Source organism: Cibotium barometz, chromosome 19 (genome assembly GCF_041138505.1).
Source record: "Cibotium barometz isolate CiBa-2024 chromosome 19, ASM4113850v1, whole genome shotgun sequence".
In the NCBI taxonomy this organism is placed as follows: domain Eukaryota; kingdom Viridiplantae; phylum Streptophyta; class Polypodiopsida; order Cyatheales; family Cibotiaceae; genus Cibotium; species Cibotium barometz.
In genome coordinates, this window is record NC_141064.1 from 44,675,902 (window position 1) to 44,820,080 (window position 144,179).

Consider the following 144,179-nt stretch of genomic DNA (forward strand, 5'->3'; position numbering starts at 1 on the left):
TGTTAACCCATTTCTAGGGTTAACAAGAGCTACCGCAATTATCTTACATCAAGGAGTCAAGGTAGATACACCAAAGGATCATACATTCAAGATATGAAGCAATGGTGTCCAAATCTGCAGCTTGGACGGGCACTCGTAATGGTGTGATGGAATACTTAAGGCGATTCCTGCTTCAAGAGCATGTGGTAGCAAGTTAGGATGAAGTACCAAGTGATGTACTATGAGAGTAGTCATTATAATAGCATTAGGCCTCTTATGAGCCTAAAGTGCCTGGTCGGCCACAGTTTAAGTGAGTGTGAACACTTATGGCCATGTATATAAATGAATTTCTCTCATAATACAATATACTCTCCCATTGTACAATTGAGTCTTGCTCTTGCTAATCTCTCTCTCTAATGCATGCTAGTGAGTGTGTGTGAGTGATGTGAGGTGAGAGGAGGGATGAGTACTTATAGTGCAAAGGGACAGTGTGACAACGCTCGCGGCGGGAGGTGCGGTGGAATTGCTTCTCAAGAAGTTGTAGAGCTTGGAGACCTTAAGAGTTATGAGATAGACCATTGGAAATATCCTCACAAGAGTTGCAGTTCCCCAGGTAATCTCTTGTATGTGTTTCAAGGGAGATTAGGGTAAGCCATAACATTTTTGGCACCGCTGCCAGGGAGCCATCCCTTGGCTTTTTCCATCATTTTTCCTCTAATCTACGCATTACCCATTTCCCATTCTCTTGATTAATGGTTTCCCATAAACTAGTTGTGGATTATTTGATGGAGATTTGTGTGTGATTTTGTGAGAAATAGCTCTCTTTTTTGTTTTTTGCTTAATTTTTAGCTAAATTTGTTTGTTTTTGTTGTTGTTGTTAATGTGGTTTTTAATGTTCTTAGGGCTTGCACATAGTTTGTATTAGGCTTAGTTTGCATCCAATGCATCAAACAATGCAATAGAATGCACTTTTTAGTGTGAATGTTAGCTCTCTTTAGTGTTAAACATAGAACTAAAATCATTAATTTTAGCTTAAATTGTGAGTTTTTTGTTGAAATTGTTTACATTAGAGAGTTAGTAAGCATTAGGAGTAGCTTAATCCTTCAAAAAAATTCTCAAAACCATTAAAAAACCCTTGAATTTGACTAATTTATCTTAATGTACTGGTTTTTGTCATAGGGTGATTAATCTTATTCAAGAGGCAAAAAATTTAGAAAATGTGTTAATTGGGGTCCAAATTGATCATATAAGTAGTTGAAATTAGTGTTTTTGAGTGTTTTGTGTGAGCATCTACATTCTTTAAAACACTTTATTACATCAATTTTTTCATCAATTGGAAGAATTTGACTCTCTTTTACCTTAAAATAAGAGACAAAAATTAAGAGTAGATTGATGTTAAATATATATTAATCAAGTTTTGTTTGATCAAGGACTAACAAACTTGCAATGTTAAGGTATATGAATGATTTAGATATAGGAAAATGAATTATGCTTCTAAATCAACCAAGATTTAGGAAAACTATATAATGAAGTTGGTCTTTGACTTGTCTAGATGATTCTTAGATTGGTTAGACTAGCCTACTCTACTAAAAGAATGGTGGATCTCATTTTTACGTTTTAAAAGTGTGCAATGGGCCAATTTCTATATTAAGTTTCTTAAACACAAACCTATTATTTACTCACATTAGGTCTTGCTTATAACTCTAGGATAATCACTAGGTTTATAAGGTTTTGTTTTCTCTTTTGGTTTTTGCTTTAAGGCATGTTCTTCTACCCATTTCGAAGTGTTATCTTTTTTTACTATTTCTCATGCCTAAGCTTGTAAGCGTGTAAGTACATTCAAGGGTATCATGGACAATGTCCCGTTTTGTGCATTAAGGATGGTTGGTTTTAAAGGAGCTCATCCTCTCTTATTAGAGATGTCGATTGAAATAAGCAATACTGCATAGAATTTGGGGAATGAAAATTCCGAGATCAATCTTTCTTTTGTCATTGCTTCATTTGGTTTATATGAGGAACATCTCGTAGCATGATCATCTTCCAGCATATTGTCATCTAAACGTACTGCTTCTTTACAACATTAATCGAATGTTTTCGAGTTGGATACAATGATCAAATTGTGTAAGCTATTTTTCTTTAAGCCCATCATGAAACATCTCTTCAATTGAGAATTGTTTAATTTTTTCCATGACTCACATCGTGATTCCAAGAGTTTTATCCAAGGATAAAGTCTCTAATGGTTTTGTTTGGTTGACGCTCAATTGAATAGAGTTCTTTTGCTACACTCCACCGATCACCTTGTCTTGAAAAGCCATGGATAAAAGCTGACTTCAAGGTTCTGAAGTTTGTCTTGATCGTCGGCATCAATGTGATGAACGATCGACTAGCGTTTTCCTCTAAACATAGGTTCAACGCATGTACCTTGGTGAGGTAGTTTGGATTTCCAAAGGCTTCACATCTCTATTTAAACATTTGAATGAATTTAACAGGATCAGTTGTTCCATCGTATTTGCCCATAATTCAGGAAATCTGTATGGTTGTATTTTTGTATGAGTCACTGAGGCCATATGTAAGTGCTCTTGTGGGTGCGAACTCCACGTAGTCCTTGGGCAACCCCCCTTCTTGGACTTGTCAATATGTCCAAGGTGTGGGCCTCCAGGGGGTTGGAAAAGGGTTGGTACTTATAGGATTTGTGGAAATGTTAGGTAAAGGACCAAAGCCCGGTGGGATTGAAACCCGATGACACGCTTGTTGTAGGCATGGCAAATGGTATTAGGAGGTGCATCTGGGGCATAGATCTCAATGGCTTGAAGATGTCAGCTAGTGGATTTAGTAAGGGTGTCTGCCCACGTAGTCCCTCTATCGTTGCCATGTCTGATTGCCTAGGTTGATGTCTTTAGCTTTGCCATCTATGTTACAAAATCCTTGCAAATGAAGCACTGCAAAATTTTACAGCAGAGTTATCGTCATCCAGTGTTTCCTTTGTCATCCTGCAGAATTTTACAGCAAAGTCACAAGGAATGTGAGGCCAGTCGCCGCCAGAGTTATCATCATCCAGCCCTCCTCTTTTTGTAGACTGCAAAAAAAAGATGTTGGGATACCAAACCATCCCTTCACCTATCTTTTCAAAATTATCGAATATCACGTGCATCCCACACTTGGATGCCATGTGGACATATCTGAACAAGAAGGTGCAGGACCTGGAGTGGAAAACTGGTCCCATGTGAGCCCATTCTGGGACGAGTCAGCCAGGGTTCTACTCCATTCATTCGTGGTCAGGTGTACATTGTCTTGCACATGAAGTAGTGCCAGTTCGCACTGTGAGTCTTCCTTTGGAATGATGTCAGTTGCTCTGTGTGTTTGGTTTACGATCAGATGTCAGACGATTGTGTAGATGTAGGTTTGCGTTAAGTATGGGCATGGGGAAGGCTATGAGCCACCCCAAGGGGGCCAAGAAAAGCACACGTGTTTTTTTTAATCTTATTATATTTTCTCACAACCCGTTACAGCCTCAAGAGGCCTGGTGTACTCTTCGTTGGGTCAAACAAGTGTCCGTTTGCCCTAATTAGCTTAGACGCTACACGCACGTGAACCAAGGGATATTTGTTCTAAAAAAGTGCATGCTAGTAGCTTCCTAGATGGAAGAGGAGGTCCTAAAACCTATTTTCCATCATTGTCTCAAGATAAAAATGTTTTTTGGGAATTTTTTTCTTGTTTCGCAGCACATTTTTTAGGATGTTCCAAAAGGAATTTGAAAAAACTATGTATGAGAGAGTTGTAGTATTTTTGGAGTACTACAACATTGTCTCTCTGATTCGTTCATGATTTTATCGTTTAGACTCTCAAAAAGTAGCCCAAATATGATTCGAAGTTATTTTCGTGCTATTTTTAACGATTTTTAGTGCTGTTCGAGCTGTTTTTTGCCTCGATTTTTGGGTCGAGTTTTGAGGCTGCTAGTCGGAGGCCAAAATGATCAATTTTGACTTCGGACAGCCAAGACCAAATTTGAAGAGCTCAATGTCGGCTTTTCGTTCATCGGATTCATAGTTTAGGAGATAGGAGCCTCCAAATAGGGGTGTTTTTTTTTTGGCCGACGAAGCCCCTTTCACATTGTGAACTAGCAGGGTGCAGTTCACAGCGTGAAGCAAACTTCATGGATTTTTATCAAATCTAATTTTTTTTTCGGGTGAGGTCTTAAGGCGTGAGACGCTTAGGTCGTGAGACGCTTAGGCCGTGAGACCCTTAGGCTGTGATACGCTTAGGCCGTGAACCGTGAGACACGTGTCTCACGCGAGTTTTTTTTTTGGGCGTGGACTCCTAGGACGTGACCCCTCAAGGTCGTGAGAGTGCATAAATGGTTCACGACGTGAGCCACGTGGCTCATGCGATTTATTTATTTATTTATTAGAGTCTAGTGGAAAATTCAAATTTCCTTGTTTGGGAGGGATATTTTTTGAATTTTAAATTAAGGAGATATGGGTATTTTTCCAAAAAGGTAAGTGGGAATAAAAAAAGTCCATTTTTTTATGACACCCCTTACACCCTTCATAAATGACCCCCAAAATGTATAATTTGATAACTCATGGGCATCTACTCATTGAATGCTCATTAGCCTTAATGAGTTATGTAAAAAAAGTGATTAATAATTAATCAAAGATTAATCTTTCCTTATTTTACATTAATCAAGGACTCTAATTAACCACTAATCCCTAATTTAATTCACACAATTGAGCACATCATTGGATAGAGCAAGGGAATGCTAAGCTATGTGCATCAACAAATGTGTAAATTAATTTAAAATAAAAGATTAATTAGTACTTTCATGATTATGTCCAAATATCTTCACTTAGGAACTCAACTAAAACAAATCTTAGTCACTTATGTGGATCTAGTCTTATTGGTAAGAACTAGGTTGAAGTAAACATTGCAAGTATGTTAGTCCTTGATCAAACAAAACTTGATTAATATATAGTTAACATCAATCTACTTTCATGATTATGTCCAAATATCTTCACTTAAGAACTCAACTAAAACAAATCTTAGTCACTTATGTGGATCTAGTCTTATTGGTAAGAACTAGGTTTAAGTAAACATAAATCTATTTATGCAACATTTGAATCAAAAGAAAATATACTCAAGGAAGAGCGGTATTGACAATGAAATTCCTTGATCTTGTTTTAATTGAGGGTTAATCCTTCCTAACATTTTGAGCTTGTCTAACATTGCCCATGCTTATGTATAAGGTATTGGATCTTGCATAGAAGGTTACCAATATTATTAATGATGGATTTAGTTTATAGTGTTAACACTGATGCATGATCAGTGTTAACACTATAAACTAAATCCATCATTAATAATATTGGTAACCTTCTATGCAAGATCCAATACCTTATACATAAGCATGGGCAATGTTAGACAAGCTCAAAATGTTTTAACAGAAGGTTGAATGTAACTAACCTTCTACATAACCCGGTTAGTAAATTAAGCCATTGTTGATCAAGGAAAAGAATATGAAAGAAAACCAATACTTGTGAAGATTAGCATTACTATATTAAACATATCCACAAGACTTATCCTCATGTGCATAAACATGAGCATTAGTGTCATTACTGTCATTTGCTTAATCTATTATTGCTTATTAACAAAATTACTTGATTAAGGGTGAAGAACATGGTTAGCTTAATACCAAAAAAGAAAATAACCTTTATCTACTTCTATTTAATGCACAATGGGCATAGCTTTAACCCAACAAGCTTACTTCAAGCTAATCTTATTTAACAAAGTGATTAGGACAAAATATGAAAGTTTAGAATTTTGCCTCTTTTTGGAAGCTTCAATCTACTCCTTAGGGACTCCATTTCTCTCATATATTAAGCATAAACATTAGTGTAGGAGGGTATGTACTCACCCTCCATGTATGTAAACATAAAAAACCAAATACTCAAGCTTGTCAACAAATCTCCACAAGGAGAATAGTTTTCAGTGCAATTTTCAGCATTGGGGGGTAATTGTTTTTAAAAATTTTCATTTTATGAGTGGCCATTGCTATTTTTACTAGTCTATTGGATGCACTCTAAACACAAGAAACCCTCTATTAATCAAGAGTATGAAGGATTAGTGATTTTCACCTCTCTTGGATAGTTTTTGGAGAAATTTTGATCTAAAAACATGGGTCTTAATCCCCATTTTACTTGGGTTTAGTAATGATGAAAAGAAGAGGTTGAAGCAATCAAACCACATTACAAGAAAGGGATAATCAAAAATAGTTTTTTCAAGCCTCTTAATGAGATTATGGAAGAAATGATTAAGCTTGTTAATCACTATATTAAGCCATGCTTAAGACTTAGCAAGCTTAGCAATGTACAGAGAGAGGGAGAGGGTCGTGTGCATGTGCATGTGTGTGTGTGTGAGAGAGAGTGAGAGAGTTGGTTGTAGAGAAGGAATAGTTCTTTTGTGGAACCTTGGTCGGCCGCGGCAATAAGCGGGTGCAATACTAGTACATACAAATGCCGTGATACAGTTGAATCCCCGTGAGGCATGCTTGACTCTAAAGGATCTTATATATATATATGGGCACGATACGAGGCCAAGATGATCTTCGAGTCATCGATGGTTCAACACAAGCATGCGGTTTCATGATGACAAACGACATGCATGAAGACGTGGTGCTAAATGTCCAGAGTCTTGCAAGGGGCTCTGCAGGCTCTGTGCGAGAAAGGGCAGCTGGACAGAGCGCTAAATGTGCTGTATTGCTTGGATACAGCCCCCTCTGTCAACATCTACGTTTCCCTCCTCAAGGCTTGCATTAAAATCAAGGCCCTCACTCACGCCAAACAGGTCCATGCCCATCTTGCCCAACATCACGTCCAGTTGACTGGCTTGCTGGGCGATTACTTGATCGTAGCGCTCGCAAAGTGCGGCGCTATTGAAGATGCCCTCTATGTATCCCATACATTGCCATGCCGTACTGTCTTCTCATGGACTGCCATCATTTCTGCTTACACCGACTACGGCTATGGGCAGGAAGCACTCAGAATGCATCAAAGTATGCTAGAGGACGGTGTGGAGCCAAGCACTTACACCTTTGTTAGCCTCTTCAAAGCTTGTGGCAGCATACCAGACCTTGAACAGGGCAAGAAACTGCATGCCGATGCTCGCAGCAAAGGCTTTACATCTGACGTCTTTGTTGGTAGTACTCTTGTGAGTATGTACGGCAAGTGTGGAGCCATTGGGGAAGCAGAGATTGTCTTCAGTGAACTGGCCCCGCGTAGTGTTGTGTCATGGAATGCAATGCTCACAGCCTATGTTGAGCAGGGCCAAGGATGGAAGGCTTTAGAGTTGTACACACAGATGCAAAAGGATGGCACTAGTCCAGACCAACTGACATCTGTGTTGCTGCTGCAGGCATGTGCCGCCCTTGCTGAGAAAGACAAAGCTCTTTTCGTGGAGGGGCTATCAACCAAGGTGACACCTTTGGAATTCGGACTGGCATTACATGCCGATGCCGAGGCAAAAGGCTTCACATCTGATGTTGTTGTTGGCAACACCATTGTTAGTATGTATGGTAAGTGCGGGGCCATGGTGGAAGCAGAACACGTGTTTGGTGCTTTGTCCCAGCATACAGTGGTGTCCTGGAGAGCGATGCTCTCAGCATATGTTGAACAGGGCCAAGGACAGAAAGCCTTGCAACTGTACTCACAGATGAGAGAGGAAGGTGCAGGTGAAAGTCAGCTGACATTTGTGATTGCTCTTCAGGCATGTGCCCTCCTTGCTGAGAAGGAAATTGGGCAGGCATTACATGCTGATGCCCGCAAAAAAGGCTTCGAATCTGATGTCTTTGTTGGCAGCACCCTTGTGACTATGTATGGTAAGTGTGGGGCCATTGTGGAATCAGAACGTGTGTTCAGTGCACTGTCCCATCGCAATGTCGTGTCTTGGAATGCAATCCTGTCAGCATACATTGAACAGGGCCAAGGATGGAAGGCTTTACAGTTGTACATACGGATGCAAGAGGAAGGTGTGAGTCCAGACCGGCGTACATTTGTGTTGGCGTTACAGGCATGTGCCACCCTTGCTGAGAAGGAAGAAACTTTTCTTACAGAAGGACAGTCAACCAAGGTGACATCTCTTGAAATTGGACAGGCCTTACATGCCGATGTGCGCAGGAATGGATTCACGTCTGATGTCTTTGTTGGTAGCACCCTTGTGAGCATGTATGGCAAATGTGGGGCCATTGTGGAAGCAGAGCATGTGTTTGGTGCACTGTCCCAGTGCACAGTTGTGTCATGGACTGCAATGCTCTCAGCATATGTTGAAGAGGGCCAAGGATATAAAGTCTTGCTGTTGTATGAACAGATGCAAAAGCAGAGTGCGACTCTAAATGATGTTACACTCATTTGCATTTTGCAAGCCTGCAGTGCAACTGGAAGCTTGGAGTTATGCAAACAGTTACACTTTGGCATTGTGTCTGCTGGGTACGATCAGATTCCCTCTGTGGCAGCCACACTGATTCATGCATATGGGAGTTGTGCAAGCATGGTAGATGGGCAGGCATCCTTTGATAAGTTTTTGGAGCATGATATAGTCTTGTGGAATGCATGCATTGCTGGTCATGCAGAGGAAGGAAATTTCTCAGCAAGCCTCCACATGTTTGAGAAATTGAAGCTAGCAGGGGTCAAACCTGATGAAAAAACATTCATTTCAGTTCTCTCAGCTTGTAGTCATACTGGGCTTGTTGTCAAAGGCCTTCAATACTTTGAATCCATGAGCAGAGATTATGGCTTAACTCCAGACTTGAAGCATTATGGCAGTATGCTGGACCTCCTTGGCCGCACAGGGGAGTTTAAGAGGGTACAGAACATGCTGTGGAGCATGCCCATGCAGGCGAATTTAACTATTTGGTTGTGCTTTCTGGATGCGTGTCGGACACATGGCAATCTAGAGCTAGCAAAACAGGCATTTGACTATGCAATGAATCTGCAACCCAAGCAGGCTGTTGCATCGCCCTTATCCTGATATTGTCCTGCAGGAGTGCACAGCGGTGAGTAGAAGGCCAGTATCCGCTTCAGTGTTTTTCCTTATCTTAGCTAGTTAGCGAGCCAAAGTAATTATTCTAGGACCATAACGGTGAGCTTTTCTTTTCAAAGGATGTAAGCATGCTGTTGAGGATTCTATGTGCTGGGTTAGAAGCTTTACTAGGTACCCATAAGACGTTTTAACTACTGCATGAGCCACCTTCTGTTGGAGACATGCGTACATCACATGTATGCACATGCAATACTGCAAATGTACATGCACCTAACTGCATGACACTGGACACTTGTCCGTTATGCAACTAATCCTGTAACTACCTGTCCGTTATGCAACTAATCCTGTAACTATCACCCTCAGCCTTCTATATTAAGGGTCACTCTTGTAATCAACATAGGATGTACGTAATACAATCTTGGTACCTTCAACCACTCATGTGTGACGTCTGTCATCTTTTTCATCTCCCTCCTTAGCCATCCACTAGCTATGGAGTCTTTGAGATCCAACCCTAATCCTTAACATGGTATCCTTGCCAAACCTGGGTTATGGTTAGGTGCCTGCCTGCATCTGCTGCCCCCCCTCGCCGGCACCCTCACCCTGCAGACAAATCTGGTCTCCATGCCCTGCTCAGTTCCTATGCCCCTTAATCAGCTCCTTGGCTGGTGCTCGCCTGCTCGTGGAAAGGTGCTGCAGTGCCTCAGACACCTTCTACTGGTGACCTCGCCTTGCCCTCTGCTGATGATTGCTCACAGCACCTGCAGGCCTCTCAGCATCAACAGCCACCCAATGGCCCACCATTATGCAGCAGCCACGCAGTGGCCTGCTCTACCTCAACCGCCCGCGTGAGGCCTCTCAATGTCCCAGCCATGCCCTCTTGCGAGAGGCGGCTCCTAGTGGGCTCCTGTGCATCGATGCCCCTGCAGCCTCTTCTACATACGCCGTATCCTGGCACCCTGCAGACACCATCCCAGGGTCTGCTTGGTCTCCCCCCGCCCCACAGAGGGCCCCTCAACATTAATGGTGTCCTTGTGGTCCTCTCTGCAAGATCCACCGTGTGGCCCCCTAGTGGGCCCTCAGCTGACTTCGCTTCGCTCTTGTCTGCTGGTTCACTCAGCGGTGTTTCTGCTGAACGCCCTGCACACTGTTTCGGTGCATTGTCTGTCCAACTGGGCTCTCTACATCATGCCCCCAGAGGTGGACTTGACGGCCATTCATTAATGGCCGTAATGGCCGTCAAGTCCACCTCAGCCAACTTCGCTTCGCTCTCGTCTGCTGGCTCAGCTCAGCGGCGTTTCTGCTGAACGCCCTGTACACTGTTTTGGTGCATCGTCTGTCCAACCGGGCTCTCTACATCATGCCCCCAGAGGTGGACTTGATGGCCATTCATTAATGGCCGGCTTGTGTGCTTCCAATGCCCACTTGGCCCTTCTACATCACCCCTGGGATGGGTGGTACGGTTTTGCATACATGGCGGGCTCCTGTACCTGCCAGGCACACCCCCTCTGCCTGCATCCAAACCCCGACCCTCCTTGGCAGATCTGCTTGCCTCACCCCTGGTAGTCTTCTGGGCATACACTACCCCTCATGCCATACTCTCTCCGGATATCGGAGAACCCTCCTTATCTGCAGGGCGATGCTATACCCCTTTCAGAGGATCCCCTCTCTTTTGCAGCAGTTATGTGAGCTCTCATCCATGCTGGTTCCACAGAAACCCACTGCCTTGCTGTTTCTGCATCAAACATGCAGCAGGTCCTCGGAGTACCTGCAGCTTCTTATGCTGCCTCAGCGTCTCCTCGTAAATGGGATCATGCCCACAGCAGCCTCTTGTCCACCTTGCAGATGTCAGAATGCACACCAGAAATGAAAGACAACTGCTGTAGAGAGCAAAACGCAGAGAAGAGAGAGAGAAAGAAAGAAAGATTTTATTAACGTCTTCCAAAAGACCGAACTCAGCCTATGAGACAAATTAGTGTACCTGTGTGGGGTATCCTATGTCATCCCAACAAAATGAAAAAGTACTGAACTAAAAAGCTGAATCTGGGTGTGCAATAAGTACAATGAGTGGGGGAGGGGATGGAGCTCTACTACTAGGAGAATGCAAAGCTATATGCATGGAGTATACAATCATGATATGCAACCTAGCTAGCTCCATCCTGTACCATACTGGGGGTATAAAATGGTATACATCAATGAAGGGGGTGTCCACAGCTCCCTGAAGAACATGCCTGGGTCTGCTCTGAAGCGAGCCAGTCGCTCCGCACCCTCACTGTGAAACTGAGCTCTGATCTCTGTCATCTCTCTCTGGTACAGGTGTGGTGTCCGAAAGCCAGGTGTCCTCTGTCTCCTGCGGGCTCTGAGTGTCTCTGTTCTCTGGAGAGTAATTCCCTGCTGTGTAGGGGTTGGGAGTGGGGTGGATCTCTGAAAAAATGTAGTAATCTGTGTCTGTCGTCCCCCCTCTGGAGCTGTTTGAGCCTGTAATGATGTCTCTCTGTGACGTTGTTGTTAGAAGTCATCTCCTGTCTATATTTATACACTAGGGCCTCTGTTGTGGGTGTGCCCGCCCTGTATAAGGTGTTTTATCATTTTTCCTCACTCCTCGTATTTTTCCCTATTTTTTCCTATTTTTTTCCATTTTTTCTATGGTGTGGATGGATGCCAGATAGTTGGCAGGAGCACCTAGTGGCTGGCCGACTGCATATTCAGCAGTCGCGGAGGTGCTGGTGGCTGGCCGACTTGCTCCTACTGACGTGGAGGCCTTTTATTGCTGGCCGACTGCTGTATGCAGTCGTGGAGAGCTTTTACAGCTGGCCGACTGCTCACATGGGGCATATAAATAGGCCCCATGCCCCCCACCATTGTATCATTCAGTTTTCTGCGGGACCTTGTGTATAGAGGAGAGTTTACACACCTATCTCTCTGTGTTTCTTGTGCTGTCTATTTTCTGCATTCTACTTGCTCTTGTCTACCTAAGTTTGGTTATCATTTCCGCTGCATATTCTGACATGGTATCAGAGCCCTAGGCTCGTGATAGATCTTGGGAGTTTTTCTGAGCAAGAGGGGGATCGTTAGGTTGCTGATTGGTGGACTGTTTTGGACTGTTTGGGAAGAGAAGGTGCAAGAGGAAGGCGGGCTAAGGTGCTGGACAGCCACTTGCAGGTTTTACAGATTTTTTTTTTCCCACCCACCCACCCTTTCAGTTTACTCCCCGCGATGGCAGATTTACTAGAGATGGCTGAGAAGCACGTGAAGATTCTGACTCTCCCCACGTTCCTAGTGGATCGTCAGTTGGACGGGTCCAATTACGGTATCTGGAAGGTCATGATGGAGTATGTGTTGGAGTCATATGACCTTGCTGATTTCATCATCATCGGGGTTCCATGGCCGGAAGCAGAGGAAGGGGAGTTACTGTCGACGAGGAAGGACCGAGAGGCACAGGCACACATGTGGGATCGTGTCAACGCCAGGGTCCGGTCATTTATTTTCCTCAACTGCACACAAGTGATCAATCATGTAAAGCACATGACGCTGGCGAGAGGCATATGGGAGCACTTGGCTTCTTTGTATAACAGGGTATCACCCATGAAACGGATCTCCTTGGAAGTGCAGATGTGGGTTATGAACCCTGCAAAGTCCTCGACGATGCGGGAACACATTAACAAGCTGCAGGCCCTTCAGCAGGAAGTCCTACAAGCTGGGAAAGAGATATCATCTGAAGACATGGCCATCACTTTGCTGTCCCACTTGCCTGCTCAGTATTCTGCTTTCTATTCCTCGTTGATTATTACGAGTGGCAGACTCAGCACCATTACCTGGGAGGAGCTTGTGCCAATGGTCTTGGACCAGGAGGAACGTTTCACGAACCCTCCTCACAGCGGAGGTTCGGAGGCCTTAACTGGCCAACGGTCGAAAGGCCGGAATAACAACAAGGGCAAAGGGAAGGCTTCACCGGAGAAGTCTTGTGAGAAGAAGCCTGATTCAGAACGAGAGAAGCTGAAGGCCGAAAGATCTTGTAATGATTGTGGCGAGAAAGGCCACTATTGGAGGAAGTGTCCTAAGCGGACATGGAAGAGTGCTGATTCCTCAGCCTCAGCTGCAAAGACTCCGGTATTTGTGCACTTAGAGATGGTGGACTCCGACGCTTCATCATCTTCGAGCGAGGACCCGGGAATGGATTCTTGACAGTGGTGCTTCCAGGCACATGACTCCATCCCGTGACTTCTTTCTGGATCTGAAACGGCAGTCAGGTCGCATCTTTATTGGCGACAACTCCACTATTCCGATACATAGTGAGGGCCGGATGGAGATTATTCCCGACGGTAAGGGGGGCAAGCATGCTTCCCGTGTTCTTTATGTCCCTGCTCTGGGTTTTCATCTTCTGTCAGTGCATGAAGTATGCAAGACTGGCTTTCGGGTGGAATTTGAGGAGCATTCAGTTGCTCTACGAGACCGAGAGACTGGCCAAGTTGTTTGGGAAGGTGGTGTGGAGAATGGTATCTACAAGCTCTCTGCACTCTCCTCGTTGAGAGGTTCTCAGGTCGGAGATTTGTGGCACTTTCGTTTTGGCCACTTAAATGTGGATGCATTGAGGCGAGCTTTCCGAGACCAGATGGTGGTTGGCTTGCCAGATGTTGGTAGTAGGCAAGGGCGTTGCAGTTCTTGCATACGTGGTAAGCTGTCATGGCCCTGTGAAAATGAAACAGCACAAGTGTGGGCATGGTGATTGCTGAGTCAGAATATTGAATGATTCACATGGGGGGTGCCCGGACAGAGTTAATGATGGTGGACATCCCTAGGTGTGAAGGGGGGAACTAGAACATTAAACTTTTAATGATTTATTAAAGTTGCCCCTAGGCCTTAGTGGCCCCTAGGGACTTTAATAATTTTTAAAGTGGGGGACCCTAGGATTATTATGGAGAGGGGGCCACTCCACTTTTGGAGTGTGTGCTTCTCTCTCCTCCCTCTCTCTCTTCTTTTTGGGAAAAAGAGAAACGTGGAGCAAAAGAGTGTTGGGAAGCGTGGAAAAGAAAGCAAGAAGGAGACGACTGCTGATTAGGGTTGCTGTTGCTGATTTCTGTGTGCTGGAGCAGGCCGTACAGCAGCCGTACAGGTCTGTACGACAGCAAGTACTGCTGTGGACAGAGGCGGCGCTGAGTTGTGGAACAGAGACTGGCTGCAACAGGCGGCTGCAGCTGCTGAACTCAGGCAGTACAGGCTGTACGACTGCAAGTACAGTTCTGTACTTCTGCAGGTACACTGTACGGCCAGATCAGGTGCAAGTACAGGTGCTGGGCATCACTGTTGCAGGCGGCGCAGGCGACCAGCATCAAAACAGCAGGCGGCTACTACTGGCTGCGCAGGTACAGGTGTGTACAAGTGCTGGCTGCAGGCAAGGACAGTTTCTGGCACGTATCCCGAGGTGGTACAGACTGGTACAGTGCTGTTTTTCAGGACTGTACAGACAGGTACAGCACTGAGGTGGACACAAGGAGGAGGGTACAGACAAGTACATGCACACATGTGAAGCAGGGTTGTGGAAACAAGTCCCTGCAAGTACAGATTGGTACCGTTGCTTCCTCCAGTGCAAATACACGGGCTGATTTTGGTAAGCTCCGCATCTGTTCAACTATCTCTCTTTCTACTGCTTTATGTCTGTTGCAGATTTGAGCTATCTGGCCCCTTGTGAGAGGAGGGGTATGGCAGATTGACAAGGGTTGAGACAGAGGTTGAACAGTACATGTATGTATGAGCTGAGATGTTGAATCATGTGCTTGAGTTATGCCAGATGTATGCTCATGGCTGCCCTGCTTAGTGGTCTTGGCTGATCAGAGGGAGGCACAATGTGTTATTTTGAGACACAGATCTGTGTGCATGGATCCTCTGTGCTAAGAGGGATTGTGGGCCGTCAGATTGGACATACAGGTGTAATCTCTTGGCTGATTTTTGGTTGTACTCAGCCTTTCATACTTTTGGAAATTGAATAAAGAAATACCGCAAGGGGCGCCAAGCTTTGGGGCCAACAGGTGTCGCTTTGTTTTCAGATTTGGGCACTCTAGCCCCAATCTTTTCTGTTTTCATATCTAGACTACAAGTGGACGGGTGACTGCTAGTCTACCACACTCTAGTTTCTATCAGAGGCCGGTTTCAAGGTTCCGTCCCCGGGACCAATCATCAACTTTCTGAAGGGGGTGAGCTCGTGGTTGCCTCGAAGAAAGCCATCGCTGAAAAATTCAGCAACCATGTCTGATACAGAGGATGAGTACTTCTATCATGAAGAAGAAGAGCAAGAGACTTCTCGTGAGAAAGATGTATCTGAGGATATTTTTGCAGGAGAACAGGCTGCAGATGTTGAGCCTTATGAGGATGTAACACAGCCAGAGGATGTGCTTGGTAAAGAGGATGATGATGCTCGGTTCAAAGATCGTTTGGCTGGTGTTATGGATGTATTTATGCAGCTCACACAGAGTGAGAGATTTGCTGAATTTATGAGATCCCGCACAGAGCCCGAGAAAAAGAAGAAGAAGGTTCGTTCTAAGAATCTTCCTCAGGGTCATAGTGGTGCCATCCCACAGGAACCATCTTTTGGCCAGTTTCCGAACATGCAGCATGCTTATGGTGCAAACTCTCAGAGTTCCTTCTATGGACAGCCACCTATTCCTCAGCAGAATATGCATCCAGGTTATTTTGGTGGTGGCTCGGTGTTCCAATCTATGACTGGGGGTTACCCTCAGGGAGGCATGGGTATGCACAGGCCTTTTGGAGCTAATTTTCAGCCTAGTATGCAGGGGAATATGTATGGTGGTATGCAGTCCGGTATGCAAGGAAATATGTTTGGAGGCATGCAACCTGGGATGCAAGGCAATATGTTTGGTGGTATGCAGCCAGGTATGCATAATGGAATGTTTGGAAACATGGCTGGAATGTATGGTATGCCTGGTGTGGGAATGGGAAATGTTGACCCAATGATGGGCATGAATGTTGGGGGCAGCAATCTTGCGAAACCACTTCCATATGATAATCTAACGCCTATGGGAAAGGCGAAGGATTACAAGGAAGGGGGAGCTGCAGTGAAGTTTGATACATTCAGTGGGGCCAAAGATAAACTTAAAGCACTTACGTTTTTACAGCAGTTTGATGCTGCTTTTTCTGGTGGGAATTACACAAAGTCCTCTAAGGTGAGGAAAGCTGCCACTTTTCTCAAGGGCAATGCTTTGCAGTGGTGGTCTACTCTTCTTTTGCAGGGCATAGCACCCACCACTTGGGTACAATTCAAACAGGTTTTCTCTTCCGTATGGCTCACATCTACATTTGAGGTGGATGTTATGACCGCATGGCACAAATTGGATGCTTCAAAGTGTGAGAATTTGGAGGATTATAACAAGAAGTTTTGGGAAGCTTTACTCCCAGTGACTTCTTATCGTGCGGTGCCATTATCTGAGCAGGTAGAGAAGTATTGTTGTGGGCTGCCCAAAGAAGTGCGAGATTATTGTATCAAGACAAGAGTAACGAACATGTCACAGATGATTGAAAATGCTATGACAGCTAATGCGTTACTCACTGGAGGTTCATCTGGGTTTAAAGGCAGTAAGAACTTGAGCAAGAAAGCTGAAAAATCTGGACATGCTTCTCGTGATGCTAAAGGGTCTTCAGAGACGAAGTATAAGAAGTTGCCAATGCCCAAGAGGACTTCTGAGGAAAGACAGGCTTTGAGAGATGCTCGTAAATGTTTTTACTGTACTGAAGAGGGACATATGTCATTCAATTGTCCCAAGAGAAAGTCCCAAAAGGACTCTGACAATAAAGGAGAGCCCAAGTCAAAGAAACCAAAACCTTTTGCAGGGTTAGTTCCTGATCTTGTGGGGGAACAGCCAGGTGGTGAAGCAACAGAGTTGTGCAGAGCATGGGCCAAGGTGAGAGATCAGAATGCTTTGATCTTCTTTGACACAGGTGCTAGAGCCAACTTCATTTCACCTGATTTGACTGGCCGATTGGGAATTCGCGCAGAGGAGATGGGGCCGTTACATGAGGCTAATATGGCTTGTCCAGGGTATGCAGAACCCGTTACTCCTATTATTGGAAAGCTTCAGCTTCATTTGCAGGGTTATGTGGACAGCGAAGAGTTCTTCATCATGCCTTTGGATGGCTGTGATGTTTTGTTGGGGATGCCATGGTGCCACAGGGTACATGCGGTGGTGGATACTTACAATAGGAAAATCACTCTGACTCATAGAGGGAAAGAACATGTATTGGATGTAAAACTCAAAGGGGAATCTGTTCCTATTGTATCCGCTTCGGCGATTTCATCAGTAATGAAAAAGCATCTTTCCGCGTACTTGATTTATGTAAAGGATGCACAGGATGATGAGTCTAAGTCTAATTTGTCTATGTTAGATAAGGACAGGACTGATTTCTTATGTGGGTTTCAAGACTGTTTTTCCGAGTCATTGCCAGGAGAACTTCCTCCTGAGAGGCCAGAAGATCATGCCATTGATCTGATTCCTGGTAGTACTCCACCGAATAGACCGCCGTGCCGTGTTAGTGCAACCCAACAGGAAGAGATTATGAGTCAGGTGCAGGAGCTTTTGAATAAAGGGTTGATACAGCCTAGCTCATCACCCTTTTGCTCACCTGTGCTCTTAGTGCAGAAAAAGGATGGTTCTTGGCGCATGTGTATTGATTACAGGGTGCTGAACAAGAATACCATCAAGAATCGATTCTCCATACCGAGGATCGATGACATTTTGGACCGCTTACAGGACTCCACAGTTTTTAGTCGTATTGAAGCTCCAGACTGCCTCCCGAGCCTCTCTCACCCTGTCATCTGCTGGCTCAGCAGAGAGCAGATCCCTGTAAAAATCTGTGGCGATCGCCCGAACCCTGGGGGGATCCACCACCACCTGGCCATCAGCCTGCCGAAGACGCTTGAGATCCTCTCGTCTGAAGCGATGCCCTGTCGCCTCAAAGAAGTCTCGAGTCACTCTGTCTCCAGCCTGTGTCCAAAAAGAAGCCCGAGCATGGGATCGTAACTCCACCCTCCTCTCCTCGATGGATCTGATCTCTGTGCGAGCTGACTCCATCTGCTCTGAAATCCAAGGGCTCGTAGGCTCCCTCTCCTGAAGTCTCTGAAGGGAAGCTAGACTCCTCCGCAGGCTCCTCTCCTGCTCTCTGAAAGCCTCCAGACGGTCCAGGGCAGCCTGTCTGAGCATCCTACTGATCTCTTGCAAACCCCTGTCAAGATCGCTGGCTGCTGATCCTCTCCTGAACTGAAGCTCCTGCCAGACCTGCTCAACTCTGGTCGCAATCTCGGGCTCCTCTATGAGACAATCTGGAATCCGGACGCTGTGGCCTCGCTCTCCTCTCGTAGGGTCATCGATCTGGAGAAGCACTGGAAAGTGGTCTGAAAACGAGGAGCCTGCAAGTATACCCACAGTGCCACCTCTATCGCAAGCCCACTCATCAATGTAAAACCTGTCAATGCGGGAAAGGTTAACTCCTGTGGCCCGTCTATCCGAGCACGAGAAAGATAAACTCCCCTGCAACCTGCCAAACTCCGAGAGAGTCCACGGATCTTGGCCTCTCACCTGCAGCACTAGTTCCTCCCAGGCAGCGAGCTCCGGCCCATGAATGGTCTCCTGGCTGCCCCCCATCCTGTCCTCTGCATCCTCCAGCATGTTGCAATCCCCCCCTAGGCACCAATGGTCTGCCATGGGGAGGGACTGCCTAATGGTGCTCCAGAACTCAGCTCTCCCGGTCGCCCCATTAGGGGCGTAGAAGTTGAGGAAGCCAATGCGGTCTTCCCCAACCCGAAGGATGATCCACTGCGCTCGACCCTGGACCAGAGTGCTAGAATCCACAACCTCGGATAGAAGCTGCTCGCTGACTGAGATGCATACTCCACCTTGGTTCCCCTGGGAGCCATATGCCGGTGACCAAAAAGTGTGACTCCTGCCTGGCAAGATCTTCCCGCAGGTGCGGGTACGCCCGGCAGAAAGGTGGTGCTCCTGGATGAAAAGGATATCTATGGGTCCTCCAACGAGAGCCCTCTGGATCTCCTGGCGAAGTCTGCCCTGACCAATGTAGCAGCGAGGTCCACCAAGACCCTGGATGTTCCATGAGAGGATCCTCATGGATGAGCTATGGCAAGTGAAGCAGCCGCCACTGGCTCACCCCTCTCAGCCGGCCCGGATGAGCTGCCCTCCACTCTGTGAGTCTTGGGCGCCGGCTTGGAGGGAGAATAGTCACTGTCTGTCCGGGTGCGGAGTCTCTCCAAAAAGAGGGTGACCTGTCTCTGTGTCCAGCCCCACTCCGCCTTCGCCCTGTCTAGGGCATAGGCGTGAGACCAATCCTCTGCATATGTGTATCTAAAGGTAGGCTGCACCCTCGGGGCGGCGTGGAGGAGAATCAGTAGCACCGCCTCAACTGAGGTGTGGACCGGATCCGCCCGCCAATCTCCTATACCAAACAAGCTCATGCGGGCTGAGTGTAATCGGGTCTGCAATAGGTCCGTGAGCCCCAGGTCACTGAAGTGGTGAGAAAACTCCAGTATCTGATCACGCAAAACTTCCTCTACAGAGTTGCAATCCCATGCTGTGTCTGGGGCAACACTGAGAGGAAAGGAGAAGGCCACCATGCTGCTCACCACTGAAGGAGAACGAGAGGGATGGCACACCACGCAAACTCGCAAGGGCGCGACCAGTGTCTCAAACGGGCCAGCATCCAGCTGGAGACACCTGAAAAAACCATAATCCACTGGGAGCCCCATCACTCGCGGGGGCCCCCCAGGGGAGGATGGAGAGAACTCTGTGGCGGGCGAAGCTATGATCGCCATCTCCACCGGCCCGGAGTGGCGGTGGAACAGCCGCTGAACTGAACTCTGGCCTACCCAGCTGCGCTGCCCCGGGGCACTTCCTCGGGGCAAATGCCCTGGTGAGGACGGTCTCTCAGTGGCTTTCTTCCAGAGGCACTGGGGTCTCTTGCATAGGGGTTTCAGATTGGCATTCCAGGAGATCATGGAGTCGGGAGACATGCCGGACAGCATGGCAGAGGGGTTGATTCACTTGATCCCCAAAGAGGGAGGAGACAGACTGGAGATTAGACAGTGGAGACCGATCACCTTGCTAGGCACGGCCTACAAGGTCCTAGCTAAGGCGATCAGCAGGCGGCTTCAGCCTCACCTTCCGGACATCATCCACTCCACGCAGACAGGCTTCATCCAGGATAGGAGCATCCTGGATAACATCTTCTCTTTCTGGGAGGCTACGGCTTTGGCTAGATTTCGGCAGGAGGATCTGGCAGTGCTCCTTCTCGACTTCGAGAAGGCATATGATCGGGTGGACTGGGCCTTCTTGGAAGGCACTATGGAGAGGATGGGCTTCCCCCCTCAGTGGATCCGTGGGGTCTCTGCACTCTACACATCGGCCCATAGCCAGGTGCTGATACAGGGCGTGCGCGGAGAGAGGTTCCAGCTCTCGTGCTCGGTGCGGCAGGGGTGTCCCTTGGCGCCCTTTCTTTTTCTTTTTGTGGCGGAGGCCATGAGCACTTTCTTGACGGCACAGGATACAGGTTTGCGGGGCCTCCAGCTCCCCATCCGCACCTCGGAGGAGCTCCTAGACTCGGAGTTTGCGGATGACACTGCTGTCTATCTTCAGGGAGGGGAGGAGAACCTCCGCCGCTTCGCCTCAGCCATGGACAGGTTTTGCAGAGCTTCGGGCGCTTTGATCAACTGGCACAAGTCGTGTGGGTTGTGGGTCAGTTCTGTGCCCCCCCCCCGACTTGGAGGCTAGTTGATGGGTTTCAGTGGCTGCCCCCCGGCACTACAGTGCGCTATTTGGGATGCTATGTGGGCATTGACATATCTCCGGAGCAGCAGATAGCCCCCCTTCTTCTGAGCATTCGGAAGAAGCTTCTGTATTGGAGTACCGCTCGTTTATCTCTGGCTGGCCGAGTGGTTGTGGCCAACCAGGTTCTGCTTGCTACCATGTGGTACATCACTTCTTGCTGGGCCTTCTCGCGGGCGTGTATTGGCCTGGTGCAGAGGCTCATCAGGAACTTTCTTTGGTCCGGTGGCGACGGGCGGCCCGCCAGGGCCAAGGTGGCATGGGCTGTGATCACCCAGCCGAGGGAGAGAGGCGGCCTGGGCATAGTTGATCCTATTTGTCAGAGCCGAGCTTTGCTTGGCAAGTTGGTGGTTCGTGGCCTCCTACCAGGCGCTGAGCCATTCTTGTTTCCAGGATTCTCAGCCGCACTCCTTCTCTTAGCGGCCCCTGGACCCCCAGCATAAGGTGGATCTTTACAGAGCAGCGATCCAGAGGAGTGGGCCTTGGCTTCGAGGAGCGTTTTGCAGCTAGCCTTCTGAGGGCCTGGGAGCATCTGAGGCCGTCACTCTTCCAGACTCCCCCGGGCACCGATGAGGAGCGCTTGAGGCAGCCATTGATCTGGAACCCCTTGATCCGACTTCCCAGTGGTCATATGGTTGGATCGTGATCTCACGTGTCGTGGGGCCCGTTGAGCTCCGGCCCAGCCCAGTCCCTAGACGACTGGATATATTTTCAGCAGCTGCCTCTAGAGGCTCAGGAGAGGAGACTCAGCGGGATGAGGGGCAGAGAGTTGATGAGGCAGGACATTGAGGCGGCCATCCCCCGGGAGTGGCGGACTCCAGTACAGGACCCTCCACCTCCACAGTGGATGGGCGTCTTTACTCGACATGAGATCCTTCTAGCGGTCTGCGGCTCAGCAGAGAGAGTCGCCCCCCTCACCTTCGAGGTGGGAGAGGGAGGCCAGCTTCAGAGGACCCGACTAGATTTGGATGAGTTCTAGGGTTGTATCTTTCAGAGGGTGCGGGTGGTCGGCTTTCATCAGAGACAGTGGCATGTAGACCCCTCATCGGCCTCGATAGGGGAGGACTATTCTTGGAGATTATGGGCTTGGGACAGCAGGCCTCTTATTCGCCTTCAGTGGGATCCAGGCGAGTGGCTTTGGCGAGATCCCTACTCGGCCCCTACCAGCCCAGGCACCCCCTTTTTTCAGTACACAGCGAGGCTGGGGCGGCGGATCCAGAGGCACAGGACAGCGGGCACCCCGGCGGCGGCCGAGCATTGGCGGCGACAGGGGCTCTCCCATGCCTTCCTTAGGGACTTCTGGCAGCGCCTTTGGGCCAGCTTCCGACCCCGGAAGGTGACGCTTTTTCTCTGGCTTACAGCGCATAGAGGACTGGCTGTGGGGGCTTGGCTAGCTTTTGGCAGACACCCAGCGTCCTGCCCTCGGTGCGGCCATGCACAGGAGTCGCAGCGGCACTGCTTATGGGATTGCCCACAGGCACAGCAGGTCTGGCAGCGCGCTCTCAGGATGGTTTTTGCAGGCTTGCCAGGTGAGATGATGGCGACGTGGGGTGCGGTGGCTTGGGCCACGGACAGCGGCCCGGCCCTTGGATACGAGGACGTCCCTGGCAGTGTGACCATCCAGGTCTCTGACAGGGCGATGGCGATGGTTCCGACGCCAGACTTCTCTTCGGCAGTCTCCCAGGAGGGGGACGGGCACAGATGGGAGATGATCAGCAGCATGACGGCTTGGCACATATGGAGAGCCCGATGCAGGGAGGCCATAGACCGCCAGGCGACTCCACCGGCGGAGGTCATACAGGCCCTCTGGGTGGACATCATTCACACCTTGAGAGGACATTGGGGGAAACTTCAGGGCGACTCGGATCGCATGAGAGGTCGCCGCAAGGCGTTCCTCCGCATTTGGCAACCAGGCCCTTTCCTCATTGCGAGGGGCAAGGATGTCACTTGGCACTACAGGCCTCCAGTTTGGCTCTCCTCACCTCCCGCATGTATTACTAGGTAGCCCCCCCCAGAGAGCGGCCAGCCACGGGGGTGGAGCTCCGGTGTTCACTGTGTTTATTATCCCTCCTTGTGAGGTGAGCTTTGTAGCCTTATGGCGTTTTCTCATTAACTAATAGAAGGATCGTTTTTACAAAAAAAAAAGAAAAAAGAAAAAAAAAAGCCATGCAGGTGGAACTTGATGCCATCGAGAAGAACAACACTTGGGAGTTGGTACCGAGGCCGTCGAAGCGGTCAGTCATTGGTGTCAAATGGGTCTTTAAGACCAAATATGCGTCTGATGGGTCGGTGGACAAACACAAAGCCATACTTGTGGCTAAAGGGTATGCTCAGCGGCTAGGCATCGACTACGAGGATACCTTTGCACCGACAGCATGGATGTCCACGATTCGGACCGTTCTTGCCCTTGCTTCTTCTCAGAGGTGGCCCGTGTATCAAATGGATGTAAAATCTGCGTTCCTTAATGGTGACCTATAGGAGGAGGTGTATGTTGAGCAGCCTCCAGGCTTTATTGTTCCAAGATCTGAAGGGATGGTTTAGAGGTTACGTAAGGCCTTGTCTGGTCTTAAGCAGGCTCCCAGGGCTTGGAATCAGAAGATTGATTCCTTCTTTATTCGGACTGGATTTCAGAGATCGGTTGCAGATCCGAACCTATATCTCTTTCGGGAACGCGGCATGGTCACGCTTATCATCCTTTATGTGGATGATCTCATTCTCACTGGCGGTCATATGGAGCACATTAGAGTGACGAAGGCTGCCTTGTCAAAGGAGTTTGAGATGACCGACTTAGGCTTACTCCACTTCTTTTTGGGATTGGAGATCTGGCAGACCTAGAGGGGGTTTTTCGTCTCTCAGCAGCGGTATGTTCATGAGTTGCTTGAGGCCTTTGGGATGGAGAACTGCAAGCCTATTACTTCGCCGATGGACCCGAACACAAAGTTAACCGTTACTGATCCTTGTGAGCCAGTTGATGCCTCGCAGTACCGGAAGTTGGTTGGTTCATTGATCTGGTTGCTGTCACCAATTGGCCGACCATTTGGTCCATTCCTACTTTTTGCGTCTCGTTCACTTGAGGCCAGGCCGGTGTCTCATGTGAAGAGGCCAGTATTTTGCTGACATGGACGGGAGCCAGACTGGTGCCACCCGTGTGTTAGCAGGATGGTGTCATATGGACGGGAGCCAGATCAGTGCCACCCGTGTATGACCTGGACTGTGTTCGATCCATGGGACTGTCACGCCATGGAAGGGCCAGTATTCGTGCCGTGTTTTACCTATGGGACTGTCACACCTAGGGAAACTCGTGCCTGGAACTGCGTCTTACCTATGGGACTGTCACTCCATAGGAAGACCAGGATTTTTTTATGTAATAAATGTCGTGCCAGTTTTGTGCCGACAAATATTTTGTACATGTTCCATGAACGGGAGATATGTCCATGTTACTTTTGCACATGCACACATATTCTGCATGCTTGAAACTGTTTTCGCATGACATGTATTCGTGTGTTTGCCTGCTTGACGTGTTACTTACTGAGCGGGGACGCCTGCCAGTGAGTCGTGAAGTGTGCCCTGTATTCTGACAAGTTTCAGTGCATGTGAACAGGTGGTAAGTATATCGCACATGTTTGTGTTAAATGTTTTAAATACTAACCCTTTGATTTATAAGGTTAGGGGTCCACACTTATTTAAAAGTGGGCACCCCCTTTGGGCACCCACTTTGGGGCCAAGGTGGGGAGCCTCACTTTTAAGTGAGTGTGGGGGTGGGTGTCACCAACCCCCACTAATTCCCCACATGCAAGCTAAGGTTATCTTCACTTTGAATTTATTAAAAAGAACCTCTCCTTCAAGCGTAGAAATCCATCGTTGGCTTTTGGGCGTTGATTTTCACCAACCGGCGACTCTCCCATCTTGGCTGGCGACTGAATTTTACTGCAGACGGCTGCCATCTTCCCCCTGTGCGCTGGTGTTTACCCTCCATAGGCTGGCTGCGCCTCTTTCTCTACAGGCGGCCAGCATAGACTGCAGGAGGCTGCGCCTCCATCTCTACAGGCAGTTGATATTACTACAGGCGGCTGACTTCTATCTTCTCCATTGGCTGCTGCAAACCTCCCTCTACAGGCGGCTGATTTTGATGCTGGCTGCGCCTGACTCTCTACAGCCGGCTGCCACCACCTGAAGGACCTGCCTCTGTACTCCAACAAGCCTGCGCTGCCCTCTACTGTGCGCTGGAGTACCCTCTGCTGTGGCTGGTTGTACTACTCTACAGGAGGCTGGTTGATGCAAACCACCTGTACCCTCTGCTGTTGCTGGTTGCGCCTATCTTCTACAGGTGGCTAAGTGTACTTGCAGGCGGCTGGCTGCAACCCTCTCCTACAGGCGCTTACACCATCTCTTCCTTGAAGCCTGGTGACTGTATTGCTCTATCTACAGCAAACTTGAAGGCCATGCTCCAGTTACTCAGGTTATACTTCTTCTCCATTGGCGGCTATAAGAAGTCTTCCTATCTCTTGGTTGGTTTCAAAGTCTACACAAACACCACAAGTTGTGGTCTTCTATCAACCATCTACAAGTAAGTGGTTTTTCAGATTTGAGTAAAGTTTTATATGTTTAAAATCTGATAAAAGATTCGCCCCGCTCGGCCAACACCCGTTCGGTGCCGGGTTGTCCAAGCTTTATTGGCGAACCTCGGTCCAGAGGTGCTGAGATCGGGAGAGCCAGGCGTTAGTACGAGAGCGCCTGTCTGTGCGTGGTCTCGGAACACCAGTGTGGCGCTCTCCGCGGAGTCCAGTGAAAGCACAGGACCGTAGCGATTGGACCACACTAGTGGTCAATCTGCTCCGAGTTTTTCTACATCGAAATTCGAGTTATTTGTTTAATACTGTTTTCATATGTACATGGACATCATCTGGTTCTCAGAACCCATGGAGCATTGTATTCTTTAAATACTCCCAATAAATATATCATATATTGAGGGGGGGGTCGGCCCGTTCCGGCCCCAGTGCTGGTGTCCATCTTTCCATTTCTGTTCATTTAATTTTCAAGTTGTTTTAAGTTGTCCATATCTTATTTGTGGTTTTAAAGTTGTGCTATTAAACGTGTAGGTGTCCAATAGAGTCTTTCCCACTTGACGGGATCGGTTTCATTGGTATCAGAGCACGGTTGTTTCCCTCTTCCTAGTGGGGAAACGAACCTGTGTATTGGACATCCCGCTTTTAGCAAACTTTGAACACAATGGACAGCCAAGGCAACCCTTTGGAAGTACCAAATTCGAGGGGTCTCTCTAGTGCTTCTCGTGGGTCTGATGCCCTGCGAGGTAGACACAAGCCTCTTGAAAGGGTTCTGGATAGTGAATCCAAAGGTCAACTGTCTCCAGGAAAGACAGTTATGCTTGAACAAGACCCTGATGCTATGAGGGCTGAAATGGAACATATGAGAAAACTTTTGCAGGCTCAAGAGCAAGAATTGAAGTTTTTGCATGAAGATCCTCATCTGCAAAGTGCTATTGAAGCCAGGAAGGCAGATGCTATGGTTGATGTAACCTTTGAATCAATGGCTCGTGAAGTGGGCAAGAAACCAAGGGAGTTGGCACTTGCCTATCTCCTTCGCAAAGGTGATATCAAAGAGGGGGATGACGGAGAGCTAAAATTCAGAAATCCACCTCGTTTAAAGCATGGAGATCCTGCATCCCAGAGGCTGAAATCTTTTATGCAAAAGGAAGAGGTGACTGTCACCTCTCGTCATGCATCCTCTCCCCAAGGCACTAAGCCTGACAGACATATGTATGCCAGTGCTCATGGAGGGCACGAAAGTCACATGCATGCAAGATATGTATCTCATGGTGACAGGTCTGCTTCCAGAAAAATTTTGCCTTCTGAGTTGTCTCATGGAGAGACCATGCCATATGCAGGTAAGTCACATGCATCTGAGCTTCGAGTTCGTGGAGCACATGCCACCGTGCCCCATGAAGCTTCTATGACGGCCCATGGAGCCCATGCAGACAGGGCTACCCCGTTGGATAAGGGGAAAAGAAAAAGAGAGGACCATGAGCCTCATGCCAGGAAGCTCAAGGAGTTCAAAGCAGGTGATAAATCTGTCAAATTTGATGTCTTTCATGGTGAACATGATGCTTCTAAGGTGCTAGCGTTTGTGGCACAGTTCGACATTGCTTTTAGCGATGAAGACTTTACAGAAAAGTCGAAGGTGCGCCATGCTAGTATGTTTCTGAAAGGCACTGCTGCCCATTGGTGGATCACCGAAAAGATCACCAAGGATCCCATCTCTACTTGGAAGGAATTCAAAGACAGATTTTATGCTCAGTTCCTGCCACCCAATGCAGAGCAAACTCTCACTCAAAAGTGGGACAGGCTGGAACAAAAAGATAATGAGAGTGTGCAACAGTATGTGAACAAATTTTGGAAAGTGTTGCTGGAAGTGACTCCCTTCATGCTAATCTCAGAGGAGGAAAGAAAGAGGAAGTTTCGTTCTGGATTGCAACCTGCTTATAGATCGGGTATTGAATTGCACCCAAAACATACGTTGCAACAACTCACAGCTTCTGCCCTTGCTACAGAGCAATTGGTGCTCAAGATCAAGCAAGATCAAGGAGGTTCCAAGGCGAAGGACAAGGCTGCCCCAAATCAGCAAAAGGGTGGACAGCCACCTAAAAAGAACTTCCGGGAGCCTTACAAGGGTGGTAAAGCTGAAAATAAAGAACAGGGCCCAAGAAAGAACAAATTTGGCTTAACCCCGGAGCAAAGAGAGCAATATGCTAAGGATGGAAAATGCTTTTCTTGTGGTAGCAAAGACCACATGTTCCGGCAATGCCCAGATCGCAAACCAAAGCACGAGGACAAGCATACCAAAGCAAATGTTCATGCAGTTCCTGATGTGCAAGGTAATACAGGTCATGATGCTAAGGAGAGAATGGTTTGCAAGGCATGGGGGCAAGTTAAGGATCAGCCCGCACTTTTCATGTTTGATGACTGTGCAACTGACAATTTCATCTCTATGCAAATGGCAGCTGCATTGGGTATTGAGGTTGAAAACATGGGACCTCAGATTGAAGCCGAAGCTGCATTCATTGGTAAAGAGGTGCAGGTTACCCCTTTGATTGGGAAGTTGCGTATTCATATACAGGGCTACCTTGACAATGAGCATTTCTTAGTTGCTCCTTTGAATGGATGTGATGTATTGTTGGGCAAGCCGTGGCATCATAGGCTTGAGCCCCGCAAAGACTACAAGTCCAATATGATTTCTTTTATGCATAAAGGCCGCATGCACTTTATTGATGCTGGCAAAGAAGGGGATTCTATCCCAGTTGTATCACACATCCAAATTAATAAAGCAATGAAAAAGAGTCTTTCAGCGTACTTGATTTTTGTGCGTGATAGTCTTGTGCCAAATCATCAAAGTGTGGATGCTATGTCTAATGATAGGCTGAATTTTCTTAATGCATTCAAAGACTGTTTTGCTGACTCATTGCCAGGTGAACTACCTCCCCAAAGGCCCGAAGATCATTGTATAGATCTTGTGCCAGGTAGTTCTCCACCTAACAAACCCGCATACCGAGTGAGTGCTGCACAACAAGAAGAAATTATGAAGCAGGTTAACGAGCTTTTAGAGAAAGGTTTGGTTCAGCCCAGTTCCTCACCTTACTGCTCTCCTGTGCTTCTTGTTCAAAAGAAGGACGGATCATTCCGTATGTGTGTAGACTATAGAGCTTTGAACAAGCTTACCATCAAGAACAGATTTCCTATTCCACGTATTGATGATATCTTGGATAAGCTTGATGGCTCAGCTTGCTTTAGCAGACTTGATTTGAAGAGTGGTTATCACCAGATTCGTGTGGTGCCACAAGATGTCCATAAGACTGCATTCAGGACAGCCTTCGGATTATATGAATTCTTGGTAATGCCTTTTGGTCTCACCAATGCTCCTGCTACTTTTAATCGTATGATGGATAGGATATTCCGATCCCATCGTAAGTTTACAGGAGTCTTCTTTGATGATATCTTGGTTTTCTCCAAGAATGAGCAGGAACACAGAACTCATTTGGTCACAGTGTTCGAAGAGTTGCGGAAGCATAAACTTTTCGTCAATGCCAAGAAAAGTGAGTTTTTCCTTTCAGAGATTCATTATCTAGGACATATTGTATCCAAGGATGGAGTTACAATGGATCCTGCAAAGATAGAGACTATTCGGAATTGGCCCGAACTGCAAAACGTACATCAAGTACGAAGTTTTCTGGGATTATGTTCGTACTACAGGCGTTTCATAAGGCATTTTGCTATGATTGCCACTCCTCTACATGATCTCACGAAGAAGAAAACTGTTTTCAAATGGACTTCAAAGGAACAGGATGCTTTCTTGCAGCTCAAGCATGCGATCATATGTGGTCCAGTATTGATTGTTCCTGACTTGCACAAGTCATTCGTGGTTGAATGTGATGCTTGTGGTGATTGCATTGGAGCTGTCCTAAATCAAGAAGGGCATGCAGTTGCATACGAGAGCCGTCGTTTGCATGGTGCTGAGCTTCATATGGATATCTATGAGAAAGAGCTCTTGGCTGTAATTCACGCCTTAAAGATTTGGAAACACTACCTTCTTGGGGCTGAATTTGTGGTCAAGACAGATCATCAAAGCTTGAGATATTTTCTATCTCAAACCAAGCTTTCAGAAAAGCAAATGAGAATGGCAAATTTTCTTTCCATGTTTCATTTTCAGATTGTGCATACTCCAGGAAAGAAAAATGTCGTGGCCGATGCACTATCTAGGAGGCCTTATATTGCTGCAGTCTCAGTGGCCTCTCATGGAGATCTATCTGCTATGAGAGATTTGTATCATTTGGATGCTGATTTTTGCCATATATGGACTGATTTGATGGCTGGTCATTCACATACCTCTTATGTTATCAATGAGGGTTATCTCATGAAGGATAATTGCCTATGTGTGGTGAAGGATTTCCGTCCAAAGGTTATGGACGAATGTCATGCTCCACCTTATGCTGGTCATAGAGGTATTATGCCTACTACTCGCATGATTCAGAGATATTTCTTTTGGCCAAGCATGCGTAAACACATTGAGGCTTATGTGCGTGCATGTATTACTTGCCAAAAGGTGAAATTTGACAGGCAAAAGCCTCCAGGTTTGCTTCAGCCATTGCCTATTCCCTCGCAACCTTGGGAAAGTATCACGATGGATTTTATTATGGATTTGCCTAGATCCCAGCATGGGAATGATGCTATTTGGACTATTGTGGACAGGTTTAGCAAGCAAGCTCACTTCTTGCCTGTCAAGAAAACCATCAAAGCTGATCATATGGTAAAGCTTTTTCTTGCTAACATTTTCAAGCATCATGGTATGCCTAAATCCATTGTTGGGGATAGAGATCCCAGGACTACAAGCCTATTTTGCAGGGCTTTGTTTGATAATATGGGTACTAAGCTTGAGTTTTCATCAGCTTATCATCCCCAAACGGATGGCCAAAGTGAAGCTGCGAATTCAGCTGTGTTGGATTTATTGAAGTGTTATGTGGCAGATCAAAAGAGTGCATGGGAGAAGTATCTTCCACTTGTTGAGTTTGCCTACAACAATACAATCCATGCTTCTACAGGAAAGGCTCCGTTTGAGATTATTTATGGCAGGGTGGTCTTGCCACCCATCCTTCGTACCAAGGATGAGATTTTTGCAGCTGATGAATATGTTCGTGACTTAGATGTTGCCTTTGGTCAGGTCCGGACAGCCATTGCAAGATCTCAGGATAAGCATAAAAAGGCTGCTGACAAGCATAGAAGGGACATGGAAGTCAAAGAAGGTGATTGGGTATTGCTGAAATTTGAGAAGGCTAGGCTTCGGAAGAGGCCAGGACGAGAAGGATCATATCCTAAGCTTTCTCCTCGCTATTATGGACCCTTCAAGGTGATTCACAAAATCAATGAAGTGTCCTACAGGCTTGCTTTACCTAGTCATTGGAAGATTCACAATGCTTTTCATGTGAGTCTATTTCGGAAATATGTGGGGCCAGATCCTGATGAGCCTGTCACAGAAGATCCGCCAGAAATTGAAGAGCTCGAGGAGATCCTCCAGCCAGAACAGATTGTTTTTCACAAGGAGAGAAAGCTACCTGCAGGAAAGCTTTCCAGGAGATACCTTGTGAAATTTAAGAATTATTTGCCTATTGATGCCAAATGGGTAAATCAAGATTATTTTGCAGATTACCCGCAGTTGCTGCAGGCATATCTTGAGGCTTTTAAGTTGAGGTCAACTCTTTAGAAGCCCAGGGGGATGTCACCAATTGGCCGACCATTTGGTCCATTCCTACTTTTTGCGTCTCGTTCACTTGAGGCCAGGCCGGTGTCTCATGTGAAGAGGCCAGTATTTTGCTGACATGGACGGGAGCCAGACTGGTGCCACCCGTGTGTTAGCAGGATGGTGTCATATGGACGGGAGCCAGATCAGTGCCACCCGTGTATGACCTGGACTGTGTTCGATCCATGGGACTGTCACGCCATGGAAGGGCCAGTATTCGTGCCGTGTTTTACCTATGGGACTGTCACACCTAGGGAAACTCGTGCCTGGAACTGCGTCTTACCTATGGGACTGTCACTCCATAGGAAGACCAGGATTTTTTATGTAATAAATGTCGTGCCAGTTTTGTGCCGACAAATATTTTGTACATGTTCCATGAACGGGAGATATGTCCATGTTACTTTTGCACATGCACACATATTCTGCATGCTTGAAACTGTTTTCGCATGACATGTATTCGTGTGTTTGCCTGCTTGACGTGTTACTTACTGAGCGGGGACGCCTGCCAGTGAGTCGTGAAGTGTGCCCTGTATTCTGACAAGTTTCAGTGCATGTGAACAGGTGGTAAGTATATCGCACATGTTTGTGTTAAATGTTTTAAATACTAACCCTTTGATTTATAAGGTTAGGGGTCCACACTTATTTAAAAGTGGGCACCCCCTTTGGGCACCCACTTTGGGGCCAAGGTGGGGAGCCTCACTTTTAAGTGAGTGTGGGGGTGGGTGTCACCAACCCCCACTAATTCCCCACATGCAAGCTAAGGTTATCTTCACTTTGAATTTATTAAAAAGAACCTCTCCTTCAAGCGTAGAAATCCATCGTTGGCTTTTGGGCGTTGATTTTCACCAACCGGCGACTCTCCCATCTTGGCTGGCGACTGAATTTTACTGCAGACGGCTGCCATCTTCCCCCTGTGCGCTGGTGTTTACCCTCCATAGGCTGGCTGCGCCTCTTTCTCTACAGGCGGCCAGCATAGACTGCAGGAGGCTGCGCCTCCATCTCTACAGGCAGTTGATATTACTACAGGCGGCTGACTTCTATCTTCTCCATTGGCTGCTGCAAACCTCCCTCTACAGGCGGCTGATTTTGATGCTGGCTGCGCCTGACTCTCTACAGCCGGCTGCCACCACCTGAAGGACCTGCCTCTGTACTCCAACAAGCCTGCGCTGCCCTCTACTGTGCGCTGGAGTACCCTCTGCTGTGGCTGGTTGTACTACTCTACAGGCGGCTGGTTGATGCAAACCACCTGTACCCTCTGCTGTTGCTGGTTGCGCCTATCTTCTACAGGTGGCTAAGTGTACTTGCAGGCGGCTGGCTGCAACCCTCTCCTACAGGCGCTTACACCATCTCTTCCTTGAAGCCTGGTGACTGTATTGCTCTATCTACAGCAAACTTGAAGGCCATGCTCCAGTTACTCAGGTTATACTTCTTCTCCATTGGCGGCTATAAGAAGTCTTCCTATCTCTTGGTTGGTTTCAAAGTCTACACAAACACCACAAGTTGTGGTCTTCTATCAACCATCTACAAGTAAGTGGTTTTTCAGATTTGAGTAAAGTTTTATATGTTTAAAATCTGATAAAAGATTCGCCCCGCTCGGCCAACACCCGTTCGGTGCCGGGTTGTCCAAGCTTTATTGGCGAACCTCGGTCCAGAGGTGCTGAGATCGGGAGAGCCAGGTGTTAGTACGAGAGCGCCTGTCTGTGCGTGGTCTCGGAACACCAGTGTGGCGCTCTCCGCGGAGTCCAGTGAAAGCACAGGACCGTAGCGATTGGACCACACTAGTGGTCAATCTGCTCCGAGTTTTTCTACATCGAAATTCGAGTTATTTGTTTAATACTGTTTTCATATGTACATGGACATCATCTGGTTCTCAGAACCCATGGAGCATTGTATTCTTTAAATACTCCCAATAAATATATCATATATTGAGGGGGGGGTCGGCCCGTTCCGGCCCCAGTGCTGGTGTCCATCTTTCCATTTCTGTTCATTTAATTTTCAAGTTGTTTTAAGTTGTCCATATCTTATTTGTGGTTTTAAAGTTGTGCTATTAAACGTGTAGGTGTCCAATAGAGTCTTTCCCACTTGACGGGATCGGTTTCAGTTGCTGAACACCAGATTGGACTTAAGCTTCTCGGTGGGGCTGTTGAGCTCTTTTATGCAGACGCCATTGAAGACTCATTGGGACGCAAGATTGCGGATCTTGCGGTATCTGCAGAGTACGAAGGATCTGGGACTCTTTTACACAGGAGGGAATGGAGTCAGGCTCCAAGGTTGGAGTGACTCAGCTTCAGGATACAGTTTCACCCTCGGCTCAGGAGCAGTTTCTTGGAGTAGCAAGAGGCAGCCAACTATTGCCCTTTCTTCGACAGAGGCAGAGTACCGGGCTGCTTGTGCTGTTGCTTGTGAGGTTGTATGGTTGCGGAGGCTGCTAGGCGAGATTGGGTTTCCACAGAAGGAGCCCACAGTCATCCAGTGCGATAACCAGAGTTGTATAGCTATTGCTCGGAACCCGGTCTTCCATACCCGGACCAAGCATATAGAGATACAGTATCACTTTGTACGTGAGAAGATCTTGGCTGGTGACATCTTGCTACTTTATTGTTCGACGGAGGACAATGCGGCGGACCTTTTCACGAAGTCTCTACCTCAGGCTACGCTCAGGCGGCACTCCAGCTCCCTTGGGTTGGTTTCACAGCCAGGAGCTGAGAGGGGGTGTTAGAAGTCATCTCCTGTCTATATTTATACACCAGGGCCTCTGTTGTGGGTGTGCCCGCCCTGTATAAGGTGTTTTATCATTTTTCCTCACTCCCCGTATTTTTCCCTATTTTTTCCATTTTTTCCATGGTGTGGATGGATGCCAGATAGTTGGCAGGAGCACCTAGTGGCTGGCCGACTGTCCATGTGGCTGGCCGACTGCATATTCAGCAGTCGTGGAGGTGCTGGTGGCTGGCCGACTTGCTCCTACTGTCGTGGAGGCCTTTTACTGCTGGTCGACTGCTGTATGCAGTCGTGGAGAGCTTTTACAGCTGGCCGACTGCTCACATGGGGCATATAAATAGGCCCCATGCCCCCCACCATTGTATCATTCAGTTTTCTGCGGGATCTTGTGTATAGAGAAGCGTTTACACACTTATCTCTCTGTGTTTCTTGTGCTGTCTATTTTCTGCATTCTACTTGCTCTCGTCTGCCCAAGTTTGGTTATCATTTCCGCTGCATATTCTGACAGTTGTATGTCTAGAATGAATCTCCCCAGTATGTGCTGGTCTGCTGCCTCAAAGAGTTGGCGTAGGGAATGTGGCTCTCTGAATAAAATGGGATATCTCTCTCTGATGGCTGCATATGCTCTGCATCTACATACATAATGCTCCTCACTCTCCACCTCCTCTCTGCACAATCTGCATACCCTCTCCTCTCGGGGGATCCGTGCTGCTCTGCGAGTCTCGATCTCCAATCGATGTGATGAAACTCTAAGCTGACCAATAGCTACTTGGGAGCCGTGTGGTAAAAAGCCCTCCATGTATCTAGGCCTCTCTATAAATCCATCATCAGTGATACTCATGAAGTGATCTCTGTAGTACAGCATCTTCGGTGGAAGAGGCTGTGTAGGCGATATCCATGTTTCTCGTGTATAGAGCTGCCATAGGTCCTGTCTCAATACTCTGTTCCTCTCACTATGAGAGAGACGGATATGTGGTGCATCCCTGTCATACTTGAATGGTGGTAGATGATCCATGTCTAGGCTTGTGCATACCATGATCCTCTGTCTCCTGCCTCAGCCAGCTGTCTAGATGCCTCAAAAGCTCTGTATGACAATCTGTCCTGTGAAATCTCTCTGAATCTGTCTAGCAGGCATATAGTCTGGAATATGGCCTCTACTTGTCACGTGCATCCCGCACTTGGATGCCACGTACACATTTCTGTACAGAAAGTGCAGGACTTGGGATGGTGAACTGGTCCCATGTGAGCTCAGTCCGGGACGAGTCAGCCAGGGATCCATCTCAGATGTCCGAGGTCAGGTGTGCATTGTCCTGCACAGGAGTCTAAGGTCAGGTGTGCACTGTCCTGCACATGAAACAGTGCCAGTCCGCGCTCTGAGTCTCCCTCTAGAATGATGTCAGTGATTCTGTGTATCTGGTATGGTACCGGATGCTAGATCACTGAGTAGTTAGTGTTTAGGACAAGGGGCCAGCCCATAGGGCTACCCCGGATCTTAGTGTGGGCATGGGAATGGTGTGGAACCACCCCCATGAGGGCCAGGAAGGCCCAGGCTAAACCCACCAGCCATGGAGGGGCTGTAGGACAGCCCTAGGGTGCAAGAATAAGGCAGATTCCAGGAGTTTACAGCCTTTACATGGCTGTAGGGCAGGTATGGGGCAGCCCATACAGGCTGCCCAGCCCTTGGAATGTGGGCAAAGGCTGTGCCCAACACGCTGGAAGCAGGCGCATCACCTCCCAGCCAGTTAGGAATAAAACGCAGCATTTTATAGATTTAATTCAGCATTTATTGCTGTATTTTCAGCAGTCGTGGGACATTTAAGGCTGGCCGCCTGGATTTATACTGGCCGACTGCTCATGTTGAGAAGTATAAATAGCCTAGCCCACAATCCCATTCAATCATCTCATTATTCACCAAGAGCTCAAGCAAATCAAGGGGTAGACAAGCCAAGGGAGTTCCTAAGCAAAGGGGTGAAGTACTGCAGGTCAAGGGCAGGGAATTCCCGGCCAAGAAAGGTCCAAGATTGCTTTATTTTCTTTCAGATTCACATCATTCTAATAAAGCAAATACACCAGCCGTGGTGGGGGCCCTATAGAGGGTAATTGGGACCCAATACCGTGTCCTCTCTATCTCTCTCTCTCTCATTGGTGGACACAGATAGACCACATGCCCTCATGATGGCACGCATGATACGCAGCAAACCGTCAGTACCTCATGACATTATCCGAGCAGAGTTTGCTGCGCCTCCTATGATGGTAGAGGCCATATTTCAGACTATATGCCTACTAGACAGATTCAGAGAGATGCCACAGGACATATTGTCATACAGACTCCAGAGCTTTTGAGGCATCTAGACAGCTGGCTGAGGCAGGAGACAGAGGATCATGGTATGCACAGGTCACACATTGGTTCTCACAGCATGGCCTAGACATGGATCATCTACCACCATTCAAGTATGACAGGGATGCACCACATATCCGTCTCTCTCATAGTGAGAGGAACAGAGTATTGAGACAGGACCTATGGCAGCTCTATACACGAGAGACATGGATATCGCCTACACAGTCCCTTCCACCGAAGATGCTATACTACAGAGATCACTTCATGAGTATCACTGATGATGGATTTATAGAGAGGCCTAGATACATGGAGGGCTTTTTACCACACGGCTCCCGAGTGGCTATTGGTCAGCTTAGAGTTTCATCACACCGATTGGAGATTGAGACTGGCAGAGCAGCACGGATCCCCCGAGAGGAGAGGGTATGCAGATTGTGCAGAGAGGAGGTGGAGAGTGAGGAGCATTATGTATGTTGATGCAGAGCATATACAGCCATCAGAGAGAGATATCCCATTTTATTCAGAGAGCCACATTCCCTATGCCAGATCTTTGAGGCAGCAGACCAGCGCATACTGGGGAGATTCATTCTAGACATACATCGCCACAGAGAGACATCATTACAGGCTCAGACAGCTCCAGAGGGGGGACGACAGACACAGATTACTACATTTTTTCAGAGATCCATCCCACTCCGAGCCCCTACACGGCAGGGAATTACTCTCCAGAGAGCAGAGACACTCAGAGCCCGCAGGAGACAGAGGACACCTGGCTTTCGGACACCACGCCTATACCAGAGAGAGATGACAGAGATCAGAGCTTAGTTTCACAGAGAGGGTGCGGAGCGACTGGCTCGCTTCAGAGCACACCCAGGCATGTTCTTCAGGGAGCTATGGACACCCCCTTCATTGATGTATACCATTTTATACCCCCAGTATGGTACAGGATGGAGCTAGCTAGGTTGCATATCATGATTGTATACTCCATGCATATAGCTTTGCATTCTCCTAGTAGTAGAGCTCCATCCCCTCCCCCACTCATTGTACTTATTGCACACCCAGATTCAGCTTTTTAGTTCAATACTTTTTCATTTTGTTGGGATGACAGAGGATACCCCATACAGGTACACCGATTTGTCTCATAGGCCGAGTTCGGTCTTTTGGAAGACGTTAATAAAATCTTTCTTTCTTTCTTTCTTTCTTTCTATTTTTTGCACATCTCCCTTCAGTTTGTGCGTTAATATCCGTCGCGAAAAGAGTGCTGAATTCTAAGTATTGAAGTTACCGATTCTTCTCTGACGCTTCCGTATGTTACAGTGGTATTTGAGCCTACTTCAAGTACAAGGATTCAGCAAAGGAACTAGAATTTTTTTTCTCGCTTATGTGGTTGGTTTTTAGACGCTGGTGGACTACCCCTTTCAGAGTAACTCCTGTCCCTGGAAGGACGGTTGGTTTTTAGCCTCTGGAAGCCTCCGGACGTCTCCCACACAGATAGTGGATGGTCAGATTGCGTTTCGGAAAGGAAGTGCATTTTCTTGCTATGGCGAGCTTCGACGACGAGAGAGACCAAGAACCATGGGACTAGAGTGCACCAGGCATTCCAGCTAGGGCACTAGGCTTGAGTGTCACAGACATGTTCCAACAGATGATGCGAGCAATCTCGCAGAACAGATAGCCAAGTTGGATGAGCAGAAGGCGCAGATCTTGGCTCTGGAAGAGCGTACCCGCTCTCCAACGTCGTGTTTTCCATCTCCTCCTCCCTCTCCTTCTGTATCCCAGATTCCAGATCCTCGTCACAGGGACTCTCTAGCAGGGTCACAGCCGTAGCCAAGCTCTTTGCTTGAGTTGCAGATTCGTGCATTGGAGATTCGACAACGAGAAGACGAAGCCATGCGACGCATGGAACACGAGCGTTACCTCAAAGCATTGGACGCCAGATTGACACCGGCGGTGCCCTCGAATCATTTTCCCAAGAAAATGAACTTCAGTAAGTATAATGGTAAACTCGATCCCACAACTCTTTATTCATGGTTACATCAATTTGAAGCTTACTTTGCCGCAGTTAGAAAAACAGATACTGACAGAGTGATCTTAGCCTTTTGGTACTTGGAAGGTGAGGCCATTCCTTGGTGGACTCAGTGGGCTCATGCCCACACCAGAGCAGGTATGGCAGCTTATGTGTGGGACGAGTTTGTCCGCGACCTTAAGCAGCGGTTTCTACCGCCCCACTACCTTGAGCGACTCGAAGACGAGTTCAGGGGAGCGCGTCAGAACGTGCAACGAGTCCTTCAGTTTGCCAATAGAATTTCGACTTTATGTTTGCAATTAGGCTTATCTGATACAGACAAGAAAGGGTAGTTTTTGTATGGCCTGGACACGCAAATCCAATGGGAGGTGCGTATGTTTAGGCCAGCCACCTTTGAAGACGCACTCTCGCTTGCGCAGAGTGAAGAAATGAAACACAATGGTGGCAAGCCCAAGACTTCCCAGCCGGCTTCTCCGAGGGCTACCGCCTCGGGCGGCAAAGGCCAGAACCAGACGGGGTCTTCCCCAGGACAGAGCCCGGGAGCCTCTGGCTCCAAGAACTCGAACAATGCGTCTAAGCTAACTCCTGACTAGAAAGCGGAGGCGGCAAGACAGGTGGCAAGTTGAGTGCTGAGGAGCTTTCTCAGTACAACAAGGAGGGTAGATATTTCTTTTGTCATACAAAAGGACATACTTCTCGGGATTGTCCGAAGAAGCCTCCAAAGCCTGCTGCCGCCGCCTCCACAGCTTCCGTGGTGAGCTCTGCTCCCACACAGACCCCAGCGGCTACCCCTAGTTCTTCAAACCCCGGTGCTTCAGTTGGAGCAATTATTAGCCAGGAGCTCGAAGATAAGCAGAAGGGCGCCCATGACCACGAGTATGAGCCCAACGAATCGCTCAAGTCCTTTGGCTTCATTGGTGGCCAGGGAGTTGTCGTCTTGTTTGACAACGGCAGCACGGAGGATGTGGTCACGGAACGGGTCGCTAGGCGTGCCCGTTTCGAGTTGACTTCGGTGGACAAACAGGTTGAGGGTTTTAGCACAGGCATGACAACGAGCGTCAAGTATGAAGCTCTAGGTGCTAAGTGATTCAGGGCATAGAATTTGTGCGACTTTATGGTTGCCCCTCTTGTACGAGCAGACATAATTTTGGGTATTCAGTGGTTTCATAAGTTTCTTCCTGATGTCAAGTGGGACAAGCACACGTTCCAAATCAATCGGAATGTGTCAAACGCCCCGGTGACCATTAAGTGTGAGCCAGGAATTCCGAACTTTCCGCTCATAAGCCACTTGCAGGCTAAGCGAGCAGTCCGGAAAGGCGCACAGTGTGCGATGATTTACATCCAGACAGCCCAGACGGTGGCCAGTGCTTCCGAGAAGTACTGGGTTCTCCACGAAAAGTTCCAGAAGATTTTTCTTCGTGACAGCCTCCCTTCCCAGCTCCCCCCGTCCAGACCGGAGGACCACAAGATTGACCTTCCCCAGGCTCGGAACCCCCGAGCAAGTTTCCGTATCGCCTTTCCAAGGCAATGGAATCGGAGTTGGACCGCCAACTCCAAGAATTGTTGCAATCTGGCTTCATCCGCCCCAGCGTGTCGCCATTTGCAGCACCGATCTTATTTGTCAAGAAGGAAGATGGGTCTTCCCGTTTGTGTGTCGATTATCGTGCACTCAACAAGCTAGCTATCAAGAGCAGATTCCCGATGCCTCGAATTGACTATATTCTCGAGAGGCTGAATGGAGCAAAGGTGTTCTCGAAACTTGATTTAAAGAGTGGGTACCACCAGGTGCGGATTGTGGAGGGGGACATCCCCGAGACAGCCTTCCGTACGGAACGGGCCCACTATGAATTTGTGGTCATGCCATTTGGCTTGATGAACGCCCCAGCTACATTTAACTGCATGATGATGCGTGCTTTCCGGGATTTGATTGGAAAGTGTGTGTTCATATTTCTGGACGACATACTTATATTTTCAGCTACGGTTGAGCAGCATGACGTTGATGTGGAGAAAGTCCTTATGTTGCTGGAAAGCAACGAGCTCTACGTCAATGAAAAGAAGTTGGAATTTTATCTGTTCCAGGTGCATTACTTGGGATATATAATTAGTGTTGAAGGCATTCGACTTGATCCGGCTAAAGTGGCTGAGATTGTCAACTGGGAAGTACCTCAGACAGCCTATGACATTAGATCTTTTGTGGGTATATGCTAGGCATACTCCACTCGTATCGACAAGTTTTTTGACCTCTCGACAGATCTCACCGATCTGCTAAAGGGAGTGAAGACAAGAAGGCAAAAGATTCGAATGACTCCACGAGCGTTGGAGGCATTTCAGAACCTCAAGGTGGCTTTGTCAGAAGCGCCTTGTTTAGCACTTGCCTCGTGGGACGAACCATTTCAAGTGATCACCGATGCGAGTAACATCGCAATTGGAGGTGTATTGGAACAGAATGGTCATCCAGTAGCTTACATGTCTCATAAGTTACTGCCCGCCGAGAAGAACTACTCAGTCTATGATCGTGAACTCCTAGCAGTTATACAGGCCTGGAAACATTGGAAACATTTTCTGTAAGGTTCGCAGTGACCATCAGGCATTACGCTAGATTTAGACAATGCCAAGTGCACAGTGGAGTGATCGACAGCACCGCTGGAGTCAGATATTCCAGCAATTCGGTGGTATGATTGAGTACCTTCCAAGAAAGGCCAATCCAGTGGCCGACGCTTTGAGCAGGAAGGGACAAGTGTCTATGATTCAGACCACTAGGCTTGACCTTGTTGGTACAGGACTAGAGGACATGAAGCACACGTACGTGGATTTTGAGGAATTCTGTACTCAATGGGAACATGCATTGGATGCCACAGGACCATGCCACTTTCTGATACGTGACGGTTGGCTTTTCTACAAAGGCCGACTATGTGTCATGAAGTCGTTCAGGACAGCTCTTCTCCATGATGCCCATGACGCCATTACAGCTGGTCATAGGGGCATGAATTCGACTCTGGAGAAATTGGAACGACAATACTATTGGCCAAAGATGAGGAGTGATGTGTTTACATATGTACAACGTTGTGACATTTGTCAAAAGGTGAAAGCTCCTCGTGGAAAGAAGATAGGGTTTGTACAGCCCTTGCCAATTCCTGAGGGTCCTTTCCAAGACATTTCCATGGATCTTGTCACGAATCTGCCTCCCAATCCGAGTAAGCGTAATACGCAGTGCTTAACTATTGTTGATAGATTTAGCAAATTTGTTATGCTTATTTCTTGCAGGGCCAATGTGACTGCCGAGGATGTTGCCCAGTTGTTTATTCGGCATTGGTACCTGATTGGCAGGATTCCTAGGACCATAGTGTCAGACCAAGATGCATAGACGGATGGCCAGACAGAGATATACAACCAGTTGGCCTTTGATGTGCTGAAGTGTTATGTCTACGATCAGCAAGGTAAGTGGGAATCGTATTTGCCTTTAGTTCAAGCTGTTTTGAATGATTCTTTTTCTTCAGCTATTGGCAGTTGTTGACCAGGACTTCGTCTTCAGTACCGGAGGCGAACAGAGTGACGGAGTCTTACCAGGAGATTTTAGAGTCAGTAAAGGACAGATTGGCTAAAGTGCAAGAGGACTACACTCGACAGGCCAATAAAGACCAAAGGGATATGAAGTTTTCGGAGGGGGATTGGGTTTATCTTCGGATTATGAAGCAAAGATTGAAGCAGGTGGGCAAGCGATGCCCAAAGTTGTCTTTCAGGAGCTTCGGACCTTTTCCCATCAGGAAAAAGATTAATGAGGTGTCTATGGAGTTAAAGCTACCTCCGAGTTGGACTATGCACGATGTATTTCATGTCAGTTGGTTAAAGCCATATGCAGGTCCAACCCCTTAAGAGGTCAAAGCCATATGCACGATGTATTTCATGTCAGTTGGTTAAAGCCATATGCAGGTTCAACCCCTTCAGAGGTCAAAGACGAAGCGGAACCAGACATTGTTGATGAAGCAGAAGTTATGGTTCCAGAACAGATCCTTCTGCACCGTTTCAAGCATGGCTCAGGCCGAAGACTACGACAGTTCCTCACAAAGTTTCAGGACCGAGGAACCCATGAAGCGGTATGGCTCGACAAAGAGTTTTTCGAAGACTATCCGGCGTTATTGACGGATTATTTAGAGGCTATGCAGCTTCCGTGAAGTTAAGCAGAAGGGGATGTCATGTGCATCCCGCACTTGGATGCCACGTACACATTTCTGTACAGAAAGTGCAGGACTTGGGATGGTGAACTGGTCCCATGTGAGCTCAGTCCGGGACGAGTCAGCCAGGGATCCATCTCAGATGTCCGAGGTCAGGTGTGCATTGTCCTGCACAGGAGTCTAAGGTCAGGTGTGCACTGTCCTGCACATGAAACAGTGCCAGTCCGCGCTCTGAGTCTCCCTCTAGAATGATGTCAGTGATTCTGTGTATCTGGTATGGTACCGGATGCCAGATCACTGAGTAGTTAGTGTTTAGGACAAGGGGCCAGCCCATAGGGCTACCCCGGATCTTAGTGTGGGCATGGGAATGGTGTGGAACCACCCCCATGAGGGCCAGGAAGGCCCAGGCTAAACCCACCAGCCATGGAGGGGCTGTAGGACAGCCCTAGGGTGCAAGAATAAGGCAGATTCCAGGAGTTTACAGCCTTTACATGGCTGTAGGGCAGGTATGGGGCAGCCCATACAGGCTGCCCAGCCCTTGGAATGTGGGCAAAGGCTGTGCCCAGCACGCTGGAAGCAGGCGCATCACCTCCCAGCCAGTTAGGAATAAAACGCAGCATTTTATAGATTTAATTCAGCATTTATTGCTGTATTTTCAGCAGTCGTGGGACATTTAAGGCTGGCCGCCTGGATTTATACTGGCCGACTGCTCATGTTGAGAAGTATAAATAGCCTAGCCCACAATCCCATTCAATCATCTCATTATTCACCAAGAGCTCAAGCAAATCAAGGGCTAGACAAGCCAAGGGAGTTGCTAAGCAAAGGGGTGACGTACTGCATGTCAAGGGCAGGGAATTCCCAGCCAAGAAAGGTCCAAGATTGTTGTATTTTCTTTCAGATTCACATCATTCTAATAAAGCAAATACACCATCCGTGGTGGGGGCCCTACAGAGGGTAATTGGGACCCAATACTGTGTCCTCTCCATCTCTCTCTCTCTCTATCTATTTTCTGCACATCTCCTTTCAGTTTGTGCGTTAATATCCGTCGCGAAAAGAGTGCTGAATTCTGAGTATTGAAGTTACCGATTCTTCTCCGAAGCTTCCGCATGTTACACTACTATCATAGGAGGCGCAGCAAACTCTGCTCGGATAATGTCATGAGGTACTGACGGTTTGCTGCGTATCATGCGTGCCATCATGAGGGCCTGTGGTCTCTCTATCTGTAACCACCAATGGGTAGCAAGGCTTGGCGCCCATACCGTTGCTCCATACATCAGTGTCGGTGTGACTAATGTGTCAAATAGCCACCCCTTCGTCCGGGGCTCTTGAAAATGCGCCTGGTGGCACTGTCTCTCTAGCATAGCCAATGCTGCATATCCCCGTGTCAATCTAGCTCTGGTTGCTGAACCCATGGTGAAGCGCGTGGCTGCTGCAGAGAAGGTAACCCCTAGGTACACGTATGATGTCACCACCTCCACCTGGCGTCCTGCGAGAGTGAATGTCAGCTGACTTGTTGCGTGACGAGTGGTGATCAATGCAAGGACGCAACACAAAGATGCAAGCAGGAAAACAAGTGACATTCTTATTTAGGGCTCTTGTAAAGAGTTCCAAGTTGTAGATGAGTGTGGGAGTGGGCTTAAAAATAATCCCACATGGGAAGTTTTGGGAGTTTTAGGAGTTTTAGTATAAAAAGTGGCTCATTTGAGAGCTTAGGCACACTTTGGGCTAAGTTCATGCAAGAGCTCCTTTGAGAGAGCTACTCTCCCTCTTCTCCATAGAGGTGAAGACTCTTCTCTCACCCCATCTACATCTTTGTATGAGATAAATCTCTTCATTGAATCAATAGCAATGTCATGAGTCTTTCTCATCCTCTTCTCTAATCATTTTACTCTTATGCATGCTTTTAGTATTTCGTTTTTGTGTATGTGGGCTGATTTGAAGCTTTCATGGAAGCTTGATGCTCGAGTGTGTGCATGCTTGTAGGAAGACAGGAGTGGAGTGAGGTCTTTCTCTTTGCTTGTGTGCATAGTGATTGTGTTCCTCTTGCTTGTATTTGTGAATGAATGGGTGTGTAGGAATGAGGGCAAGTTGAGCTTATGTGTGCTTAGTCTAGTGTCGTGTGATGGTAGCCATAAGCATTCTCTCCATTTGTGGATAAGCTTTTGTGCACTGGTACGGGTTGAATCCCTAGCTCCGAAAGGGATGCAAATCCCATTGGATTGAGCTACACGTGGATCATGCTACTCTTGCTACAGGTGAGAGAGTTTTCCGTCTCTCCATTGGCGCCGCTGCCGGGGAGAAGACTCAAAACCGGTTGAGAAGCTTGCATTACTACCACTATTTCTTTTTGTTTTTAGGTTTAGGGTTAGCATGAGTGTGGAATCTCGGAGCTAGTGATTAGAAGAGAAAAAAATAGATTAGGACTTACTTGTGCGGTTGAGATCTACTCCCGCTAATGTTTTCTCATTCATGTATATGCTTTCCATGGTTGTTTTCATCGTTGTGTTCATGTTTTGTTCATAGAATAGAAACGAAATTTGCATAATACATTAAGCTCAATGCATTATGTGTGAGCTTATGTATTATGCATTAAACTTGTGCTTAATGTATTAATGCGTTATGGCTTAAGCTTAATGCATTATGCAATAATGCAATAGATTAATGCTTAATGCATTATTGCATAAGCTTTATCCTTATTACATTATGCATTCATGCTTTCAGTTTATGCACATTACGTATTATGCATCAATGCATTAAGTGTATGCTTAAGGCAATATTAGCAGGCTCCAGCTGTGAAGGACAAGGCGGCGGCTGGCTGTAGCAGAAGAAGAAGGCGGCGGCTGACTGTAAGCGAGGTGAGGAGGCGAAGAGAGAGTGAGGAGGTGGCCGTCTCTGCCTCACCAGTAGAAGAAGGCGGCGAAGGCATCCACATCCACAGCATCCGCAGCAGATAAGGTGGTAGCGAAAAAGAAGGCGCACCGGCAGAAAGATAAGGTTAGTATTTTTTTATTTTTATTTTTTAGTTTTTTGTTAATTTTCATGTTTTTTGTATTTTTTTAAAAAATTAATAAAAATAAAAAGAAAAAAATAATAAAACAATAAAAAATAAATAAAAAAATAAAAAAAAAGAAAAGAAAAGAAAGAAAGAAAGAAAGAAAGAAAGAAAAAAAAAAAAATTCTGTAATTTTAGGAGTCCACATTTTTTTTAAGGAATCCACATTTTTTGCATATTCTGTAATTTTTTATTTTTTTAAATTTCTGTAATTTTTTACATAATTAGTGTAACTTGCATTTTTTTAAATTTTTGTAATTTTGTGCATAATTAGTATTTTTGTGTAATTAATAAAAAATAAAAAAATACAAAAAATAAAAAAATAATAAAAAAATAGGATAGGTATTTACACACATATTCATGTTAGTTGCATTTAGTGGTTAGGTAGGGTTTACAAATATATATATATATATACATAAATATATATATATATATATTTAAAAAAGAAAAAAGAAAAAAAGAAAAAAAAATCTTAAAATTTGACCTTATGCACTTGCGGTCGGGACGTCATATAGACACTGCCATAGGGCCTAGGGCACCTTCTAGAGTACCTACGCATGAAAGTGAGACCCAATCGGTAGGAAATTTGGCAGATATTGCTGAAACCTTTTCCGAATCCCAATCTGATACCCTCTCCGGAACAACTAGCTCATTGTCCATGGACAATCTAGGGCCGTCAAGTAGTCATCCCTTAGCCCCAAATAGGACACCCACAAGATCTTTTAATCCATTTGAAGCCGACACCATGGAGTTACCACTCAATGTGAGACTTCAATATGTCTACACGAATGCTCAAGGAGCTGAGATCTTTAGGGATCCACAACAACGGTATCTTGTTAAGATCGTAGACTTTTTCTCAGAGCTTGATAGAGCAGCTCTAGTCAATGACCAGGGTAACATGTACATGGGTGGAGATGGTGTTCGCTACGAAGTCACCTATCATCTAGAGAATGTAGACAAATTAGGGGAGCTCTCTAAAAGCGTGTTCTTAGACTTATCAAAGCTTTCTAGAGCAAGGGAGTCTAGTGATGATTGGCTCATTGAGCCGGACATGCTTGGACCATCCAATGCCCAGTCCTCAAAGCCATCCATAGATGATTTACTTCTTGTAGATCTAAATTTGGAAAGGGATAGGAAAGGCAAGAGCAAAATGGAACAGGGGGCTGAGAACCAATGGGAGTTTGTACGACAAATTCCAGTGACAAAGGTCTTACAGGATGACCCACTTCAAGAGGTCTATAAGGACTCTTTAGAAGGACATTATGCCACAACTAGATTGCCAGAGCTAGATCTTCCTCTAGCACTTGTGGTGGTAGTCGAGAAGCTTGCAGAATACAAGAACCGAATCGTTGATAAATGGGCCAATGAATAACGAACCTTAGATTGGAAGGAGATTCGGGAGCTCACGTGGAAAGAACTACCATTATTCATGGAAGTGTTCTCAACAAATACAGCTAAACCAGGAGAGACAGCCTTTCTTGGAGAAACTGCTGCTCCTCCCCTACGAGAGTTCATTAGAGAGGGACCCTCAACATCAAAGTGGACCACTGCAAGTAGCCCAACTCTAGCACCAAGATATTATCCTACACCAAAAGTGCGACCACAGATCACACCACCACAACGTTTCTCTCACTATGACAATCGGAGGGTAGGGGAGCCAACTCGGCCTCCCATAAATGCACCTCCTGAAATGCGGGTAACAAGATCTTTGGAGGGGGTTGGTGAGGCAGGTAATAGGGGACCCACACCAATTTGGGATGCATGTGGACCATCTTACCAAAGAGAGGAACAATTCCCACTGAGAGTGAGAGGCCGTAGGCCCTATGATGAGTATTCAAGACAAGTAAGGCCATCAACTCTTCAGAAATTGGTAAAGAAGTACGAAGGGTCGGGAGATCCATATGACCATGTAGCAGCATTTAGACAAGCAATTTGAGCTGAGCAAGTGACTGACAAGCATACGCAAATTGAAGGATTTGGGCTCACTCTTGAGGGAAAGGCCCTTGCTTGGTTTCAGGCACTAGAGGCTTCAGACAAATCTTCTTTACGAGTTCTGAAAGAGAGATTCATTGCTGCTTTTTCCTTGATGGAGATTCAACATGACACGGTAGCAAACATCTACTCTTTCAAGCAAGGCGAGACTGAGAGTGTTAGGGACTGTGTAAATAGGATGAAGCAGTACATGAATCGTTGCCCAGAAGATGAGAAGCCCACCCAGAGTCGATTAATTTCTCTCTTCTTAAAAGGACTCAAAAATTCAACACTGCATACACATCTCTATGCAAAGAAGCATACAAATTTCAATGAATGTTGCCATGATGCTATGGATTTCATACATAACTTTAAATTCCAAGATGGTTCTGGCCCTGAGGTGAAACCTAGAGATCAGTGGAGTGATGACCAAAGTTCAGGGTCTAGTGCGCTAGTAAATCCAGACCAGATAGCTAACCTAGTACTAAGAAGATTGGGACAAACCTATCGCCCACCCATGCAGCCACAACAACAGCAGCAGCGAATGAGGAGTGTACTACCTACAGGTCCTCATCTTTGTGGAGCATGTGGCGGTAACCATAAAACCGAAGAATGTAATACCTTTTCTCCTCTAGTCACAAACCAACCCACAAAGAAGTGGTGCCAGGCCTGTGCTTGGAACTTTACCCACACCACACAGGAATGTACTCGCATTGCAAGAATGAGACAGGAGCGTGAGCAGCAAAGGGGTGGAGTGACTCCACAAATGCATCAACAGTATACTAATTTTGAACGTAAGCCACCGATGGCACAAGAGCAAGCACGACCTGTTCTTGGAGCTCAACCTCCTGCTCCTGGTACTGCTCCTGTGAGGGTTGTTGACTACGACAATTCAAATATGTGTAGAGACTTGGTAAACCCAGGCTATGTGGAGGAGGAATATGCATCATATTCATCAAAGGAAAATCTCTTTGAAAGTCCCGCATATCCAAGCCAAGCACTGGAGGCTCAACCAGGGGAACAAAATTCTTTGATGTTGCTAGGCGGCTACCAACCTAGGACTCCAGGCCCCTCAGGTCAATGGCAGCAAAGGAAAGTAGAAGCCAAACTAATGGGCCCCTGTTATGAGTGCGGAGAACCCCATTGGGCTCGTGATTGTCCACATCGCTCAAGGCAAGCAGCTCGATCCAATACAACAGTACCACAGTTTCCACCAATTGAAAGATATTGTCTAGGGTGTTGTATAGAACACTTCCCAAAGGATTGTTTGCTGAAACCACATGAGGAAGGCACCTCTCAACCAAAGGTCTCACTCAACTTGGTAGGGGCAGTTCCATCGCCACCTTCATCAGAGAATGAGGATGTCGTGCCACTTAGAGTCATGACTAGATCACAGACACGAAATGCCGAAATGCAAACTGATGAGACACCTCGAACTAGGGATGCAAAGGCAAATCTAGTGGACAAGACCCTACATTCCAATAGAAAAAGGACCACTAGGAGGAAAAAGAACCGCAACAAGCAAACTAAGAGTGCATCCACTAGTTCTCAAGAAGTCTCTAAACAAAACATGAGGGATCAAGCTTTTACATCCCAAGAAGTGCATGAGGAGCATCAACCTCAACCTGGGCCTAGTGCTAAACAAGATGAGGCTAGTACAACCGAGGATAGTTCTGGGGGTTCTGTTTTTGTGGATAAGGTGAACGAGACTCTAGATGCAATCATTGATGCTCATAGAAGTCGCATTGCAGCTTTATCTGAGCTACCCAAGAAGCTTCAAGAATACCCAAACCCTCGTGAGGAGAAGATCAATCTAGCTATACATCAGCAACTCATTAGGGAAGCTCAATCAATACTTGAGGGACCACCTCCACCTATCCCTCGGGGCCCAACCTCTCTTAAGCCAACATTAGAAACCATACCAGAAGTGTCATCAAGTTGGGAAATGAAAAGTGAGCTCATCTCACAATCTCATAGCGAGAAGTCTGCACCAATTGCCACTCCATTGAAAGAAGGTATTCTGCCACTACCTAGCCTTGCCTTCCCATGCAATGATGAAGTTATTGATGCTAACGAGGACATGGCAAATGAGATGTGGGCAGCAGTTCATGAGAAAGTTAATGAGAATATGTCCTCTATTATTTCACCTCCATTCTCTGAGGTGGATTTTACCAGGAGCACAAAAAACAACTTTAGACGCCCAAGGATCCAGGAGGAAGTTCAAACAATTGTTTCTCCTAGAAGTAAGCATACAATGAAAACCTTACCATTATATTTGGGAGAATATGAGAACTGTTCTCAAACCTTGAGGATACCCTCTATGCATAGAAGGTTGACAAAGGAGATGGATATGGGTATCGTGTAAGCTATTTTGTCAGCACCAGTGGCTTGTACCTTACCTTTGCTTGATTTGATAAAGCTTCGTCCAGAGTTGTGGAATGATATTGCCACATGTTTGTCAGAGCAGGTATTGCTACAAAAGGGGATACAATTATTTGTACCTCCGATATGATTCTGTCATCACAAGGGTCAACCTAAAGAATCACTCATATCGTGATGTAACAAGGTCTCCAATAGATGAGTTTGATTCTGCTTCATCTGAGGGCTCAAGAGTTACATTGTCAGATGGGCGAGAAGATCTGTGGATGTGTGGAGCCTTATGTAGGGATTTCAACACTGAGAGACTTAAGGGTAATCGAAGTGTATCAGATGAGGCATACATTCCACAAGCCTTCCCTGAGCACTTAATTGATCCACTAGAATGGAGTCATGTCCTTGCAACATTATCGACATGTGCTTTACCTAAGCCAATTCAATTTTGTGACTCAGATGGATATGACATTATTCCTATACGAATGGTACAACCACGTGATCTTCTAGATGTTTTGTACTATGGCGATGCATCCACAACAGCAGTGCATGTAGAGAAAGTCTCAGTGGAGGATTTAACACTCGAATCTGCTAATGATGCTGATAAGGAAGAGACTAGAAGGTGAGTAAATGCCTAACTTCATTAATGGAAGTCGTCTCAAGAAATACAATGAACCATTAACTGAAGCCATGCTTCGACAAATGCATGCTGCACACACACGGAAAGAAGCACATGACCTACTTAAACGTCAGGCTCAAGAAGAGGCTAAAGCTAGAGTTGCAAAAGCCAAGGAGCGTCGCAAGGCTTCTATGTTGGCCTTACAGTTGGCTACTGATGAACAATATGTCGATCCTCTCAATATTCAAGTGTGTCTTCATCTTCATGAGACTACCTACTTTGTCTCTGCCTTAATTGACTCTGGTGCAGATTATAATGTTCTCTCGTTTGACACATGGATAGCCTTGGGAGAGCCAACACTTCTGCACATTCCTATTGACTTACGAAGCTTCTCAGGTGAAGATAACCCTATAGAGGGAAAATGTGTCATTATGATGTCCATTCATGATCACCAGATGTCAGTTCCCTTTTATGTGGCAAGTAAGTCCAAGGCAGTGGTAGAGACTGTTCTCGGTCGATCATGGTTAAGTGCTACCAATTGTTCTTTAGATTGGAAGAATAGACAATATAAATTGCAAATTGACTCTGATTGCATCTTGGGATCTGCTGCTCCACGAGTTTTATCATGTCAAAAGGGTGGTAGTTCTACCTTACACAACCCACTTTCAAAATCTGCTCTTGAAGCTCCAACACAAATGATGTGGATAATCGATGAGTCCTCAAGTGAGGGCCATGGCTGGCATGTTCTAACTACTCTAGTCACTACTCAAAGAAGGCCAAGCAAGAAGGAATTATCAATTTGGCTACCCAAAGATGCGTACACACTTGTACCATCTAGCCTAGTTGCTAAGCCTCCTAAAAAGCACATTTTTTCAAAACTAAACCTCAGATTGTTACTCGTTGGGTCCCAAAGCATGTTCTTAAAGCACAAGGCTATTATGAGGGTGCAACAGTACTTTGGCTTCCCAAATGCCATGGTTTGCTAGGGGTAAAAGAGTGTATCAATAAGATTCCAAAAGCCACCCTTGGTTTTCCATATCAGTGGGTGCAAAGGAAATCAACACAACCTCTTCAAGATAGGATAGGTGGTTGTGATAGCACCTACAAATCTCCTTGTGTTGACCTTCCCAAAACATGTATTGAATCACCAGTTGTCCCAATTTCTCCTTGTTACACAATTCCACCATCAACTTGTGTACCTAAGACAAATCCAACTTTACATGAGTCTCCTTTGAGCATAGATTCTAGCACTTCAATTTCTAAATCCTCTTATCTTGCTCAAATTCCTCGACAATTGCTAACCTTCCCACCTCTTAAGAAGGACATACCCAAAACCAAAGGTAAGGCATTAACACTACAATTGAAGCTCTTTGGTAGATCAGTGTTTGAATAGTCTCACATTTACTAATGTGGTTCCTTATGCCTTTAGAGGATTGTGTTCGTTTTGAGATGATCTTATCTACAATGTTTTTGATTGGGATTGTAATGATGGATATGAGTGTATAAAGTTTGAAGTTTCTAAATTTCATTGTTCTACGACCAGATACCTCCTGATGGATACTTGGCGAGATACATGTCTACCATGCATTGACCCTGATAGTACTCAACCTGAACATCGCGGGGGTTATAGTGCTTCTCCTTTTCAAACTCATTCTAGGTACTTTTATGCTCCCTTAGGTGAAAATTGCTGTGGGCATCACTTTGTCACTTTATTCTATCAACAGCATCACCCATTTCCACATTGTCAAGAGTGTGCACGACTCGTATTAGGAGAAGCTTCACACATTTGTTGGCTATGCCGCTCTTACTTTCGACGATATGGCACGGGCTTAATGAAACAAATTGTGGGAATTACACCCCAACGCCATAACCTTCTTGATGTGAGAGTACCAGAGAGAGGACCAAATCAACGTAGATTACCTGAGGAGGTTCAAGCACAACAATGGAGGGATACATGCATAAATGACTTGCAACCACCTATCTTGCAAGCCCTCCTTCCCCAAGCCTCAACATGTCAATTTTGGATCACTATGAGTACCTATATTGAGCAGTTCCAAAATCGAAATTGTCTGCTTAACCTTCCCATAGAACCAATGCCATATTTTAGCGAGGAAGCACTCCTTCCTCTGCCACCTTTTCCAGAGGCCAGTTTTTGTACAGGGTTGTCATTGCATCCTGAAGTGATTGATATCATCTTTCCAGCAGAAGTGGACACGGATCCACCACCAGTACAAGGGTAAGCTTATTAACTCCACAATAAGATCAACAAGCCAGGGCACTTTTCTCCCACTGGGTTTTTCCTCTCGGCTGTATTCGGTGATTGGTACCAATAACAAATTTTATTCTTTTCTTTTCTTTTCTTGTTTGTTAATAAACATTTTGCAGAGATCTCAGCTAAACAAGAGCATACAAACACGCCCCAATAGTCCACCTACCGTGCACATAAATTAGGAAGGGGGGAGACATGCAATGCCTACAAAGAGCAAAGAGAAGCAATCTGCAGAACATCAGCAATGCATCAATGCAAACGCACAACATCAACGAGCACTACAACAGGTGTATTCAAATCATAATCTTTTGTTCTTTATGTGCTTTTAACTTTTGGATATATTGTTTGCATGTTCACACACAGTTGGCTGGTTTAAGTTTTAAATTAGTTGTTAAAATGTGGTGAGTGATTTCTAGATTCTTAGAGGACTTAGTAGAAGGTATTTCTATTTGAAGACGGTGTAGGATATATACCAACGGAGTATGCCGAGTTCTTATGCTCTCGAAGTATATTAGTTATCCCTAGTGGTAGCTACCTCTTAGGTATGGGCTAGGTGCTAGGATTAATAAAAAATTTACGAAAATCATGCCCTAAAAAATATATACAAGTGAATCGAGACATGACGTGTCTACAGCCATGTGGAATGCTTGGTAGGACCTGGGGTTGTCTTAGCACCTTGGGGCCGATGCCTTGGTTTCCATGGGGTGAACACTGACGTCTAAAAGATTAAGAAAAAACCTTCAAGGACTCTATCGCCTTGATAGATGCTGGTAGGACTCTGGGGTACATTATGGGCCCTCGAGACCGATGCCCTCATCTTCATGGGATACTCCTTATGTCAAAAAGAAAGAAAAGGGTCTGTCGCCCTTGAGATACTTAGCGGTCTTTAGATTCTCTTGGCGGAGGTCTCTTGGCCATTGCTTGGGTCTCATTGGGATGGAACCTTCCTCTTTATTCATCTTTAACACAAAAAAAAAAAAAAAAAAAAAAGGATCCAATCACCATTGCTCATATCTAGGAGTCGGGTTGCCACGTAGGAATAACTTAAACACTTGTAGGACATTGAGACTGCGGTCATAACCTGCGGTGTACAAGCACACTTGCCTTTGCATAGCACTATCTACCACCTAGTCTCACTTTGCCTAGTCTTTACTCACCTCTTTTAGCACTCTTTAAAACTCTAATCAGCCTTTCACTTGTATGCTCACGTGTGAGATTGTCATTGCTGGTTTTTTTTTCAATAAAAGGCTTTACTTGTATCCATTGTCTTGTCCAGCTTTTGCTTCTACCGCACTCGAGGACGTGCGCAAAATAGGAAGGGGAGAGTGTTGCGTGACGAGTGGTGATCAATGCAAGGATGCAACACAAAGATGCAAGCAGGAAAACAAGTGACATTCTTATTTAGGGCTCTTGTAAAGAGTTCCAAGTTGTAGATGAGTGTGGGAGTGGGCTTAAGAATAATCCCACATGGGAAGTTTTGGGAGTTTTAGGAGTTTTAGTATAAAAAGTGGCTCATTTGAGAGCTTAGGCACACTTTGGGCTAAGTTCATGCAAGAGCTCCTTTGAGAGAGCTACTCTCCCTCTTCTCCATAGAGGTGAAGACTCTTCTCTCACCCCATCTACATCTTTGTATGAGATAAATCTCTTCATTGAATCAATAGCAATGTCATGAGTCTTTCTCATCCTCTTCTCTAATCATTTTACTCTTATGCATGCTTTTAGTATTTCGTTTTTGTGTATGTGGGTTGATTTGAAGCTTTCATGGAAGCTTGATGCTTGAGTGTGTGCATGCTTGTAGGAAGATAGGAGTGGAGTGAGATCTTTCTCTTTGCTTGTGTGCATAGTGATTGTGTTCCTCTTGCTTGTATTTGTGAATGAATGGGTGTGTAGGAATGAGGGCAAGTTGAGCTTGTGTGTGTGCTTAGTCTAGTGTCGTGTGATGGTAGCCATAAGCATTCTCTCCATTTGTGGATAAGCTTTTGTGCACCGGTACGGGTTGAATCCCTAGCTCCGAAAGGGATGCAAATTCCATTGGATTGAGCTACACGTGGATCATGCTACTCTTGCATGTCTCCTTCCTTCCTAATTTGTGTGCACGGTAGGTGGACTATTGGGGCGTGTTTGTATGCTCTTGTTTAGCTGAGATCTCTGGAAAATGTTTATTAACAAACAAGAAAAGAAAAGAAAAGAATAAAATTTGTTATTGGTGCCAATCACCGAATACAGCTGAGGGAAAAAACCCAGTGGGAGAAAAGTGCCCTGGCTTGTTGATCTTATTGTGGAGTTGATAAGCTTACCCTTGTACTGGTGGTGGATCCGTGTCTACTTTTGCTGGAAAGATGATATCAATCACTTCAGGATGCAATGACAACCCTGTACAAAAACCGGCCTCTGGAGAAGGTGGTAGAGGAAGGAGTGCTTCCTCGCTAAAATATGGCATTGGTTCTATGGGAAGGTTAAGCAGACAATTTCGATTTTGGAACTGCTCAATATAGGTACTCATAGTGATCCAAAATTGACATGTTGAGGCTTGGGGAAGGAGGGCTTGCAAGATAGGTGGTTGCAAGTCATTTATGCATGTATCCCTCCATTGTTGTGCTTGAACCTCCTCAGGTAATCTACGTTGATTTGGTCCTCTCTCTGGTACTCTCACATCAAGAAGGTTATGGCGTTGGGGTGTAATTCCCACGATTTGTTTCATTAAGCCCGTGCTATATCGTCGAAAGTAAGAGCGGCATAGCCAACAAATGTGTGAAGCTTCTCCTAATACGAGTCGTACACACTCTTGACAATGTGGAAATGGGTGATGCTGTTGATAGAATAAAGTGACAAAGTGATGCCCACAGCAATTTTCACCTAAGGGAGCATAAAAGTACCTAGAATGAGTTTGAAAAGGAGGAGCACTATAACACCCGCGATGTTCAGGTTGAGTACTATCAGGGTCAATGCATGGTAGACATGTATCTCGCCAAGTATCCATCAGGAGGTATCTGGTCGTAGAACAATGAAATTTAGAAACTTCAAACTTTATACACTCATATCCATCATTACAATCCCAATCAAAAACATTGTAGATAAGATCATCTCAAAACGAACACAATCCTCTAAAGGCATAAGGAACCACATTAGTAAATGTGAGACTATTCAAACACTGATCTACCAAAGAGCTTCAATTGTAGTGTTAATGCCTTACCTTTGGTTTTTTGAGCAAGATAAGAGGATTTAGGCATTGAAGTGCTAGAATCTATGCTCAAAGGAGACTCATGTAAAGTTGGATTTGTCTTAGGTACACAAGTTGATGGTGGAATTGTGTAACAAGGAGAAATTGGGACAACTGGTGATTCAATACATGTTTTGGGAAGGTCAACACAAGGAGATTTGTAGGTGCTATCACAACCACCTATCCTATCTTGAAGAGGTTGTGTTGATTTCCTTTGCACCCACTGATATGGAAAACCAAGGGTGGCTTTTGGAATCTTATTGATACACTCTTTTACCCCTAGCAAACCATGGCATTTGGGAAGCCAAAGTGCTGTTGCACCCTCATAATAGCCTTGTGCTTTAAGAACATGCTTTGGGACCCAACGAGTAACAATCTGAGGTTTAGTTTTGGAAAAGATATGCTTTTTAGGAGGCTTAGCAACTAGGCTAGATGGTACAAGTGTGTACGCATCTTTGGGTAGCTAAATTGATAATTCCTGCTTGCTTGGCCTTCTTTGAGCAGTGACTAGAGTAGTTGGAACATGCCAGCCATAGCCCTCACTTGAGGACTCATCGATTATCCACATCATTTGTGTTGGAGCTTCAAGAGCAGATTTTGAAAGTGGGTTGTGTAAGGTAGAACTACCACCCTTTTGACATGATAAAACTCGTGGAGCAGCAGATCCCAAGATGCAATCAGAGTCAATTTGCAATTTATATTGTCTATTCTTCCAATCTAAAGAACAATTGGTAGCACTTACCCATGATCGACCGAGAACAGCCTCTACCACTGCCTTGGACTTACTTGCCACATAAAAGGGAACTGACATCTGGTGATCCTGAATGGACATCATAATGACACATTTTCCCTCTATAGGGTTATCTTCACCTGAGAAGCTTTGTAAGTCAATAGGAATGTGGACAAGTGTTGGTTGTCCCAAGGCTATCCATGTGTCAAACGAGAGAATATTATAATCTGCACCAGAGTCAATTAAGGCAGAGACAAAGTAGGTAGTCTCATGAAGATGAAGACACACTTGAATATTGAAAGGATCGACATATTGTTCATCAGTAGCCAACTGTAAGGCCAACATAGAAGCCTTGCGACGCTCCTTGGCTTTTGCAACTCTAGCTTTAGCCTCTTCTTGAGCCTGACGTTTAAGTAGGTCATGTGCTTCTTTCCGTGTGTATGCAGCATGCATTTGTTGAAGCATGGCTTCAGTTAATGGTTCATTGTATTTCTTGAGACGACTTCCATTAATGAAGTTAGGCATTTGCTCACCTTCTAGTGTCTCTTCCTTATCAGCATCATTAGCAGATTCGAGTGTTAAATCCTCCACTGAGACTTTCTCTACATGCAGTGCTGTTGTGGATGCATCGCCATAGTACAAAACATCTAGAAGGTCACGTGGTTGTACCATTCGTATAGGAATAATGTCATATCCATCTGAGTCACAAAATTGAATTGGCTTAGGTAAAGCACATGTCGATAATGTTGCAAGGACATGACTCCATTCTAGTGGATCAATTAAGTGCTCAGGGAAGGGTTGTGGAATGTATGCCTCATCTGATACACTTCGATTACCCTTAAGTCTCTCAGTGTTGAAATCCCTACATGAGGCTCCACACATCCACAGATCTTCTCGCCCATCTGACAATGTAACTCTTGAGCCCTCAGATGAAGCAGAATCAAACTCATCTATTGGAGACCTTGTTACATCACGATATGAGTGATTCTTTAGGTTGACCCTTGTGATGACAGAATCATGTCGGAGGTACAAATAATTGTATCCCCAATCTTGAATCATTTGAAATTGTCGCATGAATGGTCTACCCAATATCACTTCATAGTTTGGATGTTTTCCAAAATCCACTGCTGCAAAGGTGTGCTCATATTCAATCCCACATGTGGTGACCAATATGTTCTCAAGCAGCCCAAGGGGATGTTCTAAGCTTCCATCTGCTAGCTGCAAGCGCATCCTGGTACTCCTAATAGCTGGTTTGCCCCACTTTTCCCAAATGGACCTTGTCACAATGCCCACTCGTGCACCACTATCAAGTATTGCAGTTGAAGCTACTTTTCGCACTTCTAATGGGAGGGTAGCATTTCCCTGATCGTCCTCACAAAATTTTCCTACTTTGTTGATAGGAACTGGCATAACATGCTTTGTCTCAGGGTGTATAGTACAATGATGGTGACCCTTTTGTAGCAATACCTGCTCTGACAAACATGTGGCAATATCATTCCACAACTCTGGACGAAGCTTTATCAAATCAAGCAAAGGTAAGGTACAAGCTACTGGTGCTGACAAAATAGCTTACACGATACCCATATCCATCTCCTTTGTCAACCTTCTATGCATAGAGGGTATCCTCAAGGTTTGAGAACAGTTCTCATATTCTCCCAAATATGATGGTAAGGTTTTCATTGTATGCTTACTTCTAGGAGAAACAATTGTTTGAACTTCCTCCTGGATGCTTGGGCGTCTAAAGTTGTTTTCTGTGCTCCTGGTAAAATCCACCTCAGAGAATGGAGGTGAAATAATAGAGGACATATTCTCATTAACTTTCTCATGAACTGCTGCCCACATCTCATTTGCCATGTCCTCGTTAGCATCAATAACTTCATCATTGCATGGGAAGGCAAGGCTAGGTGGTGGCAGAATACCTTCTTTCAATGGGGTGGCAATTGGTGCAGACTTCTCGCTATGAGATTGTGAGATGAGCTCACTTTTCATTTCCCAACTTGATGACACTTCTGGTATGGTTTCTAATGTTGGCTTAAGAGAGGTTGGGCCCCGAGGGATAGGTGGAGGTGGTCCCTCAAGTATTGATTGAGCTTCCCTAATGAGTTGCTGATGTACAGCTAGATTGATCTTCTCCTCACGAGGGTTTGGGTATTCTTGAAGCTTCTTGGGTAGCTCAGATAAAGCTGCAATGCGACTTCTATGAGCATCAATGATTGCATCTAGAGTCTCGTTCACCTTATCCACAAAAACAGAACCCCCAGAACTATCCTCGGTTGTACTAGCCTCATCTTGTTTAGCACTAGGCCCAGGTTGAGGTTGATGCTCGTCATGCACTTCTTGGGATGTAAAAGCTTGATCCCTCATGTTTTGTTTAGAGACTTCTTGAGAACTAGTGGATGCACTCTTAGTTTGCTTATTGCGGTTCTTTTTCCTCCTTGTGGTCCTTTTTCTATTGGAATGTAGGGTCTTGTCCACTAGATTTGCCTTTGCATCCCTAGTTCGAGGTGTCTCATCAGTTTGCATTTCGGCATTTCGTGTCTGTGATCTAGTCATGACTCTAAGTGGCACGACATCCTCATTCTCTGATGAAGGTGGCGATGGAACTGCCCCTACCAAGTTGAGTGAGACCTTTGGTTGAGAGGTGCCTTCCTCATGTGGTTTCAGCAAACAATCCTTTGGGAAGTGTTCTGCACAACACCCTAGACAATATCTTTCAATTGGTGGAAACTGTGGTACTGTTGTATTGGATCGAGCTGCTTGCCTTGAGCGATGTGGACAATCACGAGCCCAATGGGGTTCTCCGCACTCATAACAGGGGCCCATTAGTTTGGCTTCTACTTTCCTTTGCTGCCATTGACCTGAGGGGCCTGGAGTCCTAGGTTGGTAGCCGCCTAGCAACATCAAAGAATTTTGTTCCCCTGGTTGAGCCTCCAGTGCTTGGCTTGGATATGCGGGACTTTCAAAGAGATTTTCCTTTGATGAATATGATGCATATTCCTCCTCCACATAGCCTGGGTTTACCAAGTCTCTACACATATTTGAATTGTCGTAGTCAACAACCCTCACAGGAGCAGTCCCAGGAGCAGGAGGTTGAGCTCCAAGAACAGGTCGTGCTTGCTCTTGTGCCATCGGTGGCTTACGTTCAAAATTAGTATACTGTTGATGCATTTGTGGAGTCACTCCACCCCTTTGCTGCTCACGCTCCTGTCTCATTCTTGCAATGCGAGTACATTCCTGTGTGGTGTGGGTAAAGTTCCAAGCACAGGCCTGGCACCACTTCTTTGTGGGTTGGTTTGTGACTAGAGGAGAAAAGGTATTACATTCTTCGGTTTTATGGTTACCGCCACATGCTCCACAAAGATGAGGACCTGTAGGTAGTACACTCCTCATTCGTTGCTGCTGTTGTTGTGGCTGCATGGGTGGGCGATAGGTTTGTCCCAATCTCCTTAGTACTAGGTTAGCTATCTGGTCTGGATTTACTAGCGTACTAGACCCTGAACTTTGGTCATCACCCCACTGATCTCTAGGTTTCACCTCAGGGCCAGAACCATCTTGGAATTTGAAGTTGTGTGTGAAATCCATAGCATCATGGCAACATTCATTGAAATTTGTATGCTTCTTTGCATAGAGATGTGTATGCAGTGTTGAATTTTTGAGTCCTTTTAAGAAGAGAGAAATTAATCGACTCTGGGTGGGCTTCTCATCTTCTGGGCAACGATTAATGTACTGCTTCATCCTATTTACACAGTCCCTAACACTCTCAGTCTCGCCTTGCTTGAAAGAGTAGATGTTTGCTACCGTGTCATGTTGAATCTCCATCAAGGAAAAAGCAGCAATGAATCTCTCTTCCAGAACTCGTAAAGAAGATTTGTCTGAAGCCTCTAGTGCCTGAAACCAAGCAAGGGCCTTTCCCTCAAGAGTGAGCCAAAATCCTTCAATTTGCGTATGCTTGTCAGTCACTTGCTCAGCTCAAATTGCTTGTCTAAATGCTGCTACATGGTCATATGGATCTCCCGACCCTTCGTACTTCTTTACCAGTTTCTGAAGAGTTGATGGCCTTACTTGTCTTGAATACTCATCATAGGACCTACGGCCTCTCACTCTCAGTGGGAATTGTTCCTCTCTTTGGTAAGATGGTCCACATGCATCCCAAATTGGTGTGGGTCCCCTATTACCTGCCTCACCAACCCCCTCCAAAGATCTTGTTACCCGCATTTCAGGAGGTGCATTTATGGGAGGCCGAGTTGGCTCCCCTACCCTCTGATTGTCATAGTGAGAGAAACGTTGTGGTGGTGTGATCTGTGGTCGCACTTTTGGTGTAGGATAATATCTTGGTGCTAGAGTTGGGCTACTTGCAGTGGTCCACTTTGATGTTGAGGGTCCCTCTCTAATGAACTCTCGTAGGGGAGGAGCAGCAGTTTCTCCAAGAAAGGCTGTCTCTCCTGGTTTAGCTGTATTTGTTGAGAACACTTCCATGGATAATGGTTGTCCTTTCCACGTGAGCTCCCGAATCTCCTTCCAATCTAAGGTTCGGTATTCATTGGCCCATTTATCAACGATTCGGTTCTTGTATTCTGCAAGCTTCTCGACTACCACCACAAGTGCTAGAGGAAGATCTAGCTCTGGCAATCTAGTTGTGGCATAATATCCTTCTAAAGAGTCCTTATAGACCTCTTGAAGTGGGTCATCCTGTAAGACCTTTGTCACTGGAATTTGTCGTACAAACTCCCATTGGTTCTCAGCCCCCTGATCCATTTTGCTCTTGCCTTTCCTATCCCTTTCCAAATTTAGATCTACAAGAAGTAAATCATCTATGGATGGCTTTGAGGACTGGGCATTGGATGGTCCAAGCATGTCCGGCTCAATGAGCCAATCATCACTAGACTCCCTTGCTCTGGAAAGCTTTGATAAGTCTAAGAACTCGCTTCTAGAGAGCTCCCCTAATTTGTTTACATTCTCTGGATGATAGGTGACTTCGTAGCGAACACCATCTCCACCCACGTACATGTTACCCTGGTCATTGACTAGAGGTGCTCTATCAAGCTCTGAGAAAAAGTCTGCGATCTTAACAAGATACCGTTGTTGTGGATCCCTAAAGATCTCAGCTTCTTGAGCGTTCGTGTAGACATATTGAAGTCTCACATTGAGTGGTAACCCCATGGTGTCGGCTTCAAATGGATTAAAAGATCTTGTGGGTGTCCTATTTGGGGCTAAGGGATGACTATTTGACAGCCCTAGATTGTCAATGGACAATGAGCTAGTTGTTCTGGAAAGGGTATCAGATTAGGATTCGAAAAAGGTTTCAGCAATATCTGCCAAATTTCCTACCGATTGGGTCCCACTTTCCTGCGTAGGTACTCTAGAAGGTGCCCTAGGCCCTATGGCAGTGTCTATATGACGTCCCGACCGCAAGTGCATAAGGTCAAATTTTAAGGTTTTTTTTTTCTTTAAAAAAAAAAAAAAAAAAAAACTCCTGCCCTGTCTCGATGTATGAAAGACCATAACCTTGGTTTTCCCAAGGTTCACAGTAAGACCACTCTACGTGCAGAAATCATCGAGTGCATGTAGATGTTGCTATAGACCTCTTGGAGACTCAGACACTAATACAATATCATCAACATAAAGCATAATATGTACTGAGGTACCTGCTAGATCAACTCCATCTCTGCCTCCCCGTGTAATGAAGTTAGCCACCTCATCAATGTATAACCCAAATAGCGTGGGGAAAAGTGGGCATCCTTGCTTCACACCAATGGTGCTAGCAATAGTCTCGGACATACCTCCTGGGCATCTGACTCGCCCAAAAACTTGCTCATATAATGCATAGATGCCCCATGTTATATCTGTTGGTATGCCAAGAGACTGCAGGCGCTGAAAGAGCCTCTCTCGTGGTACTGTGTCAAATGCCTTGCGGAAATCCACAAAGCAGCAATAGAGCTTTCTCTTCCTCACTCTGGCCTGATCAATCATACATCTCAAAGTGAATACATGGTCAGTGGTAGAGAAAGCTCTCCTGAAGCCTGCCTGCCCTGATGAGCGTAAACCTGCTCGCTCAGCATATAAGCTAAGCTCTTGCTCCAACACTGCACCATAGAGTTTGGCCAACACGTGGCCAACCATAACCGTCCTGTAGTTGCTCGGATCGAGCATATAACCTATTTTGTGGATCGGCACAATGGTGTGCATCGTCCACTCCGCAGGCAAACCCTCTGCTAGTGCCCTGTTAAACAGGTGTGCAAGAAAAGGAGCCAAAAAATCTACTGCATATATGAGATGCTCACTCTGTAGGCCCATATGGTCGGCGGCCCGTCCATGCTGTAGGCGGCGGATAGCTTCCTTTACCATCGAGTGGGTAAAGAAGCTAGCTATGGTAGGTCGAGGCTCCTGTGCTGAGGTATAGGTGGCTGCTGTGGGGCGTGGTATAGGCCCTCTCCATATGTGTGCCATGTCTGTGGGTCTCTTCCTCATGAAGATGGTGCGTGCCTCCACATCCCGAAACTGTATGATGAGAGCTCTCTTCTTTGTCATGTCTTTCCCGGCCCTCCAAGCTTTGAGGAAGGGGGGGGGGGGGTCCCCTCATGTGAGTATCCAAGTCGTGTGCATAGTGTCCGCCCATCCCCCTCGGGGGTAGAGTCGGCTACCTCGGGAATCCCCGTGACTGTCACATTGAGCCTACGAGCATGTCGCATCCGCTCCTCCTCAATGGTGGTGTTGATGATTTGGAGCCCTTCTTTTTGGGCATCCTCTTTCACTTCCTTTTTGATGTTCCTCTTCACCACTTCTACTCAACCCTCCCTTGTTGCCCCCATCTTACCTTCTAGGCTCTTGGTGATTGCCTTGGTGAGTTCCTCTTTGATGGCCTCTTTGTCAACTTCCACAATCTCCCCCTCCTCCCGTGGTGGTCGGTCCCGTAGAGAGATCACCTCCGCTTTGAGGATGTCGATTTCCTCCTTCATAGTGTCATGTTCCTTCTTCCATCCCTCTTTCTCCTCTTTCCATGCTTCTTTCTCCTTCTTCTCTCCTTCCTTCTCTTTCTCCCTCTCCTTCTCCCAAGTCTCCTTCTCCCTTTTCCAAGCTTCCTTCTCTTTTTGTAAAGCTTCAATCTCCTTCTCGACTTTGGAAAGTCGGTTGATGATGTTGATGGCGGAGTCTGCCGTCTTCTTGTTTTCTCTGATGGAGATGTTCAGCTTATCCTCCATTTTGACTATCTCCTCTTTGCTTGCACCCTTGGCCATGTCGATGTACCTCGGAGAGATAGAACCCTAACACTTATGCTGCTGCCTTGGAGGCGTGAGCAAGGGTGGGTGAGGAAAGGGTAGCGAACATAACCTGGATTGGGCTGGGGCTTCACATGGCGGCAGCAGCAGCACAGGTTGCGACCAAAACGAAGTGACGGGGAGGGGATGCGTAGGTGACGGGGAGAGAAAGCGCAGGCGACGGGGAGAGAAAGAGAGAGAGGCGACGGGGAGAGAGATGCGAAGGCGACGGGGGGGGGAGAGAGAGAGAGAGAGAGAGAGAGAGAGAGAGAGAGAGAGGTGGGAGGGGATGTGCAGGTGGGAGAGAGAGACTCTTATGCGTGGTTGGCAGTCTAAACTCCCTTACCAAGGTAAGGTTTTCATTTGGAGGATGTTGGTAGGAGGGTTACCTACACGAGATCAACTCAGCCGTCGTAAAATTACATTGGCCTCTTGCTTCTTCTGCACGACATGCATTGAAACAGTTATGCATCTGTTCATGAGTTGTCCAGTGGCCCGTCAGATTTGGTCTTTTGTCTCTCGCGTTTGGGAGGCAGTAGAGAGGTCTATTGTTTCGGCTCATCAGTGGATATTTGGGATTCGTCCTCAAGTCATTACTTCGGACAGTCACCTTGTGATATTCCATTTCCTTAGATGGACAGGACTTTGGCATATTTGGACTACACGGAATGGGTTCATCTTTGATTCCTTGTCTGGAATACATGGGCACATTCTACGTATCCGCGGTTTGCTGCTTTGGCAGTTTTCTTCTCTTCTCTCAGCTCAGCATGGATGTAGATGTTATTTCGTTATGGTCTATGGCAGCTCGGCTGACTCATCTTTGATGCTTTTATCTGGGATGCTTATTTGGCTAGGAGGCTTTCTTATTAGTGTACAAGTTTGCATGGTCATGATCCTTTAGAGGATCTTTTGTGGGTTTTTTTTTTTTTTTGGGCCATAGGTTCTGTGTGAGCCATGTGGCTGATGTACTTTTTTACATATAATATAAAACACCATTTCACGAAAAAAAAAAAAGAGAGAGAGGGAGAGAGAGGGCAGGGGGGCTGGCGGGAGGGAGGGCTGGCGCAGAGGGGGGGGGGTTGGCGAGGGGGGCGAGGGGCTGACGGGAGCTGGCGCAGAGGGGGCTGGCGCAGAGGGGGCTGGCGCAGAGGGGGCTGGCGCAGAGGGGGTTGCTGGCGAGAGAGAGAGAGAGAGAGAAATGAAATGATATATTAACGTCTTCAGAAGGCCAAAATAACCTATGAGACCAAAAAGGTTACAACAATTGGTGGATCTCTCTCTCTCTCTAGGCCAAAATGACCTAGAGAGAGAGAGAGAGAGAGAGAGAGAGAGAGAGAGAGAGAGAAGCTGTAGAAACTCTGCTCCATACACAAGATCCGATAGACAATGTACAAGAAGTGTGGGGGGGCAGGGCCATATATATATGGCCCTGGAGTGTTGGCCCGATACCAGCCCTGAATGCTCACGACCAGGAAAAAAAGGCAGTCGGCCAGGAAAATCACAGTCGGCCAGCACTGACAAAGGTTGGGTAGCAACACGTCCAATCGGCCAGGTCTGAAATCAGCCAGCCGGCACACTACAGCCCCACGCCCACTGAAAACAGAGGAAAATACTAGAAAAATGGAGAACTACCTACACGGATGGGCACACCCACAACAAAGGCCCTAGTGTGTAATGTATAGACAGGAGATGACTGCTAACACCCCCTCTCAGCTCCTGGATGTGGAACCAACCCTAGAGGGCTGGAGTGCTATCGGAGCAAAGCCTGAGGTAAAGACTTCGTGAAGAGGTCCGCCGCATTGTCCTCCGTCGAACAATAAACAAGCAAGATGTCACTAGCCAAAATCTTTTCACGAACAAAGTGATATTGTATCTCTATGTGCTTGGTCCGGGCATGGAAGACCGGGTTCCGAGCAATAGCGATACAGCTGTGGTTATTGCACTGGATAACCGTGGGCTGCTTCTGTGGAAACCCAATCTCGCCAAGCAACCTCTGCAGCCACACAACCTCACAAGCAGCACCACAAGCAGCCCGGTACTCTGCCTCTGTAGACGACAAGGCAATAGTTGGCTGTCTCTTGCTGCTCCATGAAATAGCTCCTGAGTTGAGGGTAAAACCATAGCCTGATGTAGATCTCCTCGTGTCTAGATCTCCTCCCCAATCTGAGTCACTCTAGCCTTGGAGTCGTACTTCATCCGTCGTTCCCCCTCTAGTGTCGTAGAAGAGTCCAAGATCCTTCGTACCTTGCAAATACGACAAGATCCACAATCCTGCGTCCCAATGAGTCTTCAAAGGCATCTGCATGAATGAGTTCAACAGCCCCAGAGGAAAGCTCAAGTCCAATCTGGTGTTCAGCAACCAAATCTATGAACCAACAGGCTTCCAATATAGAGAGGCATCAACCTGCTCACAAGGATCATTCACTGCAAGCTTTGTGTTCGGGTCCATCGGTGAAGTAATAGGCTTGCAGTTCTCCATCCCAAAGGCCTCAAGCAACTCATGAACATACCGCTGCTGAGAGACAAAGAACCCCTTCTGGGTCTGCCAAATCTCCAATCCCAAGAAGAAGTGGGGTAAGCCTAAGTCAGTCATCTCAAAGTCCTTTGACAAGGCAGCCTTCGTCACTGCTATGTGCTCCACATGACCGCTAGTGAGAATGAGATCATCCACATAAAGGATAATCAATGTGACCAAACCGCGTTCCCGAAAGAGATACAAGTTAGGATCTGCAACTGATCTTTGAAATCCAGTCCGTAGAAAGAAGGAATCAATCTTCTGATTCCAAGCCCTGGGAGCTTACTTAAGATCATACAAGGCCTCTCGCAACCTGTAAACCATCCCCTTTGATCTTGGAACCTCAAAGCCTGGATACTGCTCAACATACACCTCCTCCTGCATGTCACCATTGAGGAACGCGGATTTTCCATCCATCTGATATACGGGCCACTGCTAAGAAGAGACAAGGGCAAGAATGGTCCGAATCGTGGTCATCCTCGCTGTTGGTGCAAAGGTATCCTCATACTCGATGCCAGGCCATTGAGCATAACCCTTAGCCACAAGTTTGGCTTTGTGCTTGTCTACTGACCCATCAGACGTATACTTGGTCTTAAAGACCCACTTGACACCAATGACTGACCGTTTTGACGGCCTTGGAACCAACTCCCAAGTTTTATTCTTCTCTATGGCATCCAGTTCCACTTGCATGGCTTTCCTCCAAGTATCTTGAGAAAGAGCTTCCTTCACGGAAGTGGGCTCTTTGTCCCGCATGATACGAGACATCAAAGCATAGTTTACTTGTAAGAGCTCCGCTCAATGGCTTTTGTCACGAACTTTGTGCGATCTTGGAGGTCCGTCCTCTGTGGTCCACTCGGAGGGAAGCTCTGTAACGCCGGACTCCCGAAGGGTGTCTAACAACCACCTTGGTACTCGAACAGAACGCGGAGCTTCCTGTTGCTGCTGGGGCTTATCTCCAGCCTCGGGCTCAACCTCTACAATTGACTGAGGCTGTATAGATTGGGAATCATCCTCAGACTCATTTGGTTCTCCAAGAAGTGGCGGCTCATCCACAGTGGAAGCTGGAACATGCTCATCAAAGACATCTCTGCTGACAACCACCTCGTTCCGCTCTGGGTCATACAACCTGTATCCTTTGGAAAGAGAGTTATATCCCACAAATACAAGCTGGGACTTCGAGTCAAGCTTCCCCCTCTGTTTCTTTGGAATGTGAACATAGGCATCACTCCCAAACACACGGAAATGGGAGACATCTGGTTTCGTGCCAAAATAAGCCTCAAATGGAGTCATCTTTGATACTGAAGTCATTAGAGATCAGTTGAGGATATGGATAGCCGTAGCCACAACCTCCCTCTAAAGTGGATGAGGAAGATCACGATGCTCCAACATCGTCCTCGCCATCTCCACCACAGTCCGGTTCTTTCGCTCAACACTCCTGTCAAATCCCCACCGGATCTCCTCGTGATCGTTCTTGGTACGAGACTCGAATCCTGCAAACAAACGAATAAACAACAAGGGGGTGCAGGCCTGACTCACCTCCCAACCATGATAGCCGTGGGCAAGCCCACAGTCTTGGCTGTCCCCACCGAGCCACGAGCTGAGCTAACTAGGTTGACGTACCGACCAATCTCCTCCTCGTGACATCCCATACCGCCACGAAGCTACCCTCGCGGGCCTCGAGATTGCTGTCGGCCTCGGCTGCGTAAAGCAGGTTCACGTCTGCACTAGATCCAGGCCTCAAGACCATAGAGCTCTCACAAACTCGCGAGACTCTCTATATCTCAATAACTAACCTTGGCCACCCTGTTATAGGCTCTTGGCCGGTCATCGGGTGTCCACACTTGGGCGCCCGCCCGTCCACACTTGGGTGCCCGCCCATTAGTTTATCCCTAACTCAGCTCGTCAATCAGCCGGCCTAGCTCCAAGCTTCTCCAAACCTCGAAGCTAGTCTTGCGTGCGTGTAGCACACGGTAGATACACACTGTGCACATGACAACTTCATTCTCTGAAGGCAAACCTGTATTGGCCAGCTCACGCTTGATGCCATGTTTCGCACAAAACTGCACAAACGCATTAGACGAGAACTCTCCTCCTTTGTGAGCCCGAAGAGTCTTTATCTGCAATCCAGACTCTTTCTCCACCATAACATGTCACTCCTTGAACCGAGCAAAGGCTTGGTCCTTCTGGGAAAGGAAATAAACCCATGTGAATCTGCTACAATCATCAACAAGCAACTTAATGTACGAAGAACCTCCTAAGGATGGGGTCTGCATAGGTCCACACAAGTCAGTGTGTACTAACTCTTAAAGGTTTCGAAGCCCGCCTAGAAGCTTGCTTCGGAAAAGATTCCCTGTGTTGCTTACCACGAATGCAAGAACTACAACGTCCCTACCTGCTGCCAACATCTGGCAAGCCATCCACCAACTGGTCCCGGAAAAAAAAGCGTATGGATGCTAGATATTCCTTATTTTACGATATATATATATATATAGTAAAAAACGTGAGCGTACTTAAAGTACTTATCTTGATGCGTACTTTACGTACTCGTACCGTACACGTCCCATACCGCACCGTACCTAAAGTACTCAAACCACTATGCCACAAGTCATAGATCTGAGTGTCTGTCAGAGAAGAGAGGGCTGAGAGTTTGTAGATACCGTTCTCCACTCCGCCTTCCCATTAAACCTAGCCTGCTTCTCTGTCCCATAGAGCAACAGAATGCTCCTCAAACTTGAAACTCCACGACGCGGAAGCCAGTCTTGCAAACCTCATGCACTGAAATAGATGGAAACCAAGTGCGGGGACGTAAAGAATACGAGAGGAATGCTTCCCTCGTTTGCCATTGAGAATGATCTCCATCGTGCCCTCACTGTGAATCGATATAGTGGAATTGTTGCCAATGAAAATGCGACTTGGCTGTCGTTTAAGATCCTGTAAAAACTCTCGAGAAGGAGTCATGTGCTTGGAAGCACCACTATCGAGAATCCACTCCCGAGTATCCCTAGCGGTGAAACCAACTGCCTTCTCGCTCGAAGAAGATGAAATATTTGAGTCCAAAATCTCCAAGTGCACAAAGGCTAGAGTCTTTGTAGCTGAAGCTGAAGAATCAACACTCTTCATGATACTCCGCTTAGGACATTCTCGCCAATAGTGGCCTTTCTCGCCACAATCGTTATAGGTCCGCTCGGCCTTCAATTTATCACAGTCTGAGTCGGGCTTCTTCTTAGACGACTTCTCCGATGAAGACTTCCCTTTGCCCTTATTGTTGTTGTTGTTGTTACGGCCTTTTAACCCGCTGGCCAGTCAAGGCCTCAGAACCTTCGCCTTGTGGAGGGTTCGTAAAATGCTCTTCTTGGTCCAAGACTGTAGGCACAAGCTCCTCCCATGTGATGGTGTTGAGCCTGCCACTGCTGATCAAAGAGGAGTAAAATGCTGAGTACTGAGAGGGCAAATGAGACAACAAAGTGATGGCCATGTCCTCTGAAGATATCTCCTTCCCAGCCTGAAGAACCTCTTGTTGAAGAGCCTGCAACTTGTTGATGTACTCCCGCATTGTCGAAGACTTTGCAGGATTCATCACCCGCATCTGCACTTCCAAGGAGATCCTTTTCATGGGTGATACCCTGTTATACAGAGAAGCCAAATGCTGCCAAACGGGCATTGACACGATCCCACAATTGTGCTTGTGTCACGTGCATCCCGCACTTGGATGCCACGTAGACATATCTGCACAGAAGGTGCAGGACCTGGGATGGTAAACTGGTCCCATGTGAGCCCAGTCCGGGACGAGTTAGCCAGGGATTCATCTCAGTCGTCCGAGGTAAGGTGTGCATTGTCGTGCACAAGAGTCCAAGGTCAGGTGTGCACTGTCGTGCACATGAAACAGTGCCAGTCAACGGTGTGAGTCTCCCTCTGGAATGATGGCAGTGATTCTGGGTATCTGGTATGGTACTGGATGCCAAATCATTGTGTAGGTAGTTAGGGTTTGCTTTTAGGAAAAGGGGCCAGCCCATAGGGCTACCCCAAGTCCTTGTGTGGGCATGGGGACAGGGTAAACCACCGAGGGCCAGGAAGGCCCTGGCTGAACACACCAGCCATGGGAGGGCCATGGAGTGCTTTAGGACAATCCCAGGGCTCTTGCAAGGGGAACCAATTGGTTATCCAGCCCTAGGGGACTGTAGGGCAAGTATGGGGGCAGCCCATACAGGTTGCCCAGCCTTCAGAACCATGGGCAATCAGTGCCCAGCCCTTTGTGCTCATGCGCCTAGTGCCAGCCAGCCAAAGGAGAGCATGCGCAGCATTTTTACTGATTTTATTCAGCATTTAATGCTAAACATCAGTCGTGGGCAAAATTAAAGACAGCCGACAGGGATTATAGCTGGCCGACTGCTGTTAGTTGGTGGTATAAATACCAAGGCCCACAAATCAGTGTGTTATCTCATATTTCACCCAGAGCCAAGGCAAACAAGGGCCAGTCAAGCCAAGGAGTTGCTAAAGCAAAGGGGTGAAGGACTACAGGTCAAGGGCAGAGTTTTCTCAGCCAAGAAAGGTCAAGATTTCTGTATTTTCTTTTCAGATTTACATCATTCTAATAAAGCAAATACACCATCCGTGGTGGGGGGGCCCTACAGAGGGTATTTGGGACCCAATACTGTGTCCTCTCCATCGCTCCCTCTCTCTCTCTCTCTCTCTATTTTCTGCACATCTTCATTCAGTTTTGTGCGTTAATTCCGTCGCGAAAAGAGTGCTGACTTCTGAGCATTGAAGTTAGCGATCTTCTCCGAAGCTTCCGCATGTTACAGTGGTATGAGAGCCTACTTCAAGTGCAAAGATTCAGCAAAGAAACCAGAATTTTTCCTCGCTCGTGTGGTTGGTTTTCAGACACCGGTGGACTCTCCCTTTTGGAGTGACTCCTGTCCCTCGAAGGACGGTTCGTTTTCAGCTTCCAGAAGCCTCCGGACGTCTCCCATACACATAGTGGATGGTCAGATTGCGCTCCGGAAAGGAAGTGCGTTTTCTTGCTATGGCGAGCTTCGACGATGAGAGAGACCAAGAACCATGGGACCAGAGTGCACCAGGCAGCCCAGCTAGGGCACCAGGCTTGAGTGTTACCGATATGTTCCAGCAGATGATGCGAGCAATCGCAGACCAGACAAGCAAGTTGGAAGAGCAGAAGGCGCAGATTCAGACTCTGGAAGAACGTACCCGTTCTCCAGCGTCGCGTTTTCCATCTCCTCCTCCCTCTCCTTCCGTATCCCAGATTCCAGATTCTCGACTCAAGGACCCTCTCGCGGGGTCACGACCGCAGCCGAGCTCTTTGAGACGAAGCCATGCGACCGGTGGAACACGAGCATTACCTAGCAGCTTCGGACGCTAGATTGACACCGGCGGCGCCCTCGAATCATTTTCCTGAGAAAATGAACTTCAGTAAGTATAGTGGTAAACTCGATCCCACAGATCTTTATTCCTGGTTGCATCAGTTTGAGGCTTACTTTGCCGCAGTTAGAAAGACAGATACTAACAGAGTGATCTTAGCCAGTTGGAAGGTGAGGCCATTCCTTGGTGACTCAGTGGGCTCATGCCCACACCAGATTAGGTATGGCAGCTTATGTGTGGGACGAGTTTGTCCGCGACCTTAAGCAGCGGTTTCTACAGCCCCACTACCTTGAGTGACTCGAAGACGAGTTCAGGGGAGCGCGTCAGAATGCGCAACCTTTTTGTATAGCCTTGACACGCAAATCCAATGGCAGGTGCGTATGTTTAGGTTGGCCACCTTCGAAGACGCACTCTCGCTTGCGCAGAGTGCAGAAATGAAGCATAATGGTGGCAAGCCCAAGACTTCCCAGTCGGCTTCTCCCAAGGCTACCACCTCGGGAGGCAAAAGCCAGAACCAGACGGGGTCTTCCCCAGGACAGAGCCGGAGAGCCTCTGGCTCCAAGAACTCGACCAATGTGTCTAAGCTAACTCCAGACCAGAAAGCGGAAAGTTGAGTGCTGAGGAGCTTCCTCAATACAAGGAGGAGGGTAGATGTTTCTTTTGTCATCGGGATTGTCGTAAGAAGCCTCCAAAGCCCGCCGCTGTTGCCTCCACAGCTTCCGTGGTGAGCTCAGCTCCCACACAGACCCCAGTGGCTACCCCTAGTTCTTCAAACCCCGGTGCTTCAGTTGGAGCAATTATTAGCCGGGAGCTCGAAGATAAGCAGAAGGGCACCCATGACCAGGAGTATGAGCGCAACGAATTACTCAAAAGTCCTTTGGCTACATAGGTGGCCAGAGAGTCGTTGTCTTGTTTGACAGGGGCAGCACCACGGAGGATGTGGTACGGAACAGGCCGCTAGGCGTGGTTCAAGATGCCAGATCATTGTGTAGGTAGTTAGGGTTTGCTTTTAGGAAAAGGGGCCAACCCATACGGCTACCCCAAGTCCTTGTGTGGGCATGGGGATAGGGTAAACCACCCCCATGAGGGCCAGGAAGGCCCTGGCTGAACACACCAGCCATGGGAGGGCCATGGAGTGCTTTAGGACAATCCCAGGGCTCTTGCAAGGGGAACCAATTGGTTATCCAGCCCTAGGGGACTGTAGGGCAAGTATGGGGGCAGCCCATACAGGCTGCCCAGCCTTCAGAACCATGGGCAATCAGTGCCCAGCCCTTTGTGCTCATGCGCCTAGTGCCAGCCAGCCAAAGGAGAGCATGCGCAGCATTTTTACTGATTTTATTCAGCATTTAATGCTATACATCAGTCGTGGGCAGAATTAAAGACAGCCGACAGGGATTATAGCTGGCCGATTGCTGTTAGTTGGTGGTATAAATACCAAGGCCCACAAATCAGTGTGTTATCTCATATTTCACCCAGAGCCAAGGCAAACAAGGGCCAGTCAAGCCAAGGAGTTGCTAAAGCAAAGGGGTGAAGGACTGCAGGTCAAGGGCAGAGTTTTCTCAGCCAAGAAAGGTCAAGATTTCTGTATTTTCTTTTCAGATTTACATCATTCTAATAAAGCAAATACACCATCCGTGGTGGGGGCCCTACAGAGGGTATTTGGGACCCAATACTGTGTCCTCTCCATCTCTCTCTCTCTCTCTCTCTCTCTCTCTCTCTCTCTCTCTCTCTTCTGCACATCTTCATTCAGTTTTGTGCGTTAATTCCGTCGCGAAAAGAGTGCTTGAAACGGTGGAGAAGGATCTATTCTGGAACCATAACTTCTGCTTCATCAACAATGTGTGGTTCCGCTTCGTCTTTGGCCTCTGAAGGGATTGGACCTGCATATGGCTTTAACCAACTGACATGAAATACATCGTGCATAGTCCAACTCGGAGGTAGCTTTAACTGCATAGATACCTCATTAATCTTTTTCCTGATGGAAAAAGGTCCGAAGCTCCTGAAAGACAACTTTGGGCATCGCTTGCCCACCTGTTTCAATCTTTGCTTCATAATCCGAAGATAAACTCAATCCCCTTCCGAAAACTTCATATCCCTTCGGTCTTTATTGGCCTGTCAAGTGTAGGCCTCTTGCGCTTTAGTCAATCTGTCTTTTATTGACTCTAAAATCTCCTGGTAAGACTCCGTCACTCTGTTCGCTTCAGGTACTGAAGACGAGGTCCTGGTCAACAATGATTGGAAAGGTCTTCCAAATGCTGCCTCATATGGAGTCCTGCCAATAGCTGAAGAAAAAGAATCATTCAAAACAGCTTGAACTAAAGGCAAATATGATTCCCACTTACCTTGCTAATCGTGGACATAACACTTTAGCCCATGGTGAAGCGCGTGGCTGCTGCAGAGAAGGTAACCCCTAGGTACACGTATGATGTCACCACCTCCACCTGGCGTCCTGCGAGAGTGAATGTCAGCTGACTCCTACCCTGTCTCGATGTATGAAAGACCATAACCTTGGTTTTCCCAAGGTTCACAGTAAGACCCCTCTGTGTGCAGAAATCATGGAGTGCATGTAGATGCTGCTGTAGACCTCCTAGAGACTCAGACACTAATACAATATCATCAGCATAAAGCATAATATGTACTGAGGTACCTGCTAGATCAACTCCATCCATAGTTGTTTCTCGTACTGGTACGAATGGGTTCGTACGGTACGGTTCGTACGGTACGATACCGTACGGTATCGTAAAGTACGAGTTTTTTGTTTTTTTTTTTCCAAAAATTTATTTTTCCTTGAATTTTTTTTTTCAAATGCTTAAAAAAAATATAGAAACCCTGCTTTACGAAGATCCCAAATGCTGGCAATACTTCGCAACTTTTGTGTCCACTCAATATTCCATATGGGGTTGTTGAGAGACCTAAAAAATCTGGCGAGGTAGACTGGTAGTGTACACTTGATTGGTAGGATGAGAGAATCTCGCTACATCACTTAGGGATCCCTGGTATAGGTAGGCTAGACAAATAGATTCTCAAGTTATGTACGAGGGAGAAGATTTGGACATGGCCATTTTGATCTAGAGAGGAGTCCCTAAACTTATCACCCTAGATGCACTCCTCGTATTTGTGCAAGGACGGTCCCTTAGTCATAAACGCTACATTGGGAGACCTTTGGTATTGCATTACCCATCCAGGTTCTTTTTTGGAGACAATCGGGAGATCCAACTAGGAGAGACACATATCCATGTTCTGGTTCCTCAAGCACTGTAGACTCCTCCCCTCCCAACCTTCCCTCACATTCAAGCTTGAAGCTCCATAGGTTGTAAGTGTAAAAAATAAAAACCGTATTTTATCGTACGGTATCCGAAAATTTCATATCGTACCAAAAATTCCCGTACGGTATCGTATCGTACGGTATTGTATTTTCGTACCGTGACAACCATGACTCCATCTCCGCCTCCCCGTGTAATGAAGTCAGCCACCTCATCAATGTATAACCCAAATAGCGTGGGGGAAAGTGGGCATCCTTGCTTCACACCAATGGTGCTAGCAATAGTCTCGAACATACCTGCTAGGCATCTGACTCACCCAAAAACCTGCTCATATAATGCATAGATGCCCCATGTCATATCTGCTGGTATGCCAAGAGAGTGCAGGCGCTGAAAGACCCTCTCTCGTGGTACTGTGTCAAATGCCTTGCGGAAATCCACAAAGCAGCATTAGAGCTTTCTCTTCCTCACTCTGGCCTGATCAATCATACATCTCAAAAGTGAATACATGGTCAGTGGTAGAGAAAGCTCTCCTAAAGCCTGCCTGCCCTGATGAGCATAAACCTGCTCGCTCAGCATATAAGCTAAGCTCTTGCTCCAACACTGCACCATAGACTTTGGCCAACATGTGATATGCAGCGGAAGTCTTTGTATTGGAAGATCCTGTCAAACAAATGCTCACACCGTCTTCTGTATCTTGAGTTTCGTGAGTTTAGCAATCCACTTTAATACTTCAAACTTTAAAGAGATATGAGAGAGAGATATGAGAACTGCACACCAGATTGGGTCCCGAATTACCCACTGAAGGGCCCCCTATCCCGATAACGAGATAGTATTTGCTTTATTTCTTTGGAGAGAATGACTGTGGATTGTAGATAAGCCAAACGCAAGATCTCGGAGGATCGGAAGCCTGGCTGAACTGTACACGGCTGTAGAAACACCTCGATGAACTGATCTTGAGCCTATGCACTCTTCCGAAGGTCATGAGCAAGGGTTGCACACCTGAGGCTGAGAAAAGGAGATGGTGGACTGTTCTAAGCTATGTTAGAATGCTGTAAATGCTTATGAATGCTGTAAATGCTTATGAATGCTGTGTTACCTTCACCAGAGGGTTGGTGTATGACTGGATGATGCTGAATACTGATGTAAACTGCTGTGGGGCTGAAAACGCATGAAAGGGGCTGCTGGAAATCTGCAAACGCAGGGCTGAATGGCTGTTTTCTGACGTAGAACTGAGGCTGGACTGAAACGCTTACTATAGGACTGTAGGCGGCTGATTCACATGCAGAAAACGCAGGTGTTTATGCTGACTTGGGGGCTGATCTGATGCGCTTATGGCTGTAGGGACTGCTGAAGATGCATGCGTTGGAGAACCAAGATTGGCTGAAGCAAACTCAAGCTCTCCAAGGGCTGGATGAGAGTAGTCTAGTGCTGAAGGCAAGGGAACTCCTAGGGCTGAGGAGGAAAGCTCTTAGCACACTGAAGACTGAACGAGAAACTAAGCCCTATGCAATACTAACTAGAGGTTGGTCAAGTTGGCTGGTCATTTAATAAAGTTTATATTTATAAATGACAATAAATGCTAAATAAATACCTGAAAATATGGGAAAAATACCAGATAAATCCTAGTAAATTCCCTAAGGTTTTTGGGATGTTCTAAATGATGCACAGGCATATGAATGCATATTATGCAGGATGCAGAGTGCTTTCTGATGCAAAGCCTAAGGCTTCTACTGACTCTACATGCATGAATGATTCTCTCCAAGTGGGTTAAGGGACTTGACTGACTGACTCTGGATCCACAGGGTGGAGGATCTCCATGTCATCATAGTCATACACCTCACATTGTCTGCTCTCTGTGTGTGGGCATTGAAGTCACCCGTAAGAAATACTTCCCCTAGTGTAGAATAATGCATAATCTCCTCTGACAGACAAGTGTATGGCGAGGCTCCTGTCTCCTCCTCCTGTGGCATGTCCTCTGTAATGACATAGGAGGATCCTGATGGAGGAAAGTAACATAGGGCTATGTATATAACGCTGTCCTGTGAGAGCTGTAAGCTGATCCACATGTATCGGGCCTCTGGATCCTGTGCTACCACTCTCAGTCTCCCCTGTAGCTTCCGTGTGAATAGAACTGCTACTCCCCCCGACCCTCTCGAGGTACCCTGGCATGTGGTCCTCCTGTATGCTGACTCCCACTGGAATCCCTCTACTCGAGGTAGCCCTCTACTCGAGGTAGCCCTCTCTGTGGGCTCTGATGTGTCTCTGTCAGAAGTATGATGTCTCTCCCCACCATAACATGCTCCAGTCGTCCAGGCTGCACCCATAGTGAACCATTACAGTTCCATATTGCCATGTGTATCTCTGTCAGTGGCCTGGTCTGTGTCCCATAGGCCCCAAATGTTGGGTGTTGGCACACACACAAACCTGCACATTAGGGTTAGGTGCAAGATAGAGAAGCTCACAGAGAAATGAGAGAGAGAGAGAGAGAGAGAGAGAGAGAGAGAGAGAGAGAGAGAGAGAGCCAAAAGTGTGGTATCCACAAAATGCAAATCTGTCCTTTGATGGGGAGAAAACTGCAATTAGGGTTTAGAGTTCATTCATGGGAGACATACACAGAGAAGCAAGGGAGAGAGAGAGAGAGAGAGTTGTGGGGATAAGTCAACTCATGAAAAGCATGAGTGTGTGACTCCCCTATCACACATGTATATTGCACTAGTACACATAGTGCACTTAGTACATTAAAAGTACTAAGTGTACTATGTACTATAACTTATGGGCTTGTACACACTATAAGGGTGGGCATAGTGCCTTTACCCCAACAACCTCCCACTTAAAGGCAAAGTGCCCTTAAGTAAAGGAAAAGAAAAAATCAGCATGTACATGATAATATACAAGGCCATATCAAGGCTGAAAATGGCCTCATCCAATGCCCATCAAGTGTCTGCAATGAGCAAACCGCTCCGGAGGCAAACTCTTCGTCAACAGATCAGCCGGGTTGTCATCCGTGTGAATCTTAACAAGCTGAATTTGCTTGTTCTCTATCACCTCTCTGATGAAGTGATACTTCACATCCACATGCTTCGTCTTTGCATGAAAGACAGGGTTCTTTGCCAACTGGATGGCACTCTGACTGTCACAATGCAACAATGGAATATCCCCTGTATAGCCCAAATCAACCACTAACCGAGATAGCCATAATGCCTCCTTGCAAGCCTCTGTGGCTGCAATATACTCGGCCTCTGTAGTAGATAAGGCTGTGCACTTCTGCATCCTGGATATCCATGACACAGCACCTCCTGTGAATGTAAATACATAACCGGTAGTAGACTTCCGGTTATCTGGATGACCGGCATAATCCGAATCCGTGTAACCATGCACTAATGCATCCTGTTTGCCAAAGCAAATGCACAAATCCTGTGTGTCCTTCAGGTATCTCATGACACCTTTCACTGCTTCCCAATGCTTCTTGCCAGGGTTGGCCATGTATCTAGAAACCACTCCCACTGCAAATGCAATGTCCGGCCTAGTAGCAACCATGGCATACATGAGACTGCCACAAGCTGAAGCATACGGAATCTTGGCCATATCAGCCCTGTCACTATCTGACTGTGGGCTGTCCATAGCACTGAGTTTCACATATGGAGGCAAAGGAGTACTAGCTTTCTTCCCCCCGTCCATATTGAACCTCTGCAAGACTTTGCCAATGTATTCCTTCTGAGACAAATACAACACATGCTGATTTCTGTCCCGAAGTATCCGCATACCCAAGATGTGATTTGCATCACCCAAATCCTTCATATCAAAGGTTTGATGCAGCCTCTGCTTCAAGGCATCCATCTCTTTACGAGATTTCCCGGCAATCAACATATCATCAACATACAAAATGAGAATCAAGAGACTGCCATCCAAAGCTTTCTTGGTGTACAAGCAGTGATCTATGTCACTTCTCCTGAATTTCTGAGATTTCATGAATGTATCAAATTTATGATACCATTCTCTTGGTGCCTGTTTGAGCCCATAAAGACTCTTTTTCAGCTTGCATACAAGCTTCTTCTTTCCACTCACTGCATAACCCTCTGGCTGCTGCATATATATCTCCTCATGGAGATCACCGTGAAGAAAAGCAGTCTTCACATCCATCTGAATCAAGTCCAGATCATCATGCGCAACCAAAGCCAACACAGCTCTAAGTGTGGTCATTTTGACCACTGGAGAGAAGATCTCCTCAAAGTCCACACCATATTCCTGCTTAAAGCCCTTAGCCACTAACCTGGCTTTGTATCTTGGCTTTGCATCTGGTGCAACTTTGAGCCTGTATACCCACTTGCATGGCAAAACCTTCTTGCCTGCAGGCAAATGCACCAACTTCCATGTTTCATTTTTATGCAGAGAATCCATCTCTGACTTCATGGCACGCTCCCATAGAGCTTTGTCTGCCCTCTGTAAAGCCTCTTTGTAACATGAGGGCTCCCCACAGTCAGTGAGCATCAAGTAGTCAACCCCTGGAACAAACCTGTCAGGGGCTCTGGAGGGTCTAGTGGACCTCCGTACCCAATGACCATCATTTGCAGGTTGCTGTCCAGCCTGCATATCACCCATTGGTGGCTCCTGTTCCATGCCATAAGGCTGAAATATCATGCCCGGTATCTCCTCTAACTGTGGTATATCCATAGGGATATCTTCTGCCATATCTGGCTGTCCATTTGCACCATTTTCAGCACCATTTAAGGGCTGGTTTTCCTGCTGTAATGGCTGATTTACAGCCCTTTGTTGTTGTCCATGATGTCCATCATCATCAAAGATGACTCTGCCAGGCTCCTGTTGCCTTGCAGGCTCCTTATACATGCATGTTTCATCAAAAATGACATCATTGCTGCGTATGATCTTTCTATTCATGGGATCCCAAAGTCTATACCCCATTTCACCTCTGTCACCATATCCTAGGAATATGCATTTGTGAGACTTAGGATCAAGTTTGGTGCGCATTTCCCTGCGTATGTGCACGTACGCAACGCAACCAAACACTCTCAAGTGCTTGTATGACGGAGGCTTCCCTGTCCATACTTCTTCTGGCACTTTCCCACCAAGCCTCGTGTTAGGTGACCTGTTTATAAGGTGAACGGCTGTCATAACAGCTTCAGCCCAAAAACCATGAGGTAATGCAGCATGTGACAACATAGAACGGACCTTCTCCTGTATGGTCCTGTTCATCCTCTCTGCTGTCCCGTTTTGTGGAGGATCATAAGGAGTAGAGAGCTCCCTCTTGATGCCTTTAGCATCACAAAAGTCCTGAAACTGTTTGGACATGTACTCTCCACCATTGTCGGAACGCAAAGCCTTCAGTGTTTTGCCAGTTTGATTCTCAACAAGAGCAACAAACTTCTGAAACACTGAGAATGTATCACTCTTCAAACGAAGAGGATAAACCCACACCTTACGTGTGGCATCATCAATAAAAGACACAAAGTATTTTGCCCCTCCCAAAGAAAGCTGAGGCATCTCACATACATCTGTATGCACAAGCTCTAACTGAGCATCTTTCTGTCCAAGAGCTTTCTTGTGGGGGCACTGGAGTTGCCTGCCATAAATACAATGCTCACAAAACTGAAAACTTGAAAACTTTAGAGAAGGCAAGTAACCCAAACGAGACAATTGCTCCATTCCTTTGACACTCATGTGTCCCAACCGGCTATGCCACATAGAGATTTCCGGCAGCTCGGTTGCATTTACATTAGCATGGTGACAAACACCTGCATGCATAAAGTAAAGAGTGTCCACCTTAGAGCCTCTGGCAACAACCAGTGAGCCCTTACTAATCTTCCACTTTCCACTACCAAATGTGGTAACATAATCAGCATCATCAAGCTGTCCAGTAGAAAGCAGGTTCTTCTTGATCTCAGGCACATGCCTGACATCATGGAGCATAAGCTGTGAGCCATCTGAAAATACAAGCCTTACATCACCTCTGCCAAGAATCTTGCATGCATGGTTATCACCCAAATAAACCACTCCTTCATTGCCAGCAGTATACCTGACAAACAAGTCTCTGCAACCTGTGACATGAAAGGAGGCACCTGAATCAATGATCCATGAGTGCATACCATGACCACCTGTAAGAAGTGAATGGGCATCAAGTGAAGAAGTAAATAGGACCTCATCCTCACTGCCACCTGCATGTGACACATTGATTTCTTCGATCTTGACTCCACTTTTGCCCTTTGGCTTTACATCTTTGGCTTCATCTTTCTCTTTGTCTTTGCCTTTTCCCTTTTCCTTTTGATCATTTTTCCATTTGTAGCATTGTTTTTTGATGTGTCCCTTCTTGCCACAATAATGGCATTCCAAATCCTTTTTGGAGCGAGACTTGCTCCTTCCCCTTTCTTGACTTTTACCCCTTTGCTGGGATCTCCCACGTGCATTCATTGCATTGGACTTTCCAACAGAGTTGTTTTTCCTGTTCATCTCTTCTTGAAGAAGAGCACCCTCAACATCTGCATATGACAGCATAGCATGCGAATTGCTAGTGGCTGTCCTGAATGTGTCCCAACTCTCTGGCAAAGTGCATAACAAAAAAGTGGCTTTGAACTCATCGTCCATTGCCAACTTTTGATTAATGACCTGGCTGACAACACCATTAAACTCATTGAGATGGGCTGTCATAGATGCCCCTTCCTTCATCTGAAGGCCTATGAGTTTCTTCAACCAATACACTTTGCTTGAGGCACTTTGTTGGGCATACAAGTCCTGCAATCTCTGCCACATTCCCCAAGCTGTCTTCTCTTCACGAATGCTGAAAAGTAATGAGTCTGACACAGACAACATGATAGTAGATCTTGCCAGCTCATCCATATCTTCCCACTCTTCAGCTGTAAGAGAAGCGGGCATCACACCCCTTTCTTTGATAGGCTTGTGTTGCTTTTTCTGAAGCAACACATTGTAGCACTGGGTTTGCCAAATATCATAATTCTGCGAGCCTTCAAGCTTCTTGATGTGAAGCAATGAAGAGCTCTCACCTGTGGTTGCCATAGCAAAATGCAACCTGTCAATGCCTGACTCCCTGCAAATGTGCAAACACTGCACCAAAAATGTGCAAACACTGCACCCAAAGCACACAAAGTGCTCACAAATGTTCTCCCAAGCTTTATCTCCCACTGCGGAAGCAAGAATGCAACTTTTCTCCCACTTTTTGTGATGAAAACACCAAAATCTGGTTGCTGCAGATTTTGGACAGCACCTTAAATGTGCTCTTTTGCCTCTCCAAAGTACTGTACAGCAGTACCAAGTGCTCACCAATGATGTACCAAACCTGTACCGGCAATTTCAGCAGCTAAAATTGAACCTTTTGGTCACTCAAAACAGTGTACAGCCATGCCAAAACATGCACAAAGCTGTGCCAAATCTGTACCAGCAGGTACAATAGCAATAAATGCTCTCCTGGCTGTCCAAATGAGTGAAAATCAGACTTTTACAGTCTTGTACACTGCATAAAACAGTCCCGAACAGAAATTGGGCAAAAGCCCCTTGACTGCAAGCTGATTTCTGAGGATTCAAGGCATAAATGTCTTGCCTGCTGCTTTGCCAAGCTCAACAAGCATACAAACTTGAAAAGCCCCTTGATTTGAGATCAATTTCTGATCATGCATGGTACATTGACGCACATGAAGGCATCCAGAGTGTTCACGATGCTTCCCCCTGGCCACATATACATCAAATACATGAAAGCCCCTTGATTTACAGGCACATTGAGTGCTTGTAAGGCATCAGCACATTATCCACAGCATCAAATGCGATTGCCTGCATGCAAATCAACCAAATCGGCACAAAAGCCCCTTGATTTGCACTGCAATTTGCTGCAATTTTGCCCAAATGTGCGATTTTTCACATCATACAGCATGTATGAGTGCTTAATTGCACAATTACATCAAAAGCCCCAAATTTGGACATCCAATTTCCTGCAAATTGATCCTGATTTGACCAATTTCCTGCAAATTTATCTTGATTGTGACCAATGTCACCCAATTTTGCCAATTTTGCTCAAAAATTGAGCAATTGGGCACCTGTACCTGCTCAATTGATTTAATTGATAAGAAATTCGCAAAATATTGAAGGCAAATACCTCTGAAATTTTTGATTGCAGGAAAGAGGAGGGGGTCGTGCTGATGCTGCTGTGCAGTTTGATTCTTGGAGGTGATCCTTGGAGAGCTTTGATGGCTGCTCCAATCAAGATAGTGAAGCCAGAGATTCTGCGTTGCTGGGGCGCATCTCTGCTTCACATTTACCGACGTGGAGTCGTGCAGTGCTTTGGGCGGAAGACGTACACACGCGTACAAACGGACAGAACCTGGCGCCGGGTTGTGCTCGCCCACAGCCTAGGTTCGATTTGGCGTCCCGTTTGACGTATTCGCCTAGCTTCGCCGTCGACGGGCTCCCTTCGCTACTTGCCGCTGACGTCTTTGCTTAGCGCCAGTCTACGCACAGCATCTGTAGTCGACAGTCCACGCTCATCGCTCATCCGCCCAGCGCTACGGCTGCTGCCTTCGCTCGCTTTTTGGACCAGCCGACGCTACACGCCTTGTGTCAAGTCGTCCTTCGCTTCACTTAGCGCTGGCGCCTTCTACACGCCTGAAGTCGACGCTTTTTGTTAAAGCTCGCCACCTTCTGCTTGGCTTTGCTGCTGCCTTCATTCACGCTGAAGTGCCTTCGCTCGCTTTGTGGACCAGCCGATCAAATGCGCTTGTCGCCTGCGTTGTGATGCAACGCCCGCTTGGTAGCGCTTCGCTCGCCTAGCGCACTTACGCGCTACGAGTTTAATTGGCTGCGCCAGCTAGGCGACTTGCTGCAAGCGATGACGCGTGGCTATGGTTCTGGTCCTCAACCAGTTGCTGTGCGCCTGAGTATGGACGTGTGCTGCCTCAGCCACGCTACAGGTCGCCTAGGGCTGCTGCCTTCGCCAATGGCTCAACGCCCGCCTGGCTACTGTGACCTTGATACAAGCTGCTCACACTAAAGGGCTTTGCTGCGAGTGTTGATGCCCTGCAGGCCTTGCTGCGAGTGACTCCTTGCTACCATCAAGGAGAAGAGGAAGGGAGGGATCACTAATGGCTCTGATACCAGTTGATGGGGAGAAAACTGCAATTAGGGTTTAGAGTTCATTCATGGGAGACATACACAGAGAAGCAAGGGAGAGAGAGAGAGAGAGAGTTGTGGGGATAAGTCAACTCATGAAAAGCATGAGTGTGTGACTCCCCTATCACACATGTATATTGCACTAGTACACATAGTGCACTTAGTACATTAAAAGTACTAAGTGTACTATGTACTATAACTTATGGGCTTGTACACACTATAAGGGTGGGCATAGTGCCTTTACCCCAACATCCTTGCATGTGTGCCACATCCATATAATATAGAAGTACAAAATATTATATGTTAGAGTGTCCTTTCACATTTGATGTCCAAGGGGAAAAACCACATGGGAAAAAGTGCCCTTGGTTAAGCCCTGTTCACACATAGCACTACCATAAGTGAGCATATGCCTACAAATCCCCCCTCTAGTGGAAATGTGAACTTGTACAAGGTAGCAGATCACTCTCTGTATGAGAGTAAGCCCAAATCTTTGCGGAAAGCTTCAAACTTTTCTCGAGGTAAAGCCTTTGTGAATAGATCTGCAACATTATCTTGTGTAGGGCAGTAAGATAAACTGATCTCCCCTGCATGTAGCCTCTCTCTGACATAGTGATAATGAATCTCAATGTGCTTGGTACGTGCATGAAATACTGGATTTCATGCCACGGCCATAGCACTCTGGCTATCAGTGAGAATGGTGGTGGGTGTCTGCTGACACTCACGAAGATCAGCCAATAGTCTCCTCAACCATACACAATCTACTGTAGCTGTGAAGATTGCCCTATACTCAGCCTCACAAGTAGATGTAGCAACAATGGGTTGCTTTTTACTCAACCAAGATATGCATGAACTGCCAAGAAAAAAACAATTCCCACTGGTGGATTGCATGGTATCATAATCACTAGCCCAATCTGAATCACTGTATGCATAAAGCTGCAAGCTGCCCCTCCCTGGGATAGAACAAACCAAGATCCAGGGTACCCTTAAGATAACGAAAAATGCGTTTGACTGCTTGCCAATGCTTTGTGCTTGGGCTGTGCATTAATTTGCTCAACAAAGACACCCCAAAAGATATGTCTGGCCTCGTGTTACACAAGTAAATGAGGCATCCCACTGCCTGGCTGTAAATGCCAGCCTCAAAAGGCTCTCCAATATCATGCATAGTAAGCCGTACACCTGGTTCTACCGGAGTAGAAATGGGCTTACATTCATCCATGTGAAACCTTTTTAGCAAACTTTTTATGTACTTAGTTTGCTGCATAACAATGCCATCATCTGTATGCATAAACTGTATGCCGAGATAGTAGTGTAAAGGCCCCAAATTTGACATATCAAATTCAGCTTTCAAACCAGCTTTGAAATCTGAAATTTTGTGCTTTGCTAGTACCTGTAATGAGCATGTCATCTACATACAAGATGACTATGAGAATATCGGCATCGGTTTTCTTCACATACAATGTGCTTTCAGCTGGACTATTCTCATAACCTTGGCTGGTTAGATGAGCATGTATCTTATCATACCAAGCTCTTGGAGCTTGCTTTAACCCATACAATGCTTTGTGTAACCTGCATACTTTATGTTCCTCACCAGGAACTACAAAACCAATGGGCTGATTTACATATACTTTCTCTTGTAAATCCCCATTTAAGAATGCAGTTTTGATGTCCAATTGATGCACTTTTCATCCTTTATAGCTCTGCATCATGCATAGCAGGAGTGTGGGCAGCCACTGTATTTGCATCATAAGTACGCTTGTCATAGCTGTCCAGCTTATACAAGCCTTTGTATCGTGTTCCAGAAGTGACTATTTCATAACCCTTTATGGGTCTTTTACCAAACACTTCCCGTCTTCAAATTCAACCTTTAAACCTTGGTCGTTTATGGCTGAGACGGAGATCAGATTTTTCTTTATCCCTGGAACATACAATACATTTTTCATACAAATATTGGCACCATTGGCTGCAATAAGTATGACATTGTCAATTCCCTTTACTGGATATGTGGTATGATCTGCACATGATACAGTGCGGCCATTTGAAGCATAAACCAAGTGCTGAAATACATCTTTGCATGAAGTGATGTGGCTCGAAGCACCACTATCAAAATACCATGATGCATTCTGTCTGTCAGATGCAATGCAAGACATATCGGTGTCTGAAGCACTTGATGTGCCACTAGTGCATGTGACCAAAAAGTGTACTCTTGTTGGATTACATTAGCTGATTGCTATGCTTTGTCATCAGAAGAGTCTGCTACTGCATTGCCTGCTTCTTTCCTTTTCTCTTTTGCAATTCGCTTCCTACATTCACTGATGTAGTGTCCAGGCTTATGGCAGTAGTGACATTTGCCCTTCTTTTTGGGCTTGTTTGCATCCCCTTTGTCGTCAGACTTTTCACCACCAGAAGAGGGCTGTCCATGACCAGCCTTGCTAGACTGTTGTCCCCCATGCCTAAAGCTCTTTGCTTTACCTTTATCCTTGGCTGTAAATACCTTGTCTCCACCACGGTTGCTCGATAAGTTTGCTCTTGTTTGCTCTTCTTGCAAGAGTAAACCCACGAGCTCTTCAAAAGTGACGGGATCACCACCTCCTCTCATTGAGAGGTTGAGAGAGGTGTGAAAGCCCAAGTAGGAAGGCGGTAAAGAATGAAGAGTGTTGGTGACCATCTGTCTGTCTGGGATAACCTCATCAATGTTGAGCAATTGTTCCTGCAAATCTTTCACTTTGGTGAGATGATCTGCCATGGAGTCACCCTCATCCATAGAAAGAAGATCCAATTGCCTCTTCAAGTAGGCAACTCTTGCCTCGTTGCGTACCTGATACATTGCTTCCAATGTGTCCCATGCAAGCTTCGATGTCTTGCAAGAACGAATGTGCGGAATAATAGTCCTTTTCACTGAAAGGGCTATCAATGACATGGCCTGTGCATCTCTAGAGTCCCATCTCTTCTGCTCTTGTGTGGGAGCAGGTTCTACATCAGGAGCTCTTTGAGCACCTCCCCTTTGAGGCATGGCTGGCTGTATGGTAAGTGGGCGTGTGTCATCACCACACACGATGCCCCAAAGCCCTTTGGCTACCAGCAAATTACGGATCATGAAACTCCAGAGGGAGTAGTTAGATCCATCCAACTTGTCCTCCTGGGTGAGCACACCAAATACATATGTAGCATTCTGTGCCATGTCAACAAAATATAAGTGCAAGCAAACCAAGCACCAATGTGCACTGCCAGGCAACCAAATGTCCTGTGCAAATGTATGCCTGCAAACCAAAGCAAGTGTAAACCTGCACCAAATTGTCCAATTACACACAATGTGTATACATACGCGACAAATCATAGCTGTAATGCCCAATTACATGCTCCAATCTGAAAATCCCCAATTTTTATGCACTCCAATCGCTTCAATGTGCATCTAATTGGCCAATTTTCACAGAAGCCCCAAATTTCTGCAACTGAAAGAGGTTAAATTTGCTGATTTTGACCTCAATTTTGAAAACCCCCAAATTGCAAGCAAAGCAACATGCCCAATTTTTTCAATTTGTCCTGAAATTGAGAAATCCCCCAAATCGCCTGGGCCCTGAACCCTTTACCACATGCACTGTAGTGTCTGCAAAATCTGCATATTTTCACCACGTGCACTGTAGTGTCTGCAAAATTGTATTTGACCTGCACTGAAATGGCTGCAAAATTTGTATTTGTGTTTGAACAAAAAAATGTGTACAGAGAATACCTTTAGGCAATGGCAGCACGTGTGAAGCAGGTGCTAGGCAGGGAGCACATAGGCGAATAGAGCTGACGGGCCAGCAGTCTGGCTAAGGCGTTGGAGGGAGCCAGCAGGGTGGCGGAGGGCTGTCGGCAGGCCGACGGGGAGCTGGAGCTGGAGCGCATTGAGCTGATGGGACGCGCGTATCTGCGCCAGCTGGAGCGCACTGAGCTGACGGGACACGCGTATCTGTGTCAGGGACGTCGGAGCTGGAGCGCAGGGTCGACGATGAGGAGCAGACGGGGTCCTCGTATGCGGCGGACAGGCGGAGGCGGCGCGCAGAGTAGACGGGCCAGGCGGCGGCGGAAGGTGCAGGGCGAGCACCGAGCTGGAGACGGGGGCCGCAAGCGAGGCCCGACGGAGCAGGGCCCGGGGGTGGAGTTGTGAAGAGCGACGGCGGTATGGACGGCCGGAATGGAGCGCTGACGGATGAACGTTGGCCGGAACGGAGCGGGTGCGGTGCTGGGCGGCGGCGGGCCTAGGGGCACTATTGCCGCCGGTTGGGCAGGGCGGTGCCGCCCGCGAGTTGAGCGGCGGTGGTGGGCTCCCCACTAGTGCCGCCAGTTTGCGGTGGCCGGACGGTGGAGCAGCGACGGAACCGACGGACGGAAGCAGACAGTCCGGCGACGGAAAGCCACAGTCTGTCGACGAAAAATCGCAGGTGCTGCTTCTCCACAGGCAGAATTCCAGGGCCAGCTCCTAGCTCTGATACCAATTGTTGGGTGTTGGACTCACACACACACACACACAAACCTGCACATTAGGGTTAGGTGCAGGATAGAGAAGCTCACACAGAAATGAGAGAGAGAGAGAGAGAAAGAAAGAAAGAAAGAAAGATTTTATTAACGTCTTCCAAAAGACCGAACTCGGCCTATGAGACAAATCGGAGTACCTGTATGGGGTATCCTCTGTCATCCCAACAAAATGAAAAAGTACTGAACAAAAAAAAGCTGAATCTGGGTGTGCAGGGGATGGAGCTCTACTACTAGGAGAAATGCGAAGCTATATGCATGGAGTATACAATCATGATATGCAACCTAGCTAGCTCCATCCTGTACCATACTGGGGGTATAAAATGGTATACATCAGTGAAGGGGGTGTCCACAGCTCCCTGAAGAACATGCTTGGGTGTGCTCTGAAGCGAGCCAGTCGCTTCGCACCCTCTCTGTGAAACTGAGCTCTGATCTCTGTCATCTCTCTCTGGTATAGGCGTGGTGTCCGAAAGCCATGTGTCCTCTGTCTCCTGCGGGCTCTAAGTGTCTCTGCTCTCCGGAGAGTAATTTCCTGCCGTGTAGGGGCTGGGAGGGGGATGGATCTCTGAAAAAATGCAGTAATCTGTGTCTGTCTCCCCCCCTCTGGAGCTGTCTGAGCCTGTAATAATGTCTCCCTGTGGCGCTGTATGTCTAGAATGTATCTCCCCAGTATGCGCTGGTCTGCTGCCTCAAAGATCTGGCGTAGGGAACGTGGCTCTCTGAATAGAATGGGATATCTCTCTCTGATGGCTGTATATGCTCTGCATCAACATACATAATGCTCCTCACTCTCCACCTCCTCTCTGCACAATCTGCATACCCTCTCCTCTCGGGGGATCCGTGCTGCTCTGCCAGTCTCAATCTCCAATCGGTGTGATGAAACTCTGAGTTGACCAATAGCCACTCGGGAGCCGTGTGGTAAAAAGCCCTCCATGTATCTAGGCCTCTCTATAAATCCATCATCAGTGATACTCATGAAGTGATCTCTGTAGTATAGCATCTTCGGTGGAAGAGGCTGTGTAGGCGATATCCATGTCTCTCGTGTATAGAGCTGCCATAGATCCTGTCTCAATACTCTGTTCCTCTCACTATGAGAGAGACGGATATGTGGTGCATCCCTATCATACTGGAATGGTGGTAGATGATCCATGTCTAGGCCATGCTGTGAGAACCAATGTGTGACCTGTGCATACCATGATCCTCTGTCTCCTGCCTCAGCCAGCTGTCTAGATGCCTCAAAAGCTCTGTATGACAATCTGTCCTGTGGCATCTCTCTGAATCTGTCTAGCAGGCATATAGTCTGAAATATGGCCTCTACCATCATAGGAGGCGCAACAAACTCTGCTCGGATAATGTCATGAGGTACTGACGGTTTGCTACGTATCATGCGTGCCATCATGAGGGCCTGTGGTCTCTCTATCTGTGTCCACCAATGGGTAGCAAGGCCTGGCGCCCATACCGCTGCTCCATACATCAATGCCGGTGTGACTAATGTGTCAAATAGCCACCCCTTCGTCCGGGGCTCCTGGAAATGCGCCTGGTGGCACTGTCTCTCTAGCATAGCCAATGCTGCATATCCCGGTGTCAATCTAGCTCTGGCTGCTGAACCCATGGTGAAGCGTGTGGCTGCTGCAGAGAAGGTAACCCCTAGGTACACGTATGATGTCACCACCTCCACCTGGCATCCTGCGAGAGTAAATGTCAGCTGACTCCTGCCCTGTCTCGATGTATGAAAGACCATAACCTTGGTTTTCCCAAGGTTCACAGTAAGACCCCTCTGTGTGCAGAAATCATGGAGTGCATGTAAATGCTGCTGTAGACCACCTGGAGACTCAGACACTAATACAATATCATCAGCATAGAGCATAATATGTACTGAGGTACCTGCTAAATCAACTCCATCTCCGCCTCCCCGTGTAATGAAGTCAGCCACCTCATCAATGTATAACCCAAATAGCGTGGGGGAAAGTGGGCATCCCTGCTTCACACCAATGGTGCTAGCAATAGTCTCGGACATACCTCCTGGACATCTGACTCGCCCAAAAACCTGCTTATATAATGCATAGATGCCCCATGTCATATCTGCTGGTATGCCAAGAGACTGCAGGCGCTGAAAGAGCCTCTCTCGTGGTACTGTGTCAAATGCCTTGCGGAAATCCACGAAGCAGCAATAGAGCTTTCTCTTCCTCACTCTGGCCTGATCAATCATACATCTCAAAGTGAATACATGGTCAGTGGTAGAGAAAGCTCTCCTGAAGCCTGCCTGCCCTGATGAGCGTAAACCTGCTCGCTCAGCATATAAGCTAAGCTCCTGCTCCAGCACTGCACCATAGAGTTTGGCCAGCACGTGGCCAACCATAACCGTCCTGTAGTTGCTCGGATCAAGCATATCCCCTGTTTTGTGAATCGGCACAATGGTGTGCATCGTCCACTCTGCAGGCAAACCCTCTGCTAGTGCCCTGTTAAACAGGTGTGCAAGAAAAGGAGCTAAAGAATCTACTGCATATATGAGATGCTCACCCTGCAGGCCCATATGGTCGGCGGCCCGTCCATGCTGTAGGCGGCGGATAGCTTCCTGTACCATCGAGTGGGTAAAGAAGCTAGCTGTGGTAGGTCGAGGCTCCTGTGGCTGAGGTATAGGTGGCTGCTGTGGGGCATGGTATAGTCCCTCTGCATATGTGTGCCATGTCTGTGGGTCTGCAATAGGTGTCGGGGTCCGGGGCTCTCTAAAGTGCCGCCATGAGACAGGGCTATCTCTACTCATGAAGAAATGAAAGATCTCTAGCTCCTGTATCTCTGCGAAGGCCCGCCTTTTGCGGCGAGTAAGTCTCCTCATCTCTCTCCTCGACTCCTGCTCTGTGATGGCTCCCAAGGCTCTCTGTATGCGGAGCCGTGAGTATAGGGCTATGCACTCGTCATCATACCATCTGTTCTGGGGCATAGTCCTAGGTCTCGCAGGCTCTCCTGAGTGTACACGATGTGGGAAGCTCTGTAATGCAGCCGTGTGTAGGAGTGATGCGAGCTGGGCTGTAATGGTATCCATAGGTGCCAGGGGATCCATGAGTAGGAGCCCATCCTCTACTCTGCCAGTGTATATGTCTGCCATGTCATGTGTGAAGTAGATGGTAGTGTGTGGCGTCGGTATGTGGGGGGCTGGTGATACTGGTGATCCGGCTAGTGAAAATGCCAAGTATGTATGATCTGCCCCAATAGGACGAGGTGGAATGGAGAATGAGGTGACAAGCTGTGATGCCTCCAAAGACCCCATAATGTAGTCTACCACCGTGCCTCCGATCCGTGTATGACCCCCATGTGGGAAGCATGTCAGCCCTCCTGATCCCGGCCACTGTAGCATCCCGTTATAAATAACGAGACGATGCCTGGCTCCCAACTCTAGTAAGTGGTCCCCATAATGTCCTCTGTCTGGTCCAGTGTCCTCTGATGCCCGACTAGCCCCTATCTCCTCTGGATCCATAGGGTGGAGGATCTCCATGTCATCATAGTCATACACCTCACACTGTCTGCTCTGTGTGTGGGCATTGAAGTCGCCCGTAAGAAATACTTCCCCTAGTGTAGAATAATGCATAATCTCCTCTGACAGACAAGTGTATGGCGAGGCTCCTGTCTCCTCCTCCTGTGGCATGTCCTCTGTAATGACATAGGAGGATCCTGATGGAGAAAAGTAACATAAAGCTATGTATATAACCCTGTCCTGTGAGAGCTGTAAGCTGATCCACATGTATCTAGCCTCTGGATCCTGTGCTACCACTCTCAGTCTCCCCTGTAGCTCCCGTCTGAATAGGACTGCTACTCCCCCCGACCCTCTCGAGGTACCCTGGCGTGTGGTCCTCCTGTATGCTGACTCCCACTGGAATCCCTCTACGAGAGAGAGAGAGAGAGAGAGAGAGAGAGAGAGAGAGCCAAAAGTGTGGTATCCACAAAATGCAAGTCTGCCCTTGCATGTGTGCCACATCCATATAATATAGAAGTACAAAATATTATATGTTAGAGTGTCCTTTCACACTTGATGTCCAAGGGGAAAAACCACATGGGAAAAAGTGCCCTTGGTTAAGCCCTGTTCACACATAGCACTACCATAAGTGAGCATATGCCTACACCGAACCGCTAATCCATGGGCCGGCCATCAATGATGACCCGACCATCTCGATAGAAGGCCTTCTTGCCTTCTCTCCTCGCGTGTAAGACTCGTGGCATGCAAGCTCTCCTATGCTCTAGCTGCATCCTCGTGAGATCATCATCCAAGAAAATAGGAGCTCCCTCTAAGCCTCGTAATATGACCCTCTTCCTCATGAAGGTGACCCTCTCCGTCTCTCTTGCAAACTGTAGGATGAGGGCTCGCTTGCGTGTTGAGTCTTTCCCGACTCTCCATGCTTTGGTGAAGGGGAGAGGGTCCTCTTCCCTGTAGCCTAGCTTCATGCATAGAAGCTGTCCATCTTTCTCCGGGCGGAGTGGAGTTGGGTGTCTCGGCTATACCTGTGACTCGAATGTTGAGGCGGTGGGCATGCCTCATCTTCTCCTCCTCAATGGTGGTGTGAATGATTTGATGTTCTCCCCTTTGAGTCTCCTCCCTCACTTCTTTACGGATGTTCTTCTTCACCACCTCAACCCATCCTGCTTGCTTGGCTTCGAGTTTTCCCTCCATGTCCTTTGTGATCTCCTTGGAGATCTCTTCTTTGATGGCCGTGAGAGTGTTGTCATTGATCTCCCCTTCTTCCTTCTCGGTGTTCTTGACGGCTACTAGTTCCACTTTCAATGCACTCACCTCCTCCTTGAGTGCTGTGTTCTCTTGTTCAAGGTCCGTGACCCGTGCTTCGAGGGCCATGATGTGTTGGTGTAGTTTGTTCTCCACCTCATTGAGGTTGGAATCGGATGTCTTCTTGGTCTCCTTGATTAGTGTCTTCATTGCGATCTCGAGGGCCTGGAGTTTCTCTTGGAGACTCGGGGCTTTTCCTCGAAATTACTCTGCAGCCCTTCCCACAGGCAGGGAGGAGAGAGAGAGAGAGAGAGAGTTATGTTGCTGCGTTGGGGGCCTGAGCAAGGGTGGGTGGAAAAAGACGGGCGCACGGCCTACCAGATAGGCAGGTAGGTGGGCCAGCATAGCGCCAGCCTGGCAGCGACGTGGAAGCGAAGTGGGCGGCAGTAGCGAACAGAGAGGGCGGCTACGCAGCACAGAGGCGCGAAGCGAACACGGGACAGCGAAGAGAGAGATTGTGCAATGGCGGGTGGCGAAAGGGGGGCGAAGACACAGAAGCGAACAGAATGTGGGGCGGGCGAGAGGGCGGATACTGGGGGTATAAAATGGTACATCAGTGAAGGGGGTGTCCACAGCTCCCTGAAGAACATGCCTGGGTGTGCTCTGAAGCGAGCCAGTCGCTCCGCACCCTCTCTGTGAAACTGAGCTCTGATCTCTGTCATCTCTCTCTGGTATAGGCGTGGTGTCCGAAAGCCAGGTGTCCTCTGTCTCCTGCGGGCTTTAAGTGTCTCTGCTCTCTGGAGAGTAATTCCCTGCCGTGTAGGGGCTGGGAGGGGGATGAATCTCTAAAAAAATGTAGTAATCTGTGTCTGTCGCCCCCGCTCTGGAGCTGTCTGAGCCTGTAATAATGTCTCTCTGTGGCGCTGTATGTCTAGAATGAATCTCCCCAGTATGCGCTGGTCTGCTGCCTCAAAGATTTGGCGTAGGGAATGTGGCTCTCTGAATAAAATGGGATATCTCTCTGTGATGGCTGTATATGCTCTGCATCTGCATACATAATGCTCCTCACTCTCCACCTCCTCTCTGCACAATCTGCATACCCTCTCCTCTCTCTCTCTCTCTCTCTCTCTCTCTCTCGATGGAGAGGACACAGTATTGGGTCCCAAATACCCTCTGTAGGACCCCCACCACGGATGGTGTATTTGCTTTATTAGAATGATGTAAATCTGAAAGAAAATACAGAAATCCTTGACCTTTCTTGGCTGGAAATTCCCTGCCCTTGACCTGCAGTCCTTCACCCCTTTGCTTAGCACCTTCTTGGCTTGTCTAGCCTCTTTATGCTTGAGCTCTTGGTGAGAAATGAGATGAGATAATGGGATTGTGGGCTCACCCTTTTATACTACTCCTACTAGAGCAGTCGGCCAGTTCTAACTAAGGCGGCCAGCATAAAATATTCCCACGACTGAATTTCCAGCATTTAATGCTGAAAATAATCACATAAAATGCTGCGTTTTATTCCCTAACTGGCTGGGCATCATGCGCCTGCTTTTGTATGGCTGGACAATGGTTTTGCAAACCTCTTGAGGGCTGGGCAGCCTGTATGGGCTGCCCCATACTTGCCCTACAGCCACACAAAGGCTGCATCTCCTGAAATCTGCCTTTAGCTTGCCCCTAGGGCTGTCCTACAGCTCCTCCATGGCTGGTGGGTTCAGCCAGGGCCTTCCTTGCCCTCATGGGGGTGGTTGCACACTATCCCCATGCCCACACAAAGACCCGGGGTAGCCCTATGGGCTGGCCCCTTGTTCTTAACGCAAACCCTAACTAACTACTCAGTGATCTGGCATCCGGTACCATACCAGATACACAGAATCACTGACATCATTCCAGAGGGAGACTCACAGCGCGGACTGGCATTGTTTCATGTGCAGAACAGTGCACACCTGACCTTAGACTCCTGTGCAGAACAATGCACACCCGACCTCGGACAGATCCTTGGCTGACTCGTCCCGGACTGGGCTCACATGGGACCAGTTCACTATCCCAGGTCCTGCACCTTCTGTACAGATATGTCTACGTGGCATCCAAGTGCGGGATGCACGTGACAAAACCAGAATTTTTTCTCGCTCGTGTGGTTGGTTTTCAGACGCCGGTGGACTCCCCCTTTCGGAGTGACTCCTATCCCTCGAAGGACGGTTGGTTTTCAGCCTCCGGAAGCCTCCGGACGTCTCCCACACACATAGTGGATGGTCAGATTGCGCTCCAGAAAGGAAGTGCGTTTTCTTGCTATGGCGAGCTTCGACGATGAGAGAGACCAATAACAATGGGACCAGAGTGCACCAGGCAGCCCAGCTAGGGCACCAGGCTTGAGTGTTACCGATATGTTCCAGCAGATGATGCGAGCAATCACAGACCAGACAACCAAGTTGGAAGAGCAGAAGGCGCATATTCAGGCTCTGGAAGAACGTACCCCTTCTCCAGCGTCGCATTTTCCATCTCCTCCTCCCTCTCCTTCCGTATCCCAGATTCCAGATCCTCGACACAGGGACCCTCTCGCGGGGTCACGACTGTAGCCGAGCTCTTTGCTTGAGTTGCAGATGCGTGCTTTGGAGATCCGACAATGTGAAGACGAAGCCATGCGACGCGTGGAACACGAGCGTTACCTAGCAGCTTTGGACGCCAGATTGACACCGGCGGCGCCCTCGAATCATTTTCCCGAGAAAATGAACTTCAGTAAGTATAATGGTAAACTCGATCCCACAACTCTTTATTCATGGTTGCATCAGTTTGAGGCTTACTTTGCCGCAGTTAGAAAGACAGATACTGACAGAGTGATCTTAGTCAGTTGGTACTTGGAAGGTGAGGCCATTCCTTGGTGACTTAGTGGGCTCATGCCCACACCAGATTAGGTATGGCAGCTGTCACAAACCCCTATATTCTAGGGACATGCGGATGCGTGTCGGGCCTAGAAACATGCGGATGCTGTATGTATTATATCTGGGCATGTGTATGGATCATATGAGTGGATGCATATGAGTCCAAGGACATGGCAGGACATTTGTGGATTTTCGGGCGGTGCCCGTGTGGATTCCGGCCATGCACACATGGTGTGTTATGATGGCAGGCGGAATATTTTCAAGTACAAGAATGATGATAGGCGGTTCTCCAAGTTTACATGTGCACAATGCATAAATGATGCATGCCATAACTTTATTTTACTTTGTGTGACATTGTCTTGCTGCCTGGACAATGCTTGTTATTTTGGCTTGTGAAGTCCGAGGGACCGGGGACGGCCGGGTACCTTGTGGACACGTGTGTGCACTCCTGTTTGGGCCTAAAACTGTGGGCTTATGGGTTTTGCAGGTGGTAAGTGTGTCCACACTCAATTTACAGCTTACTTCATTTACTACTAAGGTTTATTGGTTTGCAGGTCCACACTCATTAATAAGTGGCCGGACAACTTATAATGCGTTCGCATTTGGTTGGACCAAAATTAATGAAGTCCGGACAGCTTATGGCCATTTCCCATTTGGTTGGACCTAAACTTATAGAAACAGGACAAATGGAGCACTATGGGCTGGACACCTACCTGGACACCTTATGGGGACACATGTCAGCCAGCATGTGTACCCACCAAGCCCCTGAGGTGGCACCTGAAAAAGGCGCCTCTCTCAAGAGGCCCTTTTGGGCTGTTTTACTCATTATTCAACATATTGGAGAGCTGGTTGGAGCTTTGGGAGTTGCTACAGGGCTGGTTGCTTGCTTCCCGGACTCACACAAGCTTGGACAACGATCCCCACACTCTTCTAAAGGGCTGGTTGGTAAATTTCAGACCTGCAATTTCTGGTTATTGCGAGTTTTGGGCTGGTTAGAGGTGTCCAAAGTCAACTTGGACAGTACAGGACAGCTCTAGGGACCTCCACAGGGCTGTAGGACCCTTTACAGGTGGATTTCTCGCGACAGAAAGTTGCTGTTTTGGACTGGTTATTGCACAAAACAGGCCGGACAGCAATGGAATATGTGAGCATGGATGTGTCTCAAGGATTCCTGGTATAGCAGGTGCTTAGGGCAAGCATTGGGGACACTTGCTCGCGGAGAACACAGGTTTCTGGATCATTTTCTCGCGTGGAAACAGGGCCTAAAGATCCATTTACATCTTGTGCAGGGCGGAGTACCTGTGAGGATTGTGATACTCTTGTGCAGGGCGGATGTACCTGTGAAGAGGCTTGTGCAGGGCGGATGTACCTGTGAAGAGGCTTGTGCAGGGCGGATGTACCTGTGTGTAGGGCGGATGTACCTACAGATTCTCTTGTTTGAAATGTATTCATTCATAATGTATTTGGAAGAATCAGGTGCAGGCTGGTGGTGAATCCCCAAGCACCCGTAATCTTGTACTTTGCAGACTCTTTTGGTAATATAACCCAAGGGTGGGGGGTGTCAGCCTATCATCGGCCCCTTTATGTGGTGTACTGTCATTTTCAGCTTTGTGGTTGTAATGCTCAAGTGTTAAGTGCTCAGAATCCTGTTCACATTTATACGATTCCAATACACGCGTCCACCTCCCGTTTCATTGGTATCAGAGCTCAGTTTTTCCCCTCATTGGAAAACGGTCTGAGGCTTGGAATCATAACCGGTGACCTGATTTGAGTGTCATGGACAGCCACATTTCTGACAGTGTGGAGAACACACAGGACCGTGAATTTCATGGTACAAGGGATGCAAGAGATGCTGCAGGCAATGATGTCTATGGAGATGCAGGTACTCATGACACTATGCATTCTGATTTGGAATCTTTGAGGCGTCAAGTGCGACGCTATAGGGCTGAAACCGAAGAGCTCAGGTCATTGAAAAATGACCCGGATGTACAAAGGGTGTTGGCTGCGAAGGCAAAGGCTTCGGTCCATGAAGTCACTTTTGAAGCAATTGCAAAGGAAATGGATGTTGAGAAACCTCGAGAGCTTGCACTTGCATACCTAATGGTTAAGGGTGATGTATACACCAAAGCAGATGGTAGATTGGCTTTCAAGAAGCCACCCCTCATGGCTGCCCGTGGTGGTGCACATGATGCACAACAAGCAGGAAGAGCACAGCAAGTGCCAAATGCTGAAAGGACAAGAGTCCCTGGTGCTAGGCTTGATGCAGGTCAAGAGAAGAGTAAGGATGAGGGATCCTCTACTCATTCCCGCTTTGCTCCAAGAAGATATATCCGTTCTCGTGTTGAGCTTTCCACTCATTCGGAGAGTGTGGCTCAAGAGAGAACGAAGAGGGATCGTGAATCTTCATCGCGGCATCATCACCATGGAGATGAACAGGATGTACATAGGGATGCACATAGAAGGAAGAAGCCTCGAGAGTTCAAGTCCGGTGACAAGGATGTAAAGTTTGAAAACTTTCAGGGACGGATGGACTCTACCAAAGCACTTGCTTTCATTAGACAGTTTGAGATAGCTTTTTGCAATGAAGACTTTTCGGAAAAGTCTATGCTCAGGCATGTGGGAATGCATCTCAAGGATACGGCAAGTGATTGGTGGCTTGCAAAAATACTTGATGGAAGTGCTGCCCCAACTTGGTCTTCTTTCAAAATTCAGTTTTATGATCAATTCTTACCACCAAACTTTGCAAAGGATGTACGCAAGGAGTGGGATTGGCTGTCCCAAGATGAGGGAGAGTCCGTTGCTTCATACATAGCAAAGTTTTGGAAAGTCCTTCTCAAGGTTACTCCCTTCATGAAGATTGGAGAGGACGAGAAGAAGAGAAAGTTTGAATCGGGGCTCCATCACATCATCCAACAAAGCTTGGGAGTGTACCCAAATAAGACCATACAAGAGCTTATACACTCAGCCATGATTGCGGAGAACTTGCACATGAAAGCACCCACAAATAAGCCATTTGCAGGTCAAAACAAGAGGAAATTCAGGGCTGGATATGACCAGAAAAAGGGTGGACAGCCACCTAAGAATGCTCCCAAAGATGGCCGAGATGCAAAGGATGACTCCGAAAGGAAGCCGGGGGGTAAACGCCACAATTTTGGGCTCTCAAAACAGCAATTGGAAGAGTACAGGAAGGTTGGAAAATGCTTTAAGTGTGGCAGTAAAGATCATATATATCCTAAATGCCCACAGAATCCTAAGAATGCTGAGCCTAATGTGGAAAAGCCTCTTGTGAATGTTGTACCCGATGTGCAGGGTAATACAGGGCATGAGCTCAAGAGTAGAGTCATATGCAAGGCTTGGGGCAAATTGAAGGATCAGCCCGCTTTGTTTCTTTTTGATGATGCTTCCACAGATAACTTTATATCCGTACAGATGGCTGCCGCCATAGGTCTCAATGTGGAAGACATGGGAATGCAAATGAATGCAGATGCCGCCTTTGAGGGCAAACAGGTTGATGTAACTCTGGTCATTGGTAAGCTCCCTGTACATATACAGGACTACCTCGACCATGAGAGCTTTTTAGTGGCTCCTCTTACAGGTTGTGTTGTTTTGTTGGGGATGCCCTGGCATCACCGTTTAGAGCCTATTAAGGCTTACAAAGAGAAGAAAATCAGCTTTGTACATAGAGGCCGTGAGCACTCTATAGATGCTGGTACTACTGGAAGTACCATACCTCTTGTAAGCCATGTACAAATTAATAAGGCAATAAAGAAATCAGCTTGTTCTTACTTGGTTTTTGTACGTGATACCATTGAACATTCTAGTGTTGATGTTAGTACATTAGATCAAGACAAGCTTAACTTTTTGAATGAGTTCAAAGATTGTTTTGCGAATGCTTTGCCAGCAAGGTTGCCACCCGAGAGGCCGGAAGATCATTGCATAGATCTAATTCCCGGTACCTCTCCACCTAATAGGCCACCATACAGGGTGAGTGCTAGTCAACAAGAAGAGATTATGGCACAGGTGAATGAACTTTTGGAAAAGGGTTTGATTCGGCCTAGTTCCTCGCCATATTGCTCGCCGGTACTTCTTGTTCAAAAGAAGGATGGTACTTACAAGATGTGTGTTGATTACCGTGCCCTCAATAAGATAACCATCAAGAATCGGTTTCCGATTCCGCGCATTGATGACATCTTGGACAAGCTTGAAGGTTCGGCATGTTTCAGCCGAATAGACCTCAAGAGTGGGTATCATCAAGTGAGAGTGGCACCTCAAGATGTACACAAGATTGCATTGAGGACAGCCTTTGGTCTTTATGAGTTTTTGGTGGTGCCTTTTGGTCTTACAAATGCACCCGCTACCTTCAACAGGATGATGGACAGGGTGTTCAGAAAGCATAGAAAGTTCACGGGTATATTCTTTGATGACATTATTGTATTCTCAAAGAATGAAGCCCAACATCGTGAGCACCTAGCTATTGTGTTTAAAGAGCTTAAGGAAAATCAGCTCTACATAAATGCAAAAAAGAGTGAATTCTTCCTTCCAGAGATTCACTATCTTGGTCACATTGTATCAAAGGATGGTGTGCGCATGGATCCCGCAAAGATACAAGCCATGCAAGAATGGCCAGAGCTGAAATCAGTCCATGAAGTGAGGAGCTTCCTTGGTTTATGTGCTTACTACAGGAGGTTCGTCAAGCATTTTGCTTTCATTGCCGCTCCGTTACATGAGTTAACGAAGAAGAAAGCAATCTTTAAATGGATACAAGAAGAGAGAGATGCCTTTCAAAAGTTGAAGAGTGCAATCATCTCGGGACCGGTACTCATTATTCCGGATTTGCACAAACCTTTTGTGATGGAATGTGATGCATGTGGGGACTGCATAGGGGCTGTTTTGAACCAAGAAGGACATGCCATTGCCTATGAGAGCAGACGCTTGCAACATGCAGAGCTTCACTTACAGGTTTATGAGAAGGAGTTGTTGGCTGTAATTCATGCCCTTACTATTTGGAAACACTATCTTTTAGGGGCTGATTTTATGGTCAAAACTGATCATCAAAGTTTGAGATACTTTTTGTCAGAGAAGCATATGAGATGGGCAAATTTTCTCTCAATGTTTCATTTTCAGATTTTACACACTCCAGGGAAAAAGAATGTGGTGGCAGATGCCTTATCTAGACGACCACAGGTTCATGCTATTACAGTTGCATACCATGAGGACTTATCGGATATGCGTAATACTTATCATCTGGATGAGGATTTTGCACATGTATGGGCTGATTTGCAAGAGGGTATTGCAAAGGATGAGATTTTTGCAGCAGATGAGTATGTCAGAGACTTGGATACTGCATTTGCACAGGTACGGACAGCCATAGAGAAGTCTCAAACCAAGAATAAAAAGGCAGTTGATAAGCATAGAAGGGATGTACAATTCAAACAAGGTGATTGGGTCTTGCTGAAATTTGAAAAGGCACGCCTTCGGAAGAGGCCAGGGAAAGAGGGAAAGTACCCTAAGCTTTCCAACAGGTACTATGGACCTTTTCAGATCTTGGAGAAGATCAATGATGTTGCATTTCGGCTTGTACTCCCAGATCATTGGAACATGCATAATGCTTTTCATGTGAGCCTATTGAGGCCTTATGTGGGACCGACACCGTTTGAGCTGGTTTTGGAAGACCCACTCGAGGTGGATGAGCTGGAAGAGATTCTTCAACCTGAACAGATTGTTTTTCACAAGGAACGAAAGCTTGCGGGAGGCAAACTTCTTCGTAGGTACCTTGTGAAGTTCAAGAATTATTCAGCTTTGGATGCGAAATGGATGGATGAGGCCTACATCGAGGATTACTCAGATCTTTTGAAGACCTATCTGGAGGCTTTTCAGTTGCGGTCAACTGATTAGAAGCCGGGGGGAATGTCACAAACCCCTATATTCTAGGGACATGCGGATGCGTGTCGGGCCTAGAAACATGCGGATGCATGTATGTATTATACCTGGGCATGTGTATGGATCATATGAGTGGATGCATATGAGTCCAAGGACATGGCAGGACATTTGTGGATTTTTGGGCGGTGCCCGTGTGGATTCCGGCCATGCACACATGGTGTGTTATGATGGCAGGCGGAATATTTTCAAATACAAGAGGTGGTTCTCCAAGTTTACATGTGCACAATGCATAAATGATGCATGCCATAACTTTATTTTACTTTGTGTGACATTGTCTTGCTGCCTGGACAATGCTTGTTATTTTGGCTTGTGAAGTCCGAGGGACCGGGGACGCCCGGGCACCTTGTGGACACGTGTGTGCACTCCTGTTTGGGCCTAAAACTGTGGGCTTATGGGTTTTGCAGGTGGTAAGTGCGTCCACACTCAATTTACAGCTTACTTCATTTACTACTAAGGTTTATTGGTTTGCAAGTCCACACTCATTAATAAGTGGCCGGACAACTTATAATGCGTTCGCATTTGGTTGGACCAAAATTAATGAAGTCCGGACATCTTATGGCCATTTTCCATTTGGTTGGACCTAAACTTATAGAAACAGGACAAATGGAGCACTATGGGCTGGACACCTACCTGGACACCTTATGGGGACACATGTCAGCCAGCATGTGTACCCACCAGGCCCCTGAGGTGGCACCTGAAAAAGGCGCCTCCCTCAAGAGGCCCTTTTGGGCTGTTTTACTCATTATTCAACATATTGGAGAGCTGGTTGGAGCTTTGGGAGTTGCTACAGGGCTGGTTGCTTGCTTCCCGGACTCACACAAGCTTGGACAAAGATCCCCACACTCTTCTAAAGGGCTGGTTGGTAAATTTCAGACCTGCAATTTCTGGTTATTGCGAGTTTTGGGCTGGTTAGAGGTGTCCAAAGTCAACTTGGACAGTACAGGACAGCTCTAGGGACCTCCACAGGGCTATAGGACCCTTTACAGGTGGATTTCTCGCGACAGAAAGTTGCTGTTTTGGACTGGTTATTGCACAAAACAGGCCGGACAGCAATGGAATATGTGAGCATGGATGTGTCTCAAGGATTCCTGGTATAGCAAGTGCTTAGGGCAAGCATTGGGGACACTTGCTCGTGGAGGACACAGGTTTCTGGATCAGTTTCTCGCGTGGAAACAGGGCCTAAAGATCCATTTACATCTTGTGCAGGGCGGAGTACCTGTGAGGATTGTGATACTCTTGTGCAGGGCGGATGTACCTGTGAAGAGGCTTGTGCAGGGCGGATGTACCTGTGTGTAGGGCGGATGTACCTGTGCAGGGCGGAGTACCTGTGAGGATTGTGATACTCTTGTGCAGGGCGGATGTACCTGTGAAGAGGCTTGTGCAGGGCGGATGTACCTGTGTGTAGGGCGGATGTACCTACAGATTCTCTTGTTTGAAATGTATTCATTCATAATGTATTTGGAAGAATCAGGTGCAGGCTGGTGGTGAATCCCCAAGCACCCGTAATCTTGTACTTTGCAGACTCTTTTGGTAATATAACCTAAAGGGGGGGGGATCAGCCTATCATCGGCCCCTTTATGTGGTGTACTGTCATTTTCAGCTTTGTGGTTGTAATGCTCAAGTGTTAAGTGCTCAGAATCCTGTTCACATTTATACGATTCCAATACACGCGTCCACCTCCCGTTTCAGCAGCTTATGTGTGGGACGAGTTTGTTCGCGACCTTAAGCAGCGGTTTCTACCACCCCACTACCTTGAGCGACTCGAAGACGAGTTCAGGGGAGTGTGTCAGAACGCGCAACCAGTCCTTCAGTTTGCCAATAGAATTTCGACTTTATGTTTGCAATTAGGCTTATCTAATTCGGACAAGAAAGGGCAGTTTTTGTATGGCCTTGACATATGCAAATCCAATGGGAGGTGCGTATGTTTAGGCCGGCCACCTTCGAAGACGCACTCTCGCTTGCGCAAAGTGCAGAAATGAAGCATAATGGTGGCAAGCTCAAGACTTCCCAGTTTGCTTCTCCCAAGGCTACAGCCTCGGGAGGCAAAAGCCAGAACTAGACGGGGTCTTCCCCAGGATAGAGCCCGGGAGCATCTGGCTCCAAGAACTCGACCAATGCGTCTAAGCTTACTCCAGACCAGAAAGCGGAGGCAGGCAAGACAGGTGCTGAGGAGCTTCCTCAATACAAGGAGGGTAGATGTTTCTTTTGTCATACAAAAGGACATACTTCTCGGGATTGTCCTAAGAAGCCTCCAAAGCCCGCCGCTGTTGTCTCCACAGCTTCCGTGGTGAGCTCAACTCCCACACAGACCCCAGTGGCTACCCCTAGTTCTTCAAACCCCGGTGCTTCAGTTGGAGCAATTATTAGCCGGGAGCTCGAAGATAAGCAGAAGGGCGCCCATGACCAGGAGTATGAGCGCAACGAATTGCTCAGGTCCTTTGGCTACGTAGGTGGCCAGAGAGTCGTCTTGTTTGACAGCGGCAGCACGGAGGATGTGGTCACGGAACAGGCCGCTAGGCGTGCCTGTTTCGACCTGACTTCGGTGGACAAACAGGTTGAGGGTTTTAGCACAAGCATGACAACGAGCGTTAAGTATGAAGCTCTAGGTGCTAAGTTAGTTATTCAGGGCATAGAATTTGTGCGTGACTTTATGGTTGTCCCTTTTGTAGGAGCAGACATAATTTTGGGCATTCAATGGTTTCACAAGTTTCTTCCTGATGTCAAGTGGGACAAGCACACTTTCCAGATCAATCGGAATGTGTCAAACGCCCCAGTGACCATTAAGTGTGAGCCAGGAATTCCGAACTTTCCGCTCATAAGCCACTTGCAGGCTAAGCGAGCAGTCAGGAACAAATCAGTGTGTTATCTCATATTTCACCAAGAGCCAAGGCAAACAAGGGCCAGTCAAGCCAAGGAGTTGCTAAAGCAAAGGGGTGAAGGACTGCAGGTCAAGGGCAGAGTTTTCTCAGCCAAGAAAGGTCAAGATTTCTGTATTTTCTTTTCAGATTTACATCATTCTAATAAATCAAATACACCATCCGTGGTGGGGGCCCTACAGAGGGTATTTGGGACCCAATACTGTGTCCTCTCCATCTCTCCCTTTCTCTCTCTCTATTTTCTGCACATCTTCATTGCGTTAATTCCGTCGTGAAAAGAGTGCTGATTTCTGAGCATTGAAGTTACCGATCTTCTCCGAAGCTTCCGTATGTTACAGCCTGAGCCTCCCGTTCTTTCCGAGTAGAGGGTAAAAGCTCCCCGTCCTCATCTCAAGGGATCACAAGGTCTTGTGAAGGGAGGGTAGGTGGGAAAAAAAAATGAAGAAGAGGCTGCAAATAGTATGCAAGGTGGTTGTCCAACGGTGATGGCCGCCTTCTACCCGATCTCCAAGTCCCGAACAGCCCAAGCAATCTCCAATCAGCACCACAAATCAGCAAACCCTCAAGCTCCCACTGTCTCCAAGCTTCAAGCCACTTGGAGCTCTGATACCATGTCAGAATGCATAGCGGAAATGAAAGACAACTGTTGTAGAGAGCAAAACGCAGAATAGAGAGAGAGAGAAGCTGTAGAAACTCTGCTCTATACACAAGATCCGATACACAATGTACAAAAAGTGTGGGGGGCAGGGCCACATATATATATATGGCCCTGGAGTGCTGGTCGGTCAGCCCAAAACAGGCCGACAGCAGCCTTGAATGCTCACGACCAGAAAAAAATAGGCAATCGGCCAGGAAAATCAGAGTCGGCCAGCACTGACAAAGGTTGGGTAGCAACATGTGACACGTCCAATCGGCCAGGTCTGAAATCAACCAGCCGGCACACTACAGCCCCACGCCCACTGAAAACAGGGGAAAATACTAGGAAAAATGGAGAACTACCTACACAGGCGGGCACACCCACAACAGAGGCCCTAGTGTGTAATGTACAGACAGGAGATGACTGCTAACAGCAGATGGTCCCTTTCTGTGTTTCAAGTTCAATTCATGATGCTCAGCCAAAATCTGTCCCTGCAGACACTTTCCTCCGGCTCCCTTCAACCATCTACATACTTCAGGTGACGTGGTTCTTTACATGCTGGTAAGGTGTCTTCCTGGTTTATTTTCCATTCGACCTCCACAGTCCACTCCTGTTTGGTTCATTTTTTGGTCTCTAGTAAGGGGGACCCTAACCTTTCAACCAGCATGCAACTCTCAGCCCTACACCTGGGCTACTACAGGACATGTGAAAGTCCTCACCCATCCAGCCAGCCCATCCTCCTACATCAACATTCAGGCTTCTGCAATCAATTCCATTCAATCTTTACTTTTTAAAACAGGGGGGAATTTATTCTAATCGGTGAGATTCCCTCTAGCTCTTACTTTGTTTCTTTTGGGGTTTACTTCTTTGTTGGGTTTCTTTGTTTCCTGCATTGCAGAACCACCTGCCCCAACTCTGAGCTTCACCGACTCTGCTCCACACAGTCTTGTCTGTCCTCATACGGACACGCATCTTAGCCAACCCCCCCCCACCATCCGCAGGTAAGCTGTGTGACGACCCTGCATCTTCTGATGCTATTGCTTCATGGTATTATGGGTTCTCACCTGAACCTTGTTGGTTCTCGTCTGTGTCTGGTCTTGCAATGACCATCTCATTCACGGCCTCGACCTCAACTAACTTCATCGACATCCTGGGACCTGGATACTGATTGCTCAAGCTCAGCACACATCATCTCTGGCGTTCTGGTCCTCACTTATACAAAGTGGGGGGAAGTACTCTACTCCGCTTTGACTTGATCGTGCTTCCGCAAGTGGCATCGTCATGCAATCACTCCCACTTCCGTGGTCAAAGATGCTGCTGCTGCTGAAGACTTGACAACATCTTCAACAGTATCTTTCTACAATCTCTAAGGCCCCTTTAATCTGGGCTAAGCATGTAACCCAATCATGCATTCTTGTACAAATATACAGCATACTCATGCACCTTGCATACTCCGTCACAAAACCACTGTTTGGTTACTTCAAATTACATGCACCTAACTGCATGACACCAACACCTGTTCGTTATGCAACTAATCTTGTAACTACCACCTACCCTCAGCCTTCTATATTAAGGCCCACTCTTGTAATCAACACAGGACGTACATAATACAATCTTGGTATCTTCGACCACTCGTGTGTGACTTTTGTCATCTCATTCATCTCCCTTCTCAGCTCTGCATACTATGGAGTCTCTGAGCTCCAACCCTAATCCTTACACCTTCATCTACGACTTAGATAGGTCAAATCTATTGCATGTTCAGCTGCACCGACCCGTAGTTCTTTCCATCACCGCCTTCTGCTATGCAACTCTGATCATCAATGATGTCATGGTGGAATCCATGTTCACCTTAATTGTAACTGGTTTAAGAGCTACTAGCTCGGCTCAGTTGTAATTATATTTTTCCTTGCTTAATATACTTTGTTAATGAGAGTCGTTTTACATTATATATGATTTCACCTCTATTAGCCTTTTAAAATTTTAAGAGTTATTATCATGGTGCTGTGCCGTGATTTAAATCTACATTTCATACCTGCTCCAGCTAATCAACTTTAAAACGCCTGTCTATCACACAGGGAAGGGCTAGCTACCTGAACTGAATTCTTGGATCTTGGAGCTCAAAACTGCATCAAATATAAGCAGTTCAGGGTGAAGTTTAATCCTCATATAATTGATGGTTTACTGATAGAGAGAACCCAGTGGGTTGGGAATGTCCTTTGAACATTTTCTCACCACCCTCCACCAGCAAGGCTTCAACGAACTGATGGATGTGGAACCTCTCAACTCTTGAGATCTGCAGCTGTATGCCAGCAAGGCTTCAACGAACTGATGGATGTGGAACCTCTCAACTCTTGAGATCTGCAGCTGTATGTCAGCAAGGCTTCAACGAGCCGATGGATTTGGTTGTCAACTGGGTGATGCATGTGGACCATCGATGACTGCAAGATCACCTTGGCCTCGTTTAGTTCACCATCAATGTCTCCGAGGTCAGGTAGCTACTTCCGTGACTCTTCCTAACCGTTTCGACTCTTTTTTGGGGCAATGACCACCAACCATAGGCTTTGCATCCATGTGTCCACTCCTGACTGGGTCAAGGCGCAGCTACAAGAGCACAGCTTATCCCCTCTTGGATCTCATGGCTTGGCCACCATCAATTGGAGGAGCTCTAGAAGTTTATTTCCATGATCCTTCTCAGGAGACAATGTAAGACATCTCCTGGATTGGTCGATTTCAAGCATAAGCTCACCGAACTGGATTATGGATCTCTTCAACAGCAAGCTTCAGCATCTGAAAGCCCACCCCCTCATCAGCATGGGTAGTATGAAAATGGCCTTGGTGTTGAATGCAAGTGCCTGCTCGGGCAGCTGCCAATGAGGTGATAGCTCAAGTGGTGAAGGTGTTTGTCTAGGGCCAGGTGGTCTTGGGTTCAAAACCCCACTAGGTGCTTGGCAGCATCGCCTATGTGGGCGGATAAAACAGCGCTTATGGGCAGTGAAAGACGGTAACTACGGGAGGATCTTGGGCCCAAGGCCAGTTGGAAAAAAAAACCTTACTCAGGCAGCTCTGTGGGTTGACAACCAGAGCGCTCCAGCTTGGGTGAAGGCACGGCTTTAAGAACAATCAGAAAGGGCCCTTTCTCTTCTCCATCATCATCATGAGGAACATGGCTACAGCAAGCACGAGCAAGTTTGAACGTCAGTAAGGCCCTTTGAATATCACTAGAAATGGAAGGATTGTAAAGGCATGAATCCACATGAGTTCGAAACTAGCTTTGGTGGGATTTCTTCTTCTTCTTCTTCTTCTTCTCAATCATCAAACCATAGGTTTACTAACGAAAACCCTAAGCGTCGGACTTCGAGCACAAGATGACCGAAGTTGGGCTATATCTCTCTAGTGTAGAGCAACACCAGGTTTGGTGGGAAGACACATCGTCAAGAGCATTGTAGTTGTGATAATGTTGAACTAGGGTTAGAAAGCTCATGGCAAGCCTATTTAGCAAATCCATTCGAATGGTGGGACAGCAGAGATGACGAAAAATCCTCGATGCCGAGACTTCAAACATAAAGCAATTGCGGAAGCTTTAAAGGTCATACACCTTCAGGGTTGTTATTTTTGAGCAGGCTTGTTTATTGATATCACTCGTAATCATATAATGCATAACACGTAAATAGAGATTCCAATTTATATGCAGGTTCAATAATAAGAACATAGCAAAAAGAGATCAAACAACTCCATTGCACGTAGCGACCTATGTACTACCAATTTTCTTTGCTCTATTTCCAACATTAGAAGTGGTTTATTTAAACGGGATTGGTACATTCCCCTATGATTATAATTTTAAGGGAAGACTTGTGTCACATCCCCACGGTATCTTGTATATGGTCTTTTTTTGCACTCATCAATACATGCTTAATGGCCACAATATCTTGGCTAGGGTTTGATAAAACAAGCTTTTTGGCCTTTTATAGAAAGTCAGCTACTTATGGCATAGTTAAACACTAGTGATATGAGATCCCCCATCCCCTCCGAGGGCGCTGGCGGCGGAAGTAGCGTCAGCCTCTCGCGCAGGGCAAGGATCCACACTCGGGACCTCGTCCACGGATATCCGGACAAGAGACTAGTCTGGCGGTTCCTCCGAAATCGAACCCGGAAAAACTTTCTCTGTCCGAAAGGCACGGGCGATTCTGTCAGGAAAATCATCTAACGGGAGAATTGATCTAACGAGTCAAAGTCTTAACTAACTAAACTGATCTGACCGAACCCGAAAGTCACATGGTCAGATCAAGGAAGAGACTTGCACTTGGTTCATAGAATCATCGCTTTTTTTTTCCCTTTAGTGAGGCACAACCGTTAATTCCCTCCCACATAAGGGTTTTCCTAGGACTTATCTAACTAACGTAATTTAATCGTAACTATTTGTATCGTAGGAATCCCCTGATCCAACCTAATCCCAACCGGCCCATGGGTTAGCTAACCGCCCAACCATTGTATTGGTGGGATTCTTTTATAAAAATTTGGTTATTGTTTTGTCCGGGTACCGAGAAAAAGAGTTCCCAGGCCCGCTAGCCGACGCTTCAAACAAAATTTAAAGTAGTCATGCCACTTACACACCGAATATGAAATTACCATTTTAACAGATTCGGTTGGCTTTAAAACAATCTTTCAATGAAATCATAGTATTACTGATCATACTCTTCCAAAATATTGAGTCCATTGTTTTACAAAAATATATCATTCGGACTCTTCGTTGAAGACTAGCTGGTCAACCAACGAGATTCAATATCAAAATTCAGTTCTCAAAAGTAATTCTTTTCAGTTCATTCGTATCTTCCTCGACGTATGCATGGGTGTCCTAACAACCGCGAGCCCGTGCATCACCTGGTCAGAACCCTCTAGGATCCTACTTAGGTGTCCTAGCACTTCACTCAGGGACCGCTTTGTCAGTTCTCGCCTATCGTACCGGAAGCGCACTATTTTAAGCATATCACAATTTTTTGAATTAAAAAATCCTTCCACACATGTAAAAAAGGCACCTTCTTCAAAGGTCCCTCTCTCTTTTACAAAGATGTCAAAAATTCATCATTTTTTTAAAATATCTCATTTTTTTAGTAATCTCTCTTAATTTTTAACTAATAAACCTTGTACTCAGTCAACTCTTCATCTTATGTGAGCATTTACTCATTTTTGGGTTATTTTTTTAATTATTTAGATTTATGTCATCCCAACACTTGGATTAATCCTATTGGCCCATAGGAACCTTAATTGGACTATAATTCAGAAATTGTTGAAAATCTAGACCCTTAGGCTAAGGTCTCTTATATTATTTTTAATTGATTCCTAATGCACATTGGAGAATTTATTTTAAACTTTTGTCTCAAGAAAAGATATATTTTAGATATTAAGAGAATTTTTATATCCAAAAATATCTCAATATTGAATTACTTCTCTAGAATTTTTCTTCTCTAGGTAAAAACAAGGAAAAATAATATTTTCTTGCATTTTGAAATAGGGAATGATTATAGGCGATTGAGGTAAAAGCTTATTCATTATTCAAGCTGAGGAGGAATCTTACATCCTCTCCCACTTAAAAAATGCGAGATGTTCTCACCTCGCAAAGTGGGGGCAATCTTTTTCCAACTCTTCTTTTTTCTTCCAGGTAGCGTCTTCTAGAGAGAAGAACTTTCACTTAACTAAAAACTCTCTGAGGACTCTTCTCCTTAGAACCTTCTGTCGAACGTCAAGGATTTCTTCAAGTTGGAGTACCATTTGACCTTGAGTTGGAGAAATCAATTGTTTATCATCAAGCATGTGGCTCGGACTGGGTACATATTTCTTAAGCAAACTGACGTGGAATACATTATGTACCTTGAGATGGGGAGGCAGAAGAAGTTTATAAGCTAGATCGCCTACTTTCTTTATAACAGCATACGGTCCACAGTATTTGGGAGAGAGCTTCTTGTACTTCTCTAAAGATAATGAACTTCTTTTTTGTCGTACTCCAATGAAGACCATATCTGATTTTTCAAACACTCTCTCTGATCTCTTTTTATCTGCATATTGCTTTTGCCTATCTTGGGCTGCCTTAATATCTTTACGGATTGATTGCATTTGCTGGTCCATTTTATCAAGCATTTGTCTCGACATCTCGACTCTGATCAATGGGTCGGACCAAGTCAATGATATAAGGCAATCTTATCCATACAGAGCATAAAATAAATTTATCAAATTTTTTTTTAAATTAAATAATTATACATCATTACAAAAAAGTATTCTTTCATAAATATGGTCAAAATTATTCTTTGTGCTTTAAATTTCTAAACCTACAATATGGTAAGAGTTTCTCTTTTAGTATTATGCATAAAAATAAGATATGTATTTTTTTGAGAAAAAATTACCATAGCTTCGCTGTTATTATTGATAATTTTTAATTTTCTTAAAAGAATAAAACCTTGTAATGAAAATATGATAGAAGATCTACTTTTAAGCTTAAATCTAAACTATGAATTTAAATCATAATTTTGATCATAATCATAAACTTAATTATAATTATCTCACTAAATTAAGCTAATTTGATTATTTCTCTTTTTTCAATTTGATAGGATAATCTATTTTTCATTTAGAATTAATTAAAGTAGTTTTTTACTGCTTATAAATAATCTAAAAAAATAACCATTATTTTGTTAACACAAAATCATGAAATATCATTTTCTTAATCTCTAGCTTATCAAACCTAGAGTTTGGTTTTAAAATAAGAAATGATCAATGAGAAGCATTCTTTTACTAAAGAATTAGCCATAGAGATGACTATTCTTTTTTAAGAGATATATACATAAGAAAGCATTCTAAATAAGTATAATGATTAATTTTCTCTTAATTAAATATTAAGATTCTTAGGGAAAGCTTGATTTGAATTAAAACAATTATTTAGAAAACTTCTCAAGCTTGAGAGGTTGAGACGAGAAGTCATGTGAGGAAATTAACAAAAAATCATAAAAATTCATTCTTACCTCAAGGATTAGCTTGTTTCTTTTTCTAGAAGTGAAGTCCTTAACCAATCAATTGGTTAGCAAGAGGAGAAGAGAACTCTAAGAGTTGTTGAAGAGAAAGAGAAGCTCCAAGCTCCCCAAAAGTAGAGAAAAATTAAGGGATAATAAAAAATATGATTATTTTAATGTAATACTGGCATGGTATAGCTCCCAGATGATAATACAAAGAAATGAGGATCTATTTATAGGTGAGGAAGGTCACTAACTAAGTTCAACTAGGTTCTAGAATTTTTCAGCTTCAGTTTGACTCAATTTGGACAAGATTTGAACTAGTTTGGCTCTCTTTTTGATCTAGTTTGATCCAAGAGGAGAGAGAAAAATATCATAATTTTTTGAATTAAAAAATCCTTCCACACATGTGAAAAAGCTGCCTTCTTCAAAGCTCCCTCTCCTTTACCAAGGTGTCAAAATTTCATCATTTTTTTAAAATATCTTATTTTTTTAGTAATCTCTTAATTTTTAACTAATAAACCTTGTACTCAATCAACTCTTCATCTTATGTGAGCATTTACTCATTTTTGGATATTTTTTATTATTATTTGGATTTATCTCATCCCAACACTTGGATTAATCCTATTGGTCTATAGGAATCTTGATTGGACCATAATCTAATTTTTTTTGAAAATCTAGATCCTTAGGTTAAGATCTCTTATATTATTTTTAATTGATTTCTAATACACATTGGAGAATTTATTTTGAACTTTTGTTTCAAGGAAATGTATTTTAGATATTAAGAGAATTTTTATATCTAAAAATATCTCAATATTGAATTATCTTTCTTTAGAATTTTTCTTCTCTCTACGTAAAAACAAGGAGAAATAATATTTTCTTGCATTTTGAAATAGGGAATGATTACAGGGGATTGAGGTAAAAGCTTATTCATTATTCAAGCTGAGGAGAAATCTTACATCATCTCCCACTTGAAAAACGCGAGGTGTCCTCATCTCGCAAAGTGGGAGTAATCTTTTTCCAACTCTTCTTCTTTCTCCCAGGTGGCGTCTTCTAGAGAGAAGAACTTCCACGTGACTAAAAGCTCTCTGAGAACTCTTCTCCTGGAACCTTCTGCTGAACGTCAAGGATTTCTTTAAGTTGGAGTACCATCTAGTCTTGAGTCGGAGAAATCAATTGTTCATCACATCAAGCACGTGACTCGGGTCAGGTACATATTTCTTAAGCAAACTGACGTGGAATACATTATGTACGTTAAGATGGTTACTACTTATAAATAATCTAAAAGAAATAACCATTATTTTGTTAACACAAAATCATGAAAGATCATTTTTTTAACCTCTAGTTTATCAAGCCTAGAGTTTAGTTTTGAAATAAGAAATTATCAATGAGAAGCATTCTTTTACTAAAGAATTAGCCATAGAGATCATTTTTGTAGTAATATCTCTTAATTTTTAACTAATAAACCTTGTACTCAGTCAACTCTTCATCTTATGTGAGCATTTACTCATTTTTGGGTATTTTCTTTTATTATTTAGATTTATCTCATCCCAACACTTGGATTAATCCTATTGGCACATAGGAACCTTAATTGGATCATAATCCAGAAATTTTTAAAAATCTAGATCCTTAGGCTAAGGTCCCTTATATTATTTTTAATTGATTCTTAATGCACATTAGAGAATTTATTTTGAACTCCTGTTTCAAGGAAGTATATTTTAGATATTAAGAGAATTTTTATATCTAAAAATATCTCAATATTGAATTATCTCTCTAGAATTTTTTTTCTCTCTAGGTAAAAACAAGAAAAAAAAATATTTTCTTGTATTTTGAAATAGAGAATGATTACAGAGGATTGAGGTAAAAGCTTATTCATTATTCAGGCTGAGGAGAAATCTTACATCCTCTTCCACTTGAAAAACACGAGATGTCCTCATCTCGCAAAGTGGGGGTAATCTTTTTTCAATTCTTCTTTTTTCTCCCAGGTGGCATCTTCTAGAGAGAAGAACTTCCTCTTGACTAAAAACTCTCTGAGGACTCTTCTCCTGAGAACCTTCTACGGAACATCAAGGATTTCTTCAAGTTGGAGTACCATCTGATCTTGAGTCGGAGAAATCAATTGTTCATCATCAAGCACGTGACTCGGGTTGGGTACATATTTCTTAAGCAAACTGACGTGGAATACATTATGTACCTTGAGATGGGGAGGCAGAAGAAGTTTATGTTTATAAGCTAGATTGCCTACTTTCTTTATAACAGCATACAGTCCATAGTATCTGGGAGAAAGCTTCTTATACTTCTCTAAAGATAAGGAACTTCTTTTTTGTCGTACTCGAATGAAGACCATATCTGATTCTTCAAACACTCTCTTTGATCTCTTTTTATCTGCATACTACTTTTGCCTATCTTGGACTACCTTAATATCTTTACGAATTGATTGCATTTGTTGGTCCATTTTATCAAGCATTTATCTGGACATCTCGACTCTGATCATCAATGGGTCGGACCAAGTCAATGGTGTAAGGCAATCTTGTCCATACAGAGCTTTGAAAGGGCTCATCCTAATGCTTTGATGATAAGAAGCATTGTAAGCAAATTCAACCAGGTGCAAATGACTTAACCACTTCTTGGGTTCCTTGCTACAGCATGACTGAAGAATATCTTCTATTACCTGATTCACTCTTTCAGTCTGGCCATCTGTTTCGGGGTGATAGGCTGTATTGAGATCCAAGAAAGTTCTTACTGCTTCGAAGAATGCAGTCCATAATTTTGATGTAAACTTGGGATCTTTGTCACTTACTATCCTCCTAGGTAAGCCATGCAATCTGAAGATCTCTTTAAGAAAAACTCTGGCACCATCCACTGCAGTAGTGTATGTTTCTTTCACTGGAATCAGATGGGCAACTTTGGTTAGTCTGTCAACTACCACAAAAATGGAGTTGTAACCTGATTGCACTGAAGGTAGTCCATTGATAAAGTCCATATACTGATACATTTCCACTTCATCTATGGAATGTCTAGAGACTGCAGTTTTCCTAACATCTTGACTCTCTGACACATTAAGCATTACCGCACATGATCAAGTACATCCTTTTTGAGTCCTAGCCAGAAGAAGCTTTTCTTCACAGTCATATAGGTTTTTATAAACCTTGGATGTCCAACTATCAGGCTATCGTGGGCTTCTCTCAAAATCCTCCCCTTTGTTCCCTCATCAGGCTATCATGGGCTTCTCTCAGAATCCTCCCCTTTGTTCCCTCATCATTGAGAATGCATAGCCGATTATTATAATACATGCATCCTTCATCCAGTTTGTACCCAAATACTCGACTCATTTCCTGAGGAGTCTTGCTTTCCTGCATCAGAAGGGTAGCAATAGGGGCAAGGAATTTGTCTTGCATGATTCTCTTCCTTGCTTCATTGATCAATGGATTTGACACCAATGTTATTGCAAGCAAGGAGGCTTTTCTGCTGAGCGCATCTGCCACCACATTTTCTTTCCCTAGCTGATACTTAATTTCAAAATGGAATTCCTGCAGGGTCTGCATCCATCTCCTTTGGCGCATGTTGAGATCCCTTTGGGTAAAGATCCACTTCAGACTTTAATGATTTGTCATCAAGGTGAACCTCTGTCCCAAAAAATAATGTCTCCATAACTTCAGAGCATAAAGTATTGAGAGTAACTCCAAGTCATGGTCGACATAATTTCTCTCATGTGTTCAAAGTTTTTTGGATTCCATAATCTTCCTGCATAAGAGCACCGCCTAAGGCGAAACCAATGGCATCAGTAACTATCTCAAAAGATTTGGTAAAATCTAGCAATTTAAGGACAGGGTTGGTTACTAAGACTGTCTTCAGCTTATCAAAGGTACTCTGACACATAGCAGTCCACTGAAATATGGTACTCTTCTTAAGAAGGTTAGTTAAAGGGGATGCTATCTGAGCTTACATGGGTATAAAGATTCTATACCATCCGGTTAATCCTAGGAATCCTCTGACTTCCTTTACCGTCTTGGGTTCTGGCCAATCTACGACTGCTTGGATCTTTGCGGGGTCAAGAGAAATCCCATCTTTAGACACTATGAATCCCAAGTATTCCACCTGGTCAACAGAGAAAGAACACTTGCTCTTTTTTGCAAAGAGTTGGTGCTTCCTCAAGATTTCCAGGACCTTGCGCACATGATCTTCATGATCTGCAGCATTCTTTGAGTATACCAAGATGTCATCAAAGAAGACAATAACAAAATTATCCAAGTATTCTCTAAGAATATCCTGCATAAGATGATTAAACATCGCCGGGGCATTAGCCAATCCAAACGGCATGAATGTGAACTCATAATGCCTATAGCAAGTTTTGAATGCTGTCTTCGGGATGTCTTGTTCCTTGATTCTGATCTAGTAGTACCCGGATTTCAGATCTATCTTTATGAACATTTGGGTTCCACTTAACCGATCCAGAAGTTCATTGATCTTAGGGATATGATACTTATTTTTAATTATTAATTGATTCAATCCTCTGTAGTCAATACTTACAGTCTTAACGTTTCATCTTTCTTCTTTTGAAAGAGAACGGGCGCACTCCAAGGTGAGACACTGGGTCTGATGAATCCCTGTTCTAACAGTTGTCTTAATTGCTACTTAAGTTCTATGGCTTCAGGGAGGAATGGCATTTTGTATGCACGCTGGGCTACTGGCTGAGCTTCGGGGGTTAACTCGATCTCATGATCTACTTCGCGAGTCGGAGGCATCTCAGTCAGCTCTTCAGGGAACACATCTGCATACTCACTTAACCACTCTGGTTCTTTAGCCTTGCATTTTATGTCTACCGGATTCATCTTAACGACATAAAGAGCTTGCCTCTTTGTGAGCCCTTTTAACAATTTAGAAGCTTTGACTAATTGCAGTACTGGGGATCCGAAAATTCCAGTTCCTTGAACTTTATTCCCATGAAGGTCAAGGAAAGAGGGTTCCATTGAGACACAATGACTGTCAGCCTGATTCTTATGGAGCCACTCCATTCCAAGGATTCCATCATAGATTCCCAAGGGTAGGACTCTGAACTGGCAATCTGTTACGTTCCCATCTAGACTAAACTGAATAAGGTCTATCTCAAGGTGTGTGAAAAGAATCTTTCCACACCCACTAGTTAATTCCACTTGCATAGGTTTCCTTGATTTTTGATTTAGGACTAACTTACATAGACATCCTGGGGAAATAAAAGAATGAGTAATGCGTGAATCAATCAAAAGCTTGAATTGCTTACCCTGGTACTCTGCTGGAGTCTGGAGGACTGAAAATTGACGATTCTTCCCCTGATGCTTAATTGCGACATAGATCTGTCCTTTTTCTTCCTCCACTTCCTCAGCTATAGTGACGGCTCTAGCTGCTGCTGCAGTCTAAGGTGGAACTCTCTCTTTGGTTTTTCCAATTCTGGGAGGGAGTTCGGAGACCGCAGGTTTAGCTGGCACTCTTTTGGGTTTACCCTGATTTTGGCATGGGGGACCGTGATGGGATTGATACGAAGGAGTCTGTCTCTGAACTCTGGGACTCTGGTTTTCTTGGCCCACAGAAGGAGATGGGCAATCCTTGAGCTGGTGCCCAAACCCCTGACTTCTTGAAAGAGCCGGAGTTCCTGAGAAAGAGCTTTGAGAAAAAGGTCTTCCTTTATTCCTGAAACTTCCTGTCTCTAGATTCTGATTGGGACGTTGGTGTCTCTTTGGAGGCAGAAGGTTGGAAGAACTTCTAGTGTTTGGAATCTCTTGAAGGATGAGGGAGCTGGTTTTGGCGGGACTTTAATGATGAAGGCTTTGGCGAAGTCCTTCGCCATTCTTACAGCTTCAGCCATGGAAACTGGCTTGGCATTCTTGACTAGGGTGTTTAAAGGTTCGTTCATTCCCCGAATGAACCTGGCCATAAGTTGCTCTTCGTCTAGCGGTGGTGATGAGTACTTGAGAAGAAGAGCAAACGCCTGATGATATTCTTCAATAGTTTTGCTCCCTTGGTTTAGCTCTAAGAATTCATTCATCTTGGTTTCTAAAAATCCGGGGGGACAAAATCTCTTCCTTAGATAAGCTTTGAGATCATTACATGACTGGGTGTTTCTATCCAAATGGTTGGTGTCGCAATGGTTTCTCCATGCTACCCTGGCTGTTTTCACAATCTTCAACCTCGCGGGCGAGATCCATTTTCTTCCTCTCATTGTATCCGGTGACATCAAAATATTCCTCCATGGCCTCGACCCACTTCTCCACAACCTCGCCCAAGTTCTCCCCTTCACCTTTGAAGGGACCTGGCTGAGTTCTGTGAAGGACCTTGCGAACATCGGGGTTAAGCTCTTCCTCATCAGTGAGGATCTGACTATCGATCTGACTATCGGCCGCTACAATGGCTGGGACAAAGAGCTGCGATCCCGTGAGGGCAAGGTAATCTCTTTTACGCAGATTATGGCCGGAAGATACTGTTGGGGGTACGCAGCTTGTTGCCTGCCTAACGGCGTTTGCCACACCCATAATACGAAATTCATTGAAACCAGAAACACACGGCACGAATGCGAGAATTTCGATATCAGGACTAGCGAGCGTGCACTACCTCTCGACCTAACTTTTCTTTTCACTCCCGCTAGACACGAGTCCAGAAATGCGGTTAGCCCTTTTGCTTGCCTGCTCGCCAAGAAAGTGCCATGGATATCGTCACGGTTCGCTCGCCTCATGATTTTGCAAAAAATGATACATTTTTAAATTTTTATTTGATTTCGTCAACGAGATCCTAAGACTTAAGAGGTTCGAAAAATAATTGCTTAAACAAGATAAACGATCTTATTGGAGATCTATGACATATGTCCGAGTAACAGATCTTGCTTCTTCAATTCGTTATATAATAAACAATCACTTATATAATAGGAAATTTTAGTGCCCTGCAAACCACTTATGCTGTAGGTCGTCTGGGAAATATAAATCCTCGAAATGGCTTGCGAGTTTGGCTCGGCTCGTTTGAGTCGTAGCGGAAGAGATGATATGCTCAAAGGCGAAAGCAATCATATCCTGTGACTGGGTGAGATCAGGAATACCGGATAAGTATGAAATTTTCATCTATAAAACCAAATTCTTTGATTAAAAATCTTTACTAATGAATCTTAAGGAATGAAAATACAATACATAAATGCTCTTTTTGAGTTTTTTATTATAAATTTCTCATAAGAATTCGTTTTTCCTTATTAGCTTTTTACTAAGCTCTCATACCAGCTGTGAGATCCCCTGTCCCCTCCGCGATGCCCCCTCTGAGGGCGGTGGCGGGCGGCAGAAGCAGCGTCAGCCTCTCGCATAGGGCAGGGATCCAAACTCGGGGCCTCACCCACAGATATTCGGACAAGTGACTAGCCCGGCGGTTCCTCTGAAATCAAACTCGGAAAAACTTCCCCCGCCGGGAAGGCACGGGCGATTCCGCCAAGAAAATCATCTAACCGGAGAATTGATCTAATGAGTCAAAGTCTTAACTAACCAAACTGATTCGACCAAACCCAAAAGTCACATGGTCAGATCAAGGAAGAGACTTGCACTTGGTTCATAGAATCACCGCTTTTTTTTTTCCTTTAGTGAGGCACAGCCTGTTGATTCCCTCCCACAGAACAAGGGTTTTTCTAGGACTTAATCTAACTAACGTAATTTAATCATAACTATTTGTATCGCAGGAATCCCCCGATCCAACTTAATCCCAACCCGCCCATGAGTTAACCAACCGCCTAACCACTGTATTGATCGTAACTATTTGTATCGCAGGAATCCCCCGATCCAACTTAATCCCAACCCGCCCATGAGTTAACCAACCGCCTAACCACTGTATTGATGAAAAACAGGTAGAGGGAGAGAAGACACACACACAGGAGCAAATCCTAATATATTAATCAAACCCTAACCAGGGAGGGAAGCCATCTCCCTTCTCACACAGTGTATAAAGCCATTAATCCATAATCTACAACACACTACATGTGTTGTATCCACACACAGCTAACCCTAGCCAATGTCCACACACTATGACCAGCTGGACGCGGTCATTTATGTCTCACACATGTTACTACCTAACATGCCAGCACATAGTGCAACTGGCACAAGTTGACATCGAGCTTGACTCTCAACAGCCCCTCTCAAGCTTATGATGTACTGCCATAGATGAAGATGTAGATGAGCTTGGGCTATCAAAGCTCTCAACACTCCCCCTCAAGCTCATCCCATGTACTCCCAACATAGTACGGAAGTACTCAAACTTCTCCCTGCTAAGTGGCTTTGTAAAGATGTCGGCCACATGCTCTTGAGTCTTCACATACTGCAAATCCACTGTACCATCCTACACTTTCTCTCTGACAAAATGATAGTGGACCTCTATATGTTTGGTCCGCGCATGAAAATCTGGATTCTTGGCCAACTGTATACTGCTCATGTTGTCACAATGAATGACAACCTTGCCATCAATAGGCTCACCCAAATCAGCCAAGAGACTCTTTAACCATACTCCTTCACATGTAGCAATGGCTGCACCCCTGTATTCAGCTTCTGTACTAGATAAAGCAACAGTAGGTTGCTTCTTGCTGCTCCAACTCACCACTGCACTTCTAAATGTAAAGGCATAACCACTAGGAGACCTCCTGTCATACGAGCTACCTGCCCAATCTGCGTCTATGTAGCCGTGTACATCCGAGCCTTTACCATGCTCATAAAGAAGACCATAATGTGCAGTGGTCTTTACATAACGCATAATGCATCTCACTGCATCCAAATGAGGTTTTATGGGACTTTGCATAAATTGGCTTATTAGCCCCACACCATAACTGAGATCCGGGCATGTGATAGTCATGTAAATAAGACTGCCAACCATCTTTCTATACATAGATGGATCATCCAACTCTTCACCAAAATCAGCCCGCAGCTTCACATTCTGCTCCAAAGGTGTACTCATTGGCTTACACCCTGTCATCCCATATTTTGCCAACATATCCAATGCATATTTGCGTTGCACTAACCATGTCCCTGCATGTTCTTTGATCACTTCAATCCCAAGAAAATATCTCAATTCACCCATGTCTTTCATATCAAACTGCCCACTCAATGCCTTCTTGACATGCATAACATCTGTAGCATGATCTCCTGTGACAATCAAGTCATCCACATAGATGACAAGCAAGACAATTCCATGATCTGTTTTGTTCACATAGAGTGAAAAATCTACTGAAGAAACCTGGAATCCAAGGGAGATAAGATATCGGCTTATCTTATTACTCCAAGCACGAGATGCTTGCTTCAAACCATATAATGCTTTCTTTAATCTGCATACATGAGTGGGGTACCTCGGGTGTACATATCCTTCAGGCTATGCCATATAAACTTCCTCTTGTAAATCACCATTTAGAAATGCATTTTTCACATCCATTTGATGCATTTCCCAACCATTTGCTGTAGCCATGGCAATGACTGCTCTCACTGTTCCCATCTTTGCAACTGGACTAAATGTTTCATCATAGTCCAAGCCTTGGGTTTGTGCATAACCCAACCGCACTTTATGGTGCTCAATGGAACCATCTGATTTGCATTTCACCTTATAAACCCATTTGCAACCAATGACATTTTTGCCTTGTGGTAAGGCAACCAAATACCAAGTTTCATTATTATGAACCAATGCGTGACGCGTCCATCTCAATATCCATTGCCTTCTCCCATACATACTTTCCAATAGCTTCTGTATAGCATGTAGGTTCCACATGCTTCACCAAAGAGGTCATATATGCATAATGCATAGTAAAGTCACGATATGTCAACCTGTCAATTGGATACGTGACCCTTTGGGATCTCCGCAATGCATACGGATCACCCTGAACACCTATCACTCTAGCATGTGGAGGCACATATCTATCCTGCCTTGCACCTGGTGTATGTAAAACCGGTATGCCAAGTTCCTCATCCAAACTTTCTAAACTTGACGACTCATAACCTGTAATGCTGATTCCTTTAACCTTCTTTTTCCCTTTATCCACAACACTACTCCCAGTGGTCACACTCTCATGTCTCAAGCGTCTTAACCATGGACGTATAGTACTACTCTCAGACTCTGCTGGCCCAGACATAGAAATAGAACTTGCTTGTGGCAAGTTCACATGCACATCAGCATCAACAGAATCAATGACACCCTCATCCTTTGCCTTGTACCAACTAGCAAGTTCATCAAACACCACATCTCGTGACAAAACCACTTGCCTAGTTTGTGGATTCTTTATTTATATGCCTTGCGATCTTGTGCATACCCAACAAAAACACACTTTTCTGCCTTAGGATCCAACTTCCTCCTCCTCTCATCTGGCACATGCACATAAGCTATGCTACCAAACACTTTGAGGTGTCCAATGTTTGGTCTAAAACCTGTAAGATGCATTTCTGGCGTACTTCCATGTATGGCTGTTGTGGGTGTCTTATTAAGTACATACACCGCTGTGGCACATGCTTCTGCCCAATAATAGTCTGGCATGCTCCTGGCCACATCACAAATGACTATTTTTTCTCTCAGCAACACCATTTTGCTGAGGTGTGTACCTGCAAGTTAATTGCCTTCTTATGCCATGCTTTCTCAAGAAATTCTCAAAAGCATATGAGATGTATTCACCACCTCCATTTGTCCTCAAACATTTTATCCAAGAGCCATATTGCTTCTCTGCAAAAGCTTTGAAGTCCATAAACACTCCCAATACTTCACTTTTCTCTTTGAGAATGTAAATCCAAGTCATTATGCTGAAATCATCAATGAATGTCACATAATACAAGCTGCCTTTAATGGATGGGTTTTGTGCAGGACCCCATACATCACTATAAACTATCTCAAGTGGCTTGCTACTCATGTTGCCTTCTTTAGGAAATGGCAACCTTGCTTGCTTTCCAAACTGGCAAGCATCACAGACATGCATATTCCCATCATACTTGAATCTAGGTAGCCCATTAACAATGCCTCTTGCCTGCATGTTCTTTAACCTTTGTATGTTCACATGTCTAATCTTTTTATGCCACATGTCAATGTCCTATACCACATTTCGGCTTTTAGAGAACATGGCTAATTTCAACTCAGGAATCCCAGCATCCAACTTAAATAACCTGCCTTCGTTCTTGCCTTTGGCAATGACTCTACATCCATTTATGAAATCCTTAATGAAGTAACCATGCTCGTTGAAACAAACCTGTAAACCTTGTTCAACCATTTGACCAACTGAGGCCAAACTTTTTGTGATAGAAGACACATACAAGACATCTGTACAAGACATCTGCCATAGACTTTGTTTCACCATATTGTGCATCGCCAATGGTACACTTCCAACATGTGTGATAGCATGTTGGGAATCATCTCCTGTCTCCACATAGCCTTTTACATCCATTGGCTTTATATGCTGAAACCATTCGCCATGACAAGTCATATGGTTTGATGCTCCAGAGTCCATATACCAAGTGTCATCACTGTCACCATTTGTCATCATAGATCCTACGACATGTTTCATGGCAAACAAGTGATTTGAGCTGCCATCATTACTGCTTGATGCAAAATTTCTACCATTTGCATAAATTCCACCATGTTGTGCATAATGTCCACCATGTTGTGCTCTATCCCCTCTCAAATCATTTTGTTTGCGGTAACAATCACGTGCCATATGACCAAAATTCCCACAGTAATGGCATTTCACATTTTGCATAGATGCTTGTTGGCCTTGCCAACGTCCTCTTCCACGAGGATTATCTCTGCCTCTCTGAGGTGTATATCCCCACGACCACCTCTAGCACCATATGTAGGCTGAAAATTCTATTGCAGTGACCTATCCTACCATCCACGACCATTACCACGACCTCGTGATGCAAATCTCCCCCTGTCTCTCTAAATCTCCTTTGTGAATAGAAAGCTTAATTTTTGCCATTATCATCATGGCTAGTAGATGCATCATGAAAAGAGTCACTGAGTTTGATTTCCTCAACAAGAGTGAAACCAACTCATCAAAATATGGTAAACCTGTACTCCGAATAGAAATAGATGTATCAAAAGACTTGTACTCCTTGCCAAGACCACGCAAGGCAATGTCTACCAGATCATCATCAGGCATGGGGGCATTGATAGTTGCCAATGCATCTGCATACTTCTTTATCTCTTGTACATAATCATGAATACTCCTTCCTTTTCGCTTCACATTATGAATCTGTTGTCTCAGCTGATGGTGGGATTCCTTTATAAAAATTTGCTTATTGTTTTTCCTCTTGGGTACCGAGGAAAAGAGTTTCCTGGCCCCCTAGCCAACGCTTCAAGCAAAATTTAAAGTAGTCATGTCACTTACACACCCAATATGAAATTGCCATTTTAACAGATTCAGCTGGCTTTAAAACAATCTTTTAAAGAAATTATAGTATTACTGATCATAATCCTCTAAAATATTGAGTCCATTGTTTTACAAAAATATATCATCCGGACTCTCCATTGAAGACCAACTGTCAACCAACGAGATCTAATATCAAAATTTAGTTCTCAAAAGTAATTTCTTCTAGTTCATTCGTATCTTCCTCGACATACGCATGGGTGTCCTAGCAACCGCGAGCCCGTGGTGCATCACCTGGTTAGAACCCTCTAGGATCCTACTTAGGTGTCCTAGCACTTCACTTAGGGACTGTTTTGTCAGTCCTCACCCATCGTATCAGAAGTGTACTATTTTAACCATACCGAGGCTAGTCAAGACCTCGACAGACTTTGCCGCGAGCGATGTCTCTCGACGACTCCCTGCCAGCTGTTGCAACGAGTCTCTCCTTAGTTAATCACATACCAAATAATGCTTCCTCCAACATTCTGGCATAAAACAGTCCTCTAAAAGAAAACAGAGGTTCTATGTAAGTAGAATTCTCGGTTCGAGATTGGTTCCACAAAACCCTTTTTTCGTAATTCAGATTTTCTTAATGAGAATTATTGATCTCTTATCAAGGTAATCTACCCATCATTTGACTGAATTTTCAACTAGTTTCTTAGTGATTTCGGTTAAGGAAAAATTACGCTAATTCAACGGTAGTCTATTCTTTGTGTCAAGAATTGGAATTGGTCTCGAGGTTTTTGCTTGATTCAGATTCGAGAGATGGGCAATTGGTTTACTGGCTGTCCCTCACAGTCGTAGTCCAACCAAAATTATTCGGTTTACTTCTAACTTTGATTCCTTAAGATTTTCTTTAGATAAAAATCTACTGAACTTCTAACTGTTAAGGAGAATTCTAACTTTATGAAATTCATTCCTTCCTAACCACAATAGATTAAGAAATAGTTCTATACGAGAATATGGAGATTTTATAAAAATACTCTTCTTTCATTAATCCAATTTTAGGTAAATATTAATTTGGTGATTTATCCACATAAAATATCTAAGAATATTCTTTTCATCAATTTAATTATTAACCCTAATTTTCTAGGTGGAATTATAGTGAAAATTTTTCTTTTGTCACATCAAAATTAATTTACACCTTATAGTACTCAAAAATATCATAAAAATTAAATACAATATCTATTTTTTGAATATGCTTAAATTTTTTCTTTTTGTATTTAAATGACTGAGTTCCAAATGTCATGGAAATTTCTCTTTCATCATTTTAATTTTAATTTTTGCATAAAATAAATTTATCAAAAATTTCTCTTTTTCTTAATTAAATAATTTTAGATAATTATAAAAAAGTATTCTTTCCTAAATATGATCAAAATCATTCTTTTTGCTTTAAATTTTTAAACCTACAATATGATAGGAGTTCCTCTTTTAGTATTACGCATAAAAATAAGATATATATATTTTTTAAGAAAATTTAACATAGCTTTGTTGCTATTACTGATAATTTTTAATTTTTTTTAAAAGAATAAAACCTTGTAATGAAAATATGATAGAAGATCTACTTTTAAGCTTAAATCTAAACTATGAATTTAAATTATAATTTTAAATATAATCATAAACTTAATTATGATCATTCCACTAGATTAAGCTAATTTCATTATTCTAGCTTATCCGGCCTAGAGTTTGGTTTTGAAATAAGAAATTATCAATGAGAAGCATTCTTTTACTAAAGAATTAGCCAGAGAGAGGACTATTCTTTTTTGAGAGAGAGATATACATAAGAATGCATTCTAAATAAGCATAATGATTAATTTTCTCTTAATTAAATATTAAGATTCTTAAGGAAAGCTTGATTTGAATTAAAACAATTATTTAAAAAACTTCTCAAGCTTGAGAGGAGTTGAGAAGAGAAGTCATTTGAGAAAATTAACAAAACATTATAAAAATCCATTCTTACCTCAAGGATTAGCTTGTTTCTTTCTCTAGAAGTGAAGTCCTCAACCAATCAATTAGTTAGCAAGAGGAGAAGAGAACTCTAAGAGTTGTTGAAGAGAAAGAGAAGCTCCAAGGTCCCCAAAGTAGAGGAAAATTAAGGGATAATAGAAAATATGATTATTTTAATGTAATACTAGCATGGTATAGCTCTCCCAGATGATAATAGAAAGGAATGAGGGTCTATTTATAGGTGAGAGAGGTTTTAAAAATTTTCAGCTTTAGTTTGACTCAATTTGGACAAGATTTGGACTAGTTTGGCTCCCTTTTTGATCTAGTTTGATCCAAGAGAGGAGAGATAAAAATATCACAATTTTTTGAATTAAAAAACTCTTCCACACATGTGAAAAAGGCATCTTCTTCAAAGGTTCCCCTCTCATTTACCAAGGTGTCAAAAATTAATTATTTTTTAAAATATCTCATTTCTTTTAGTAATATCTCTTAATTTTTAACTAATAAACCTTGTACTCAGTCAACTCTTCATCTTATATGAGCATTTACTCATTTTTGGATATTTTCTTTTATTATTTAGATTTATCTCATCCCAACACTTGGATTAATCCTATTGGCACATAGGAACCTTAATTGGACCATAATCCAAAATTTTTTAAAAATCTAGACCCTTAGGCTATAGGCTAAGGTCCCTTATATTATTTTTTATTGATTCCTAATGCACATTGGAGAATTTATTTTGAACTTTTGTTTCAGGAAAATATATTTTAGATATTAGGATAATTTTTATATCTAAAAATATCTCAATTATTGAATTATCTCTCTCTAGAATTTTTCTTCTCTCTAGGTAAAAACAAGAAAAAATAATATTTTTTTGCATTATGAAACAGAGAATGATTATAGGGGATTGAGGTAAAAGCTTATTCATTATTCAGGCTGAGGAGGAATCTTACAAGTGAGAGCTTGGGTTATTATGGGAGATAGTTGTGTGGATGTACCACTTAAGGTCTAGCTTGGACCAAGAGAACAGACATACTTAATAGCAAATACCCAACGATGGCCAGCCTTAGCCGTGCAGCTTGGGCACTAGTAGGGCGCCTTGTTGCAGTGGTACCTTAGGCGGCACACGAGGTGTATAGAATAGAGGCAATAGATGGCTGTGCAAAAAAGCATGCGCAGATGATAAAAACAGGTCCATGTTGGTTTAGAGAAAAGCAATATCGTTAACAAAAAAAAAGGAAAAGCAGATAGTCTTTTTTTGCTTAACGATGGCTTCTTCTTCTTCTTTTTTTGAGAAGAGTTCCTATAAGCCGAGGATGAGTATGACATTGTGTCCAACTTTAAAAACTTGAAAATGAAGAATATGCCTTTCGTCATGTATTTGCAAATGTTTGGAGAGTTGTAGTCTTGGGTAACTCACATGGACCTAATTACTATTTTGGAATTCTTTGTGGATGGATTGCTTGATGGATATCAGCTGTTGCAGATCAGGATGATGCCATCCGATATGCCAAGATTTTTGATAAGACATCAGTGAAGAAACAATCAAAGAAACCCAATCACCCTCAATAACAGACTAGGCAAGATCCCAGTGTAAAAGTAATGTGGTGTGATGAGATGTGGATCTGAATGAATATAAATAGATGTGATGTAATGTGAATGGATGGATGAGATGTAAGGTGGATGAATGTGATGAGATGTGGACCTGGATAGATGTGAATGGATGAGATGTGATGTGGACCTGGATAGATGTGAATGGATGAGATGTGATGTGGATAGATATGATGTGATGTGATGTGGATCTAGGTAGATATAAATGGATGAGATGTGATGTGAATAAATGTGATGTGGATCTAGGTAGATGTGAATGGATGAGATGTGATGTGGATAGATGTGATGTGATGTGATGTGATGTGATGTGATGTGGATCTAGGTAGATGTGAATGGATGAGATGAGATGTGAATGGATGTGATGTGATGTGATGTGGATCAGAGTAGATGTAAATGGATGAGATGTGATATGAATGGATGTGATGTGATGTGGATATGGGTAGATGTGAATGGATGAGATGTGATGAGGATGGATGTGACGTGATGTGATGAGGATCTGAATAGATGTAAATGGATGTGATGAGATGTGATGTGGATGAATGTGATGTGATGTGGATAGATGTGATGAGATGTAATATGATGTGATTGGATGAGAATGGATGAAGGATGATGGGAAAAGATATGACTGGATGTAGAATAAGCAAAGTGAATTGATTTAGAAGCATGTGGAATAACGAGAAATGATGTGGAACAATGTGGAAAGATGAGAGTTTGTTAGAAACTGTATTTATGACCTGTTTTTAAATGACTGTTTTATGTCAAGAATATTGGGGAAGCATTTTGACCATCTTGTGAATGAGGTCGTGGAGACCTTAGTGATAGCTTCCGATACGATAGATGAGGGACCAAGGAAGCGGCCTATGAGTGAAGCGCTAGGTGACCTGCAAAGGAGCCTAGAGGGTGCTGACCATACGGTGCTTGGGCTCTGGGTCGCCGAAGATACCCACGCATGCGTCGGGGAAGAAAATGAAATAAGGAGTTAGAGTTGTTTTCTGAACTCGGGTATGGATCTGGTTGATTGGCCTTGCTGGTCCTCAAACGGATGAGTCCATGGCTCTTATATGGAATTGTTGGTTGGTTGATCTTCCTGATCTTCAACGGAGATTCCATATGGATTTTTCTTATGTGATTATATTTCCGGGTACTATGAGCTAGGAACTATTGAAAAGACCCCTGAGCGAGCAGGTGGTGAGCATTCTGGTTGCCAATGATGCCATAGGTACACCGATGAAGAAATGATTGGAAATTAGAATTTAAGTTAGATATTTTGGAGGATTATGATCAGTGAAACTATGGTTTCATTAGAAGATTGTTTTAAAGACAGCTGAATCTGTGAAACATGCAATTTCATATTGGGTGTGTAAGTGGTGTGACTATCTTGAAGTTTGCTTGAATTGCCGGCTAGGGGGCCTGGGAACACTTTTCCCTGGTACCTGGGGCAAAATATAACCAAATTCCTAAATGGATCCTATCACTACAGTGGTTGGGCGGTTGGCTAACCCATGGGATTGGATGGGGTAGGCTGGAGTGATGGATCTCTAAAATGAGACTCAATTCTGTTAAGTTACGATGGTTGAAGTAAATCCCGAATAACCCTTGTTCTATGGAAAAGAATCAACGCCCGTGTCTCTTGATGAGGAACAAAGCGTTGGATTCTATGATCCAACGCCTGTGTCTCTTGATGAGGAACAAAGCGTTGGATTCTATGATCCAAGTGCAAGTCTCTTCCTTGATCTGACCATGAGACTTACGGGTTTGATCGAATCAGTTTGGTTAGTGATGACCTTGACTACGTTAGAATAAAATATCTTGGAGGAATCGCCTATGTCTGCTGGGCAAGGGAAGTTTTTCCGGGTTCGATTTTGGAATAACTGAGGGATTAGTCTCTTGTCCAGATATCCATGGCGTGGCCTGAGTGAGAGGCTCTACCCTGCGCAAGAAGTGCTACTTCCACTGCTAGCACCCCAAAATTTGTTGCACGCGGAGGGGACAGGGATCTTTCAAGGAAGCTCTTTCTCTTGAGGGCAAGATTCTTCCGCTGATCTCTGGTCATGCCAGTTGGGAAGGTGCCTTTTGAAACAAATTGCAGCATGTCAAAGTACCAATTCCTTCCGATGTCGACGACAGTCTATACCCCAAACAGGTCTGCATCCGGGAACTGGTCGGGTACTCGTGTTGCTTGTTCTCCTGTATCTATCCGGCTGAGAAAGTCAGCAACTGCATTCTGATTGCCTGGTGTGTGCATGATTGTGAAATCAAACTCTTGCAGTAGTAGCATCCACCTAGCCAGCTTTCCTGTGAGGTCTGGCTTCTTTACAAGGTACAGTAGGGCCTGATGATCAACATGAAATGCAAATTGGTTGCCCAACAAGTAATGTCTGAACTTGCTGACAGGAGTAAATTAGTCCGAGGGCTTCTCTTTCTCTTGTGTTGTAATTCTTTTCTGCCCAAGATAGCCTCCTGCTAGCATAGTAGATGGGTCTGTACCACCCCTCCTCTGTTTGCTGCATCAGCACACTTCATATTGCAGTGTGTGTTAGATGCATCCACAAACATGTGGAAGGCCTTATCCCACTCTGGTGGTTGGATTACTGGAGCGCTTGCAAGAATTCTCCTTAGGTCCTGGAATGCCTTTTGGTGTTCTTTAGTCCATCTGTATTGTGCCCCCTTCTTGGTGAGAGCATAGAGTGGGTGTGCAATGTCTGCAAGGTAGCGGAGGAACCTATTGTGCCATTTGATCTGACCCAAAAATCTACTGAGCTCTTTCAGATTGTGAGGTGGCTGTAGCTTTTGAATCATGCTGACCTTGGAGGGATATACGGCAATGCCATCTTTGGACACAATGTGTCCTAGCAGGACACCACTAGTGTTGACTGCAAAAGCACACTTGGCAGTATTCAGTTTCAGCTGTGTCCGTCCTCGGCACCTTTCCAAACATAACAGCAAGTGGTGCAAATGCTCCATCTTTTTGCTAAAAACACTGAAGTCATCCACAAATACACGCATGAAGTCAGTGAGGTAATCATAAAATATTTCTTGGACCATGCACTGAAAGATTGCAGGTGCATTGCGGAGTCCAAATGTCATCACACATTTGAAGCAAAGGCTCCCCATTATGTGATGAATGCTGTTTTTTCCTTGTCCTCTGGTGCCATTTTGACCTGGTTATACCCACTGAAGCCATCTAATAAGGAATACATTTCATGTCCGGCCACTACATCTAGCATTGAGTCTGTGAAGGGTAGCGGAAATGGGTCCGGTATAGTTGCAGCATTCGGTTTCCTATAATCTACACAAACTCTTAGCTTCCCATTTCTGTTGGGCACGATTACAATCGCGGACTTAGCCAGTGAGCCTTCTCAATTGGATATATGAATCCCACTGCCAATATCTTATCTATCTCTTCCTTTACCTGCTTGGCATAGTTGGGGTTCATTCTGTACCTCTGCTATCTAATCGGGAGGAATGGCATCCTCCCTTAGGTTTATCTTGTGCTGATAGAAGCTTGGGTCTATGCCTGGCATATTTGTGTAGCTCCATGCAAAGACATCCTTGTATTTGCATAACAATTCCTGGAGCTCGGTCTTCATTTGTCCTTCCATCTTAGCACTGACCTTGATAATTTTGGGTTGCTCCGCATTACCCAGGTTGAGCTTTGTCAACTCATCTTCCTGCACTCTAATGCATTTTTGTTGTTCCATGTCCTTACATCTTAAGGCTTCCATCCATTCATTCAACCCTTGTTCTGACTGTTTATCCTCCTCACATGTTTGTTCACTAACCTCTTGTTGAGTTTCTGTTATTTGGGTTGTTTCCTCCTTGGGGTCCACAACCTCATCTGGCTTTTGTGCTGTTGTCTGCACATTGAATGTATCTACTATATATTTTGCCATTATTCCCTCCACATCCAGCTGAAATAATAAAATCAGCTCTAGATTTTCTTTGATTATTATTTCCTCCTCATCCTCTTCTATTCCGTCCAGCAGGTTCAACCCTTCCACATGCAATGGTCTGACTACCAGATCTATGTCCACCTTAGCTAGTGTGCTGACTCTGATCTTCTTCTTTCCCCTCCTGATGGTGGTAATGCTTTCTTTTAGCAAGTCATGTTTGATTTTTCCATGTCTTATCCATGGTCTACCCAACAACATGGGATACGATTCCGAGTTGCCCTCCATTCGGAGTACCAAGAACACAATGGGGAAGTTACATCTAGCTACAGTGATATGTTCTCCTCGGACAAGTCCATGCGGCCTCACTCTGCTCTAATTGGCCATGCGCACCAAGAATGGAGGTGGGTGGAACTCGGTGATTCCTAATTCCCTAGCTATTGATTCTGGAAGTGTATTCACTCCTGAGCCACTATCTACAATGGCTCCTTTGATTTCTTTTCCCCTCAGGTTTACTGTTATTTGGGGCACCACATTATCTACTTCTGGAACATCCTCTGTCTCCACCGCTTGACATTCTGCTTCTTCTTCTGATTCAGCCTTGCTCTATGAGTGATCGGAGCCTTCCGTTTGTCCCTTGGGATTTAGTAGCTTCTTGATGAGTTGCTTCCTGTAGTTAGGCACTAGTGATAGCAGCAGCTGATCGAGGGTTATGTCCAGTTTCATGGTTTTGAGGTCTTCCCATAGGTCATACTGCTCCTCATTGTTTAGTTTGCTGCCTTGTTGGGAAATTTTCCTTTCTTTCCTCTTTCTTCCTTCAGCTTTTTCTGAGGACTCCGCCTCTTCTTTTGAGTGTTGGTGTGCTGGTTCAGTCCCTCTTGGAGAGACTCCCTTCCCTTATTCCTTGATTTGTTCGGACATTTGTGCCCTGCGAGGATCATCTTCTCGCATTGCATTCTTCTATCTGAATGCTTCATCCGGGGTGCCCTTGGTCTTCATCTGATCCTAACCGGGTTGTGCAGTCTCTTTCTTGCCCTTGGCTTGTGCATCTTGCACTTCTCTGACTACTTGATCCTTGACCTTCCTTTGTTCCTCCCAATTGAAGGGGTTTTCCTTCTGTCCCACCACTTCAGGTGTCAGATGATCTGATGCATCTGCCTTTTCCTTTCCCTTTTGGCTTCTGGAGACAACAGCCACCATCGGAGCCTACTCATCATCCAACTGTTTAATTTCCATCATGTTTATGGGCAGGTGATGCCGCTTCTGCTGAATCTCCCAGAGCTTCCCTGAAGCTCCTGCTGATGTTTTAAGTACAACGGACATTCAGTTTTCCTATGTCCTGACTTCCGACAGTAGTAGCACTGGAATGCATTCTGCTGTTGTCCACCACCACCGCCCCTTCTTCTGCCGAACCCTCGGCCATAGTAGGACCTCTGTGGTGTTAGCACAGCAGCCATTGGATCCACTCCATCAACTGCATTTACCCCGCTGCTGTTTCCCGACTCCCTCCATTATATCTGCAATTCTCTGTCAGATGCGTGAAAGTCTGACAGATGGCACACGTTGGCTACATCTTGCATTCTTCTTTCAGATGCCCCTCATTTTTGCAGATCGGACAGAACACACCAAGTCTGTAGTCTGACATGCCGGAGTGTTTGCTCGAGCCCGCAGCCAACTTTTTAGCAACCCTCTTGGTGGTGGCTAGGGCATCCACCTCATCCCTCTTGCCTTTTTGTTTGCTTTTCTTGTTGCGCTTGGCTTCCTCCTCAGCACCTGACTCACTATCTGATTCCTCTATGTCTGACTCACTGCTTGAGTTGTTGTCTGACGAATTATTCTTTTTGTTCTCTCTCTTCTTGGACTTTTTTTCCAAGCCCATGTTCCTCTCTGCCCTCTTGGTTGCCTCCACTAATCCATCAAACCCTTGTAATGCAATGTTTGTTGCAGCCACGGTTGGTTTGATTTTCTTGTGTAGGCCATGGAGAAACCAGTCTGCCAAAATAGCCTCAGATTGCCTATCTGCCTGGGTCAGTCTTGCACGTAGTATGCGGAACTTTGCTGCATAATCATCCACCATCAGGGACTTTTGCCTCAGGCTCCTAAGCTTCTCTTGCAGCTTAGAAGGTGTTTTGACTGTTCGAAACCTCCTGAGGAATGCTTCTTTCAGTTCTTGGAATGTGGTAAAATGGTTGTGTGCATACTGAGACAACCATTCTATTGGAATGTCCCTGAACGTAGCTTGGAACTGATCCCTCTTCCTTTCATCAACTACATTCCCCCGAGGATGATTCTGTTAGAAATGTGCATCTCTAAAGTGAATGGCCTCTTTATTGGATAAGTGTATTTCACATTTATTCTATTGGGAGTCGGCCACTTCTATGGGGAAGTATATAAGCATGCATTCATCACCATTGTAATCTGACTCATTCTGCATTAATCAAAGGCCACCTTGCCTATCAACTCTCTGTCTCTCCTATCTTGTGTGTATGCTTCCGCGTTCAAATTTTGACATGGTATCAGAGCTTTTTGGCTCAATGATCCTCAAGCGCACGTAGGAGAAGTTGAGAGCAAGAGTTGCGTTTCTGCTTTGCGGGCTGTATTGGCGGCTGGAACATCAAGGCAAAGCACAAATGGCAAAGCAGCACAAAGCTTTGCAGCCATTGTGGGGGCAAACGGGCTTAGTGGATCTAGCAGGTTGCAGCGCCACCACTTTCAACATTGTGAACCAGTGCTCCTACACCGTGTGGTCGGTGTCGTGGTCGACAGCGTCTGGTGGTGGAGGCTTGGATCTGGCTTTGGGTGACACGTGGGTGATGGTGGGTCCAGACGAGTGTGAGGAGCAAAGCGGGCAAGAAACACCGTGCAAGCATATGTGGCGAGGGGCAATGCCAACCAAGCATTAAGGCATCGAATTGGCAGCGTTAATAATTTAAAATTTTTGCCTAGTGATGGTTCCCATGCAAGGCAAGGTTTCGGGTTATTTTCTTACTATCGTGGCTTGTTCCCATGCTATCTCCCTCCAGATCTCCAAGGACAAGCTTGATTTTGAAAATTTGAGTTCTCTTCTTTTGGAAGAATCTTCTTTTGGAAGAAGAGATGGTTCTTATCTCTCAAGACAAGTTGCGAAATCATTCTATTCGGTCCGATGATTAGGCTTGCGAGTGTCAACACAAAGAAGAAAGCTTGATCCCGCTGCTTCACTTGTGGTAAGAAAGGTCATTTGTCTAGGGACTGTCCCCCGAAGAAGGACAAATCCTCGCAGGCGAAAGACAAGCTTCCTAAAAAGAGCAAGGATTCCGAGAGGGATTCAGATACTGATTCTAATTCTGGGGATATTGCTTCGGCCACGGTGACTAAGGTAGTTCCCACACCAATGAGGCTTTCTAGTCTTACTGACTCCTTCCACGTGCTCCAGCCAGAGTGGGCTTGTGGAAGGGAGGAGGGTTGATTGTAGCTCTCACATTTGTTGAAATCTGGCAAGTAAGGTAGGTTCTATGGTACCGAGGCTATGGATGTGCACTATCCAAAGCTTGGTTTAGCAGGAGCTATTGGCTGAGATGTGTCTCCAGATGATTGTTCGTGGTTACAAGACATGGGATAATGGACGAAGCTTCTTCTTTGACTCATAATTCTATATCTACTTTGGTGATTTCTTTGTTGATCATGGTGGTCTATAGTTTTTGGGGACTCAGGTTGACTGATGCTCACTCCGAGGTGATTCCAGTATTCATGGTGCTGGAGGGTCCATGGTTGCATCTTCAGCAACTCACTTCTTCATTTTTTTGTTCACTGCTGTGAGCTGCAGAGAGGGTGTTAGAAATGTGCATCTCTAAAGTGAATGGCCTCTTTATTGGATAAGTGTATTTCACATTTATTCTATTGGGAGTCGGCCAGTTCTATGGGGAAGTATATAAGCATGCATTAATCACCATTGTAATCTGACTCATTTTGCATTAATCAAAGGCCGCCCTGCCTATCAACTCTCTGTCTCTCCTATCTTGTGTGTATGCTTTCGCGTTCGAATTCTGACAGATTCACCCTCCACACTGCTTTAAACTTTGTGACATGCATGTCAAGGTCCTCAGACTTCTTGCCCTTATATATCTGATACTTGTGGCTGCCTCCGTGAGTGATTGGCCATTGGACGTAGAGGTTGCACGTTGCCTAGCCCGAGAGGAGCGGGCTGCCTGGGCAACTGTTTTTGCTGTAGGTTGTTGATTAGGAGTTGCCTTGCAAGGGTTTGTGCAAGCGCTTCTTCTTGTCTGCCCACCACAGCTTGCGCTAGAATGCCACACTGAGGGGGTGAATAGAGAGCCTCCTGTGTTTCTCTAAGGGATTCCACATCCTAAGCAGGATCGCCAAAGTGTCGGTGGTCAATCCAACCTGGCAAAATAGAATCAGTCCGACCGCTAAAGATTCGTCAATGCTTAGTGCCCACGGGTTTGTTCTAAGCCTCACACTACTGTTCTACACAAAAGATGTTGTGCACAACAATCTCTTGCTCTCTCTCTCTCTCTCTCACTCTCTCACTCTCTCACTCTCAGTGATGCACAGAAGGAGACAATGTACTTCTCTTCTAATTCAGATACAAAAGATACATAGTTGCCTCCCTTGTTGCCTCTTCCTTCCTCCTACTTCTACTCTCCTGAGTCTACGGTTACAAGATGCCTCTTGGCTGTCATGCCCGGCTTACAAGATTGTATTACAAGATTATACAATTACAACTCATATGATTACATGGTAGGGTGAACATTTCGTCGGACGTGTTCTGTGCCTTCATGAGGATCATCCAGCGACCATTGACGTATGTCCCACCAATCAGACGGACGACCAACAAATACAATCGTAACATGAACATTAACTTTGTAAGAGACTCGCGACACTGTTTTGTAAGAAGAAAAATCTTTCATATATCAAATTACTTTTGGAGTTACAATGCTTTGATTATCATCATTCAACGACTAATCAAGTGAATAGTATGAGAGACAGAGTCTTTGCAAAAAGTCATTTTCTCTTGTCGTCTCTGTAAAAAAATGGTATTAGTGGTATCTTACAAAATGTTCTATATAGCATACTAAATGGTGAATGTGAATGTGAATGTTAAATGGTTTACCTTTCTATTATCCATTGTAAATGCATGATCTTTTGGCAATTGTTCAATCTCCTCATATGTAAGGTCTTCTCTAATTTAAGAAAGAGATGTTTTAGATAGTGTGTTCAGCATTGTAAGCAATTTTCCTTCAAAATATATCTCCATTACTAGGGGCGTATTGTCGGGATCAGACTCCAACTCTTGATCTAATGGAACAAGGTTGCCATTGACATGATGATATCTGTTGTAGTGAAAAGTTGCAATGAAGTTTTGAGAGCTAATAATGTACTTGCAAATTATTGGCTTCTTCTCCAAAATAGAAATGATGCTTTCTATTTAATTCATGTCCCAACCATTGTCAAAAAAGTCTAATGCCTTATTTGACTTGCAAATAAACATTGTTGAAGTAATTCTAATTTCTTCATCAAAGAAAAAGTCAACAAATACTTTAATAGGCATAAAAATAGTCAGCCTGACATTCTTTGTTGCAATAGATGCCTTATCCTGATACAACCTGATCCTGTAACTTTCACTAGTTTGTGTAGTTGGCAAAGGCCAATCTTTTCTTTCAAATGATGGGAGGGATAATGGAGTTAAATGACCCCCTCCAAAAGACGTGTTTGGTTCAAAGTATTTCATATCATAGAAAAATATGCCATGTTCTACAAGATCTCTATGAGTTCTTCCTTTGTAAATTTGTTCTCCTACATATGCATGGAAATCATCAAAATCCCACTTATACTCTCCACTAGTTACTAGTCTATCTTATTGGATGGATAAATATCTGCATAATACCAAAAGATTAGACACTTTTAAAACAACAATTAAAGAAATAACGTAAAGAAGCTCTGATTGAGATATTACTCACAGTTGGGACGATATCGTGGAAGACCAGATGGAAATTTTTTCACCCTCAAGTTTACATGCTGAAAAACATGTTGTATTAGTACCTCTGTCACACACTTGCTAGATTCACAGATCTTGAACTCTTTAATCCATCCCTTGTATGGCTCCACAAATTTATTAGCATTTCTCCTCTTCGTCTTCCTCCTGTGTAAAAGTACCCAACTCCCGATTGTAATTGTAGATGAGATGGTATCCATGTCCCATCGTCCATATTATAACTATTGAATATAGTAACAATTGAAATGCTAGTACAAGGCTTCCTAGAGGTTTCCATTTCGTGCAACAAAAGAGATAGAGATAAAGAAGATGAGACCTAAATTTGGGGGAAACTTAGAAAAAAAAGTACCACTATCTTGGAGACAAAGAAGATAAGAGCTAGATTTCGGGGGAAACTTGGAGCTAGATTTGGGGGAAACTTAGAGATTGTCTATCATTAACTACCACTATCTTTTCAACTTTGAAGTTTGTCCATGAAAAGATTCATTATTTTAAGTTAAGTGTCTTTTATTTTAAGTTGAGTTATTATTATTTTAAGATGCGTTTTGAGTATTATTTTACTATAGTTTTTTAAATTCTTATTTTAAGGTCAATAGGAAAATGCCAAACTTCTATGTTACGGAAGCCTCTTCCTCATTGGTTGAGCACCACTCTCTCTAAAACGAAAAGGCCAAAAATGAGCCCACATTTCTCCTAATGTTTATACCCCTGCAATAAAATGCTTATAAATGTTTTCTCGATTATCTATTTTTATATAGACATGAAGCTCTCTTCAAGCTCTACGCACCTATGTAGTTTAATAAGGGATAAATGACTTATAGAAAATCCAATGACCTTGGATTGCAACATGATGTCAAAGGATTTCTAGAACCTGGTATCTTGCATGTCTTTTAAAAGGTGATAACCTTGTGGCTATTCGACCATGCTATAGAGGTCTATCAATTTGCTTGTCCATTGGTCCTTTGGCACCTCCTTGTTGAAGATGATGAGTTAGAAGAATTGGCATTTGACTACTATGATTCCCTTCCATGTGTAAGAACTTATAACAGGAACACCTTCATTTGATTGGCATAAGCCTGGGGTTTGATGTAGACTTCTCTTTGCATGGACATGTACTCTCTCCACATTTGGTGAGATCATTTAGGCGATAAGATAATTATACTCCTAAATGACATGTGTGTAGTCCCTTGGACCTTTGTTGTCCCATGGGTAGTTGATCTTCCACATTGGGGAAAATAGGTCATCCATGTATTATTTCACTGATCTAGATTTTTCCATATCAAAGGGTCTATCAAGGCTATCATGGTTGATTATTAGGGAAAATAGGTCATCCATGTATTATTTCACTGATCTAGATTTTTCCATATCAAAGGGTCTATCAAGGCTATCATGGTTGATCTTCCACACTTGTGAAAATAGGTTATCCATGTATTATTTCACCTATCTAGATTTTTCCATATCAAAGGGTCTAACAAGGCTATCATGGTTGATCTTCCACAGTGAGGAAAATAGGTTATCCATGTATTATTTCACCCGGTCTAGATTTTTATATATCAAAGGGTCTATCAAGGCTATCATGGAAGTTGCTTTGGAATGTGAGGTCCCAAACTAAGTGAGTTGTTTCTCATGGATGGGAAAGGATATGCCTCATTCCCATCATCTTCATTGGCCTCTTGTTGCTAGACAAGGACACACTTCATTCCCATCATCTTCATTTTGTGACTTATTGAGGTCATGGCCCCTCATAATGGAGTACTTTGATGATTGGGGGATCATCAATATAGGAAATGAGTAAGTTTAGTTTAGGGAGAAGCTCGAGGATAGGGGTTGAAGTAGGTTATCTCATGGGGATTAACAAGAGGGTTTTGGAGGAGGTGTTAGTTTGGATAGGGGATATCAATTGGTGGGGTGGTTGTGCTCATTATTGAGTTAGGTTTTTACACCTAGGGTTTTTCTTTATTGCCCAAACTACCAGATGAGTGTGCTCATTATTGAGTTAGGTTTTTACACCTAGGGTTTTTCTTTATTGCCCAAACTACTAGATGAGTGTGCCTCATCGGCTTTGGATAGGCTAGTTCCCACCTTATTTGCCTTTTGAGAAGTCTTCCAGGTCATCCTTTGCTTGTGGATTTTATAAAAGGAATAGGCCTCATGTGCCTTCATCAATGGAGAAGTCCTATAGGTAAGCCACATGGATGGTATAAATGGTGGCATCTTGAGTGGTGAGGGGTTCATTTTAAGGTATGTGTAGACTAATGTGTACACTATTTGATATAGTGGAGGGTGGGGTTATATTATTTGTTAGGCATGTGAAAAGGCTAGAATTAGGTTGACTTCACTCTTGAAAAAATGAGGGTCTTCATGGCTACCATGTTGGAGTCAAGTAGCTCTTAATTGATAGGATAATTAGTTGATGAAAAGTGGAATCACATTGGACACAACCGGATCATATTTGATGGAGTAAAAAAGGGAGGTGTCCAAGAATGGAATAGCTTGGTCGAGAAGAAGAGGTTTGTGAGGGATGTGGTTTGCTAGAGGTGTTGATATACAGGCAAGGATGGGGGTGGACATTGGGTGGGGTAAACATGTGAGGGAATCCACAAGGGATTGACTACTTACTTAGTAAGGGTGAGGGTATACGAGGGATCTACTATTTATTGGTAAGTTGGTTGCCTCCAAGAGAAGATGATCTTGCTTCTTTTAGTCGCACCTTCCAAGGGGGTATCGTATGAGGAAACGTTTTCTAGCTTATGGATTTCTATGTGTGCCTTGGTGACGAGGCTTTATTTGTATTGGAGGAGTTCTTTGTTAGCATTTTCTCTAATCATCCACTTAGCCATGTCTTAGTTATACTCCTTGTGGAATTTGGTTAGGGTTTAGTTATACTCCTCGTGGAATTTGATTAGGGGTTAGTTATACTCCTCGTGAAATTTGATTAGGGGTTAGTTATACTCCTCATGGAATTTGGTCAACGCTTTGGTTGCCTCTCAAATTGCTACAAGGGCACTCTTTTAAAATCTCATTGGCACACAGATGGCTTGGGCTTTTTTGTGCTTTAGGTTTCTTGACCTCTTCTAAGAGTTGGTCCTTATAAGCTTCACATGCCATGCACTACAACACGTCGAGGACACAGCAGCGTTTTCTAGTAGCGTTTCAGCAGCGTTCTTTTTGTTGGGATGTCGGGGATTCTATTCGCTGTGCTGTGAGCAGCACTCCTAATAGCAAAATTTTGCTGCTATGGTGGGCAGCGCCTTCTTTAGCAATGAAATTTTGCTGCTATACTGTGATTTCGCGAAATTACGCTGCTTTTCGGTTACATGAAATTCCAGAGAGTTGTTGGATGCTAAATTCTAAAAATACATGTCACATACACACAGAAAATGATATAGTTTTAAAAAAATATCCATTAAAACCCTTGGAGTCATGTTTCGAGAAAAAAAAAAGATAGTTGAAAACTTTTGAGAAGCAAAACAATGCCAAGATCATGAATCTATCCCATCTTGTAATAAATCCATGTGTTGCTTCATCAATGTCTATATCTAATGGAAGCTCAATGAAATGATGGGGTTCTATATCAATATCAATATCACTATCATGATCCAATGAAGCATTGTCATGATTGATAGGTGACTCATCATCTTCTTCCGATTGATGTTCCTCATGCTCTTCATCGGCCCCATCCAAAATGTTTTCTTCATCGTCTTCTTCCAATGAGCCGATTTGAGGTAGTACTTGCACCTTATCCAGAGATTTGACCTCCACATATTGATCTTGAAAGATATGTTTTGAACAAGGGGAAACTTGTATAACATACCACCACTTTGGATCAATTCGATCGGCATGAAACACAACCTAATATCACAAAGCAAAGGGGTTACATTTTTATTATACTACATCAAGATTTAATTTGGGATTGATTGGGTTACTAACATGTTGACCAGTGTTGAGGTAGTACGAAGGTATCTTTCTCATCATTCCAAAACTTGGTGGAATCAATTTGGAAGAACCCATTTGGATGTTTCTTCACGGTTGCTTGAGCACCTCTATATATCACCTTGAACCATTTGACATCAAAGATGAATAGACTAAATGCTCTAAATCTAACCTCGAGAATATCCTGAATAGTTTCACAATACTCAAGATTGTTCTCTATGACATTGGTATCATGTCTACTGGCTCAACTTTCTTGCTCAAAACTTACCATCACACCACAATCAAATGTGTTTCTTTTAGAATCCACATGCTCCGTGCGAAAGTGTCTTCCCTCTTACCATATTGCATTATATAGTTTGTACTAACATTAAACAAAAGCATGACATTTAGTATAGTGCATTAAACAAGGTATATACGTGAGATAGAGATGAAGAATGTACTTACTTGAGGGTCACATCCTCTTGCATACTCATGCTCTTCTCTTGTGATCATCTTGATGCCATCGATATTGCCATATGAAGCCATTCTATATTGATCACATTTGGTAGAGGTTCCAAGCTAGGTGGGAATGGCAAGCGTCTATTTGCTCTTCTGAAAGCTCCTCTCATCCTTTCATCTATTGATTGCATCTTTGTATCTTCCAATCCACTTCTCCATGATGGGACTATTTACAATGCAAAATGTATTCACCTTGTGTGGCATAATGCTTCATCCAGTCTTCATTGCCTTCCTTTTCCTTGAGGCACATTAGTAATTAGTCGGTCATCCTCCTCATTGCTCCACAATCGTGGCATGGAAGGATCTATGCAAGATAGATGTTTTGAGATATACACAAGAGACTCTTGCATCAACCATCCCTCTGCCATGCTTGCTTCTAGCCTTGCTCTTTGTCTCACAAAATCCTTTAAGAGTTTCATGAACCTTTCAAGAGAAAACATCCATCGAACATGAACAACACCACACAACGCCACTTCATCAACCAAATGCACCACAAGATGCAATTGGTTAGTGAGAATTGTTCTAGGAAAGTTGTCCTCGATCATACACAATGCCTCAATAGCATTGAGACGAGCCATCTCAATGGATGTAGGATCTATCTCCTTTAAGGATATGTACCTACATACATAGCAATTATGTGTACTATTTACCATACATAACTTGTGAGCGCATGAGAATTCCAAATAAGCAATATAACTTAGTGCATTGAAGAGAAGATTCATACCTCACACCAAGCTTCCTATTTTGTAAATAGCCTCTCTCAACTTCTTGTCTCCACAACCAACTATAGAAATTGGAAGAATAAACTATGCATAGAAAAAAAATGGAAGTTAATATATGAGCTTACAAATTATGTACCACAAAGAGAAAATGAAAAAGTAAATATTTATATACCTGTAATATCTTGTGCCAATCATGTGTCTTGAGGCTATATAATTATTCCTCTCCTTTCTTTTTGGTCTTTGTGAAGGCACCCTTTAATGAATGTATTACTCCCGTTGGTGTACGAAAAGAGGCAATCACACTTTTCACCTTATTGTGCTCCCTCTTGGTTAATACCCATGGTACCTTTGGTAGGACTATTTTGCCACTCTCACTTTCAATTGGCCATGTATTTTGAAGGCACCCAATGTTTTATAAGTCATCCCTTGCACCCTTTGTATCTCTTTTACCAATTAAATGGTCCCGAATATTTGTTGCCACATTCTTGAAGATATGCATGGGATCTAAGAGA

General features: G+C 45.2%; 3 protein-coding genes across 6 annotated transcripts; 2 read left to right on the forward strand and 1 right to left on the reverse strand.

Moving 5' to 3' along the window:
- The first annotated feature begins 6,482 nt into the window (after positions 1 to 6,482).
- On the forward strand, positions 6,483 to 108,980 carry LOC147628648 (pentatricopeptide repeat-containing protein At3g02330, mitochondrial-like). 4 transcript variants are annotated; one of them, XR_015268151.1, is made up of 4 exons: positions 6,483 to 9,019; positions 45,180 to 45,390; positions 106,614 to 106,716; positions 106,898 to 107,338. XR_015268151.1 is itself a non-coding variant. In XM_086813854.1 (2 exons), the coding sequence occupies exon 1, from the start codon at positions 6,652 to 6,654 to the stop codon at positions 8,992 to 8,994; it is 2,343 nt and encodes a 780-aa protein (XP_086669980.1). In that variant the 5' UTR covers positions 6,483 to 6,651; the 3' UTR covers positions 8,995 to 9,019; positions 107,791 to 108,980. The 4 variants fall into 4 exon arrangements, 1 of the variants encoding a protein (XP_086669980.1); XR_015268152.1 differs by lacking the exons at positions 106,614 to 106,716; positions 106,898 to 107,338 and adding an exon at positions 107,791 to 108,980; XR_015268153.1 differs by lacking the exon at positions 45,180 to 45,390.
- LOC147628649 (uncharacterized) lies at positions 9,921 to 43,059 on the forward strand. The gene is made up of 5 exons (XM_086813077.1): positions 9,921 to 10,203; positions 14,097 to 14,211; positions 14,258 to 14,366; positions 41,732 to 42,083; positions 42,155 to 43,059. The coding sequence occupies exons 1-5, from the start codon at positions 9,921 to 9,923 to the stop codon at positions 42,394 to 42,396; spliced, it is 1,101 nt and encodes a 366-aa protein (XP_086669203.1). The 3' UTR covers positions 42,397 to 43,059.
- On the reverse strand, positions 63,398 to 64,000 carry LOC147628650 (uncharacterized). Its single transcript, XM_086813855.1, has one exon. The coding sequence runs from the start codon at positions 63,860 to 63,862 to the stop codon at positions 63,413 to 63,415; it is 450 nt and encodes a 149-aa protein (XP_086669981.1). The 5' UTR covers positions 63,863 to 64,000; the 3' UTR covers positions 63,398 to 63,412.
- Positions 108,981 to 144,179: the final 35,199 nt, after the last annotated feature.

Coding starts and splice junctions, on each gene's coding strand:
- LOC147628650 (XM_086813855.1), bottom strand. CDS start 63,862: ATGGCCAAGGGTGCAAGCAAAGAGGAGATAGTCAAAATGGAGGATAAG.
- LOC147628649 (XM_086813077.1), top strand. CDS start 9,921: ATGCCCCTGCAGCCTCTTCTACATACGCCGTATCCTGGCACCCTGCAG. Junction 10,204..14,096: donor TCTACATCATGCCCCCAGAG/GTGGACTTGACG, acceptor GTGCTGGAGCAG/GCCGTACAGCAGCCGTACAG. Junction 14,212..14,257: donor GCTGCAGCTGCTGAACTCAG/GCAGTACAGGCT, acceptor GTACTTCTGCAG/GTACACTGTACGGCCAGATC.
- LOC147628648 (XM_086813854.1), top strand. CDS start 6,652: ATGTCCAGAGTCTTGCAAGGGGCTCTGCAGGCTCTGTGCGAGAAAGGG.